The 144,179-nt window shown below is 41.9% G+C and overlaps 1 protein-coding gene across 1 annotated transcript; it reads left to right on the forward strand.

Annotated features, from left to right (window-relative positions):
* The first annotated feature begins 33,999 nt into the window (after positions 1-33,999).
* On the forward strand, positions 34,000-112,821 carry LOC133389060 (bifunctional protein GlmU-like). Its single transcript, XM_061636051.1, has 3 exons — positions 34,000-34,303; positions 111,220-111,402; positions 112,400-112,821. Exons 1-3 carry the CDS (start codon positions 34,301-34,303, stop codon positions 112,649-112,651), a joined length of 438 nt encoding a protein of 145 aa, XP_061492035.1. The 5' UTR covers positions 34,000-34,300; the 3' UTR covers positions 112,652-112,821.
* Positions 112,822-144,179: the final 31,358 nt, after the last annotated feature.

Here is a 144,179-nt window from a genome sequence, read left to right on the forward strand (position 1 = left end):
GAGGCCCAGGTTTGTCTTTTAAGGAGCAGGTTTGTCAGCAGGTATGAGCCCTCAGCGTTTTGGCCTTAAGTGGACAGGCCTGCCCCTCTTCTGCCTGACCTTCTGCTGTCTACGTTCTGCAGGTGAGGGGGGAGTATCCTGTTCACTGGCTGCATCTGGCTGAAGGGCTTCAGCTGTGTCTGGGGTGCTCTGCAGCTGAGGGGGAGAAGGAGCTGGGTTCTCAGAAGTTTCCTCTGTTTCTCCTTCTGGGTCTGCTGCTGTTACTCCTGAGTCCTCCTCGTCTGATGAGTCCTCCGATGGGGCCATGACAGTTTCCAGGTAACACAATGCGTCTGGTATTGCCTGATGTGACCTACACAAAGGTTTCTGCTAATTACATCATCTTCCCTTTTCTGGAAGCAGTAAATAAAATGGCTATACTAGAAAGATGGCTTTCTAACAAAGATACTGGAAGAAAGTAGCCTTTTGTAAAAAGTAGTGATATGCAAAGGCTGGCAGACAGTAAAATAACTGTGTTAGGGTTATGACCTTTTGCTTGTCAAAACAAACCAGGAAAGCTAAAATGAAGAAGTGTTACATGTCAGTCAGGAAATGGAGCTCTTCTCTTAACACGCAGTGTTTCTAGCAACACATAGATGCCCAATGACCTCTGGATTATTACATTGCTACTTTATACTTTCTCCATGATGGCCCATGTAATTTCAAATACACAGCTCCTGATATAATACTGTCCTCCCACCTGACTGATTCTACCTCAAATGTCATATTGGGGGTAAGAAAGGGTGCTGCTACTTGTTTGGTATTGCCCAGTTCAAAACAGGGGACACTTTTAAATCAGCAGCCCCCTCATATGAATTATGAGGTGATACAGTCACATGAGAGGAATATATCATGTCAGAAGCTTCTTGTCTGAAGTTACTTAAGCTGCAATTTAAACAAGTGATATATAGTATATTGCCAGGAACTGTTCAAAGTGAACCAGAGAGCTGACATGACAAATAAATGTATGTCCCATTTCTTGTGAAGCTCAGTGCAAATGTACTTTAACACTAGCTAAACCCTGAATCTTACCTTAGCATTAATGCAGCATCAGTAGTCTGGACTTTAATACCAATAAGTATTGCCATTGCAGAAAGACAATTTAGCATCCTTTGGAGGGTAAACTATTGGGTGATGAAAAGAATAAATGAGATACCTCAGTTGTACGTGGAATGTTTTATAAAGTACCTCAGTAGGTTGTGGCAGAGGACCATGCAGTGATAAAAGCTATTTTCTCATATACTAATTAATGTCCCACTGCTGCTTGGGATTATTGTTGCTTACTGCTTAGGGAGTGATATAATGCTGAAAAGCATAAAATAAAACTCAAAGTTGACTTTATATTGTAAAGGAATATGGGTAAGAACTGACAGCCTTAAGAGAGGGGTTGTTGGGACTTCTGTTGATTCTACAATTTGTCCTTCTAATTTATAAATCACTTAAAACTGCTAGGCACAGTACAATTTTTTTAAAAAATGAAACAGGCTCTGTCCAGATTCTTAATCCAAATGGTATTTTATGGGGGATACGTGGCTATTATAAACCCATTTCCCTCTTCCCAACACACTTCCCCTTATATTTTTGATAAAATAAATGTCATGTGATGTCATAATGCTATGCATCTCTCTGCCCCTTGCAATGGCAATCAATGTGTGTCTTTTATCAAACGTTATCAAAGAGATATGTAGGCAAGTGTTTCCCATAATATTTCATTTGGCCCTGGGGAAGGAGGACACAAAGAAACCCTGCCCATTGGCACAAGTGCCATTTGGTGGGATTTCTGTTCTTTTGAGTAGTGTACTAAATTGAAGCTGGGCTATATGCTCTCTTCAAACTGGTACTACATTCAACATATTAACATTGAAGCAACACAGGTTTCCCTGATGCCACCATTTTCGAGTGGGGTAGTTGTGTTAGTTTCTTGTAACAAAAAGAACAGTCTTTAACATGCCACAGACTCTTTGTTGTTTTTGCTAATGTCATCATGTTATTGATTATACATGTTACTACGTACTGTAATTACATGTGGTACTGTGTTGTGACCCAGGTTGGGAGGGGAGGCATCGATGTGGGTGATACTGACTTTGAGGACTGGGGCGATGAGCTGAGGGAGGGGTCAAGCAGCAAGGAGAGTTCACAGTGCGCCCAGTCCCCTGGCCCCCCTGCTGGAGCTCAACCTGAACTGTCACAGACTGCCCTGTCAGAGACTGCTCCATTAGACAAGCCCCCCTTGCCTGTGCCCGAGCCGCCGCCTTGTCAACATGACATTCTCCAGCCAAGTACCCCACAGTTTCCCATGCTTGAACAGGCAGTTAGCCCCCACCACTCAGAGGAGGAGGCTGAGATCCAGCCCCCATTGCCTCACATGCAGAGGATTTAGAGGCACAAAGTTCAACAGATGAAGTTAAGGAGGACCTGTCATTTACACGTAAAAGCCAAGCCTACTTAAGTGGACTCAGGGGAGGGGTTTGTGGCTGAGTCAATGTCTGAAAGCTGCGAAGATATGCTTAGTCAGAGTTAGCCAGGGCAAAAGTTCCTAGAAAGAGTAGTTAGGTTGATGAGTCGCAAAGCTTTTGATATATCTATTACTTTAATAAAAAGAGAAAAACTCACTGAACCACGTGAGACTGTGTTCCTCAGCTTCGGGCAGGACATACTGTTGTGGTTGGCATTACCAAACCAAACCAAATAATAGTAAATGAATGAAACAAAACCCTTTGCCATTATGCAAGTTATTCTATAATCATTCCCAGTACTTAAAAAATAAATGAGGTGCCAGTAATATCTTGATAAAAGTGCCATGGGTGCCAGCACAAAATGGTTTCCAAGGGCAGCAAAAAAGGAAATGACAATAATCCATACCTGTGAGTACTGTCACAAAAAAAGCACTGACCATTCCCTCATTCCCAGATGTCTTTACAAGCACACAGCTTAAATATGCATTTTTGTCTTGGTAGCCTTCGAAATAATTCTGCCAACTGTTGGACAGATACACAAATACCCCTTTCCATCTAAAGGAGGTATTATAAGCTTAATAAAGACAGAACCTAGTGGAAAGAAGGACTATGATCCAGTTATCTTGATCTGGAATATTTTTTAAAGACAAAATCTAATTCTTGGAAATTGAACAGGATCCTCCTATAGAATGTAAACTTTAAGCAACAAGCGAGTTGGAGGTTTCCATGTCCAGGAGATTGCCCAGTTGCCTGTTCTGGATGGGGTTGCACTCCCTCTTTGATCCATATTTGTTGCTGGAGGCACAGGTAGCCTCAGTGGCTAGGAGTGTCTAATAGCAACTATGGCAATTCATGCATTGGTAACCTCAAGCCTTGATTATTGCAATGCACTCTACATGTGAGTTAGAAGTCACCTTTGGGCCTCATCCAGAGGCTCCAGCTGGTGCAAAACCCTATAGCTAGATTGTTGATGGGGACAGACTATTACCAGCACATGATTCTGGGGCTCAAAAGCTTGCACTGGCTGCCCATGTGCTGCTGGGCCACGTTCATGGTTCTTGTATTAATTTACAAGGTCCTTATAAATGGTTAATTAATAAGGGCCTTGTAATACTGTACAATGCATACTATCTGATTTTAGGTAGTTACCTTAAGATATTATAATATTTTTTTTAAAAATTGGGCCGTGTGAAAGAAGGGATGATGTGATGATATGTTATTGTGTCTTTAAAAAGCTCATATGCTACCAGACCAGGTTCAAGATTCTTGTATTCATTTACAAGGCCCTTAATAACTTGGGTCCTGAATACTTCAGGGACAACCTGATTCCTTATATTTATTTATTTATTATTTGATTTATATCCCACCCTTCCTCTCAGTAGGAGCCCAGGGTGGCAAACAAAAGCCCTAAAAACATTCTAAAACATAAAACAGACTTTGAAATATATTGAAATATATTAAAAATGACTTTTTTTTAACAAAAAGCTTTAAAACCATCTTTTTTAAAAAAGCTTTAAAAACACATTAAAAAGCAATTCCAACACAGACACAGACTGGGATAAGGGCTCAATTTATAAGGCTTGTTGAAAGAGGAAGGACTTTGGTAGGTGCCAAAAAGATAACAGAGATGGTGCCTGTCTAATATTTAAGGGGAGGGAATTCCAAAGGGTAGGCGCCACTACACTAAAGGTCCATTTCCTGGGTTGTGTAGAACAAACCTCCTGATAAGATGGTATCTGCAGGAGACCCTCACCTGCAGAGGGCAGTGATCGACTGGGTAGATAAGAGATAAGACGGTCTTTCAGGTGTGCTGGTCCCAAGCTGTATAGGGCTTTGTAACAAAAACTAGAACCTTGAACTTAGCCCTGTAGCTAATAGGTAGCCAGTGCAATTCTTTCAACATCGGGGTGACATGTTGGCAATACCCTGCCCCAGTGGCCAGTCTCACCATCACATTTTGCACCAGCTGCAGCTTCGGGACTAACCTCAAGGGTAGCCCCACATACAGTGCATTACAATAATCCAGCATGGAGGTTACCAGTGCATGGACAACAGTGGTCAGGCTATCCCAGTCCAGAAACAGCTGCAGCTGTTTTACCAACCGAAGCTAGTAAAAGACACTCCTAGCCACTGAGGTCACCTGGGCCTCTAGCGACAAAGATGGATCCAGGAGCACCTCCAGACTATGAAACTGCTCTTTCAGAGGGAGTACGACCACATGTATCAAAAGCCCCTGAGAGATCAAGCAAGAATAACAGGGTCACACTCCCCCTGTCCTTCTCCTGATAAAGGTCATCCATCATGGTGACAAGTCCGATTCAGTCCCATAACCAGGCCTGAACCCAGACTGTAATGGGTCAAGATGATCTGTTTCATCCAAGAGTATTTGCAATTGCTGTGCCGCAACCCTCTCAATCACCTTCCCTAAGAAGGGGGTATTTACGACTGGGCGGTAGTTGTCGCAAACCAATGTGTCCAGGATGGGCTTTTTTGAGAGCAGTTGGATCACTGCCTCTTTCAGGGCAGCTGGGACCACTCCCTCCTGCAACAATGCATTGACCACACCCTGGATCCACGTGGTCATACCTCCTCGGCAAGCTTTAATAAGTCAAGAAGGGCAAAGGTCAAGAGGACACATTGCTGGCTGCATCGTCACAAGCACCTTGTCCACTTCATCAGGCCACATCAATTGAAACAGCTCCCAAGAAGTTGCAGTAGACATTGCACTGGACTACTTCACTGGGGGCTACAGTAGATGTGGATGGGGCATCAAGATTGCTATGGAGATGAGCAACTCTACCCTCAAAGTGCCTTGCAAACAATTCACAGTGGGCCTCCAAAGGGTCTAAAACTCCATTTCCTGGAACTGATGTCAACAGACCCCTGGCAATATGGAAATGCTCTGCTGGATGGCTACTTGAGGATGTGATGGTGGCAGAGAAGTGGGCTTTCTTCACCTCCCTCACCGCCGCACAGTAGGCACAGTTATGATGTTTCACTCATGTCCAATTAGCCTCACAGCACTTCTTTCACCACTTGCACTCATGCCGTTGTCCAGCCTGCTTCCTAGCCCTTAGCTCACTGGTGTACCAAGGTGCAAACCGGGCTCCACAATGCCAGAGACGGTGCTCAGGAACAACCGTTTCAAGAGCCCAATGTGCCTCACTGTTCCACATTGTGACAAGGGCTTCAACAGGGTCACCTGCTCTATCTACTGGGAACTTCCCCAAGGCATTCAGAAATCCAGTGGATTCCATTAGTCTCCAGGGGTGAACCATCTTAATCTTTCCACCATCCCTGCAGTGGAGGTTCGGTGCTGTAAGTCTAAACTTCACCAGGAAGTGATTTAACCATGACAATGGGGTGATATCCAACCTCTATCTCCAGACCACCCCTGCCTCCATCTGGAGCAAAAACCAAGTTGAGGGTGTGCATTGGGCCAGTGACAACTTGAGACAGCTCCATGGTCATGGAAGCCATGAAGTCCCAAGCTGGAACACTAGAGGCAGCCTCATCCTGGACATTGAAATCACCCAGGACTATTGTTCTGGGCTCCTCCAATACCATAGCCGAGACGGCCTCTACCAGCTCAACCTGGGCAGCAGGGTGGACGTATACCAGCAGCAACCCTAGTTTACTGTCTTCTTGGCCCGACACCAGATGCAGGCCCTCACAGCCAGCTCCAAGACAGAGTGGTTTCCTGGTAACAGAGATGGAATTTCTGCAGACCACTGCAACTCCTCCCCCCCCCATTCCTGCAGCTGGTGCTGGTGTTGCACTGAGTATCCAGGTGGGCAAAGCTGGGTCAGATCAACTCCTCCCAGCTCACCCACCCAGGACTCATTAATGCACACCAAATTGGCATCTTCATTGATGATCAAATCATGGATGAATGTGGTCTTATTGTGTACCAATCTGGTGTTAAACAACACACACAGGCCAGCGGGCACAGCAGATGAAAAACGAGGAGCCTGTCCATGAGAAGAGTAGAAGCGAGGCCAAAGCCTCATGGATGGAGGATACTAAAGAATGAAGTCCTGTCTCTAGCCTCAGGTAAGATATTGGGGTGCCTTGCGGAGTAGCCAAGATAGATCTGATGAAAAGGTTCTGTTCTTTCTCTAGTGGGGAGACATTAACGTGCCCCCAAATTTTGGCGCCATAAAGGAGTTGAGGAATTATTTTCCTACGGAACACTTCTACTGCGCGAGGAAGCAAACTCCCCCCTTTAAATTTAAGGAAACGAAGGAGCAATTGGATGGATCGGGCAGCCTTCAGTTTAGTTAAATCAAGATGTGACTTCCATGCAAGGTTGGCATTGAAGCAGAGTCCAAGGTATCTAAAACTGTGGAGCTGTTCGATGGGCTTATCATTAAGTTTCCATAGGTGGGTTTTTCTTTCTGAACACAACCACATTTGTTTTAGTGTGGTTGATTGATAAATGCTCCTTGTCACAAAACCTACCCAAACTTCTTAAAAGTTTCCTCATCCCTGTCTGGGTAATGGAAATCAGGGCCAGATCGTCGGCATATAATAATACCGAGAGCTTAACATCAAGAATTGGGGGGGGGGGGAGTCTGGACCAGACAATTCCTGGACAATATTGTTAATGTAAAAATTAAAAAGGAACGGAGCTAGCAGACAACCTTGATGGACCCCCCTATTTGTTGGAATGGTTTCAGAGAGAAGGCCATTGGCACCTAGCCTGACCCTCAGGGAGGTATTTGAATGGAGCATTTGTATTAAATACAGCAATCGTCTATCAATGTTCGTGGAAGATAACTTGTGCCATAAGCGATCTCTATCGATGAGGTCGAATGCAGATGTAAAATCAACGAAAGTAACAAATAATTCATGTCTGTTATGAAGCGAGTATTTCTGAATAAGGTGAAGCAGTATAAAACATTGGTCAATGGTGGACTTTCCCTTGACAAAACCCGCCTGTTCCTCTGCAATCACCGAATTCTCAACAGCCCACAATTCCAGTTTGCCTAGCAAGTATTTGGCATAGATTTTGGCAATCACGTCAAGTAGACTGAACAGCCTGAAGTTTTTAGGATCCATCTTTGAGCCTCTTTTGTGGAGAGGGACCACAATACTGACTTCCCAGCCCTGTGGGAATTTTCCATGATGGTTAATAAAAGTAAACATTTTGGCGAGCACTGGGGCCCACCAATCAAGGTTGGATTTAAACAATTCGGGCAGAAGCATGTCCTCACCCGGGGCTTTTTTTCCAGACATGGAGTTAACCAAAATAAAGATCTCTTGTACCGTAACTGGTTTCCATTCCGGGCAGGAATGGATTAAAGGAGCTACTGTGTCAAAATAAGTGTCTGTCAAAGGCGAGGGTTTAGAGTAGCAAAAAAGGTCAGAAAAGTGTGAACACCATTGGGCAGACGTTATTTGGTTGTCCAAAGAGGTGAATTTCCCATTTAAGCCTTTTAATACTAGCTCCCAAAATTTAACCGAATTATTTTCCAGCGAAGCTAGGCCAAGCTTCATCCAGAGATGGCGGATATAGTTTGCTTTTTTGGAACGAAGACGTTTTTTGTACAATCTACGGAGTTGTATAAAGATGTTAAAATTTTCTTGGGAATCTATCTTCCTTAAATTTCTAACAGCTCTTAATAGCTTACGTTTATATAGGACACATTGATTATCAAACCAACCATATGATGAGTGGGCAGAAGAACAGGAACGAGGTAGCAAGGGCCTAATAGCCATAATTATAGAATTATAAAATTCCATAGGGTCAGTTGCGGCTAGAAGATGGTCTCTAAGCATTAATAACCTGGGAGAGCTTAAACAAGAGTTTGTCATCTTGAGTCTTTCCATTCCAATGGATCCTTTTGCCTCCCTGGATAGTAAGGTTTTCGGGCGGCAAGAATACACTAGGGGAAAAATCCGTTGGGATAGAAAATAGGGAGCGGATGGGCATATGGTCACTCTCAGGTCTGTCCAAAACAGCAAAAGACTCAAAATAGGGTATAAGAAGAGAGGAAAGAATCATAAAGTCAATGACGCTCTTTCCTCTTGGGCCAATATACATGTAAAGGTCTGAAGACAGGCTACTGGGTAATCCATTGCATATGAATAACTGGAATTTAAAAATAACCGCAAAGAGAGAAAGGCCCGCTGAATTTAGGGTCGAGTCCCTGGAGTGTCTGATGGAAAAGGAAGATAGATCTTCCGGAGACAGCCCAATTTTTCCTCCCACTTCAAGATTGTTTAAACCCAGTCTGGCATTAAAATCCCCAGTTAGCAAAATTAAAGGATCTGAATTTGCCTGGTGTAAAGAGGTCAGCGCCTGGTCTAGGTCTGACCAAATTGTAGTACACACATGCTTTGAATTCAAAGGGGGGGGCATAAACATTAATCATTTTTTTTTAATTCAGGGGCCAGATAATTTGTGTAATTAGGATATTACTAGAAGAGACCTCATCCAGCAAAGTGATAGCAGGGTTGAGATCAACCGATATCAATGTTACGAGGCCACCACGCAGCCTGCCACTGTTATCCGATTTAGTTGCAGGCCGGGTATAGGCGGCGTAGCCAGGGAGCGAGGGGAAAGGGGACGAAGTCACCCACGTTTCCTGAATACAGAGGATTTGAAAATGTGTACAAAAATCCTTAAACGATCCATCCACCAGTTTAGAAGACCAACCTGTAACATTCCATGAGACAACATTAATAGGAATGTTGGCATTAGGAGGTTGGGGCGGGGCCAATCAGAGAGGGAGATACATTAGGGTCGTCCAAAGGGGCGGACGAGTTGACATCCTCCCTGAGATGGATTATTGCCTCACAAGTATGCGCCGGCCTGCTGACATTGGAGAAGGGTCGCTTCAGCGGAGGTGAGGACGTTACAGGAAGACATTTGGATGGGGACCCCTGTTCCACGCTCTCCAGACACCTTACATCGAGTAGGTGTCCAGGCGTACCCCCTGGCATGGAACGGGTAATGGAACAGGGGAGGGTCTGGTCGCCTCTGCGTCTAGTTGTTGAGGGAAGAAAATTGTAACTGCCGGGGGAATGACAGGCAGTGCGTCGTTGTCAGTTTGTGAAGGTCCCGGTTTATTCATAGAGTTTTGAGTTTTGAGGGTTGCAGATGAGGAAGGGTCAACTTTGTTCATCCTGGTCTGGAGAAGAGTAGGAAGTTTCTGAAGTCTGATTATGATGTCCTGTTGTGCAGGCTTAGGGAGAGCTATAAAATCTATAAAAAGGTTTTCCTCCTCTTCAATAAAGAAGCTATATAAGTCCTCTTTGTTGCCGGTGTAAGGACTGGCCGCTTGATTCCCAGAGGATAAGATATTGAGTGAGGAGATGTTAGAAGATGGAGGAGCTTCACCATTAACTGTAGGGTGCAAGATGGAAGACACTTCTCCAAGAGGACTTATCTTTGTTATTTGATGTAAAATAGAGGCGGTTGCACCCTTATCACAGGTTTTTGTCCCGAGACCGGCAGTGTCGACAACTTTAGTTGGGTATATCCAATTCAACAACGCGAGTAAAGGCATCGGGCAAGCAGTGTTTTGAAAATGTCTTTGAATGATTATACCATGCAAAAGCAGAGATTGCTTGTTTGAGTGTAAAAGGCTTACAACATCCAAATTGCTGCAAGTAAGCAAAACCTTTGCCTTTAAGGAATTACTATAAAGGTATTCCACTTTGGAGATGTCTGATACCTTTATCTGCTTCGAAACTCTTGACTGTAGGAATTTGGTGATGTGTAGCTTCCGGTTAGATTGGGAATCACAAAAATTAACTCTATTGAAATTGAGTAATACAATTTTGTATGGGCTATATTTTAAATTCCAGTGCTTTGCATTGTTTGCTGTGGGGGGATTTAAGTCTGACAGAATCCGGGCCGAAGAGTCCTGAATCGCTAAAGAATGAGAGGAGGCTAGGCTCAAGTGCAATGATACCGCAGGATGGGGGGATAAAGAAGATAAAAGAGTTGTCTTTGGCTGAAGATTAGATGATGGATACTGGTGGCGCTGTGCCGCTATATTCTTACTTTGAGTACTCATGGTTTTAGATAATGTTTCTAAAATTTTAAAAAGTTTGGAGTAATTCATTTTTCTGCCGCTTGGGGCCTTATGATTCTTAATATGTTTTGACTTTTTCACGTTTGCAGTCTTCTTAAGATTGTGAGGACATTTGCGTTCCGATAACTTCCTGGAATTAATTGTCCGAGGCAATAGGCGGTGTGACAAATCCAGAGAAGGGGTACCTGCGGAAATGCTGGACCAAATACGGGCAGCCAATTTTTTAAATTCCTCAGTAAGAGTTGTTAAAACTCTGTTGGCCTCCGTTATGAAGTTTTTGATACAAAGGATCTCTCTTGAAATTATAGCCAGTTGAGGTTCCAGGAATTGATAATTATCAGAAAGGGAGACATGATGTATGACTGTGTTTCCCATAATAGGCTCCGGTGCTTTGGGAGACAGGTAGGGGTTTATGGGGGGGGGAAATCAAATCCTCATGACTGTTACCCTCCTGCACAGAGATGTCTGGGAGTTTACAGTGATGTCGATTGAAAAGATTTTCCGCTAGTCCCAGTTCTGAAGCCAGGTTGTGTGCAGAGGGAGCCAGTTGGTCCAGAGAGAGAGTTCCCTTCATGTCGAGAGACCAGTCCAGAATCACATCATTAGGAGAAATGGAGTCAGCGCTAAGGAGGGGGGCTTCAAAGCTAACCGTGTCCATAGTCCTTGACCCAGCCCCCTGGGAGATTAATATGTCAGAGACCTTCTCCTTTGAATTACGGTAGAAAAAGTGAGTAATTTTAAGTTGCCTTGACCTGCTAGAAGATCCCCTTCTAATAAGATTCCTTGCTCTTTGTACATCCTTCTGGTGCAGACCATTTTGTGGAGGCTGTTACTTTAAGAACAGATTTTTTTGTGTGGAAGCTGTGTCTTTAAGGGAGAGAGATGGCCAACAAACACAGCAGGGGCTTCTTGCAGGTAAATAAAATTATAGTGAGTATATTTTACTAAAAAGACAACTGTGTCGAGATAGAAATGTCAAACTTCAGAACAAAACTCACTTAAAGTCGCTGTGTTGTTTTCATATAATCTTATCTTGGCGTTGATTTATAAGTGATTTATAGTGAGTTAATGTCCGGGTAGAATTTGTGGGAGATAGATGAAAATAGAGAGTATAAGCTCCTTACCTCTCTCCTCGGGGAAAATCAAAAACACAAGCAGTAAATCTAGGAGTTACTGAACAACAGCAAAGGCAGTGAAGATAAAAGCTCCCAGGAGTTTTTCAGCAGCGTAAATTGTTAAGAGACACAGAGAGGAGGAAGAGGCAAAGCATTCTCCCCCACGGCGGCCATCTTCGCATTCCCAACCAATGTAGAACTTATATAAGGAACTGTGGGTTCCCACCCCAAAACATGCTTTGGGCACTACAAGTCATACATCCATGCATGCAGGAGAGGGTTCCCACCCAGTTCAGAGCTTCTTTTGTATGTATGGTACAGACAAGGGCATATATGTATTACAAAAATAGTGAATATGTAGAGGAAAGAAAATAAGAAACGGGAGTGCCCATCCTAAAAGATGATTTGGGGCACCACATATCATACTTCCATGCATCTGGGAGAGTGTGTTCTATGCGATGCCATCCATGCATACTTTAGAGTTTCATCTATGAAATTACATCTTCTTCAAGAAATCATTGTTTGTTGACCCTGCCACAAGTCCTTCTGTCACCAGCATCAATGACTTTAAAAAATAATTGAGCTATAACAAAGTAACAGGGAAGACCAATACAAATTTTTAAAAAACCCACATAGTTCATAAGCACTGGCCGTAAGCACTGGCATAGCATAGAGGACACCCTATCATTTTCTGGGGTGTCTGATTTGTCTTGGCCCAGAGAAGATTTTGTGATGAACACCCATGGATATTGATTCTTTGCTTTGCTTTTTGTCTCTTTTGGTTGTGCATCGATGCCCTTATACATGCCCTGAATCCAACAGAAATTCTGGACCAGATGGGAAGCATTGGCATCTTGCAGAAGATATCCTCCCCTTTCCTTGGATGTATGATTTGTCCTGGCCCACAGCAGATTGTGGGGTGGGCACCCTCAGTTTCTTATTTTTTTCTGCATTTTTGTCCGTTTTGGTTGTGCATAAATGCCCTTATCCCTGCCCTGTGCCCAGCAAAAGTTGTGGGCCAGGCGGGAAGTACTGGCATCTTGTAGATGACACCCTTCCCTTTCCTGGGGTGTATGATTTGTCCCTGCCCAGAGCAGATTTTGGGGTGGGCACCCTCAGTTAATTATTTTTTATGATTTTATGACATCATTATGCATTTATGAGCATTTCAGAAGCCTGATAATTTCAATTGAATAAATTTGTTGCATACGTGATGGAGAGAGTCCCCAGATCACAGCAATATATGATATGGGGTCCCCTCGCTGGATCGTCACCTTGCAGTGGTGAGTGGGCTTGCATGTTCCAATGAACCCTGTGAATGATGCCGTCAGGAGTCATGTACTCCCAGCAGGGTCACCCATGGCGCTAAGGTCGAGGGAGAGGAACCAGACAAAGAATGATCCAAGAAAGTCCTCAATGGCAGAACAGGAGGAGGATAACAATGAGTATGTTACAACGGCTGTGAAGGCGGATGAAGACTGCAGCAGATAAAAGGCTTCCAATCGTCGTGGTATCCATGCCATTGGATCAAAGCCTTTCTCTGTCAAGATTGTGTGTTGATCGTGGTGCACCAATCTCCCCACATAAAACAAATTCACGCACAGGTGTCTTCCATAACAAAAGTCCCATGGTGATTGGCAAATGGTGACGGGGACAGGACTGTGAAATCCAGAAGCCCAAAGTCATGGCAGTGGTGTCACTAGCGAGAGTGCGGGGGGGTGCGGACCTCCGGTGCGCACCCCCCCAGGGGCATGGATGAGGTGGCTGGGCATGCGCGCGCGTGCACTTGAGGCCAGCCACCCCATCCATGCCCCTGGGAGGGCACACGCCGGAGGGCCACCCAGCCAGAGAAGGCCTGGGAATGCCGGTGCACCTCCCTCGCCCCACCGACACTGCGCTCGTCCGCCCGCCCACCCGCCCACCCACCTCCGAGGAGTTGGAGCAGCCTTGCCGGGCAACGGCGCGGGGCGGGGCGGCTCTGGGTGTCACCCCCCTCATGGTCTGGTACATCGGCAGTGGATACAGATTCAGATGAATCCATTGTTAAAGACTATATTTTGGAAGACAATCTTACTCGGTCACGAGTGATCACCAAGAAAGAAGAATTTGGAATGGGAAAAGAAACTGTAATTCATTAATGTAATACCTAATATGAGAGGAATTCATAAGAGGCCCAAGTGACAACAGACAAAGAGGGAAAAAATGGATCACAATACAAAACTCTGGAGTACGCCAACAGACTGAGGAAATGAAGCAGAAAAATATCAATTAACAGAAACCTGATGGGAATGGCTGGACTGATAAGAAGATGACTATGCCAGAACAAGATTCCAGAAACCAGGTTTATTCAGTCATGACAAAAAAATGGCCTGATTAAAAGCAGAAGAAAGATCTGACAAGAGAAATGACAGTAAGTTACATTGTTTAGATGGAAGAAGAAGAAATAGTAATAGAAGCTAAACCTGTTTTCAGTAGAATTACCAGGACAAAAACCAGATTCATCAGAAGAAAGAAATTGTAAAACTTGTACAAGCAGAACCCACTCCAGGATTTTATGAACAAAAAGCAGCAGGGACACTGGGCAATAGCTAGAAAGAGAAGGAGGATCAAGAGGGTTTTTTTCTTCTTCTTCAAAAGAAAAGTAGGCACAGCTTACTTGACTTGACCCTAGCTGCACGATTTGCTTGAAAACAGGGAGAAAGTAAAGTAAGAGGCCCTCAAAGAACAAAAAAAGTGGAAGCTATGTTTGCTGCATTAGCTTTTACCTCACTGCAAAGGCAGCACAGGTCATCTGACAAGGCAATTTCACAGAAGGCAAGTCTTCAGATTCTGCAAGAGGAAATAACACATGCAAAGATGCTCTTGGAAAGTGAACAGACAGGGCTATTCCTGTGGAAATGGTCTAAATAAGTCAGTCTTTAAAGAGTCAGTTTGTGTCCAAGCAATATCCCATGATGAAATATTTGAGGCAAGAAATGGACCAGTTGAACAAGAGGGATCCTGAAACATATGTTGCCACTAATGATGGGAGAGAAATTTGATGCAGTTCACAGTTGAAGCCAAATCTATCAAATCAGCACTTTCTGAAACAATATAGGAACCAAAACAGCCTTTCTTTGAAATTCAGTTTTCTTATTTTTGTGATGCAGTTCTCCAACCAAACAATGTTTACAAAAATGTATATATTAGGGGAAAGTGTGCATAAAAACAAAGATATGAAGTATATCATACACCTCTGAGCATATGGCGAGTGGTGGCAAAACCTGCCATCTCCAAAGATGGAGAATGTAGAGAATTACATTTTTGTATGTTTGTTGGTGTTCTTCTTACTTTACTTCTTTTCTGTGTTACTACTGTTTCTACAGAGAATCTAACCTAGAAAATTATATTTCTCTCATTATTCATCCTAGAAATCTGTGTCAAAATTCTTTTTATTAATTTCAAAGCATTTTTATTGGTCAATGTCATATGATGGTGAAGACAGCCTTTTGTGTTTCAAACTTTCAAACTGGAGGTTATGGTCTATTTCTACTTTGGGTGCATTCACAGTTAAATCTGGAACTGCAGTTTGATGTAAAATCAGACTGATTACAATATGTTGTTACTTAAGCAATGACTCTAGCTATTGGAAAAAATAAACTTGGCCTACCCAAGATGCATGTTTTCAGCCTGTTATGCTTAAATTTCTCCACTTAAGGAAAGGTGGGCATGGTCAATTAAAAACATAGAGCACACCTAGAATTTTGCTAGAATATATTTCACCTCCCATTGTTTTATCTTGTACAAACTGAGACATTTCTCATGTCCATTGGAAACTATTCAGCAGAACAGTCAGTGCCATTATTCCACAATTGTTTTTGGAGCATTTTTTTTAGTGTTGCAAAGTGTTGCTGTACTTCACATATTTACAGTAACAGACGCAAAAGAAAATGATTTACTATAGGAAACTTCACTAAACTTGCAAAGTAAATCAAACATATTTAAAGTGACTATCTGAACTATATTAACTATTTTAATACTGTTGCTTCCTCCCTGCTAAAACAAGATCAGCACAGCACATATCTTGTTTCTGTTATTTGGGCTGTTTGCAGGTGTTGCCACCACTCACCATATGCTCAGAGGCACATGTCACCAAATTCTTCCAAGCTACACAGAAAGTGGATTGGACTGTGAAAGACCAACCCAAATGATGTTTGTATTTTTACAAATTTATAAGGCAGTCCAATATCTCAGAGAGGAGGTCAGGTCTCCTGCTCCCCCGGTGCATTCACTATAGGTGCCCAATTTCCCTGCTTTTTAAAGTTTGATAAAAATATCTGTTGGCTATAGGTACGTTCTTAAACCACTTTTTTTTTTGCCTATTAGTGAATTTCTTTGCTTTTTAATCTGGGAGGTAAGAAATTGGATCCTGTGCAAGTTGGCTGAGAATAGATTGATCATTTCCATGCTTATTGAGTTCAGTGGGATTTACTCCCATGTACTCATGCTTAGGATAAGTAAAACTGACCATGGGGACGGAGGTCAGGAGTGGGCAAGGGAGGAGGAAAAAGGAAGAGGGGAGGGGAGGAGGGGAGAGGAGAGGGGAAGGAGGGGAAGGCAGGTCTGATCATTTGCATGCTTATTGAGTTCAGTGGGACTCCCACGCAATCATGACTGGGAAAGGTAAAACTGACTGGGGGGGAGAAGTGGGAGGGGAGAGTAGAGGGAAGGGGGAAGGAGGGGGAGGGGATTGGAAGGGGAGAGGGAAGGGGTGAAGGAAGGGGAAGGGAAGGGAAGGGGCAAAAGTGAGGTGATGGGAGGGAGCAGAGGGCAGGTTTGATCATTTGCATGCTTATTGAGTTCAGTGGGATGTACTCCCGTGCAATTATGCTTAGGATAGGTAAAACTGAAGATGTGGGAGGGGGACAGGGAGGGGAGAGGAAGGAGGAGCAGGGGGAAGGAGGGGATTGGAAGGGGAAGGGGGAGGGGAAGGGAGGGATGAAGGAAGGAGGAGGCAAGGGGCAAGAGGGAGGGGATAGGAAGGAGGAGGAGGGCAGGGCAGGTTTGATCATTTGTGTGCTTATTGAGTTCAGTGGGATTTACTCCTGTGCAATCATGCTTAGGATAGGTGCAACTGACCTGGGGGAGGGGCAGGAATGGGGGGGAGGGAAGGAGGGGAGGAGATTGGATGGGTGGGTGCTGGGCAGAGGGGAAACACCTTTCCTTTCCAAAAGGAAAACATTGTGAGAAGTATCATTTTTCAGCTTTCTCCCCACCTTTTTATTCTACAGCAGGCACATGTAGTCTCCCACCCAAATATAAACCAAAGCTGTCACTGTCCACATCCACACCAGACCTTTATTCCAATTTAGACAGTCATGGCTTCTCCCAAAAATTCTGGGAAACGTAGTTAGTGAAGGGTGTTGAGAATTGCTAGGAGAGGCCCATTTCCCCCCACAGAGCTTCAATCAGAGTGGCTGACTGTTAAACCACTCTGGCCACTACAGATCTGTCAGGGGAAGAGGAGTCTGTTGTCAGGACCCTTCACAAACTACATTCCCCAGGATTCTTTGGGGGAAGCCAGGACTGTGAAGTGAAATCACGTTCTGGCATGGGTGTGGCCCCCTGATTAGGCAAGCCAAGCAGCGATGAGTCTGGCTTTTAGAACACTGACAGTTGGTTCTTATTGAGCACGCCTAGGCTTATCATTGACTTCAATGCTAAATTTCTTAAATTAATTAAAAATCAGCTAAGCATTTTTTAATGTTTAAACTGCAGAAGATTGTCAGAGTATGGGGCAAGGTCAGTAATAGGATTTCATGTACTCTGTGAATATGGCTGGTTCTTAATTAATTTCAACAAATTATGAGAACTCTGACAGGAACAAGTCCAAAAGGAGTCTGGTGTTTTTCTCTCTCTTTTTACATTTTGAACTCTCGATTTTCTCTGTTTTGGGTATCGCCATGAAAATTTAGACAGTTGTAAGCAGGTGTTTCTGAGTTCAGGTCTATAAGTTTTGTAAGGTTTTGTTTTGAAATGAGCTTATGGGAAGGATCAGAATGGCATGGGGGTATTTTCAATTTAACATTATGGAATGCGAAAAACCCATGCTGACTCTTGTGGCTGTATAATTAGGGGAAATTGCTTGCAGAAATGTGTACATTAGTCAAATCTGCATACAAAAATGGGTTTATTAGGAAAAATTCACACAGTTTTCATGAGGATTTTTTTTAAAAATCACAAATTGCTACAGAAATGTGGTGAACTGAATATATGATTGGAAAAATGAGAAACTGAGAGAAGTGAAACTGACAGATCCTTCTACTCCACCTATTGATGATTTAAAGTTGCCGCCTATTGATGCCACCAATAGTTGCCACCTATTGATGATTTAAAGAGCATTGTCCATAAAAATTGGGAAGCTTACTGTGGGCACATATTGTCAGCTCCTGAGATGTGTGTTTTCAGAACCCACCCTATTCTTGTGATTGAAATGTGTTTTAGTTCTTTTAATATTGTATTTTAGATATTGTAACCCACTTTGGGACCTATTGGTGAAGGGTGGGCAATTTATCAATATCAATATCTGTGTGAAGGAAGAACTGCATGTATGAACAAACTTCTAACTGTTCTGCCTTCAGTTAGAAATATCCTCCTTTTTTCCCATCAAGGTAATAAAAACAGCTAATATACATACGACAAGATAATCCTCTGATTAAACGAAAATACAAATGTAATTAAAATAAGACATAGTAAAGCAGAATATAGCGCCACTTATATGCCACCTAAAGAACAAAGCACAAAACTAGTTCTCAATTCCCACAAAATGAATTTCTTAAAAGCTGATTAGATGAGAGTGGGGTTTCCCAGAAGCCAATGATATGTGGATGTATGAAAATGGTTCAATAGTTCACTGCTTATATGTTTACTATTCAGAGGGAGGTAAGATATACTTCAGTTTTTCCAGAAGAGGGAGCTGCTACCATGCAAATGGTTTGTTGGTTTTCATTTCTCAGTATGTAATGTAATGTAATGTTTTATTTCTAGGCCATTGTATGCCATCACACTGAGAACTATCCAAAATGTGAGAAATGTTATCATATTTCATTTGTTTTTATTTAAAATCTGTTGCAGGGGGACATCAAATGTGATCTGAGTAGCGGTGCTGGTGGAATTTGTTTTTGTTAAAAAACCCTCTTTTTCCTGTGCCATTTTCCTGATTGAAATCACCTTCTGAAGAAATATAGGTACATCACCTGGATAAAGGGTTATATCCCCTTCCCCAGAACCACTGATTGCTCCAATAAAATTTAGAGTCTTCCATCACAGTTGTTTTTGAGTTAAAGTTAAAACATTAAGGGATCTTATCACAGATCTCCTGAATAATGTGTCATTTAAACCATAGAGACAACTCTGTCTTTAATAAAGAGCAGGTATTAGTGAAAAAAGACCATTCTCTATTATGCGAGACCATTGAGCAAACAAGCTTAGCATCCTGATTTAGCATCCTGGTGAGTGGCTTGGAAGCTAAGTTCCTTGTTTAGAGCACTAAGCTCAAGTATTTCCCAGCCTAACCAAAAAGGTATGGAAAAATCCAGCAGCACCTTTCAGTGCTTCTGTCTTCTTCTTGGCGATCATTCATGACCGAGTAAGATTGTCTTCCAAAATATAGTCTTTAACAATGTATCCGTCTGAATCTGTATCCACTGCCGATGTACCAGACCATGACTAGGGGCTTCTGGATTTCACAGTCCTGCCCCCATCGCCATTTGCCAATCGCCATGGGACTTTTGTTATGGAAGACACCTGTGCGTGAATTTGTTTTATGTGGGGAGATCGGTGCACCACGATCAACGCACAATCTTGACAGAAAAAGGCTTTGATCCAATGGCATGGGCACAATGACGATTGGAAGTCCTCTATCTGCTGCAGCCTTCATCCGCCTTCACAGCCGTTGTAACATACACATTGTTATCCTCCTCCTGTTCTGCCATTGAGGACTTTCTTGGATCATTCTTTGTCTGGTTCCTCTCCCTTGACCTTACCGCCATGGGTGACCCTTCTGGGAGTACATGACTCCCGATGGCATCGCTCACAAGGTTCATTGGAACACGCAAGCCCACTCACCACTACAAAGTGATGATCCAGTGAGGGGAGTGCTTCTGTAAGGTCTCTTAATAGCTTATTTTATCTACATAGATTTTAATTTTTTTGAAATGCCAGCTTAAAGCATAAGTAACTTCTATGGCAACAGAGACAGGGAAAATTCTCATCAAGCATCTCCTATGTAGTGGTTAAGGTGTTGGACTACCTGGGAGACCAGGCTTCAAATCTCCACACAGCCATGATGCTCACTGGGTGACCTTGGGCCAGTCGCTGCCTCTCAGCCTTAGAGGAAGGCAATGGTAAATCCCTCTGAATACTACTTACCATGAAAACCCTATTCATAGGGTCGCCATAAGTCAGAAGCGACTTGAAGGCAGTCCATTTCCATAAGAATATGCAGCAGCTGTTTAATCAGGACCTTGAAATGGAGATGAATTAAGTGAACAGGAGTACTGCAGAAACCTGAAAGTGCAAAAAGGGATTTGTGCTGTATCAGAATTGCAATCCTAAAAGAGGTGGGGTGCATGTAAGGGGAAGATAGTTGGGGCCAGCCTCTGCAAACAGAAAGGAGCAAAGAGTACTCTGTTCAGCATTCATTTTGGCTTAGTTTCTCTCAGTTCAGGAACAATCTGCCCTGTAGTGCATGCTGATTAAGACCTAGCTCTTCCATTGTTCAAATCCAACTTGGGTCCAATTCTATGATAATACAGGAGACAGTCAGAAGATAGAGTGGATGTAAACAAACAAACCCTTTTAGTTCATTCTTGGTCCTTGCCATAATCACTTGTAAAGAAAAGGAAAGGAAAGAAAAGGACAAAACTGACTAATGTAACCACCAGTACTTAAAGAGTGCACATGAAAGGCATTCAGTGTAGAGAACATGGAAGGGTATCATATCTGAACATTGCAACCATTGCCCATTAGTAGGGATGGAATGATCTGTCAATTTAGGTTCTTCCGCTTCCTCATTTTTCTAATCTTACATTTGGTTCTCCACATTTCTGCAGCAATTTGCCATTTTTAAAAAAATCCATGCAAAAACTCTTCAACACTTTAGTGCAAAGTTCTCCTAATAAATTCATTTTTGTATGCAATGTTGACTAAAGTACACATTTTTGCAAGCAGTTCATTCTAATACACTGCATTTTTGTATGTTACTTTCACCAATATATGTATTTTGTGCACATTTTCCCTAATATGTTTTTTTGTAAACATTGCTTGCTTGCTCAGAAAATCCAGGTAAGTGAGAATTTGAAAAGATGGCTGTGTTTTTGGTTCTCATCTTGTTCAGAAATGTGAACTTGATAAAAGTGGGTTTAAATGTGAACTGAATCTAATTTCTCCCCCATCCATCCCCATTAGGGACTGGTACTCCTTTTTAATTATGGTATAAAAGGGACCTCAGTATCTAACATTTTCTAAGTTGAACAATCCAATAGAGATATTTCCCATATTGTTGTGACAAAGGAAAGAAGGTTCCCATGCACCTCCCTCTCTCTCTATTTTTTAAATGGTATTGTTAAACTTGTCCCATTTCCTCATGTGGTGAGAAGGCTAGCAGCATAGCACTTACCTGGGTTTAGTTTCCATTAGAAAGGGATCACTGGTGGAGACTTAGGATCAGTAGTGTAGTGGCAAATTCAGAAGTGTAGGGTCCCTTCATGATAGTCACACAGCCACACTCTTTCCTCTTTTTTTGCTGCTGGGTTGTTAATGCCTTCTTCCACCACAACAGATGTCCCTAGGAGCCAATAAGCATGTAAGAGGAGAGTGTTAACTACTGAAAAGTCTTCTCAGTGGCTGACTCACCTCCTTTCACTCTTAGCTCCAATTAGCAGGAAAGGACAATGCAGCATGTTAGAAGGCTCTTCTCAGTGGCTAACACACTCCCTCTTCATGCTGATTGGCTCATGGGATGCTGGAGACATAGGGACCCTCTTGGTGTCACAGAGTGGTGAAATTGGGAATGGAGAGACTGAGTGAGCCTGTATGTGTGTTTGAATCTTTGCTAAAGATTACACCTTCCCTGCAAATTAGTCAGACAGAGACTTTAAGCTTTAAAATAAGAAATAACTACTTTATTCTGGAAGTACATACTTGATAGGAAAGAGTTCTACATCTAGCTAACTAGCTAAGTTGGAGATGCAAACACTAAGCCTAGTGTTTGCCCTCATGCTTGGAGGAGAAGGAGAGACAAAGAGAATATGTCTGCTCTCCCTCTCAAGAGAAAAGAAGGAAGGAGGAAGGAGATCGGAAGATGTGGTCAACATCCTATGCATATCAGTCTAGCAGGAAGGGAGAGACAGCAGGAGATCAAAGGATAGGTATTAGCCTAGCAATCAGCAGGTCTCCTCTCTAGCTACCCTTTTTAACCCCATGCAGCCTCAACCCACAAGTTAGAGTTGAACCACATTTTCCAATACTTGGGACCCTCCTCCCAAAAAAGTAAGACCCCCTGAGACCCTGGATAACTACACCACTGCTTAGGATGTTTGGGAATATCTGAGTTTCTTTACAAATATAGAGGTTTTTTATAGGTGAAGGCAGGCTACTTAAACTCTACAACAAAGCTCCAGTATCACTGTGCTCCACATCAGGTCCCCTTTAGAGGCAAAGGTCCTTTCCAAAGCCCAACACTAGCTGCTGCTGCTGCCTTCCTCTCTCATTGAGTCTAACTGTATTACACATAGACATAGATGTTGTCATCCTTAACTGGAAGGGGGAAGGCATTCTCTCTCGCTTCCCCAGCTCAGACCTGTTTCACATCCCTAGGGAGTTGTCGTGATTTCCCAGCTTGGGATATTGAGGAGATGCATGGTATTGGGAGCCAATGGCCATCAACATACCTTTGTAAAATACAAAACTCTGACTAGGCAATTCCTTAAAGTATACAAACAGTGATGTTTGTTCTCAGGGGTCAGATGGCAAACTCATGTAATACCATATACTGTATTGCCTTAACAACAACAAAACGTTTTTTTCCATGTGATTCCTATTACTGGTACCAAGTTTCTGTTGAAGAAGTACAGTAGCTTTTCAGTGCCCCACTTTTGGCATTCCACTAATACGGTGGCGCCAGCGGGGTGATCAGCTGTAGTGCAGGGAGCTCCAGCCGCCACGCTCCAGCTGACAGCGATCAGCTGTAGCGTGTGAGCTTCCCGTGCTACAACTGATCACACACTCCAGCTGATCAGTTGTAGCGTGTGATCAGCTGTAGAGCGGGAAGCTTGCGCGCTACAGCTGATCGCTGTCAGCTGGAGCATGGCGGCTGAAGCTCCCCGTGCTACAGCTGATTGCTGTGAGCTAGAGCGCTGTGTCTGGAGCTCCCCACGCTACAGCTGATCGCTGTCAGCTCTAGAGTGGTGGCGGAATACACTTTCCTGCGGTTTTTGCTCTTCGGTGGGGCCCTGGAACGTAACCTGCTGTATGAGTGGGGCCCTACTGTAATGTCCAGTAATGCCTCTACTTTGTGAACTGAGGAATTACTGTAACTGTTTTTACTTCTATTTTACAGATTGAAGTCTGGCTGACATATAGTAAGACCATGGCAGAACATATTCTGCTATACTCCAGTCATACTGCATCCCTTTCCTTAGACTGGGGATAAGGAATCTGTGGCCCTCCAGGTGTTGCTGGACTACAGCTTTCATCATCCGTGGCCATTCTGGCTGGGGTTGATGGGACATGGAGTCCAACAACATCTGGAGGGCCACAGGTTCCCCACCTCTGCCCAAGACCATTCTTTGGTATGCCTCCATCCTTGACAGCATGTGACAAAGGCTCCATCTTGGTCTGCTCATACTGCTTGCTGTTGGTTATGCTTCTGTTATTTTGTTGAGATATCTTCTGTCACATCTATTTGCTCACTGTCCATCTGCTTTTTATATAATCATTTGTGTTTTTTTTAAAAAAATACAGTTGCCTTGTGCTAGACTCTGCCCTGTTTTGTTAATAATTCAGTCTTAGTAACATCATCTAGATAGGAACATGCTTAGTACTCTAATGGAGGGAGGGGGACAGTGAAAGTGAAACCTGCCCAACTCCTGATGAAAGTAATAAGAGCATAAGAAGACCCCTGTTGGATCAGACCAAAGGCCCATCTAGTCCAACACTCTATTTTCATAGTGGCCAACCAGGTGCCTATGGGAAGCCTGCAAGCAGACCCTGAAAACAGGAGCACTCTCTCCTCCTGCTGATTTCAGTTCAGAGTAAATTAATTGCTTTCCATGGGACTTAAGCATGTCTACCTTTTGCTGGAGTGGACCCAATAACTTTAGGTAGCTTTACATGTTATATGAATTGCTGGAAGACAGATGAATTGGTTCTAGGTTTACCTGAAAGAGCAGAAAATGGATGTGCCTGTCACTGAACATCCACTTTTGGGCATATCCTATACTGGAAGATAGAAACTTTCTTAGTTCAAAGAATCTGCACAGCACGTATCTTCAAGAAATCAATATTTCAAGATGCACAGTCCAAGCTTGCTTTAATGTATAAGGTCTTGTTTAACATTAAAACATTCTGAGTTTAAAACAAAAAAGAACATGTCCTGCTTTTATATCAAAGAGTTCCTAATTAAAGAGAACGCTTGCACATCATAGCATCTTCCAGTAGGGGTACAACAGATGACATCGAGATCTAACTTACATTGTCTTAAATCAAAATTGATTTTAGTGAGTTGCTAGCGTGGTCTTATCAGTCAGTAAGGTATGGATATCCAAATATTAAACACATGCACAGATTGTGTGTATCTGGGCTGTATTACCTAGTGGAAAGCTGTCAGGGGCTGCATTTCAGTAGTGGATGGGACAATACCCACACACAATCACATGTACTTCTGAAGAGGGGAGTCTCCTGTGCTCTCAGAGGCTCCCTGTGGAATTTAGAACCTAGATCTTCTAGAATTCTAAATCATGCGGGGAGTCTCTAGAGCAGCCTTTCCCAACCAGTGTGCCTCCAGATGTTGTTGGACCACAATTCTCATCTTTCCTGACCATTGGCAATGCTGGGTGAGGCTGATGGGAGTTGTGGTCCAACAACATCTGGAGGCACACTGGTTGGGAAAGGCTGCTCTAGAGTATGCAGGAGGCTTCTCACCCCACAAGTTCCTCCTCCAACTTGTGGAGGTGGCGGAGATGGGAGTGGGGCAGTGCTTAGCCCCATTCTCATGTTGGCTTTACACAGGAGGAGAATGTCTGACGGGGTAGGAATGTCAAGTCCTATGACAGAAAGGTTGAAGAAGTTGACTATGTTTAGCCTAGAGAGGAGATGATTAAGAGGGGATTTGATAGCCATCTTAAAACATTTATAGGGCTGCCACATAGGTAATGGAGCAAATTTCTTTTCTCTTGCTCCAGAACATAAGGCCTAAGCCAATGAGTTCAAATTACAAGAAAGGGAATTTTGACTAAAGATCAGGGAGAACTTTCTTACAGTATGCCACTTTGACAGCGGAACAGATAGCCTCGTCAGGTTATGGGCGCTCTTTCATTAGAGTTTTTAATAGGTGGCCATCTAATCTTTGCTTCCTGGGGATGATATTCCCAGTGGGTTTCCTGCATTGGCATGGGTTGGACAAGGTGGCATTTGAGGTCCCTTCTACCTCTATGATTCTGTGTACCAAATTTTAGCTTTCTGGGTGGCATGGCCATACTCTGATCATTTGGTGATGCATTTTGAGTCCCCTGTTTTGAGGGAGCAGTGTTAAAAATTGCTCATATTTAATTTATCTAGCAATTGGGGTATTTTCGGATATTGTGTATTCCAAATTTCAGGATTCTTGCTGAAATTTGGGGATTGCTCTAGCAATTCTAATACAATTCAGTCAGTAAGGCCCATCATATACTTGTACAATGTGTATGCAATATAACTGTCATATTTGCTTCCAGACAGTGGAACTCTCCCCCACCCCCAAATATTTTTATTATGGTTTGAAAATTTCAAGGAGCATAAAAAGGGAAATATACATACATACTGAAAAAATAAGGTAAAGGAGTAATTCATATAACAAGGTAGTTGAGGAGCAGGTATACATTGAACCAAGTTGGTAAAAGCAGTTATTATACAGCCACTCTTGTGGCTGTATACTATAGCCAGCGTGGATCTTTCACATTTCGCAATGTTAAATTGAAAATACCCCCCAAGCCATTCTGATGCTTCCCACAAGCTCATTTCAAAATAAAACTTTACAAATCTTATAGTCCTGAACTCAGAAACGCTTGCTTAACAACAGTCTCAATTTTCATGGCGATACATAAAACAGTCAGAGAGAGAAAAAAGAGGGAAAAAAGCCCCAGAGCCCTTTTAGACTTTTTTCTCTCACAGTTCTCATAATCTGTTGAAATCCATTAAAAATCAGCCATGTTCACAGAATACCTGTAATCCTAATACTGACCTTGCTCCATACTCTGACCTTCATCTTCTGCAGTTTAAAATGCCTGGCTGATTTTTAATTAATTTAAGAAATTTTGGTTGGAACCCTATGATAATGTCAGGCATGCACAGTAAGAACCAACTGTCAGTGTTCTAAAAGCCTCACAGCTGCTTGGCTTGCCTAATCAGGGGGCTCCACCCACACCAGACTTTGATTTCACTTGAGACAGTCTTGGCTTCCCTCAGAGAATCCTGGGAAGTGTAGTTTGTGAAGGGTGTTGAGAGGAGACTCCTGTTCCACTGAGAGTGCTTCAGTGGCCAGAGTGGTTTAACAGTCAGCCACTCTGATTGAAGCTCTGTGAGGGGAACAAGGGCGTCTCCTAGCAACTCTCAGCACCCTTCACTAACTACACTTCCCAGGATTCTTTGACAGAAGCCATGACTGTCCAAAGTGAAATAAAGGCCTGGTGTGGATGTGGCAAGGGAAAGCTTTGGTTTAAATTTGGGTGAGAGGCTACATGTGCCTGCTGTAGAATAAAAGGGTGGGCGAAACGCGGAAAAACAATTATACTGTTCACAATGTTTTCCTTTTGGAAAGGGGCTTCCTTTCTGCCCAGTGCTCACCCGTCCAATCTCCTCCCACTCCCCTCCCTGCCCCTCCCCCAGGTCAGTGTTGGACTACGAGCTGGGAGACCAGGGTTAAAATCCCCACACAGCCATGAAGCTCCCTGGGTGACCTTGGGCCAGTCACTGCCTCTCAGCCTCAGAGGAAGGCAATGGTAAAACCACCTCTGAATACTGTTTACCATAAAAACTCTATTCATGGGGTCAACATAAGTTGGGATCGACTTGAAGGCAGTCCATTTCAATTTTCAAACAAGATTGCACAGAAATAAATCCCATCGAACTCAAAAAGTATGCAAACGAACAAACCCATCCTCCCTTCTCCTCCCTCCTATCCCCTCCCTCTTCCCCCTTCCCCCTTCCTTTGCCCCTCCCTCCCCATCCCCATCCCCTTCCAATACCCTTCTTCCCCTTCCCCCTCCTCCCCCCCTCTTCCTCCCCCCCCATGGTCAGTTTTACCTACCAATCTTAAGCATGATTGCATGCAAGTAAATACCACTGAACTCTATAAGCATGCAAATGATCAAACCTGCCCTCTCCTCCCCCTTCCTTTGCCCCCCTCCAATACACTCCTTCCCCTTCCCCCTCCCCTTCCTCCTCCCCCATGGTCAGTTTTTCCTATCCTAAGGATGATTGCATAGGAGTAAATCCCATTGAGCTCAATAAACATGCAAATGATCAGACCTACTTTCCCCCTCCTTCCCCTCTCCTCTCCCTTCCCCTCTCCACCCCTTTTCCTTCTTTCTCCTCCCTTGCCCACTCCAGCCCTTCCCCCTCCCCACGGTCAGTTTTACCTATCCTAAGCATGATTGTACAGGAGTAAATCGCACTGAATTCGATAAACATGCAAATGATCAAACCTGTCCTTTTCCTCCACTCCCCATCAAGCCTGCTCCCATCTCAGTCCTCCCCTCTGCATTTCCTCCCATCCCCCTCCTCCCCATCCCCTGTGGTCAGTTTCCCCTATCCTAAGCATGATTGCAGGGGAGTAAATCCCACTGAACTCAATAAGCATGCAAATGATAAATCCATTCTCAGCAAACTTGGACAGGATCCCATTTCTTACCTCCCGGATTAAAAAGCAGGGAAATTCACTAATAGGCAAAAAACCTTGCGGTTTAAGAACATAGCTATAGCCCACAGATATTTCTATTAAACTTTAAAAAGCAGGGAAATTGGGCAGCTATAGTGAATGCACCAGGGGAGCAGGAGACCTGACCTCCTCTATGAGATATTGTAAAAAAGGTAATGGTGTCCCCGCACTTATAGTGCGAGTCATTTCCGACTCTTAGGGTGACGTCTTGTGACATTTACTAGGCAGACCGTTTATATGGGGTGGGATTGCCAGTTCCATCACCGACCTTTCTTTACCCCCCAGCATATGCCGGGTACTCATTTTACCGACCACGGATGGATGGAAGGCTGAGTGGACCTCGACCCCTTTTACCGGAGATTCGACTTCCTCCTTCTGTTGGAATTGAACTCCGGCCATGAGCAGAGCTTTGGCTGCATTATCGCCGCTTACCACTCTGCACCATGGAGGATCTGGAAAAAAAAGTACTGCCTTACAAATTGGTCAAAATGCAAACACAATTTGGGTTGGTCTTTCACAGTCCAATCCACTTCATGTGTAACTTGCAAGAATTTGGTAACATGTGCCTCTGAGCATATGGTGAGTGATGGCAACACCTGCAATCAGCCCAAAGAATAGAAAGAAGACATGTGCTGTGCTGATCTTATTTTAGCAGGGAGGAAGCAACATTATTAAGACAGTTGATATAGTTCAGATGGTCACTTTAAATATGTCTGATTTACTTCGCAATTTTAGTGATGTTTCCTATAGGAAATCATTTTCTTTTGCTTTTATTTCTATAAATATGTGAAGTACAGCAACACTTTGCAAAATTTACACTAAAAAAACTCCAAACGTAATTGTGGAATAATGGCACTGACTTCTGCAGAATAGTCTCCAGTGGACCTCAGGAGTGTCTCAATTTGCACAAGATAAAACAGTGGGAGGTGAAATATATTCTAGCAAAATTCTAGGTGTGCTCTGTGTTTTTAATTGACCATGTCCACCTTGCCTTAAATGAAGTGTTTTAAACAAAGCAGGCTGAAAACATGCATCCTCTTTTTTCCAACAGCTAGAGTCATTGTTGAAGTAGCAACATATTGGAATCAGTCTGATTTTACATCAAACTGCAGTTTCAGATTCAACTGTTAATGCACCCAAAATAGAAATAGAACATAACCTCCAATTTGAATCACAAAAAGCTGTCTTCACCATCATATGACATTGACCAATAAAAAGGCTTTGAAATTAATAAAAATAAATTTGACACAGATTTGTAGGATGAATAATGAGGGAAATAAAATTTTCTAGGTTAGATTCTCTGTAGAAACATTAGTAACACAGGAAAGAAGCAAAGTAAGAACACCACCAACAAACATACAAAAATATAATTCTCTATCTTTGGAGATGGCAGGTGTTGCCACCACTCACCATATGCTCAGAGGCACATGTTACCAAATTCTTGCAAGCTACACAGCAAGTGGATTGGACCAACCCAAATTGTGTTTGCATTTTGACCAATTTGTAGGGCAGTCCAATATCTCAGATAGGAGGTCAGGTCTCCTGCTCCCCTGGTGCATTCACTATAGCTGCCCAATTTCCCTGCTTTTTAAAGTTTGCTAGAAATATCTGTGGGCTATAGCTACATTCTTAAACCGCAAGTTTTTTTGCCTATTAGTGAATAGGACATACAATTATAGTAATTAAGAAATCATCTTATTGTGGTACATCACATAATAGGGTCCAGCATTTATTTCCCATGTATTTATTATACAGTGCTTCACAGAATGAAAGGGGTAGGAGCAGGGGTATAATTGTCCAGGGTCTCAGGGGGTCTTAGACCCCTTATTTTGGGGGGAGCAGGGTCCCAGCTGAATCCCTGTGTCTCCAAACATCCTAGGGGCCAATGAGCATGAAAGGGGAGTGTATTAATTACTGCGAAGAATCTTCTAACATGCTTCCTTATCCTTACCTGCAGATTGGAGCCAATCAGAGTGAGTTGGCCACTGAGAAGACTCTCCTCAGTAGCTAATTTCATGCTCATTGGCACTTAGGAATGTCTGTTGTGGGAGAACACACGTGTGGGAAGGACTGAGGAGTGTGGAGATAATGAGGGATAGCAAGTGAGTGAAGGGCATGGCTGCGAGGGGGCATGGCTATGAGGGGGTGTGGCATAGCTATCATGAAGGAACCATGTACTTCTGAATTGGTCACTACACTACTGGGTAGGAGATAAGATGAGGGGGTCAGGGTATCAGAGGTGTTTTGTAAGTAGGATATGAGAGGAAAATAGTCTGACTGAGGAAAGAGGTATGGAGTTATCTAAGAGTATCTGCCCACAGAGGCATGTGGGGAAGGGGCAACTCCAATCATGTTCCTTGGTTGCCACATATCTTATGAACAGGAACCATTTGTCAAGAAATGTATCCCTTTTTTGATTGGTTGTGCTATTTCCATAGTTGGTAAGTTCCTCCATGAGTGTTATCATCTGTATTTGGGAGTACCGCTCCTCAATCAGGCTGCAATCTATTTTTTTCCCCCAGTGGCATACAATAACTAAGCAGGCTGCCATGAAGAATAATACAAGCAAGTCTTTAAAATGCAGGTGTTGTTTTCATGTTGGAAGATTGACAGTACGGTCATTAAAGGATCAGGGGTTAGCTTCCATCTCATTATAACACCTATTTCATTAATAAAACCCCTCGCCAAAATGTTTGGGTTACGGGGCATGTTCACCACATGTGGAAGAATGTACTTGTCTCTCTGCACCCCTTCCAACACATGGAGGCTGTGTTCTGAGTTACCTTGTTGAGGGGAGTGAGGTACTACCTATTGATTAATTTTAGGAAATTTTCCTTCAGTTTGGCCAAGTAGAAATGTTTTTCCGTCCAACATAATTGAATGGGAATAATTAGGGACAGCGTTGGGATAAAGATCCCTTAGGGAGTAAACCCCCTTGGATTCCCATCCGTTGAACTATCTGAACTTATCAATATGGTAAAAGAGAAGGTGGTTCAGGATGGAAGTTGAGAGAAAGAGTTGAGGTGGCAGTTGTTTCTTCCAGTTTTTCTGGGATTATCTAGGAGGTCCAGGTCTTTTTTTATTCTGAAGTGTAAAGGGTAGGGCCTAAATTTTGGGATCCCAACATTTAGGGTATTCCATTACCAACCAAGAGTGATTCATACCATTTTGTGTGAATGGTATTATGTTTCTGAGATGTGCTGCATCATTATATAATTTCAGATTAGGGATTCCAACCAGATGGTGGAATTCTGATTGTCAATAACACACACACTCCAGTCGACTGGGTTGTAACTATATCCCTATAACTTTATTTATTTATTTATTATTAGATTTATATCCCATCCTTCCTCCCAGTAGGAGCCCAGGGCGGCAAACAAAAGAACTTAAAACACTAAAACATCCTAAAAACAGACTTTAAAATATATTAAAACAAAACATCTTTAAAAACATTTTTTAAAAAGCTTTAAAACCATCTTTAAACAAAGTTTAAAAACATATTAAAAAGCAATTCCATCACAGATGCAGACTGGGATAAGATCTCTACTTAAAAGGCTTGTTGAAAGAGAAAGGTCTTCAGTAGGCGCTGAAAAAGTAACAGAGATGGCTGGTTAGATGAAACAAACTTTACTGAACAGTCTGTTGCAGCACCTGTCTAATATTTAAGGGGAGGGAATTCCAAAGGGTAGGTGCCACTACACTAAAGGTCCATTTCCTGTGTTGTGCAGAATGGATCTCCTGATAAGATGGTACAGTAGGGCCCCGCTTCTCAGCGCCCTGCTTTTCGGCATTCTGCTAATACTGTGCCAGCGGGGCGATCAGCGGGAGGGGGGCTGGAGCTCCCCGCACTCCAGCTCCTCTTCTAGCGCGATCAGACTCCCCCGCTGGAGCTAATTGCACAGGAGGAGGGGAAGATCAGCTGTAGCTGATCTTCTCCTCGGGGGCTGTCAGACTCCCGCACTCCAGCTGATTGCGCCGGAGAAGGGGAACATCTGATCTCCTCTTCTGGTGTGATCAGACTCCCCCACTGGAGCTGATCACACCCAAGGAGGGGAAGATCTGATCTTCTCCTCTGGTGTAATCAGCGGGTTAGGTTCCAGACCCCCACGCTACAGCTGATCCGCTTTTTGGCAGTTTTTGCTTTTTGGTGGGGGTCTGGAACCTAACCTGCCGTATGAGTGGGGCCCTACTGTATCTGCAGGACGCCCTCACCTGCAGAGTGTAGGTGCTTTGTTTCTTCCAAGTATTTTAAGAGCAGCTTTCACCTCACATTCTAAAATGTCTGGTTCTTCATCATACGGTTCCTCCATGAATGTATCTGTCATCCTGGCTTCTCTTTTATAGAGTTCTTCAGTGTATTGCTTCCATCTTCCTTTTATTTCATCTTGGTCAGTCAGTGTGTTCCCCTGTTGATTATTCAACATCCCTACTCTTGGTTTAAATTTCCCTTTAATTTCTCTAACCTTTTGGAATAGGGCTGTTCTGCCTTTTTTGTTGTCCTCTTCTATTTCTATACAATAACCATTGTAATACCTCTCTTTGTCCCTACGTACTAGTTGCTGTATTATTGCATTTAGGGTTCTAACTTTGATTTTGCTTCTTTCTTTAACTATTTTAAGAGTTTTTTCAGTCATCCATTGAGGTCTTTCTCTCTTTTTAACTAGAGGTATTGTCTTTTTTTTTTCATGGAACGACAGATATTAACACCACTGCTCTGTCATGCCACTGTACAACCACAAGGTGGCACTCAATAAAAGGAAATAAATATTCTATTGGCAATAATATCCTTAATAGAAGAAATCACAACAAATCAGAGAAGCAAGGCACAGTGACTGGACCATGACAAATAGTACTCGGATCAAACATTACACTTGACTATGGAGAAGTTTGCCAGCACCATGAAATCTTGTTGCAACCCCACATTTCTAAGTGGATTATGAGCACCATGATTTGAAATTGAAACACTTAGGTATAAAAGCTTGTACCGATTGGCCTTCACCTGTTTCAGCCTGCTCAAGAGCTCCAGCTATTTGAAAGGAACTCTGTAAATATAGGATGTATGTGCTTGGGAGTTAAGTTACCAAGCTGAACAGAAGAACTGCAGTTCATGATTTAAGTAGTGCAAAATTATATTAAATTCACCTGCATTGTATATAGGGTTGTGAAGTCAGGAGCATACTGCACAGCACCTCAGTTTCCTTACAATAGTACCTTACCTTCCAGGTACCATAAAGATGATACCTGGTGTGGCATCATAATTATACTATTTAGTACATCAACCAAACTTTTTCTAGGAGCTATGAAAACCTTGGTTATCTGAGGGTAAAGGACACACCTTTCTTCTCCCTGTGTGTCAAGTTTGCTATTAATTATTTACCATGGATGAGTAAATAATTATTTACCACATGATATCATATCAACAATGAAGAGAACAATCACCATAGGGTGATTTTTCCAGCTTAACGATAATCAAATGAGCTGTTGCTAACTCCCTAATTTCCTGGATTCACCATGCATAAACCTCACCAGCATTATAACCTCTGCATATATGGACAATGCAAATAATGTTATTCTCTTATCTAACCAAATACCAGGTTATGATGTGTGTGTGTTTAAAAAAAGTTCATACAAACATTTCCAGGGTTTTTCCATGTCTCAGTCTCCAACATGTTACAGGGAACCATGTCCCACTGATTTCAATGGAATTTACATCTACCCATAAGCTGTAACTCATTGAAGAGATAAATGCCTAATTTTATAGAACAGTTAATGCTTCTGGCTCCCTCCTCAATCCTTTCCTTTCTGAAGAGTTTTTTGTTTCAAGCTGAAATTGCATGTTTTGATTTACATACTTAATGCTATATACACGCACAGTATAGGGTTGCCAGGTTCATGGCCTGAGACTGATCCTGTATCTTTAGGAGAAGAGAAAGTCAGCCAAGTGCAGGTGTTCTTGCAACTCTGTAATGAGAAAAACCACAAGGTGGAATTCTCCCTCCCCCCTGCACAACTTTTAAAGATACAGAAGACCTCTTGGTTGCCAGGCCCAGCCTCCAAGAGGTCTTCTGTATCTTTAAATGTTGTGGAGGGGGGAGGGAGAATTCCACCTTGTGGTTTTTCTCATTACAGAGTTGCAAGAACGCCTGCACTTGGCTGACTTTCTCTTCTCCTAAAGATACAGGATCAGTCTCAGGCCAAGAACCTGGCAACCCTAGCACAGTATGATAGCTTCACTTGTTTGATATTTATAGTTTCCTTTGGAAAGGTTGGAGCTGACTGAGCTTCTATCCTTTGGCAGCTGGTACTTTACTGCTCTTTCACTATGTTGCCTTACATGAGCCTCTTACTTAACAGGGTAAAGTCCAGCACGCTGTTTACTATGTTTGGCTATAAATAAATGAAGTTCTTAAACCGTCTGCGAGCTTCAGGATGAAGTGTTGGTAACCGGACAACAGCAAAGAGAACTACAGTATGGTGAGTAATAATGCCACCATTTCATTATTCTAAGGTTGCCAATAATCCTGTTTTCAACAGTTACTTGCCAGACCATGGTTTTAATGGCTGTAACAAGTACAGGGTGATAAAACACCCGTAATATTCAAAGCCAACTCATGAATGGTATTTTTCTCTTGAGCAAACCCTGCCTGGGCCGCACCAGGCTTTTGCCCATAACTCTCAGATTCTCATTCCTAATCTAACACTTGCTGCTCTGATGCCATCCCAACCCATCATATTCCAATTTGGCTCTCTGTATAACCAACCAGATTTTACCATGCTCTACCCATTCCATCAGTGTCCACCCAAACCTAACAATACATGTATTTTCTCCCTAACTCGGGGGTGGGGGGTGGAGATGAGGATGGAACAGGGCTGCATTTTAAATCATAAATTGGCTAGCCTAACTATATAGTGCTCCAACACTGGATCATGTGGTTTACTTATTGTATTCAATTTCAAAGCTGCATCTCTCTCTGGCTCTGCTGTTATGTTTCATTTACTGAAACCTCTGAAACTTGTAGAACATCTCTCCAAATGTTTATTTGTTCCCTCTTTCCTTTTCCACAAAGTTGTGTCTGTTACAGCCTTCAAAATAAGCAGGGGCTTGAGCAAGGTTTACAATTAAGAGGATGGAAATCTGCACCCTACACAGCCCACTGCCCTATCCTAGGGCAAGCACTTTCCTTCTTCCTTCTTGGAATCTGACTTCTTGAAAATCTGCAGCACTTGAAAACATGAGCCTTGCAAGATGAATAAATTACACAAATTAAAGATGTGCAGTTAAAGAGGCTTACTCTCTGCTAAGTGAGGTATCGGGTTGCAAGCAAGGTACCATAGGTATCTTAAATGTTAAACTTTGTTTCAGTATGACAAAAAATCAAATATATTAGGATTATGAATGTTAAGCCCCCAACAATATTACAATATTTAGTTTTGTCATTTAATTATATCCTTTTCTAGATATAGTTTCAGAGCCCCTCAGTCATATCTTAAAATGTGATATAAAGTCAAAGACCAGGGTCACACATGAATTTACAGAAATATCTAGTTGCTCCCAGCTGATACTTGAATATAAAAGAAAAAAATAGTAAGATACTTCTCTGAACAGGGAATAGTTCCTGGATGCTAATTCAAATACTTTGAAACCAGTTATATTGTAATGGTTTTATCATACTGCCAAAGTTGATGTTTCCTACTTATGACTTTGTCATGTTTCTTTTCCTCTCAGTATATGTTTTGTTACATTCTCTGAGTCTCTTTAGGTTGTGCTAAAACACTTAACCGCTAGGTGTCATCATTGGCCTAGGAGGGGCTTCATCCCTGCTATGCTTTTTAACATCTACATAAAACTAGATGAAGTCATCTGGAGATCTGGGCTGAGATGTCGTAAATATGCTACCACTCAGCAGTATCTCTTGTTTTCATCAGATCCTAAAGAGGCAGTGGAAACCTTGAAATGATGTTTGGTCTGGTGATGGTGATAGAAACTGAATGTGAGAACAATGAAACTTGGTTTAGATAGGATGGAAGTACTGCTGGTCGAGGGATCAGTTGATCTGGGGTTAAATGTACAGCCCACACTGAATGGGGTTGAGATGCAGGTTCAAGGTTTGATGGGTCCTCCTTGGCCCCTTCATTCAATTACTTTTGGGAGCTATACCTGAGCCATCTGTAAACTCAACTGGTCCAAAATGCAGCTGCCAAACTTTTGTCTGGGATTGGTTGGAGCAGCATATTACTTCAGACCTTTATCATCTTAACCTCCTTCCTGTTCACTTCTGGGTTGAATTCAAGGTTCTAGTTCTTATATTTAAAGCACTGCATGTCTGTGGCCTGAATGCCTTGGGTCTTCTTCATGTTCCCTTCCCTTCTGCACATTCCATTTAATATCTGTGGCTTTGCACCTCATTTGCCCACTGACTGTTAAGAGAATGGTCAGTGGATGAGTATAAGGGACAAGGCTTTTTTTCTGTTGTGGTGCAAACAGTGTGGAATGCTCTTCCTAAACAAGCCTCCCTGGCTCCATTATTTATTTATTGTCACCTTGCCAAAAAATGGCTCTTTGTGGGGATGCTGATTACTGATGGGCTTTCTTTTTTCTGCTATGAGTGGAGATGAACCTCTTTTATTTTGCTGACTATTTTAATATTCTGCCATTTTTTATTAACATTTGGTTTATTGATTGCATTATGTTGTTTGTATTCTGGATTTTATTGTTAGCTGCTCTGAGTTCTTGTAAGAAAGCTGGATAAAACTTTGTAAAATAAAGAAATAACAATAAAATAAATCATCTCAGTAAAACACTATACCACTTCACCTCCAGGTGTATCTCAGTAAGATACAGTTTTGGCCTTTGCACTGTCCTTGATGTTGACTGCATACGTTATTTTCAGTTCTGATTTTCTGGTACCTGACCAGTCTGGTGAATGGCTGGAGATTTGGTGGATTCCTTCCTAGAATGTTCTTAGTGCGAGTGGCAGGCATCAGCTCATTTCCTTAACTCTTTGTTGTTGAGGAAGTCCATTACCTGGGCACCTTGTTTCACTTGCACATATATGCAAATGTACATGCATGAACACCAAAGGACCATGTAACCTGTGATTTCATTTGCTGTGACTTGCAAGGTCCATTTTGAACAATCACATGAGAGAATACCATTTTTTAAAGTATGTTATCAAAAAGAAAAAAAAGTTCTCTTGATTTTAAATTGGTGCAGAATAGGCTTTTGCCAAGTATTGTAGAACACAGCATAATTCAGCCAGCCCTTGGCAAATGCATGGCAGTGCAGGGAAATGGAGGTGTGGTGTATAATTATACACACACACGCACACACACATACACAAGTGATGCTGTGTCCATCTAGGAATGTTGGAGCACAGAAACAGCATTTCATCCAGTAGGGGGAGAAGGAGTTACATCACTGGGTTCAAGATGTTTGCTGTGTAGTAATCCAGGCAGTGGTTTCTTCTTTGGCTGTGGTCCCCTGCAAGTAGCCTCACAGAAGGAGCAAGTCAGTGGTGGAGTTAAGTGCCAGGCTCAAGCCGGACATATTCTGTGATTGTTTCTTGGTGCTTTGCCTTGGTAGTTCCCCTTAGCCCCTTTGCTTCATCTTAAATTGATAAGATGATATATTAGTGGTGTGTGTTCAGCCTAAGGAAGGACTCAAATCTCTAAAAATTGTCATTGAGTAGGCTTTGGGCTTCTCTGTGTTACTAACAAGTCACTAATTAATTCTGCTTATATGTATACACACCACTTGTGAAACTTGTTAATGTGGTCTTTCATTCATAGCACTCTGTAAGCTTGAACAAGCTCATGCTAACCACTGCCCATGACCCAGTATTATAAATGGGAGCTGACGGAAAGGCATGTACAAGGAGTAAGCAAAGGGGTTGTACTTAGCTACTAAGAGGAGTGAGGTCATATTAAGGGGGTGGGGTTCGGTGACATACATGCAGTATTTGCATAGCCTGCCCACGAATCCCCTGCCTTTTGCCAGTGGAAATGATGAACCTACAAGGCCTGGTTTGAAAAGTACAAGATTGCTGACAGAGTCCTGTGCTATGCCAAAGAAATTAAACTATTCTACATTTATGATATTGTACCTGCTTCAGGAAAAAAAGTAGGTGTCAATCCTTAAAAGGGATTGCTGTGACTACGCTAAAAGAGATCTTGTGGCTTCCATAGCTTACAGAGCTTTTGTCTTGTCTTGTCCTCTCTTCCACTTACCCCTGTACCTAACATACATCAGTTTTTTTCTGTGTGGGCAGAAGTGAACATTACCTCAGCAAATGTGTGTTTCCAAAACTCAGGTTTGCAGAACTGATGCAAATTAAGGGGTGAGGCATTTGAGTGGGAAAATTAGAAAGGATTCATGCACCAGTTCACCCTTGCAAAGGTCCCCACTTACAGTTGAAGGCTTGTGTTTGCCTTGTAATGTGTAGTTATGTTTATTCATAGGAAGCTAGGCTGTTCTCACACTTGGATTTCAGGTGAGGGAGAAAAGCCAGGTCCCTTTGGAGAGACAGTGAAGAGAAGCAAAGTATTTTCATTCTTCATGGCATTAGCTTTGCTGAAGATAATATGTTTGCCTAATTATTGCTGAATTATTTTAAAGATGCATGCTATTGCCAAGACACAACTTGACAAAGTCCATGTGTTTCACTTTTATTAAATATTTTTGTTGACCGTGACTCTTGCAAACACAAATGGTGGAAAGAAGCAGAGTTCTTTCTGTTCATATATATTTCAAACTGTCTATTAATCAGGCAAGGGAACACCCGTCATGAGTGGGAAGTGAGTATTTGGTTTGGGTGTGGAAGTTGGTGGAGCTTATCTAAAGAAAAAAAGCTTTACTACTTGGGATGCTGCACTATCCTTCCTTTGCTTTCCTTCTTAGCCTCACTCTTCCGTTGGCATCTATAATCTTAGTAAACCTCATAAGGGAGAATGTATGTTCTATTTCCACAATAGAAACAAAAATAAACATAGGCCATGATAACATCAGTAAATTGCTTCATTTATGTGTTGTCAAAAAGAAGGTACTTACTGGTTTAGAACTTTGAACCCAACCACTCACTCACCAGAGCAGGAAGAAGCTAAATCTTTGATTTAAATAGAAGTATGGCACTACAACTAGTATTTCTGAAAAAGGGAGTCAAGCATCAATTATCTTTCCAGCACTGATCTGACTGTTAGAATTCGGGTCTTTCCAGAAAGTGGTCTTTTTCACTTGATAAGTTGCATAGTTCTAATCACTCATTGGTTGACTAAGATCCAGACCTCTGCCCAGCAGGTAACATTTTTGTTGTAGGAATACAACAGTCAAGCTGCAATATTTTTGCTGCTATTATAAAAGATTGTGTGTTCTTTGGCAGATGACAATAGCCCATGCACTTAATGAAAGTTAATTAGAAAGAAAGTAAAGTTAATTATAAAACATGACTGGAAAAACAGTACTAGTCCATAAACTATTAATGTTCAAGTTTGTTGATAAGAAAGTCAGTTCTAAACTGGTCAGTGTTCTCATATTCTTTTTAAAATGGTGACATGTTGGCTGTGATTGATAATTATATTGAGATCCTGGTTGACCTTTGAGAAAATGGCTTGGCTATTGATGCAATCGCACCTAAGCACCCTCTCTTGCTTGTAAGAGTCAAACTAGGAATCTGATGATGATACAGAGGCAAGGATGATGGCTAGTGTGATAGTGGAGAAAAAAATTGAGAGACCCTTCTGTGTGTGGGCACTCTATGTGGTGTCATATGTGCAATCTGACCTGACAATAGTTTACAGTTAATAATGATAGCAATCCTGATTCCAGTTATGAGGGTGCTTTAAATAGTGGAAGGGCAGAATATGAATCTTCTGAAGTAAATACTTAAAATGTGGCTATGGTTAATATGAATGAGAATGTGCCCAGATAAATAGCCCTGGTAGGAGATTCTGCATAATGCCCTGTCAATGTGCATAAAAAGGTAAAGGTGTCTCCACACTTATAGTGCTAGTCGTTTCCGACTCTTAGGGTGACGTCTTGCGACGTTTACTAGGCAGACCGTATATATGGGGTGGGATTGCCAGTGTAGTGCGAGTCGTTTCCGACTCTTAGGGTGACATCTTGCGACGTTTACTAGGCAGGCCGTATATATGGGGTAGGATTGCCAGTTCCTTCCCCGGCCTTTCTTTACCCCCCAGCATATGCTGGGTACTCATTTTACCGACCACAGATGGATGGAAGGCTGAGTGGACCTCGACCCCTTTTACCGGAGATTCAACTTCCTCCTTCCGTTGGAATCGAACTCTGGCTGTGAGCAGAGCTTCGGCTGCGTTACCCCGCTTACCACTCTGTGCCACAGAGGTGCCCTGTCAATGTGCATAGTCTCTGAATAATGTCAGGGGATATGTAGAATCTCGGACTTTCAGCAGGATATTCCACACATTGATCAGTCAGTAGGCCTATTTAAAATGATGTTTGTGAGTCCTTTAAAATGTTTTTAAAATAGAAATCATGTATGTTCCCTACTTGGAGACTATGCATAGTTTGCATGTGTAGTATTTTCCTCATCTAACAGGAGTTTGAGGTTGTGCATGCTAACCTGACAACATATTGACCAATTAACTGATTAAAAGTCACAGACCTCCTTGAAAGAAGTCATAGCATATTGTAAATCATATGTCCTGGATAGATTGCGCATACATCTCCAGCGCACTTCTGTGTATGTCTTTACCACCCTCTACAATGTCATTCAAGAGTTAACCTCAGGTGCTTATGTTACAGGTGGCTGAACTTCTGGGTACAATTCAAGATGTTGTTTATTCCCTGTAAAGTGCTGAATGACCTGAGCTCAAGGTACTTTAGGAACTGCCTTCTTCCATATGAGCTGTTGTTGTATTTTAAGACATAGTGGTGGCTGACTTTTCTGGAGGGGTAACATACATAAAGGCTTAAGGCAGGGCATTCTTGGATGTGAATGGAGCAAAGGGGAGGTAGGAGAGAGCAGACTGTGGAAGTGAGAAACTACCGTCTCTGAGGCAACAAGTGCAGCATCTCCTCCTGGCCCTCTCAAGTTGAGGAAGATGTCTCCATGTGTACATTCTCGTTCTTAGTAAGGGATCAGGTCATGTCTTGGGTTGGATTTTTAATGGAGGCAGGCAACATATTTCCCATGTTCCACAAGCAAGCGCCTGGGATTCTACACTCTTCTTACATGTTGCTTTGTTTTGAGGTCTTAGTGAATGGTTTAATGTATTAATTGTTAAATGCCATGTATTTTTTGGAGAAGCAGTTTATAAATAAATTAATGGTGAAGCTCAAATGCATTTGTTCTTCCTAGAGGCAGAGGAAGTGGACAATGGGAGTATGATAGGGGGCACTGTTGTTCACTGACTTCAGTCATTCCTGCAAACCTGGCCGTTTCAAATGAATTAACAAAAATAACATTTAAATTAAATTAAACAACATTTTGCCAGCCAGTGCAGCATCTTAACCCAACAATGCTAGGTTGGTTTTAATTAACATAAACAGTATTCTCTGCAGATTGATGCTTCTGATGGGAGCATGGGACTGGGCTAACTATAATTCCTCCTATGCAAAATATGCATTTATACTGTATTGTAGGTGGGAGGGTAAGACAAATGCTTCAGACAAGCAGTCACACCAGCCCTGCTGCTCTTCTTCAAGAGAACAGGAATGCATGCTGGGAATGCAATAGGACACTCCCCCTTCTCCATCTGTTATAACAGTGAAAGCCTCCAAATCTGCCCCTTGAATTGATATAAAAGATGGAGCTTCTATTTGTTTCTGATCCATTTAAAGACTGTCATTCAGGAAGCAAGTCTCCCTGTCTTAATTTATGGAGCACAATCTTGCAACATTTAGGTGGCATTGTTCGATTTCCCTGTGTCTTCAGCTATCTGAAAAGGTAAGGCAGAATTCGACCCTGCTTGTCTGAATGCTCTCAGCTCCCCAGTGGCTCACTGTCCTTACACAAATATTCTGACCTCTGCTGTGACCTTCCTCGGTTAGGATGCACACCTTAACATGGTGAGGGGGGTTGAGAGTGTTGAAGAAGCTAAGAGCAATGCTGTCAGGAGTCTAGACCAAGAGGCTAGACTCCTAGCAGGGGAATGCAAGGCAGAATGGTCAAAGCTGAGACACCAGACTAAGATGCATCCAAACTCAGAGGAAGGCAGTGGTAAATCACCGCTGAATATCTCTTCCCATGAAAACTCTTTGAACAGAGTGTCCAAAGTGCAACACAAGATACTGCTGGAAAATGAGACCCCCAGGTCAGAATGCGCTCACTGAGTAACTGGGGAAGAACAAAGGACAAGTACAAGTAGTGCTGTGACTAATGATGCAGCTGGGTCAGAGCAGAAAGGAAGCCCAGAGGCTGATGCACACAGATGTGGAAGGAGAGTCTGGAGTTGTACGACTTACACAATAGGAACATGGAATGTGAGAAGCATGAACCAGGGAAAGTTAGAAATTGTCAAGCAAGAAATGGAATGTATCAACATTACAATACTTGGTGTGAGTGAATTAAAATGGATGGGAATGGGACATTTTCAATCAGACTACAAAATATTTTATGCAGGAAATGAGAAATTAAGAAGAAATGGGGTTGCTTTAATAGTGAGAAATGATGTAGCAAAAGCAATTAGGAGCTACAACGCAAGGTCTGAGCGAGTTACAGTAGGGCCGTGCTTTTCAGCATTCCACCAATATGGCGGCTTTCAATTAGAGTAAGGCCCCACTCATATGGCACTTGTTCCGCTTTTACGGCATTTTTCAGGCATTGGGTGCCATTTTATTGACAGAATTCCACTTTTCGGCATGTTCCACTTTTAGGCGGTCTGGAACGTAACCCGCTGTATGAGTGGGGCCCTACTGTATATCAATTAGATTAAACGGGAAACCTATTAACATAACCATCATCCAAGTCTATGCTCCAATGGCAAATACAGAAGAAGAGGAATTGGAGAGATTTTACACAGAAGTACAGGAGGAAATTGATTACACACCAAAACAAGATGTGCTGATAATCATGGGGGACTGGAATGCAAAAGTAGGGAACAGAGAAGAATTAGGAATTGTGGGGAAATGGGGCTTAGGAGACAGAAATGAAGCAGGAGAAAGACTTATTGAATTCTGTGAAGCCAATAATTTGTTTCTTGCGAACACATTTTTTGAACAACTGAAAAGAAGACTGTACACATGGACATCACCAGATGGTCTATATAGGAATCAAATTGATTATATAATTGGTAGCAGAAGATGGAGAAGTTCCATACTTTCTGTGAAAACAAGACCAGGAGCAGACTGCGGTACGGATCATGAACTGGTCATATCGAAAATCAGAGTAAAGCTAAAGAACAACAAAGCAATCATAATGCCAAAATACTATTTAGATAACATCCCAGAAGAATATAAAGATCAAATAAGGAACAGATTTGAGGCTTTAAACTATGGAGTGAACTATGGAGTGAAGTCAGAGACATTATCAGGGAAGAATGTAAAAAGACAATACTTCTAGTTAAAAAGAAAGACCTCAATGAATGACTGAAGAAACTCTTACAGTGGTTAAACAGAGAAGGGAAGCAAAAGCAAGAGGAGATAGAAACAGGGTCAGAACCTTAAATGCAACAATACAGTGACTAGTATGTAGGGAAAAAGAGAACTATTACAATAGTTATTGTATAGAAATAGAACAGGACAACAAAAAGGTAGAACAAGAGCCCTATTCCAGAAGATTAGAGAAATTAAAGGGAAATTTAAACTAAGAGTAGGGATGTTGAACAGGGGGACAAACTGACTGATCAAGATAAAATAAAAGGAAGATGGAAGCAACACACTGAAGAACTCTATAAAAGAGATGCCAGGATGACAGATTCATTCATGGAGGAACCATATGATGAAGAACCAGAAATTTTAGAATGTGAGGTGAAAGCTGCTCTTAAAATACTTGGAAGAAACAAATCACCAGGAATAGATGGCATACCAATAGAGTTGCTACCAGCTACCGAGACTGAATCTGTTTTGACAAAGATTTGTCAAGAAATATGGAAAACTAAACAATGGCCCACAGACTGGAAGCGTTCAATATATATCCCAGTTCCAAAGGAAGGGGATCCCAGGGAATGCAGTCATTATTGAACTATTGCCTTAATATCCCATGCAAATAAAGTAATGCTCAATATTGTACAACAAAGGTTGTTACCATATATGGAGCGGGAAAGGCCAGACATCAAAGCTGGATTTAGAAAGGGAAGAGGCACCAGAGATCGTATTGCAAACATACATTGGATAATGGAACTGACCAAGGAATTTCAGAAGAAAATCACCCTCTGCTTTATAGATTACAGGAAAGCCTTTGACTGTGTAGATCATGAAAAACTATGGAATGCTTTAAAAGAAATGGGGGTGCCGCAGCATCTGATTCTCCTGATGCACAACCTATATTCTGGGCAAGAGGCTACTGTAAGGACAGAATATGGAGAAACCGATTGGTTCCCAATCAGAAAGGGTGTGAGACAGGGGTGTATTTTATCACCCTATTTGTTTAACCTATATGCAGAACATATACAAAAAGCAGGATTGGACCAAGATGAAGGAGGTGTGAAAATTGGAGGGAGAAATATCAATAATTTAAGATATGCAAATGATACCATACTACTAGCAGAAACCAGTAATGATCTGAAACGAATGCTGATGAAAGTTAAAGAGGAAATCACAAAAGCAGGACTACAGCTGAATGTCAAAATGACTAAAGTAATGACAACAGAAGATTTATGGAACTTTAAAGTTGACAATGAGGACATTGAACTTGTCAAGGATTATCAATATCTTGGCACAGTCATTAACCAAAAGGAAGACAATAGTCAAGAAATCAGAAGAAGGCTAGGACTGGGGAGGGCAGCTAGAAAAGGTCCTCAAATGCAAAGATCTATCACTGAATACTAAAGTCAGGATCATTCAGACCATGGTATTCCCGATCTCTATGTATGGATGTGAAAGTTGGACAGTGAAAAAAGTGGATAACAGAAAAACCAACTCATTTGAAATGTGGTGTTGGAGGAGAGCTTTGCGGATACCATGGACTGCGAAAAAGACAAATAATTGGGTGTTAAAACAAATTAAACCAGAACTGTCACTAGAAGCTAAATTATGAAACTGAGGTTATCATATTTTGGATACATAATGAGAAGACATGATTCACTAGAAAAGACAATAATGCCGGGAAAGACAGAAGGGAGTAGAAAAAGAGGATGGCCAAACTAGAGATGGATTGATTCCATAAAGGGAGCCACAGACCTGAACTTACAAGATCTGCACAGGGTGGTTCATGACAGATGCTCTTGGAGGTCGCTGATTCATAGGGTCACCATAAGTTGTAATCAACTTGAAGGCACATAACAACAACAACATCATTTACTGATTATACAGCCATGAGAGCGGCTGTATACTATAGTCAGTGTGAATTTTTCACATTCCGCAATGTTAAATTGAAAATACCCCCCATGCCATTCTGATGCTTCCCATAAGCTCATTAAAAAAAATCCTTACAAAACTTATAGACCTGAACTCAGAAACGCTTGCTTAACAACTCTCTAAATTTTCATGGCAATACACAAAAGTGTAGCTTGTGAACTACACACACGCATCCCTGCCATAAGCCAAGATGGCGGCAGAGGCTTCAGCCCCTTAGGAAAACCTCGGCCACCATCTTGGTTAAGGGCAGTGCTGCGCGTGCAACCGCAGAACAACTGAGAAAGGTATGTTAAGCAAAGGAATGGCGGGGGCTTCGAAGTGAATTCGGAAGGGGGGCGCCAGGGCCTGGGGCAGGCTTGTGCCCAAGGGCCCCAGCATGTCTGGTGCCGGCCCTGGTCTTAATGGCGAACTGCTGCCACTCCATAGATGAGGTCTCAAAGTAGATTTGCTAACTTCTGATTACAAAAAATATTTATCCTCTAGGAAGTAACTTTGTGCAGAGCTCCACTAGGTTGAAATGTGATATGTGAGGGTAGTGCCTGGTGAAAATAAGTGAGCCATAGATGAGAACAGGTAGAAAGTGATAAATCATGAGAAGAGCCAGGCTGGGAAATGGGAGGGAGCCTGACACAGTGTGGCAGGATATGGCAGTCCTTGAGTGGAACCAGAGATCCCCAAAGGTTCATAGGCAGACCCTGGCTGGTTTGTGGCAGGGGTGGGGAACCTAGTTGGTTTGTGGCAGAGGTGGCCCTCCAGATGCTGTTGGATTTCAACTCCCATCAGCCCCAGCCAACATAGTTTAGGGTCAGAATGATGGGACTTGTAGTTCAGCAATATCTGGAAGGCCACAGGTTCCGCATATCTGGTTTATGGGAATGGGGTCAACTGCCAAAAAAAAAGTCTCATGTTGTCTCTGAAATCTACTGGGTTTTAAGATGCCAGTACCGCTTACCTATTAGACAGTTGGACCATTAAAATAATGGCTATTTGGCATCTCTGCTTTTGCACAGCTAATGGAATAATGGTGGTGGATGTGCACTGCCTACATTTTCCAATCTCTTTCTCTAAAAGTATAACATTCCAGAAAAGCCTTCACTCTCAAAGCAACTTAAACAAAGCCAATTTGCTTTCTTGTGTTTTTGCTTCACAGCCTTGATCTTGGATTTGCACCTTATATGGTGTGACAGAGGGCTCATCAAATCGATGGTTAACTGTGTGTTTGGTGCTACTCACATCTCCTTTAAATTTCTATGGTTCACATGACATTACTGGCAAACAGAAGCTATCACACAGTTTTCTCCCTGTATATCCATCCTAACCCAATCCACTGATAATATGAAAAGGGGAGAAAAAAAGTCTCCACTCCATTTCTCTAGTGCTTGCAGACACTTTGTTCCGATGCTTTTAGGTAGGTGTGTTAATCATTCCCCTTTCCACACCCACTGACTCCTCCTCCCTTCTTTCATTTTGCTTCCTGTGGGCTGACAAGCAACTTCCAGTTACTCTTCCTTTCTGTTGGCCTTTTTTACGTTGCTGAAAATGGTGCCTTTATTTTCTTTCCCCCTAACTTGTGCACAAAAGCATAACACTGCTCAAACAAAGAGTTGTATTTCAGCTGTGTTCTACCAACCATAGGCACGGTAAACACAGATATTCACACTTCTGGGTTTTTTTTTAAAGGAACCTACAGCAACTGGTAGAACAGAGTGCATATGCTCGTTCACCTAGCAACCAGAGGGAATGGAAATATATAATTAGAGGGCAGGGCTACAAGGAAACCGTGAGACTAATCCTTCCCAGACGAATGCTTGCTTGTGTGATTGGGAAAAAGTGATTGGCAACTAACATTGAACAGGAACTGTGGACAATGCAAATCTATTACGAAGGTAAAAGAAATGAATTTCCTATGAAAAAATGCTCCCATGTAGATGAGCCCAGAGTGAAAAGGTTTTCTCCCAGTCTGCGTCAAGTTGTTATATGGGCAGCTGTTTAGGAAGAGTTTCTTCAATTCCAGAACTACATGAAAATAAAATAATGATGTCTGTCCTCAGGAACTGTCTGCATGTGCTTAACACACTTTCACATAATCTGCCTTCAGTGAAACAGACTGGCCTGATTCAGATGTAATGATAAATGTGGTCCCTCCTCCCCTTTCTCTCACCTTTGCATGTGAGGTGAGGAGGGACTTCTGGTTGTGATTTGCAGCAAACCACAACTTCCTGTTTCATTGGAATATGGCAAACAGTCATTTGTGCAAGCCATAATTTGTCCAGACAAGCAGGGTCAGTTCTAAAGGGCGGCCAGGTGGGGCACTGGCCCAACGGCCCCTTGGAGCTATAGGGCCCCCCTCAGCCGTCCCTATGCTCCCCTTCTGTGATCCATGGCCCCCATGCCCCCCTACCTGTCTGCTGTCTTTTACCATTAACCTTAATGAAGATGGCGGCCGCAGTTTCCCTAAGGTACTGAAGCCCCTGCCGCCATCTTAGTTGATGGCAGAGATGCGTGCGTGGCACGCATGCGTGCCATCAACAAATATGGTGGCAGAGGCGTCATCCCCTTAGGGAAACCGCGGCCACCATCTTCGTTAAGGGCAATGGTAAAAGACAGTAGACAGGTAGGTGGGGGGCCACGTGTGTGCGCATACACACACACACACACACACACACACACTGGGGGCCAGGGCAAGCTGATGCCCAAGGGCCCCAGCATTCCTGGAGCCGGCCCAGCAGACAAGGATATCCACTGAGGATCTGATGATTTTAAACCATGGTTTATCAACATGTCTAAACTGAGCTGAAGAATCAGCAACCATGATCTAAATCAGGGGTGGGGATCCTGAGTAGCAGGACCAACTACAATCATCCTTGACCATTTGCCATTCTGACTATGGCTGATGGGAGCTATAGTCCAACATCTGGAGCTTCCTCATCTCTGATTTTAACAGTCACGTCTTTTCCCCAAAGAATCCTGGGGAGATGCTGAGAATTATGTTAGAAAACTCTAGGTCGCCACACAGAATGACACTTCCTAGAGTTTTCTGGGAAGAAGCAATGACTATTAAATCTTGTATATAACTATAGTATTGTGAATATTTCAACAGGACTGTTCCAGTGAGGGGAAAAATACATATATTTGTTTCTAGACTAGATCTAAAGGTTATCAGACACTATGTATTAGCCCTGGTTACATAAGTTCATTGCATTCTCCCTGCCCCCCCAAACCAGTCCTTGGTGGATTATGCACACAGTGCTTGTTCTCCTGATCACAGCATTATTTATCAGATAAAATGCTGGAGATAGTATTTGGCACAATTTCAAGTTGGCAGCCGCCCAGTTTTTCTCATTCAAAATTTTGCTTGCTATTTCCAGATCTGGAACAGTGTTATCTAGTGCTGAGCTGGCATATGTTCCAATGAAATGAGTTTGGGGTGTAGCTTGCAAACTCCTACGTCGACCAGTGGTTGGTCGTTTTGCTAAAAATGTAGCATCTTTCCTCTAGTTAATTTTGGGGGCAGAGAAGAGAACTACTGTCTACAGTGAAAATCAGCTCTGACTTAAAAAAAAGTGCTTTGGCATCATAAAACAATTTTTATATCTCAGAAGTGCTCCCCCACTGCATACGGGGTCCTATTTAATTGATTAATTTCTTCTAAGATGTTAGAGCTGCTAACAAGCCTACCTGATTCGTGCATCTGTCACATTGATAACAAGACAACTGTGTTCCCAAAGGGAGGTGACATCTGCTGTTGTAAAGTCAGCTGGCAGATCACAGTACTGTAACATGTTGATTTTTCTCTTTCTATAATGTACAAGTATAGGTATCGCTTAACATTCCTTGCCTGTTCTTTTTGGAAAAAAAACACCTCTTGGTGATAATTATTTTAGGAAATCATGGAAATCTAACCTACTGCTTAACACAGAGCACAGAATTTGGAGTGTGTGGGCATTTATTGCTCTGCTGACGAGCAAAAAGAAAAAAAATCTGCCGGGGGGGAGAGATTCTGACTCTGGTACTCCATACCTAAGAAACTCCATACCTAAGCATACTTGGATGACCCCATGCCTTCTGGAGAGCCACTCTATTCTGCAAACAGAACTGTGGTGGTCAGAAATTCATTTTGTTTATATACACACACATATTTTTATAGGAATGGGGGGTCGAGATGGATGGTGTCTTTGGGTCCCCTTTCCAGCCTCTAATTTGGAATTCTGTATCTGGAGGTTGGGATCTGCAGTGGAAGAAACCTGTTCTATTGGTCAGTCTAGCTTCCTTGAAGTGGGCTGTGTACTTAGAGTGAGTCTAGGCGAAGCTGGGGAAATGGAAAGAGACAGAGAAGCTTGTTCTGCTGTCTGTGTTGCACTCAAGCTATGGCTCCCCTGGAAGCCTGATGGCGAAGCAAGATCTGTTGGACTGTTAATGCTGTGAATGCATCCATCTTACACTCAGGTTGTATATATGTGTAAATAAACCATATATCATTAAAACACCACAGTCTCTGCTGACCTTCATTCCAAAGAAACCAAACCGTAGGTAAGTGCTGGGACCACTGGAAGTCTTACACTGCTCAAAGATTGGGGGGTGCGCAACAATATATTGTCATATCTTGCAGCCTTTTCTTGGGTGGCAGGGCTCTATAATAAGGCCAGCAAAGGCTGCACAATTGGAGGCCACACTAAAAGAGAGATATAGCATTTCAGTGTGGAATATTTCTGTGTCTTTCATGTTTTCAAAACATCTGGACGAAATAAGTCGACAGCACATTGATCAAAATTTTATAAGATTGCCAGGGGGCAGGTAGAGTTGCTTTGAGTCTGGAACTGGTCTACACGGTAGTTGTCTCTGTTCTTAACTGATTGCAAAAATATTGTGCTCTTTTGCAGCTCCCATGTATTGCAATGGAGCAGGTGAAGGAGAACTTTGTTCCTGGCTGTTGGAGTGGTCATTAGAATGGTGGTAGGAAATTAATAGATGGAGGAAGTCTTGATAATGGACAGAACAGCAATGATTAAGATGATAACCCTCCCAAAATTGACATTTTTATTTAAGGTTCTGCCAATAGAGGTTCCCATGATACAATTAAGACAGTGGTAATGATAATTACATCAGTTTATTTTTGCGCAGCACAGAACAGAATCAGAATCAGTAAAGAAGGGTTATATAAGATGAGCAGGAAGGGGTGGTGGGAAATCCTCAATTTAACCAAGTTCAACATATGTAATGGGAGATACAAATAAGCAATGGGTAAGTTAAGAAGGAATTAAAATAGAAGGGATTCCCCAAAAGTTTTTTACATATCTAAAAAATAAGTTTTGTGGGCTGAAAGTACAGAATAGGTTTACGCAATTGATGTTCAAAGCATGAATAAAGAAGCTTCTAGATTTGGTTCCTGGCTTATCTCCTCTAATTCCTTTGGCATTCCATTCCATTGTTTTATAACAAGTGTCGAGCCTTTGACATCTCTGGATGGTGTGCCAAAAGATTTTATCATCTTCATGATTATTATATAAATGGACAACCTATTTCTATGGAAAGGCTGAAAATCGGCCTACAGGAAATCCCCCTCCTATGCTATTGGAGAGACAGCTCTTGGCCTTCTTGAATAATGCAGCTATAAAGGAGAAACATCAAGGGTCAAGATATGGTGGGAAAGCAAATTAAGACTAAATATAGAAAGTGAGGACTGGGTGACTCAGTGGAATAAATTCCTGTATAGGTCAATTTTACAGGGAAATATTTCCCAAAATACTTTATTGATGGTGTTTGACTCCCAGAACATAAGCCCAGGCTCAACCCCGTATTGCTTGTGAGGCTGTCAGGAGATAGGCATGTTTACACCAATGTGGTGCTGTTGCAGAAAAATTCAAAAGTTTTGGAATGCAACATTTGAGGAGATAGGACTAATAATGGACGAGCGATTGGATCCATCACCTCAATTGGCAATGCTGAACTTGCTTTTGAATGAAGATATGAACTTGCCCAATAAACCTCTGATCAGTCTCCTGTTACTGGCAGCACACCTGTCTGTTGCAAGGTTTTGAAAAGAGTTGGAAGGGACAACTAAGGAATATTGATACCGGGTGGTATGGGAGATAGCACTCCTGGAAAAATTGACTGGTAGTATAAATATAGCACACAGAATTGAGACAGGAGGGACATTTTGGGGGGTTTGTGGGATTTTATTTGTTGTGTAAGTATACGAGAAAATGACATCATCCCCCTAGCAGCATATGAGAGAATTTGGAACCTGTAAAGAATGATTCCACCATATAAAATTTTGGCAGTCAGAGCTATTTCCAAGAATAACCTGCAGAAAAGAGGTGGGGAAAGGAAGAGAATTAACTATAAGTTCACTGTAAAGAAGTGATTTAGTATGTGTGAAAATATTATACCTTACTTGGAAAATGTGTAAGGATAAGTGAAGAAAGTTTCTGTTTTTATATAGTTATGAAACTTGAATCTTAATTTTGTGATTTATTCTATTGTATGGAAGCATGAATTAATTAATTTAATAAAGTTTTTTGAACTTACAAGATCTGAACAGGGTGGTTCATGACAGATGCTGTTGGAGGTCACTGATTCATAGGGTCGCCATAAGTCGTAAGCGACTTGAAGGCACATAACAACAACAAAAGCTTTTTTTTAAAAAAAAATGGTGATAGATGCGGCATTCTTGGTGGTGGCACCCCACATATGGAACTCCTTCCAAGGTGACATCTGGTTAGCCCCCATACCAGAAAAAATTGAGCACAGGCTAAATACATTTTTATTCAATAGATCCAATACTAGGGATTATCATGCACTTTTCTCCTTGCTTTCCAGTGCTTGAGGTGAGTGTACAAGAGGGCAAAGCAAAACTTAATGTTCCTTAGCAGTCAAAATACCTACTTCACTCTAATGTATCATTTGCTCACACATTATTTGCAACCTTCACTTACCTTAACTTTGCATCAGGACTTGGGATGAATTCTGTTCAGTTACTAGCAATTGCTTCCATTGTGGCTATAAAATACAGGTATTAGTTGAAGTAAAATGAGCCCTTTGTTAGAGGACTGTTTTGAAGATCAGGAGTCATTATCTAATGGCCACAGTAGATGTGACAGCAACAGGAGTTCCATGTATTTAAAGACACACAGTTGCACAGAGAGCTTGAAGGCAGTGCTTGGCTTTTACAGCAAAAGGGGTGAATAGCTGAATCCTCCCCATGTCTCCTATTTACCTTCCTGTAGTTCTTCTCCCCAAGCTCTTTTCCACCCAATTGAGGTGACTTCCTAGATTGGAGCTTGGATGATGAGACAAATGCTGGAGGAGAGAAGCTGCAGGGAGGAAGGATTCTGCACCTGACACCCAGCATGATCATGTTGCTGTTAAAACTAGACCCCTCCATCTGTCTTTCTGTTGGATAGGAGGCCGTTCCATGTTTAAGCATATGGCACTACCCTTGTCACATCTAGCTTGGTATTCTTTGTCTGTAGAGCACACAGTAAAAGATGGTGGTAGACCACTGATAGCATTTCACTCTAGCCTGCAGAATACCATTATGTAAATTGCAGGCTTCCTACTACATATGTTGGTCCTGAACATTTTTGTCCATGTATCTTCCTTTTTTCTTTTCTTTTTTTTGAGCTCCAAGCAGTGGGAAATTCCAAACAGCACTACCTCATCAGCTGCCCCTGTTGCTTTGAGGGCATTTTGATAGAACAGTCTAACTCATGGGGAGGCATTATGGGGTAGCAACCAAGACTTTTCTTCAATGCGCTGGCATTGAGATAGCAGGTGTGCAAACACAGCTGTAGCAGCTGCTCTGTACAACCAACATGAACGGTCGCTTGCAAATGGCTATGATGACCCTGTCTATAATACAGATACAAAAATCCAAGATAAAAGCAGTGTGGATGAAAACAAGCCTGATCTTAATTATACTATGTGGTTGATGCCAGAAATAAAAGTGACCTGTAACTATAAACAGAACATTATCAAAGGCCAAAGGATAAGAGAAGCAAATGAAACATTCTAAGGCAGAGCAATAAACCAATTCCTAGCTTTTAGCCGTTTGAACACAATTATACAAATCATGGATGGTTACAGGGATTTTAAAATTGTTTGGGGTTTTCTAAATTGTAACTTACAATGAATTTATAAATGTTGTTTTTACTTATAAGATCTTCTGTTTATTAATCAGCTGTCATATAATAAGACATTGAGTGGGCATAGGTGTAATGTTATCACATTCAGGCAGTGTTAGGAAACGGTGAAGATCAGTGGGTTAACTATATATTTAATATTATTTATTTGGATAGAAATGGTTTAAGAACATTAAATGTAAATGCTTATTAGAGGCTGGTCTGTATTTTTCTGGCTTGTTGGGGGACCTTTTGTGTGTTTACCATTTAAGTCAATGCCTTTGGAGTCCATTTTATTAGAAAGGGGACCTCACAGTCTTCTACTTTTTCAAGGCAGGTGTTAAGTCCACAAAGATAAACATGTAAAGTGTGTACTTAAGTTTAAAGATGCACAGCTGTACTGATAGGCTATTTTTCTGTTCCAAGTGCCTGACATTTTAGTCTAGTAATCCCTTAAGGTTTATGAGGGCTTTTGTGTATGTGTGTGATTATAATTTAATGTAATGTGTAGTAACAACAATACTTAACATTTATATGGTGATTTTGAGTGTTCATAGTGCTTCACATACATCAAGTGGTATTTAACTAAGGCTGCAATCCTCTTATGTATGTGTGTGGGGGGAGGTAGAGATGGGATGACCGGTCAATTTCACTTCGCTGTTTCTCATTTTTCGAGTCTTAAATTTGGTTCTCCGCATTTCTGCAGGAATTTGTGATTTTAAAAAAAAATCCTCATGAAAATCGTTCAGCATTTTACTGTGAATTTCTCCTACTAAATCCATTTGTATATACAGTTATGACTAACGAAAATGTATTTTGCAACCAATTTATCCTGATAGAATGCTTTTGTATGTTATTTTCACCAATTCATTCATTTTGTGCACACTTCCCCTATGCTTTTTTGCAAACATTGGCTAGTTGGAGAACTGCATTGCAAAATTTGGATAAATGTGAATTTTGAAGGATGGCTGAATTCCGGTTCTCATATTGTTTTGGAAAGTATGAATTTGATACATTCAGCTTTAAATGAGAACCAAATCGAATTCCTTCTCCATCCCTAGTGAGGCGTGTGTGGATTGAATGGAGGCATACCTCCACTCAATTCTGCTGACTCAGCTAATGCCTGTCGCCAGCCTCCCCCTTCCACCCACAAAAAGGGCCCACCTGAAACAGAGTGTTCTGCTGACGGAATGGGGCTGAGCTGGCCCAGGTTCCACTGGATCCTGAGCCTTTCTCACAGTTGGCACCGGCAGATATTGGGCCCAATCCAGGCCATGGAGCTGGCCGCCTACCTGTTAGTCACCTGACATCACAAGATCAAAGTGCTGTCATTGAGTCTTCCTTTCTTTGCTTCTTCAAGCTGTGCCTGCAAAGGACCATTTTTCCTTTGCAGACATGGCTTGAATTCAAGCTGTGGCTGCACACTCTCCATATGAACTTCCAATTTTTTTCTTTCCAGGTGTAATTCGGCACTTTTTAAAGGTGCCAGACTCAAAAAGCATTGAATTACACCAGTGACTAGAAAGGAAGAATCAGGAGTGCATTCTCTTTTAGTTTGGCCCTGCAGGTTTACTTCACCTGCACTTGGCGGCATATGATGACTGATAATGGGCAGATGGCCATAGTTTGGGACAAACCATGATACAGGCCAAATGGGGAGGTCTGCTGGGGCTAATTAGACCAGTAGGCCATAGGTTCCCCACTGCTGTGCTAGAGGTTGCAGTAGCAGTTGCATCTTTCTGCTGGCCCAAGCTGCCCATTGGATCCAGCTGCTGTACCACATTAAAACTGGGACTCCCACTAGTGGAATAGCTGTTGCACTTGTGGGTTGCCACAGCTGACTCTCACCCAGTGTTTTTTTCCTTTCATCATACAACTTATTTCACTTGCACTAACCTAAACCATGCATGCAATATGAATCTTTTCCTTGCATTTATTTTTGTAATGTTGTACTTGCTAATATTTATTTATTTATTTATTATTTGATTTATATCCCGCCCTTCTTCCCAGCCCAGGAGCAAATTATATGAGAAAAGGGCCCAAATGACAATAATGTGACACTATATTTTCAATCTTTTATTTTCAACTGGTATTTTTCACATTAAAACCTTCTTACTAAAGACTTCTGCTAAATAATGAGCAATCTTATCTTATCTTATCTTATCTTGATTAAAGAGCATATCATTTCCTGCACAATTCATGGCAATGCATCTATCTATCTGTCTGTCTGTCTGTCTACAATAATTAAAATACAGATTAGTACAGGAAATTCAGTTGTTGCCAATCCATATTCTTTTAAATTCCATTATTTTATTTAACATCTGAAGGGAGCAGTGTGCAAGATAAGTTATTTTGAGTTTATGAAATATTTTTTGCATTCAGTTCCCTTCACAAAAGCATAAGGGAAAATTTAAGAAAGTGTATTTCCAAAGTCTGGAAAATATGCAAGTTTTATTATTTGAATCAATAGCTTTGTTTCCATGAATAGCTTGAATAATGTTTTGTATAGTGGCCTACCTATAGACCTATCTCCTTCAGACTTTGTTGTTGAACCTAGAGTAGCTGATTTTTGATCATCAATAAAGATATTTATAATATATATAAATTGCTTTTACCTTTAATTTTTCCACATCTATGAGTCTTTGCTGAGTCTGGAACCTTGTGATTATTCCCTGATGTGGAACAGGCATTCACACTATCAAAATACGTTTTTGAAATGAAGTAGTAATCTCAGAAGGAATGTCGTGCAGAACAGCAACTAAATTTAGTATTGGTTTAGTTGAAGCATTTGCAGATGTGCTGCTTTGTGTAGAATCCAAATAATGTGGACAGAAAATACACATGGATTATAACAAATAGATCAACTTCAAAAGAAAAACCATTTGTGAGCGTGAAATGCTGACAAGTTTGTTTTCCAATTGACAATGAGAAATAATAAAAATGAATTTGTTTACATAATGTGAATGTAATGTAGATATAATATAAAGATGTTGGTATCTGTAACTCCAAACCTAATGGTCAGGAACTGCATGTTGAAAGCAGCAGTATGGGTCATTGCCAATTTTCTATATACAAAGCCCTATACTGTTTGTGTATTACTCCTATGACTGTCAGCCAATTAAAGCAGATGGTGGTGGATTCCATCTCCCATCAGTCAACATATCCAATGGTCAGGGATAATGGAAGTTGTATTCCAGCAATATCTGGGGGGGCCACGGGCTAGCCATCTTAAATAATGTTTAAGTTGCAGTCTAATACACACTTACAGATAACAAATAACCAGCAGATAAACAGATGAAACTATCAAAAAGGGAGAAGGAATCAAATACTCAAACTAGAAAATACTAAAAATAACGATAAAACAGTACAATCCAGTGATCAACTGTCAAGAAATGGCCAGACAAAAAAGTGAGTTTTTTTATTAAGCATCCGAAACATGCTACAAATGGAGTCCTCCAGATGGAAGAGGGGAAAGCATTCCAGAGAACAGGCACTGCTATGGAGAAGGCCTGCTTCCCTATTGCTGTTAAGTGGAAGTCTGCAGGTTGTGTCACAGTCAGCAGAGTCTCCTCCGATGATCTTGGTGATCACTTGGGTAAATATTAGGGAAAGGTAATCTGCTAGATAACCTGGTCTCAAGTTGTGCAAGGCTTTATGTGTTAATAATCAGACCTTGAACATGGCCCAGTAGCTAACAGGTAGTTAGTGCAATTCCCTTAGTTTTGGTGTGGCTGGGTACCCAAGTCAGCACCTTAGCTGCACTAAGCGGCAGCTTCTGAACCATGCTCAAGGGTAGCCCCACAGAGAGCATGTTGCAGTATTCCAGTTATGAGGTTGCCAATGTGTGGACCACAATGGTCAGGCTATCCCTGTTCAAGAAAGGGTGAAGTTGATGCACCAACTGAAGCTGGCTGTTGGTACTCCTTGCCAGTGCTGCAACTGAGTTCACCTGGGTCTCAAATGGCAGGGATGAAGGATCCCCAAATGACATACTGTAAGGATGTTAAGAATATTTTAAAAAAAAATTTAGGCCTGCTAATAAAATTGGAGTTAGCTTTGTACGAGTTAGTATGAGTTTTCTTGACCACTAACATGAGTGGTTTTCAGCTAGCATAAAATGAACCAAAGGTCATGGGGTGCAGCAGCAATAAGATCGAAGCAATAGCCACAGGCAGTTCTGGTTAGATGACAATGGAAGAGAACCAAGGTGTTTCAGATGAAGCCACAACTGTTTTCTAACTAGCACAGGGAGCTAGAGACTTTGATAGCTTATAAGGGTGTGATATTTTATTCAATAGGTAGGAGTTAAAAGCATAGGCTTTTTAACATAAGTATTGATCAAGGAATCATTATAGATAGCATTTATATAGATAATTCAATAACGGGCAAAAACCCTTATGGTTTAAGAACATACCTATAGCCCACAGATATTTCTATCAAACTTTAAAAAGCAGAGAAATTGGGCAGCTATAGTGAATGCACCAGGGGAGCAGGAGACCTGACCTCTTCTCTGAGATACTGGACTGCCCTACAAATTGGTCAAAATGCAAACACCATTTGGGTTGGTCTTTCAAAGTCCAATCCACTTCCTGTGTAGCTTGGAAGAATTTGGTAACATGTGCCTTTGAGCTTATGGGGAGTGGTGGCAACACCTGCCATCTCCAAAGATGGAAAATTACATTTTTTATGTTAGTTGGTGTTCTTCTTACTTTGCTTCTTTTCTGTGTTACTACTGTTTCTACAGAGAATCTAACCTAGAAAATTATATTTCTCTCATTATTCATCCTAGAAATCTGTGTCAAAATTCTTTTTATTAATTTCAAAGCATTTTTATTGGTCAATGTCATATGATGGTGAAGACAGCCTTTTGTTTTTCAAACTTTCAAACTGGAGGCTATGCTCTGTTTCTATTTTGAGCGCATTAACAGTTGAATATGAAACTGCACTGTGATGTAAAATCAGACTGATTACAATATGTTGCTACTTAAGTAATGACTCTAGCTGTTGGAAAAAACAAACTTGCCCTACCCAAGATGCATGTTTTCAGCCTGCTATGCTTAGACTATTCCACTTAAGGAAAGGTGGGCATGATCAATTAAAAACATAGAGCACACCTAGAATTTTGCTAGAATATATTTCACCTCCCACTGTTTTATCTTGTGCAAACTGAGACACTCCTCATGTCCATTGGAAACTAGGTTTGATCATTTGCATGTTTATTGAGTTCAGTGCGATTTACTCCCATGCAATCATGCTTAGGATATGTAAAACTGACCATTGGGAGGGAGGCAAGAGAGGAGGAAGAAGGAAGAGAGGAGAGGAAGAAGGGAGGAGGAAGGGAGAGGAGAGGGGAAAGGCAGGTCTGATCATTTGCATGCTTGTTGAGTTCAGTGGGATTCACTCCCATGCAATAATGGCTAGGTAAAACTGACTATGGGGGAGGAGAAGGGGGAGGGGAGAGGAAGGGGGGAGAAGGGAGCAGGAGGAGGGAGAGGGGGAAGGAGGGGATTGGAGGGGATGGGGAGGGGTGAAGGAAGGAGGAGGGGAGGGGCAAAAGGGAGGTGATGGGAGGGAGGAGGAGGTGAGGACAGGTTTGATCATTTGCATGCTTACTGAGTTCAATGGGATTTACTCCCATGCAATCATGCTTGAAAATGAAATGGACTCCCTTCAAGTCGATTCTGACTTATGGCAACCATATGAATAGGGTTTTTATGGTAAGCAGTATTCAGAGGTGGTTTACCATTGTCTTTCTCTGAGGCTTAGAGGCAGTGACTGACCCAAGGTCACCCAGTGAGCTTCATGGCTGTGTGGGGATTTGAACCCTGGTCTCCCAGGTCATAGTCCTAGGATAGGTAAAACTGACCATGGGGGAGGAGGAGGGGGAGTGAGGAAGGAGGGGATTGGAAGCAGATGGAGGAGGGGAAAGGAGGGGTGAAAGAAGGGGGAGGGAAGGGGCAAGAGGGAGGGGATAGGAGGGATGAGGGAGGGAGGGCAGGTTTGCATGTTTTTTAGTTCAGTGGGATTTACTCCTGTGCAATCATACTGTCCTGCCCAGAGTGTGAGGCACGAGACAGAGACGAGGGTGAAAGAAATTCTTGTTTTATTAGGGTAATTGAAACATCAAAGGCAGCACGCTTCATTAACTCAACTAACTCACTCACTGCAAGCCCTATCTAAGCTACTAAGCATACTCTGCAGCATATGAAGGAAGTTGACTCAGCACCCCAGTCGGGGGGGCGCAAGCTTAAATAGGAAAGGTCTTCACTCGTAATCTCTCACTCCTTCGAAGAATCTCCCTCTGACTGGCATGCTTCTCGCGATGTCTGGCACGGGGTGAGAGAGGGTGTGCCTCCGACTGCTCATCTGACAATACCGACTGGATAGGTGCAGGCTGGAGGTCAGGAGGCGGGGAAGCGTTTGAAGTGTCAAGAGGGGGATCCAGGGGGGTTGGAATTGGTGCACGAGCCAGAGATTCCCCCAACGGTTCTGTTGGTGCGTCTTCTTCAGCAGGAGGACTGTCTGTGGGAACTGGCACAGTGTCAAGTACACTCCCTCCCCCAGTGTCCTCGAAAGTCTCAGGCTCTGCCCCTTGCTGTTCTAGCTGAGGGGGCTGAAGCTCCTCCAGCCCGTTCCTTGATTCTGAGGGGGCTGAAGCTCCTCCACCCCTTTCCTTGATTCCCTTGAAAAACCTGAGGCTCCATACTTAGGATAGGTGAAACTGACCTGGGGGAGGGGCAGAGAACATAAGAACATAAGAAGTGCCTGCTGGATCAGGCCAGTGGCCCATCTAGTCCAGCATCCTGTTCTCACAGTGGCCAGCCAGGTGCCTGGGGGAAGCCCACAAGCAGGACCCGAGTGCAAGAATACTCTCCCCTCCTGAGGCTTCCGGCAACTGGTTTTCAGAGCATGCTGCCTCTGACTAGGGTGGCAGAGCACAGCCATCACGGCTAGTAGCCATTGATAGCCCTGTCCTCCATGAATTTGTCTAATCTTCTTTTAAAGCCATCTAAGCTGGTGGCCATTATTGCATCTTGTGGGAGCAAATTCCATAGTTTAACTATGCGCTGAGTAAAGAAGTACTTCCTTTTGTCTGTCCTGAATCTTCCAACATTCAGCTTCTTTGAATGTCCACGAGTTCTAGTATTATGAGAGAGGGAGAAGAACTTTTCTCTATTCACTTTCTCAATGCCATGCATAATTTTATACACTTCTATCGTGTCTCCTCTGACCCGTCTTTTCTCTAAACTAAAAAGCCCCAAATGCTGCAACCTTTCCTCATAAGGGAGTCGCTCCATCCCCTTGATCACTCTAGTTGCCCTCTTCTGAACCTTTTCCAACTCTATAATATCCTTTTTGAGATGAGGCGACCAGAACTGTACACAGTATTCCAAATGCGGCCGCACCATAGATTTATACAACGGCATTATGATATCGGCTGTTTTATTTTCAATACCTTTCCTAATTATTGCTAGCATGGAATTTGCCTTTTTCACAGCTGCCGCACACTGGGTCGACATTTTCATTGTGCTGTCCACTACAACCCTGAGGTCTCTCTCCTGGTCGGTCACCGCCAGATCAGACCCCATGAGCATATATGTGAAATGAAGATTTTTTGCTCCAATATGCATAATTTTACACTTGTTTATATTGAATTGCATTTGCCATTTTTCCGCCCATTCACTCAGTTTGGAGAGGTCTTTTTGGAGCTCTTCGCAATCCCTTTTTGTTTTAACAACCCTGAACAATTTAGTGTCGTCAGCAAACTTGGCCACTTCACTGCTCACTCCCAATTCTAGGTCATTAATGAACAAGTTGAAAAGTACAGGTCCCAATACCGATCCTTGAGAGACTCCACTTTCTACAGCCCTCCATTTGGAGAACTGTCAGTTTATTCCTACTCTCTGCTTTCTGCTTCTTAACCAATTCCTTATCCACAAGAGGACCTCTCCTCTTATTCCATGACTCCTAAGCTTCCTCAGAAGTCTTTGGTGAGGTACCTTGTCAAACGCTTTTTGAAAGTCTAAGTACACTATGTCCACTGGATCACCTCTATCTATATGCTTGTTGACACTCTCAAAGAATTCTAATAGGTTACTGAGACAGGACTTCCCCTTGCAGAAGCCATGCTGGCTCTGCTTCAGCAAGGCTTGTTCTTCTATGTGCTTAGTTAATCTAGCTTTAATCATACTTTCTACCAGTTTTCCAGGGACAGAAGTTAAGCTAACTGGCCTGTAATTTCCGGGATTCCCTCTGGATCCCTTTTTGAATATTGGCGTTACATTTGCCAGTTTCCAGTCCTCAGGCACGGAGGAGGACCCGAGGGACAAGTTACATATTTTAGTTAGCACATCAGCAATTTCACCTTTGAGTTCTTTGAGAACTCTCGGGTGGATGCCATCTGGGCCCGGTGATTTATCAGTTTTTATATTGTCCATTAAGCCTAGAACTTCCTCTCTCGTTACCACTATTTGTCTCAGTTCCTCAGAATCCCTTCCTGCCAATGTTAGTTCAGGTTCAGGGATCTGCCCTATATCTTCCACTGTGAAGACAGATGCAAAGAATTCATTTAGCTTCTCTGCAATCTCCTTATTGTTCTTTAGTACACCTTTGACTCCCTTATCATTCAGGGGTCCAATCGCCTCCCTAGATGGTCTCCTGCTTTGAATGTATTTATAGAACTTTTTGTTGTTGGTTTTTATGTTCTTAGCAATGTGCTCCTCAAATTCTTTTTTAGCATCCCTTATTGTCTTCTTGCATTTCTTTTGCCAGAGTTTGTCTTCTTTTTTATTTTCTTCATTCGGACAAGACTTCCATTTTCTGAAGGAAGACTTTTTGCCTCTAAGAGCTTCCTTGACTTTGCTCGTTAACCATGCTGGCATCTTCTTGGCCCTGGCGGTACCTTTTCTGATCTGCGGTATGCACTGCAGTTGAGCTTATAATATAGTGTTTTTAAACAACTTCCAAGCAATTTCGAGTGATGTGACCCTCTGGACTTTGTTTTTCAGCTTTCTTTTTACCAATCCCCTCATTTTTGTGAAGTTTCCACTTTTGAAGTCAAATGTGACCGTGTTGGATTTTCTTGGCAATTGGCCATTTACATGTATGTTTAATTTAATAGCACTGTGGTCACTGCTCCCAATTGGTTCAACAACACTTACATCTCGCACCAGGTCCCGATCCCCACTGAGGATTAAGTCCAGGGTTGCCGTCCCTCTGGTCGGTTCCATGACCAACTGGTCTAGGGAATAGTCATTTAGAATATCTAGAAACTTTGCTTCTTTGTCATGACTGGAACACATATGCGGCCAGTCTATGTCCGGGTAGTTGAAGTCACCCATTACTACCACATTTCCTAGTTTGGATGCTTCCTCAATTTCATATCTCATCTCAAGGTCTCCCTGAGCATTTTGATCAGGGGGACGATAGATCATTCCCAGTATTAAGTCCCTCCTGGGGCATGGTATCACCACCCACAACGATTCTGTGGAGGAGTCCACCTCTTTTGGGGTTTCGAGCTTGCTGGATTCAATGCCTTCTTTCACGTATAGAGCGACTCCGCCACCAATATGTCCTTCCCTGTCCTTCCGATATAGTTTGTATCCAGGGATAACCGTATCCCACTGGTTTTCTCCATTCCACCAGGTCTGCGTTATGCTCACTATATCAATGCTCTCCTCTAAGACCAAGCACCATGTCTCACTCACCAAGCACCATGTCCATGCAGTTACTGGTCTGGAGTGTTTGCACCTTGTGCTAGGCCAGAGGGACAGGCTGGGAATCCTTTTGGTGTACCACCCACCTTGCTGCCCAACGGCTTCCCTAACTGAGCTGACGGAAGTGGTCTCGGAGGTATTGCTGAGATCCCCCAGACTATTAGTACTGGGGGATGTCAACATCCATGCCGAGGCCACTTTGTCCGGGGCAGCTCAGGACTTCATGGCCGCCATGACAACCATGGGGCTGTCTCAATATGTTAGTGGCCCAACACATATGTCGGGGCATACTCTAGACCTTATCTTTGCTACTGGGCATGGGGATAGTGATCTGAATGTGGGGAGTCTTATATCTCTCCCTTTGTCATGGACAGATCACTGCTTGTTGAAGTTTAGACTCTCAGTGGCCTTTCCCCTCTGCAAGGGTGGGGGACCTATTAAATTGGTCCGCCCTCGGAGACTAATGAATCCTGAAGGTTTTCAAAGGGCTCTGGGGGATTTTCCGGCTGATAGGGCTGGCGCTCCTGTTGAAGCCCTGGCTGATCTGTGGAATGCGGAGATGACCCGGACTGTTGACACGATCGCTCCTGCGCGCCCTCTCCTGTGTAGAGCTCACACAGCTCCTTGGTATACTCCAGAGCTGAGAGCGATGAAACAAGATAGGAGGCGGCTTGAGCGGAGATGGAGGCGAACTCCCGATGGATGCAAGTATGCGCTGGTTTGTGCTTCTACCAAGCTGTATGTAGGAGCGGTGAGGGCGGCGAAAAAACAATATTTTGCCGCCACTATTAAGTCATCTCTTTGCCGCCCAGCGGAGCTTTTTAGAGTTGTCCGTGGGCTACTCTATCCAGGCCCACAGGACACGGTAGAATCATCGGTGGCCCGCTGTAATGAGTTTGCTGAACACTTCCAGCATAAGATCTCATGCATCCGCCGGGACTTAGACTCCCATTTTATAGCAGTTGATCCTAACGAGGTGTCCGGAGCACAGTCTTGTCATGTTTTATGGGATGAGTTTCAGTTGGTTCAGCTCGAGGACGTGGACAAGGTGCTTGGACAGGTATGTGCAACCACTTCGGTACTGGATCCTTGCCCCTCCTGGCTAATAAAAACTAGCAGGGATGGAACAGTTGGCTGGGCCAAGGAAGTGATAAATGCCTCTTTACGAGAGGGAGTGGTCCCTGGCTGTCTGAAAGAGGCGGTGGTGAGACCACTTCTGAAAAAACCTTCCTTGGACCCAGAAAATTTCAGCAGCTACAGACCAGTAGCAAACGTTCCATTCCTGGGCAAGATCTTGGAACGAGTGGTTGCTGGCCAGCTGCAGGCGCTATTGGATGAAACCGATTATCTAGATCCATTTCAGTCGGGTTTTAGGCCTGGTTTTGGCACTGAGACGGCCTTGGTCGCCCTGTTTGATGACCTATGTCGGGAGAGAGACAGAGGGAATGTAACTCTGTTGATTCTCCTTGATCTCGCAGCGGCTTTTGATGCCATCGACCATGGTATCCTTCTGGAGAGGCTCGCCGAGTTGGGAGTTGGAGGTACTGCTTGGCAGTGGTTCCGCTCCTACTTGGTGGGTCATCTCCAGAAGGTAGTGCTGGGGGAACATTGCTCGACACCGTGGGCTCTCCAATGTGGGGTCCCGCAGGGGTCGGTCTTGTCTCCCATGCTTTTTAACATCTACATGAAGCCGTTAGGTGCGGTCATCAGGAGTTTTGGAGTGCGTTGTCATCAGTATGCTGATGACACGCAGCTCTACTTCTCCTTTTCATCCTCTTCAGGTGAGGCTGTCGATGTGCTGAACCGTTGCCTAGCCGCAACAATGGACTGGATGAGAGCTAACGAACTGAGGCTCAATCCCGACAAGACTGAGATGCTGTTGGTGGATGGTTTCTCTGATCGGATGGTGGATATATACCCTGTCCTGGATGGGGTTACACTCCCCCTAAAGGAGCAGGTTCGTAGTCTGGGAGTCTTCTTAGACTCTTCCCTTTCACTTGAGGCTCAAGTAGCCTCGGTGGCGCGGAATGCGTTCTACCAACTTCGATTGGTAGCCCAGCTACGTCCCTATCTGAGTAAGGAGGACCTTACATCAGTTGTACATGCTCTGGTAACCTCGCGTTTGGACTACTGCAATGCGCTCTACGTAGGGCTACCTTTGAAGACAGTTCGGAAGCTACAGCTAGTGCAAAATGCGGCGGCCAGATTGTTAACAAGGACCAAGCAGTCCGAGCACATAACACCTGTTCTGGCTCGCCTGCACTGGCTGCCAATGTGCTTCCGGGCCAGATTCAAAGTGTTGGTATTAACCTATAAAGCCTTATACGGCGCGGGACCACGATACCTGTTGGAACACCTCTCCCGATACGAACCGGCCCGTACACTACGGTCTACTACGAAGGCCCTCCTCCGGGTTCCGACTCATAGGGAGGCACGGAGGGTGGTGATAAGATCTAGGGCCTTCTCAGTGGTGGCCCCCGAATTGTGGAACAGTCTCCCCGAGGAGGTGTGCTTGGCGCCGACATTGTTATCCTTTCGGCGCCAAGTTAAAACCTTCCTCTTCTCTGAGGTATTTTAATTTAAGTTCATTTAATTTTAAATTCGCTGTAATTGTTTTAGATTGTTTTATTTTTATATGTTTTGCTGTATTATACTGTGTGATTTTATTGTATTTCTGTTGTTCACTGCCCAGAGAGCTGTTGCTAGTCGGGTGGTATAAAAATCTAATAAATAATAAAATAATAAATAAGCACTCCAGTTCTCCCATCTTGGTTCGGAGGCTCCTAGCATTAGCGTACAGGCACTTGTAAGCAGTGTCTCTCTTCAAGTGTCTTTGGCACTTGTGGTTTGGCCTGTGGTAATTTTGCTCTTCTGAATTTATATCCTGTGCCCCTGCTCTCACAATGCCTACTTCTAGGCCTACCCCTTTTAAAATTTCATCATTTCTTTGGTTTTTATCCCAGCGGGGAGGTTTATTCCGAACCGGACCTTCCTCAGCTCCTGTCGGGTTTCCCCCCTCAGTCAGTTTAAAAGCTGCTCTGCTACCTTTTTAATTTTAAGTTCCAGCAGTCTGGTTCCATTCTGGTTCAAGTGGAGCCCGTCCCTTTTGTACAGGCCCAGCTTGTCCCAAAATGTTCCTCAGTGCCTAACAAATCCAAACCCTTCCACCCAACATCATCGTCTCATCCACGCATTGAGACTGCAAAGCTGGGCCTGTCTGGCTGGTCCTGCGCGTGGAACCAGTGGCATTTCAGAGAAAGCCACCTTGGAGGTCCTGGCTTTCAGCATCCTACCTAGCAACCTAAATTTTGCTTCCAGGACCTCACGGCTGCATTTCCCCATGTCGTTGCTGCCAACGTGCACCACGACCACTGACTCCTCCCCAGCACTGTCTACCAAACTATCTAAACGACAGGTGATATCCGCAACCTTCGCACCAGGCAGGCAAAACACCTTGCGGTCTACACGCCCATCACACACCCCACTGTCTATGTTCCTAATGATCGAATCACCCACTACAATTATCCCTCCACCCCCTGGAGATATATCCTCGGCACAAGAGGATAGCTGCTCATCCCCCAAGGAATGGGTCCCTTCTAAGGGATCGTTTCCCTCTTCCTCAGCTGGATGCTCTCCTTCCCCAAGACCATTGTTCTCCATGATAGCAGGAGAGCTATCATTGTTGGAGTGGGACACAGCTATAACGTCCCTGAAGGCCTCCTCCACACACCTCTCTGCCTCTCTCCGCTTTTCCAGGTCTGCCACCTTGGCCTCAAGGAAATGAAGTCGTTCCCAGAGAGCCAGGAGCTCATTGTACCGAGAGCACACCCACGACTTCTGTCCAACAGGCAGATAGTCTTACATGCTGCAGGTGGTGCAAAACACTGGAAAGCCCCCACACCCCTGCTGGCTTCTTACCTGCATAGTTTTGTTTAAGGTTTATTACATCAATGGGTTGGAGACTGCGGTTTAGTTGAGGTTAGGGAACAGATGGGCAGAGTGGGGGGCCCTGGCCTCCTTGCTCTGCTGCTTAACTTGCCTTGACGCTTTGTCAGCTGGGGCCTTGACGCTTTGTCAGCTGGGGCTCCCTCTAGCTCGTGGAGCAGGCTCCCTCGCTAGGGTGCTCTGACTTTATATGTGTGGCTGGTTCCTCCCAGCTACTGCTGCCAGCCAGTGATGTGTTACTTGAGGCTGATGGCTCAACTATCAGCTGGGGCTTAACTCTTTAGGATTATCTCAGGCTTCCTTCCTTGGAAGGCAGGAAGGCAGGCTTCCTTCCTGAGCGAGGGGCGGGGCTGTTTAAGCTTTTGGCTGCTTTTAATCTCAGCAAGGGGCTGCGCCTTCCAGGCAAGTCTTTTGTGTTTGTTGTTTTCCCACCTAGAACAGCCTGACCTTTCTTTAACCTAGGGAAACAGAGCTTGTGGTTGTGTTTCAGGAAGGCTGCAGCTGCCCTTTTTAGCAAGGACTGAGCTGACTCTCTCCCTGTATGTATCGGTGGAGTTTCCTTTTTCCCCTTCTCTCCGACTGGAATTTAGCCTTGTTTACAGTGTCCCCTGAAGCTTTCCTGCTAGGGTGGTGTTGAAAACTAGCTTTCTATAGGCTTCCTTCTCCTAGGATCTGTCTGCTAAGACAGAGGTTCTTTCAGGATTTGGTTCCTAGCTCAGGGTGACCTTAGGCTGCCCTTATTACTTACAGCTGTGAGTCTGGCTTTTAGAACATGACAGTTGGTTCTCACCGAGCCTTATCATTGAGTTCAATGCAAAATTTCTTAAATTAATTAAAAATCAGCCAGGCATTTTTTAAACTTTTAAACTGCAGAAGATGAAGGTCAGAGTATCAGAAAAGGTCAGTAATAGGATTTCAGGTACTCTGTGAATATGGCTGATTTTTAATGAATTTCAACAAAGTATGAGAACTCTGACAGAAAAAAGTCCATAAGGGGTCTGGTTTCTCTCTCTTTTTTTACACTTTGAACTCTCGATTCTCTCTGACTGTTTTGTGTATCACCATGAAAATTTAGAGAGTTGTTAAGCAAGCGTTTCTGAGTTCAGGTCTGTAAGTTTTGTACAGTTTTATTTTGAAATGAGCTTATGGGAAGCATCAGAATGGCATGGGGGCTATTTTCAATTTAACTTTGCAGAATGCAAAAAATCCATGCTGTCTATAGTATTATGCACAGCCACTCAAAGATGGCAGGTCCTTGTGAGAGTAAGCATATAATGGGGAATTAAGGGAAATATAAGCGACCTTGGACATTGGCCCAGTGTTGTCTCACAATTTTGTGATCACAAGGGAAAAAGGAACAAGCTTGTGGTTAAGATGGACTGAAGATCAATGGTTCTAGGAAGGAGAAGTCCAAACCGGAAGTAAGACTAAGGCATTTAGGTACTGTTGAGTATTCTTTGTAAGTAAAGACAGTTTGTGACCACAAATAGTGAATAGGAAATGGGGGTTATGGACACAGAATCATTGTGGTTTAGCTTTAGGGAACTAGGAGGTCGTAAACAACCTAGGTCATGAAGAACTTTCTGGAAAACTCCATCCTTTTATTAAACACATGGACCAATCAATCTGGCAGGTTTAACATGAAATTAATATACAATGAGATGGGTGTGTATTTACAGCTATAGGAGGAAATGAAGGTATATAAGCTTGAGTTTAAGGGAGATCTGGGTTGCCATGCCTTGGATCTTCAAGACTGGCTGTGTGCTGTCTTGAGAGCTGAAGCGGAGTGACCCAAGGATCCTTGTTCTTCTATTGCTGTTGTCTGTAAGTATAGTTTTATTTTGCTTGCTGCAAGAGTGGGTTCTTGTATCTGCATCCATTTTCCTTTTATTAATAAAAAACATACTTTTGAACTATCAGTCTTGTGTTGGGTTTCCACTCTCGCTCATAGGGCATCAAAGAGGGAGGGTACCTGTGCACTGGATAATTGAGAGGGAGGTAGATAGGAAGGGACCCTGACAAATTGCAATCCATACACCTACCATCATTAGGTTTGAGGTATCATGGGTTTGGGGTGCACCAGGTGAGTTTATATCTGGTGTCTCTGAATTTGGGATCCCCCTTAAATCCCTACCAGTACCCATTCTTTCAGAGGGAGAAACCCCATCCAAGCAGGCAAATTTCCCAGTTCTTGGACCCAGGAACTGCTCATCCACAGAATTTCTATGAGTTTGTTTGCCCTTATCCAACCCATTCAGGACTTTGTTCAGGTCATTCATGGCCTCTCCAGATTCAGATTACAGAGAAATAATGCTGGGTATCATCAGCCCACCAAATATTCTAACTACCACTCTCAGCATCTTTTTGTATATGTTAAATAGCACCACGTTCACTACTCCTTGAACCCACCCAGTCTTTAACAAGTTGGATATGTTATAGTTTATTTTGTCAAGCTGCTTAATTGTTAACATAGTCCTTGCACAGCTGAGTGAAGAGCTCCAGAATGCTTTAGCTTCGTATGGCAAGATGTACTACGTCTCTTAGCATGCCTGTGTGATCACACCAAAAATTTCATAGAGCAGCACTCCATGAAATTATAGACTGATCACAACGAGTCTTAGCCTTTAGATGAGGGAGAAATAAGTGCCAAGGAATGGAGGCTGGGCAAGGATCACTTGAGGAAGTGGGCTAGGAAGTCTTGTTTTATTGCATCCTTTAAAATGGTTTGTAAGATGCTCTATGGATGGAAGATGCAGGGTAGAAATTGTTTTATAAATAATGACAAGAGAAGCAGGCAGGGGCAGAAAACACCTGGAGAAAGAGGGTTTGTTTATGCAAAGGACAGAGGCAAAAGAGGGGGAAGTTTGTGTGGGACCTATGGAGTTCAAAGGCAGGAAGCAGAAGCCAAGGGAAAGAAAGGTGAGGGAGAGATGCCTGGGAACAGGCAAGTGAAGTTGTGGATGACATTTGCCCAATCAGGTATATAGATAAGCATAGCTGTGTGTCCTATTTTACAGCCCTCTTTTTGAAGGGCTGTTATCTTTTTGTTCATGTTTGGTTCAAAGATAAAGAACCACAAGAAGAGAGAGCAGGACTCTTGAAGTTGTCCATCATCAACAGTTATCAAATGGATAGCAGATTAAGCAGGCACACAGGTCACATGATCACAGTCTCCCCCACTATGGTGAGATGTATTTATATTTAAATTATTTCTATCTCTGTATCATGCATATAAAATAATTAATGCAAATTTTATGCAAACTTGACCCAACTTACCCTCTCCTTTTTGGGGGGGTGATATATAGGACACACTGGCCACCTTAATACACGTGCATTTCCACACATTCAAGTTAAAGCAGGGGTCCCCACACTTTGGGGCCTTTGGGCACATGTGGGATTCTGAGGAAATGTTGTGGGCACTAGTCACATAGGTTGTAGCAATTCACAAATTGACTTATAAAAGAGTACAAAAAAGACAGGGCCACAAAATGGTGCAAAAGTGTTTGCTGCTTCTTGAGAAGAGAAATTGTACACAAAGTGCATGCTAAAATTGTATGTCCAACATGGAGCAAACATGGAATGTTTTTATTTTAATTTTTTCTTGATAATGAATGGGTTTCCCATCTTCTCCTTGCATGGGAAATGAATGAAAGCAGTCTTGCTAACAGAACTTCCAAGAAACTATTCTTTTCTGGACTCTGCCTTAGTAGAAATTTGTCCAATAGAATTGCAGGGAATGTCTCTTTCTTTCCCTTTTTTTATGGGAGTATCATTGTACATTTCAAAGTGTTCAGCACTGGTCTTCAAGATCTAACTACAGATGCTCTCTATCAAATAGCCATATGTTTTGCCCTCAGCATTTAATTTTGTGCACAAGAGCTATTTTGTGATTATTTAGACCATGCAAAGGACTAAGAGTTATGTCAGCTGCTGTCTCTTATTTTTCAAGAGTTCTTGTCAGGGCTCTTTTTATTTGTTTTCCTCATGGTGCCATCATGGTTGGCAAGAGCCCAAAGCAGAAGTTATGTAACTGATTCAGAAAAAGGCTATGGTATTTGCTTTTTACAAAGGGATTGCCCATGCCTTATCAGCAGTGACTGATTTTTATTATTTCTGTGGTAGATCATTCAACAGTACTTGATGATCCTTCAAAGCTGTCCCTTCTTGAAGTTAATAATAACAATAATCACATTAAATTGGATAACTTATGATCACTGAAGAAAATGATGCATTTTTAACACATAGCTTATAGCTATATGGCTTCTATGAAAAAGCATAACTTAGCATTTCATCTGCCAAGTAAAAAGTTTCACCTCGTATCTTTTGTAAACTAAGGGTCTGCTCCTAGTCCCTTTCTTTTCAGATCAGATTTATAAAAGGATCATTATCATTATCATTATCATTATTCTTATTCTTATTCTTATTAATGTAGTTGATAGAAAATTCAGAAAATGGAGATAGGAATTGACCCATTATATGGTATAACATGTTGGATTTCAAGACTGAAGCCAGCACAGCTCTGAGACCCTCAGATAGGAACCAGCCTTATGACAGGACAGATTCTAGCAGTGTGGCAACATCACTAACCGACATTTTCACTAACCATTAGAGTCACCGGGCTGTGTTAGAAACAGTTGTTAAAGATAGTAGGAGCTCAGTCTCATTAGCAATCTTCTCCCAACAGCCTCTCTGCTTTCACAAAGTTTTGGTCATCATTCACAGGGTTCTGAAAAACATTTTGATACACTGTTTTCCAAATTAAGAAACATACAGTATCTGACTAAATAGTTTTGCCAGTGCAACAACATTTAGCTGTGCAATGGAACTTCTTCCTCTCCCTCTGCCCTCAAAGTCTTCTCCAGAGGGTTGGTGGAAAGCCCAGAGCAGATTTAGGAGATGCACAGAGAGAGAAGAGGGTAGGGAAGTTCCATTGTGCAGCAAAAAGTCTTTGTGCTAGCAGAACTACTTAGCTGGATATCACCCTATGTCAATATTGCTATCCCATGTTCTGGATCTCTCTTGTTCAGTTTACATATCATGTGGGTTTTGTCATGTTGCAACAACTTTACAGCTTTTACAAAAGCATTTGCGTGTGTAGCTGGGTGACCATGTATGCCACCCTGAGATCTTTAGAGGAAGAGCAGGGTAGTAATAATCATAATCACACTACTATGGTCCTTTGGCAAAGCCATAAAACAATATATATAGTTCAGTTATCCTGTTTTGTATTATCTGTGCTCAAGTGGATTTCTGGACAAGGGCCTAGACTGATAGCATAGAAATTCAAGTTCTAGTCTGTGGGCTGTGTATTCATCTAAACTGTCCTGCTCATGCAAGCATTTTTGACTGTGCTGCAGAACTTCCCCTCCTTCCCCTGTTCCTATGTGCACCCCATGTGTCCCCTAAACATGTTCTGGGTTTCTCCCCAACCCTTCAGTGCAGATTTAGGGGAGGTATGGGGGCACACAGGGAGAGGGAGGCAAAGTTCTGTTGCACAGTCAAAAGTGTATGTATTAGTGGAACTGTTAAGTTGGATGGCACCCTCTTAATCCATCTGATTATTTTTTCCAATAATTGAAAAGCACATTTTCTTCCTGTAAGTAATTTGATAGTCAATAACATTGCTTTTTGTTTTTGTTATGCATTGTCAACTTAGTTCCATGAAAGTTGCCAGCTCAAAAAAGCTCCAGGCCATCTTATCTTGCCCTCTCTGGTTGATGGGCTAGGACAGCCTTTCCCAACCAGTGTGCCTCCAGATGTTGTTGGACCACAACTCCCATCAGCCTCAGCCAGCATTGCCAATGGTCAGGAAAGTTGGGAATTGTGGTCCAACAACATCTGGAGGCACACTGGTTGGGAAAGGCGGGGCTAGGAGATAAGAAGTTTGCTCCAAGTGGCCAATAATTTTCCATAGGAAGTAATCAGATCTGGTGTAGATGTTCAAAACATTGCTACAGCAAAAATACAAGGCATTGCATGATAGGCCTGTATAGAAATTCAAGAATCATCATGGAGATGGAGATATGAAGAAATTGTGATGAAAAGACATCTTACAAGTACTAAACATGAGACTGAGGAGGCACAGTGGACTCTTGTCTTTGGCTTCCAAATCCTCCCAACACTAAGTACAAGGGTCCTATGTGACTACAGTCAAAAGGGTATGACTGTGGTCTAAGAGAATTTGAGAATGGTGTGATTCAAAGTCCATGTGGAGCAAGGGTGGGCAACCTCAGACCTGGAGACCATATGAGGCCTCCTTCCCAGGCTATACCTTTACTAGCCCTACTCAGAGCCCTCCGCCTGAAGTAATGCTGCCTGGCTATAATGTGTCCTTGACCTGTGACAATGCCTCCTGCTTGTCAAGAGGAAGAAATGTGTGTGGTGTAGAAACACCTGGATTTTGCATGGCTGGAATGTGACCTCCGATAGAAAGATAAGAGTCACATCTGTTGCTCCACCCACTTTTATTTCTTCTCTGTCCCCTTTTACATTTGCCTCTGGCCATAGATACCTCTGGCATAAGGTCCCTGAAAGGTTTCCTGTGAGGAGATGTGGCCCTTGGGCTGGAGAACTTTCCCTATCCCCAATGTGGAGGGATAAAACGTACTTCAAAGCCCTGAGGAAGATACGATGACACGAACAAGCAGCTCCTCCTGCTTCAAGATGAAAAATGAACGATAAACTATTTTGGAATGTTATGGGATCTGGAAAGAAGCATGCTTTTTCCTTTGGCCAGATCCTAGAATATAAAGATGTTTAACTTTATCTGAATGTAAAATGTCACACAACCTTCCGTCTGATCTAATAATTCCTGTTGTTCCTGACCATAAATTAGCATGAACATAGCATGGCATAGAATTAGAGTTTATGGTGGCAATACAGAAAAAAAAATCTTTAGCAAAAGACTTGAACAAAGAATGAACGAATGTGCAGTACAATGAGATTTTGAACATGTTCCATATGAAGGGTTGTCACAGATATAAACAGGAAGGCAAATAGAGTTAATAGGTGAACCAAACTAAACTGGAAGTGAGGATATTAAGAGCTGTATCAAGCAAGGGAAGTGTTTTTTTTTTAATTAACTGCTAGGATTCCTTACTCTCTGCAGACTTTCAAGTAATATTTTAAAATTCTGATAATGTCTTGTCCTCATTCATGCATATCTCAAGAAAATTGTGTGTTTGCTTTTGTTCTAAAATTCCCAAATCACCAGCCTGACAAATGTTTTTTATTATTATTATTTCTTGTTATTTACAAGCATACTCTGCTAATGTAAATTAGTTTGCCACTTTTTCTACCCATTATGTCCCAGTGAATTTTAGGGAAATTATTGGGGGGGGGAGTGTGGTGGTTTGTGAGGACTTTCTCATTGGCTTGTAATAACATTTATATTGCAAAATATAGCTCACAAAGGTTGTAATTTTCCTATCATCTAAATTGCAGGCTGAAATTGTGTTAAAGAAAAGATTGTCAAGAATGAATCACTGCTTTCAAAATGAGACCTGTTCAGTGATAATGCAACTGGTAAATGATTACCCAAAACAGGATGGTGTTTTGTGTGTAACATTTGTCAATTGCAGCATGGCTTTCTAAATGCAACCCAGTTTATAATGTCTACGTAATAATTTTGGAGTGCAAATGACAACAATCCATCAAAAAAAGAAATGATGGTATGGTGATGCTTAAGTACAGGATCTAATTTGTTCTGCCAGGGAACGTTAAAGAGTAAGATAACAATGAAGCAGAGAGCTGGGTTTCCTTAAGACCATATATTTCAATGAACTCAGGTCTAACTCTATGCTAGATTGTGGCTTAGGGTTACTGTGTCTCAGGTATGACTTGACATTTCAGGGTTACAACTGTCTTCTTATCAGGATCTTCTTATCAGGATTAGGGAAGTTATACAAAAAAGGCTAGAATTAATGGGGTAGATTATTTTGTGCTTGGCTTGAGAATTCCTTACCCCACTTCCCATGTCCATCAGGCTCCATTCCTGAGATACCAGGCACATCCACATTCTGATCCACCATCCATACTATCTTTTAGTCTCTGGGCACTATACTCTCTTGGGCTTTCTGTTTCAGGACATGTGGCAACTCTCCTGTGACCTAAAATGGCATCTTAAAGTGGCAAACATGGAAATGGGGTGTGTGTGTGTGTGTCTGTGTGTGTGTGTCTGTGTGTGTGTGTGTGTCCTCTTTTAGATATTGAGCATTTCTTTAACCATGGACACTAAACATTAGGGCCTTTTCAAGGTAAAATGATAGAATGTTGCAGCCTTGTACACCCAACCATTCCACTATTGTCTCTCATTAAACGGATTATGCAAGAAAATTTTTATGTGTGTAGTGATTCAAAACTCTAAAAAACTTGTATGATGAGACACTATATCACAAAAAGAAAAGAAATGGAGTCTTTTGGGCCATGAGGGTGGTGGCACTATCCTGACAGTTTCAACTCTCGGCGGCGGGGGGAGGGGGATGTTTCTCCTCTAGCATTAAAATGAACAGTTTAGTTTCTTCTATTGCAGGGATAGTCCCATTTCAGACCCATCTTTAATTCCAAATGACAACACAGGAACCATTTTAAAGAATTTTCCACATATATGCCCACATTTCTCCATCTTTTTTTCCTTCCTCCTCCCCTTGCATCCTCTTTCTGTCTCTTCTCCAGCATTTTCCTTCCTTTTAAAAATTGACCCTGAACAGATAAAAGAAAAAGGTGACAGTGGCACTTCATCTTAGGTGCCAGGGAACAACTCATTACTTCATCCCAAATCATTAGTGGAAGACCAATGTATGGTGTGGGGGATACAGAAAGCATATCATTATCATTGCGATAGAAGAAGGCCTGATAATGGGCTCAGTTCTCTAGCTGGAATACAGCATTTCTCTTGCCCCTCCCCTCTTCACACATTCACCCCCCACATATGGAATTTGAATTATACATCCATGAGAGTGGCTGTATACTATAGCCAGCGTGGATTTTTCACATTCCACAATATTAACTTGAAAATAGCCCCCATGCCATTCTGATGCTTCCCATAAGCTCATTTCAAAATAAAACCTTACCAAACTTACAGTCCTGAACTCAGAAATGCTTGCTTAACAACCCTCTAAATTTTCATGGCGATACATAAAACAGTCAGAGAGAATAGAGAATTCAAAGTCTAAAAAGAGAGAAAAAAACTCCAGAGCCCTTTTGGACTTTTTTCTCTGAGTTCTCAGAATCTGTTGAAATTCATTAAAAATCACCCATGTTCACAGAGTACCTGTAATCCTAATACTGACCTTCCCCCATACTCTGACCTTCATCTCCTGCGGTTTAAAAGTTAAAAAAATGCCTGTCTGATTTTTAATTAATTTAAAAAATTTTGCATTGAACTGAATGATAAGGGCGGGCATGCTCAGTAAGAACCAACTGTCAGTGTTGTAAAAGCCAGACTCACAGCTGCTTGGCTTGCCTAAGCAGGGCGCCATACCCACACCAGACTTTGATTTCACTTGAGACAGTCACGGCTTCCCTCAAAGAATCCTGGGAAGTGTAGTTTGTGAAGGGTGCTGAGAGGAGACTCCTGTTCCACTTCAGAGCTCCAGCGGCCAGACTGCTTTAACAGTCAGCCACTCTGGTTGAAGGTCTGTGAGGGGAACAGGGCGTCTCCTAGCAACTCTCAGCACCCTTCACTAACTACACTTCCCAGGATTCTTTGAGAGAAGCCATGATTGTCCAAAGTGTTATAGAGGCCTGGAGTGGATGTGGCAAGGGACAGCTTTGTCTTAAATTTGAGTGGGAGGCTACATGTGCCTACTGTAGAATAAAAAGGTGGGGGAAACCCTGAAAAGCAATAATACTGTTCACAATGTTTTCCTTTTGGAAAGGAAAGGGGCTTCCCTTCTGCCCAGTGCCCACCCACATAATCTCTTCCCCTCCCCTTCCCCGCCAATTTGAAACACAAAAGGCTGTCTTCACCATCATATGACACTGACCAATAAAAAGGCTTTGAAATTAATGAAAATAAATTTGACACAGATTTCTGGGATGAATAATGAGGGAAATAAAATTTTCTAGTTTAGATTCTTTGTAGAAACATTAGTAACACAGGAAAGAAGCAAAGTAAGAAGAACACCAACTAACATACAAAAATATAATTCTCCAACTTTGGAGATGGCAGGTGTTGCCACCACTCACCATATGCTCAGAGGCATGTTACCAAATTCTTCCAAGCTACACATGAAGTGGATTGGACTGTGAAAGACCAGCCCAAATGGTGTTTGCATTTTGACCAATTTGTAGGGCAGTCCAGTATCTCAGAGAGGAGGTCAGGTCTCCTGCTCCCCTGGTGCATTCACTATAGCTGCCCAATTTCCCTGCTTTTTAAAGTTTGATAGAAATATCTGTGGGCTATAGGTACGTTCTTAAACCGCACAGTTTTTTGCCTATTAGTGAATAGAGGAGCAGAGTCATATGCATGCATGCCAAAACTGTGAATTAATTATTTGCCTTCTGAAGTTGGGGATGATTCTTCTTTGGCTTTTCATATTTACAAAAATCTTAATGTCACAAAAATCTCTGCTTTCATTCCGAAGAGAAGACATATGTAGCCTAAAGTCTGAAGAGAAAATACTGAAAGCCCAGTTCTTTGAAATGTTGTTAAAAAGTTTATGTTTTGAGTCCCAAATGATTTTGTTTAAAGTGTGGATAATGAAGGGTTTAAGTTTTTGGTTAAGTTAAATTAGTAATCACTGTGTAAAGACAGTCCCATTTTCCTTTTCAGTTTGTATAGATTACCTGCAAAGATAATAAATGAGCATTACAGATGCCTCTTTATTTGAGTTGAGAAAGAGAGCTTTCATTTATTGCCATCAAATGCATGACGCTGGAAGTCAAAGCCCTCTGTTTTTTGCTTGCTGTTAGTCTGGACCACGAGGCAATCAAGCCATAAGGGTCATTTTCTGCATGAGGTAACCTTTTCCTCCGCTATGGTTTGAAGCCTTTGTTGACAATGAGATGCTCAGTGGGAACATTAAATTAACACTCCATATTCGTGCCTGTAAATTTACTGACAGGCTGAGGAAAAGTCAGGGAAAACAAACACTTCATCGTTTCTGCTTCATTTATCTTGTGAAGGGGGACACTCTCACCTGCAGAGAAAAGAGGTCAGGGCAGATGGGGATAATTTTAATCTGACTCTCAGCTGAGTCTTTAGTTGTAGAGGATTGTGTTACACTCTGTGCTTAAAGTATAGGTGAGAGAGAGGTGAACACAAGGAACCCCCCCCCCAACCACTAGAAAACTTGTTGCAGGCAGTAACTTGGAAACAAAAGAATGGTTGTATTCAGCTGTTAAAGAAGTGTACAGGTTAAATACCCTTTGCTTACTAATGTCAGTAGAGTTTTGGCATGTATTCTACACTGGCACTGGTATAATTCTCAATATAGCAGCAAAAGGCTTTTAAATACAATGCACAGTTTCTGTCAAAGAAATTGATGCATGGTTGTTTATTTCTACTCTGCTATATAAAATGTGAACCCTAAGCTCTTTAGAATGGGATGAAGATGTTTCCTATAAAAGCTGGCTCTTAAAAGTAACAGATGCTTTTAAATGAATAAGGTTTTTTGTTGTTGTTATGTGCCTTCAAGTTGATTACAACTTATGGCCACCCTATGAATCAGTGACCTCCAATAGCATGTGTCATGAACCACCCTGTGCAGATCTTGTAAGTTCAGGTCTGTGGCTTCCTTTATGGAATCAATCCATCTCTTGTTCGGTCTTCCTCTTTTTCTACTCCCTTCTGTCTTTCCCTGCATTATTGTCTTTTCTAGTGAATCATGTCTTCTCATTATGTGTCCATAGTATGATAACCTCAGTTTCATCATTTTAGCTTCTAGTGACAGTTCTGGTTTAATTTGTCCTAACACCCAATCATTTGTCTTTTTCACAGTCCATGGTATGTGCAAATCTCTCCTCCAACACCACATTTCAAATGAGTTGATCTTTCTCTTATCGACTTTTTTCACTGTCCAACTTTCACATCCGTACATAGAGATCGGGAATACCATGGTCTGAATGATCCTGACTTTAGTGTTCAGTGATACATCTTTGCATTTGAGGACCTTTTCTAGTTCTCTCACAGCTGCCCTCCCCAGTCCTAGTCTTCTTCTGATTTCTTGACTATTGTCTCCATTTGGTTAATGACTGTACTGAGATATTGATAATCCTTGACAAGTTCAATGCCCTCATTGTCAACTGTAAAGTTACATAAATCTTCTGTTGTCATTATTTTAGTTTCCTTGAAGTTCAGCTGTAGTCCTGCTTTTGTGCTTTTCTCTTTAACTTTCATCAGCATTCATTTCAAATCATTGCTGGTTTCTGCTAGCAGTATGGATTCGTCTGCATATCTTAAATTATTGGTATTTCTCCCTCCAATTTTCACACCTCCATCTTGGTCCAAACCTGCTTTTCGTATATGTTCTGCGTATAGATTAAACAAACAGGGTGATAAAATGCACCCCTGTCTGACACCCTTTTCAACTGGGAACCAATCAGTTTTTCCATATTCTGTCCTTACAGTAGCCTCTTATGCACAGTATAGGTTGCGCATCAGGACAATCAGATGCTGTGGTACCCCCATTACTTGTAAAGCATTCCATAGTTTTTCATGATCTACACAGTCAAAGGCTTTACTGTAATCTATAAAGCACAGGGTGATTTTCTTCTGAAATTCCTTGGTCCATTTGATTATCCAATGTATGTTTGCGATATGATCTCTGGTGCCTCTTCCCTTTCTAAATCTAGCTTGGACGTCTGGCATTTCTCGCTACATATATGGTAAAAGCCTTCATTGTAGAATCTTGAGCATTACTTTACTTGCATGGGATATGATTGATTATTCAACATACCTACTCCTGGTTTAAATTTCCCTTTCATTTCTCTAATCTTTTGGAATAGGGCTCTTGTTCTTCCCTTTTGTTGTCCTCTTCTATTTCTATACAATAACTATTATAATAGTTCTCTTTGTCCCTATGTATTAGTCGCTGTATTGTTGCATTTAGGGACCTTTTGCTTTTGCTTTCCTTCTCTCTTTAACCATTTTAAGAGTTTCTTCATTCATCCATTCAGATTTTTCTCTTTTTAACTAGAGGTATTGTCTTTTTGCATTCTTCCCTGATAAATGTCTCTGACTTCAGTCCTTAGTTCTTCTGGTTCTCCGTCAACTAAGTTTAAAGTGTCTTCAGACATCCACTGAGGTCTTTCTCTCTTTTTAACTAGAGGTATTTTTTTTTGCATTCTTCCCTGACAATATCTCTTGCTTCACTCCATAGTTTTTCTGCTTCTCTCAACTAAGTTTAAAGCCTCAAATCTGTTCCTTATTTGATCTTTATATTCTTCTGGGATGTTATTTAAATTGTATTTTGGCATTATGATTGCTTTGTTCTTCTTCTTTAGCTTTACTCTGATTTTCGATACGACCAGTTTGTGATCTGTACCTCAATCTGCTCCTGGTCTTGTTTTCACAGAAAGTATGGAACGTCTCCATCTTCTGCTACCAATTTTATAATCAATTTGATTCCTATATTGACCATATGGTGATGTCCATGTGTACAGTTGTCTTTTCGGTTGCTCAAAATATGTGTTCACAAGAAACAGATTATTGGCTTCACAGAATTCAATAAGTCTTTCTCCTGCTTCATTTCTGTCTCCTAAGCCCCATTTCCCCACAATTCCTAGTTCTTCTCTGTTCCCTACTTTTGCATTCCAGTCCCCCATGATTATCAGCACATCTTGTTTTGGTGTGTGATCAATTTCTTCCTGTATTTCTACATACAATTCCTCTTCTGCATTTGCCGTTGGAGCATACACTTGGATAATGGTTATGTTAATAGGTTTCCCATGAAATCTCATTGATATCACTCACTCAGACCTTGAGCTGTAGCTCCTAATTGCTTTTGCTACATCACTTCTCACTATTAAAGCAACCCCATTTCTTCTTAATTTCTCATTTCCTGCATAAAATATTTTGTAGTTGCCTGATTGAAAATGTCCCATTCCCATCCATTTTAATTCACTCACGCCAAGTATTGTAATGTTGATACATTCCATTTCTTGCTTGACAATTTCAAACTTTCCCTGCTTCATGCTTCTCACATTCCATGTTCCTTTTATGTGCACTGTACAACTCTGGACTCTTCTTTCGCATCTGTGCACATAGCCTCTGGGCTTCCTTTCGGCTTTGACCCAGCTGGGTCATTAGTCACAGCCCTACTTGTACTTGTCCTTTGTTCTTCCCCAGTAGCTTAGTGAGTGGCTTCTGACCTGGGGGTCTCATCTTCCAGCACTATCTCATGTTGCATTTTGGATACTCTGTTCATAGGGTTTTCATGGTAAGAGATATTCAGAGGTGGTTTACCATTGCCTTCCTCTGAGTTTGGATGCATCTTAGTCTGGTGTCTCAGCTTTGACCATTCTGCCTTGGGTGGCCCTGCTAGGAGTCTAGCCTCTTGGTCTAGACTCCTGACAGCATTGCTCTCAGCTTCTTCAGCACTCTCAAACCCCCTCACCATGTTAAGGTGTGCATCTTAAAGGGGTGCAAACATGTACATAGTTATAAAAGCCTTGTTCACATGACTATACTGGGAATCCTGAATGCATGCCATTTGTATGTGCCTAGAACACATGGATTTTGGGAGAATACATGGATGTTGAACACATGGATGTTTGAGGAATAATGCGATGATGATGATAATGATGATGAATTGCTTACTGTGAAGTATCCCAAAGTGATCTAAAATATAACATATATGAAACAGTTACAAAGACAGTGAAACAATTTAAAAAAGCAATTATAAATATTAAAACATTGAGTATGTTTGGTCACATGAACAGGGCTAAAGAGAAGGGAGTTCAGACACACATATGAGACTATTTTATGAATGGGGGAAGCTCCCTGTGCACACAGAAGCTCCTGTATCCAGAAGCAATTGGTGGAGTAAGAATGTATCTTTACCCAAAGACTGTATATGTGATGAATTCCTACAGACAGGGTGATTGAGCGTACCCTAGTCATGCTTGATGTCTGCAACACGTTTACACGTGTGAAACAGTCATAACAGATCAATAATCATAGAGAGAACTTTTGTAACACACCAAACATAGTATTTTTGCAGTAGATTCAGCTAAGTATCATGTCACCAAATTATAAGCCATAAAACAATGAGTTATTAAGTGAGGAAACTGCATGTGTGAATTAGTCTTCTTTAGCCATGTTCCGTGCTATGGTGCAGTTGCATTGACTTACATATATACTGTAATTCCCAGACATCAAAATGAATGGGAAAGCTCATTTGCACATGGAGTTTGTGTGTAGATGAGATCCCTTTGGGACTTTGGGTGTTTGTTTTGTTGATGTAAAAATGCACTGAGCCTGCAATTCTATGACCCCGTTACCTGGGAGTAATCCCATTGAACCTAATGTGATTTAATTCTGAGTAGACATGTGCTGTGGGATGGAATCTTATACAAGCTCACCTGAGCATAGGGATGGGGGAGAAATTTGATTCAGTTTGCACATAAAGCAAATTGAACAAATTCGCACTTTCCAAAACAACATGAGAACTGAAACACAACCATCCTTCAGAATATGCACTTATCCAAATTCTGCGATCTAGTTCTCTAACCCAAAAATGTTGACAAAAATGCATATATTAGCAGGAAATGTGTGTAAACATGAATACATTAGTGAAAATAACATACAAAAATACATTATATTAGGAGAAATTGCTTGCAAAAAGGTGTTCATTAGTCAAAACTGCAGACACCAATGTGTTTATTTAGAGAAATTTGCGTTAAAACGCTGAAGAATTTTCATGAGGGTTAAAACAAACCGCAAGTTGCTGCAGAAACCTGGAGAAATGAATTTAAGACTGGAAAAATGACAAATGGAGAGAACCAAAATTGACAGATCCTTCCCCCTACCTGAGAGTAAACTCCATTAAACACAAAGAGATTTACTTCTGAGTAGACATGTTACAGAATTGTAGTTAGCCTACAGATGTTTATTTTTAGCTGACCTCTACTAACTAAAGGTAAAGGTGTCCCCGCACTTGTAGTGCGAGTCGTTTCCGACTCTTAGGGTGACATCTTGCGACGTTTACTAGGCAGCCGTATATATGGGGTGGGATTGCCAGTTCCTTCCCCAGCCTTTCTTTACCCCCCAGCATATGCCGGGTACTCATTTTACCGACCACGGATGGATGGAAGGCTGAGTGGACCTCGGCCCCTTTTATTTATTTATTTTATTTATTTCATTAAACTTATAGACCGCCCCATAGCCGAAGCTCTCTGGGCGGTTCACAAGACAAGAAACATCAAAAATACAATAAACGTGTAGCAATATAAACACATTAAAAATTTAAAATGTTAAAAAATTAAAAACTTTTACCGGAGATTCGACTTCCTCCTTCCATTGGAATCGAACTCTGGCCATGAGCAGAGCTTCGGCTGTGTTACCGCTGCTTACCTCTGTGTGCCACGGAGGATCTTCGCCTCTGCTAACTACCTGGTTCAAAATCTTTTATATTCTCCCAAGAATATCAGCTATGGAATCCTGGCTTACTGAAGTACTTGAAATGCTGGGGGGGGGGAGTTAAATCACAGCTTTCATTAACTTAATATTAATCATTAACCAAAAAACCTTTCTTCTAAGTAAAAAGTCTTGCAAACTATGACAGTTTTTAATCTATAAAAGCAGAAATACACTATTGTTCATGGAAAACATTGTATTGTACAAGTTAGAGTCATAGTGAGGTTATGTTATTGGGTTTTTTTTTAAAAAAGATTGAAATTGATATTGGATTTAATTGGGTCCATGTGCATGCATAATTATTGCTATACTACCATGTTTGAATAATTTTAAAGTTCTCCAGGAACAACGAAAGAGCTACTTATGCTGGATCTGCCCCAGAAGGACCCATCTAATCCAGCATTCTGTGTCCAACAGTGGCTAATTAGTTGCCCCTGGGAAGCGCTCGAGCAAAACAAAATGGAAATAGCCATTCCTGTTGCAGTTGCTCACCTCAGGCAATGTTAAGAATAAAGCTAGCTATCTTAAGCGACAACAAAGCTCAGAAATTAGTTGGCACTGTCAGCTTTAGCAGTACTTTAGCAGTTTGGTAGGGAAAGTGGGCAACTGGAATCCATCCTTCCTTGCTCCTCTAAAGGTGGTCAGACCTGATCTTTTGAACATGGCAAATGTGTGCCCAACTCCAATTCAGTAAGGGTATACAGATGCACAGTTCCAGTGTCTGTATGCAGAGGTCCATTTCTACATTGGGTGAAAAAAACCTTCCTTTTGGTAAAGGGCATTGTTTTGTTTCTTCGGAACAGGAACATTCCCACCCTTTTATTTAGAATGGTGAAGTGCTCAAAATAGGGAAGGGCCCGATGCTGAGTGGTAGAACACGTGTTTTGAATATGTAAGTTCTAGATCTAGTCCCTGAAGTCTCCAGGTGAGAGATTCTTAAGATAGCAAAAGGGGAAAGACCTTTGCCCAAGGCGTTGAACAGCTGCTGTGAATCAGAGCAGACAATATTGGTATAAGGCCTCAGTATAAGGCAGCTTTATATGTTCAGAATGCCTTAGCAATGTGAGAAATAATAGTATCTATTTTCAAGTCTTTTTCATTTCATTCTCCCCAATCCACTTTCCTATTTATTAAATTTATAGTGAGAAAAGCATGAATGGTAGTGCTTCAAAATTACCCTTGTCTTCTGCAACGAAAACATCTTGTTGGATACTGATAGTGAAAAGTAGCAGAGCCTATTTGTATTCCCAAGGTTGTTTATCCTTCTTTAAGTGAGCAAGAAAAGTCCAATCTGTCATGCTGCTTCAAGTAAATTTGTGATGGTTAGTCTTTATGGATGGGTTAGCAGACTGCTGTGACTGAACAAGCAAACATGAAAAGGTGTACATTTTATGCAGCAAAAGGCTGGGGCTTAATTATTGTACGCCCTATTTCCCCCCCTCCCATTTTTTATCCAGGTGTCACCACAAAGGAGGAAAAATCTTGTAATCCATTATTGCATAGTTGTGTTATGTTGCTTTTTGTCTAATTTGAACTGTTCTTGCAGGCTAGCGAATAGAGGAATTCCTCTGCTTTTCGGCTGTGTGGGAGAGCAGAGCACTAAGTGGGAGTGCTGAACTGGTGTCATGTTAAAATTAGCCTACCAGGTGGTCCCAGAAAGGAGACACAGTGTGTCAAATAAACTGAAAAGCCGGGGCTCTTTGCAATTCGCTGGCTGATGTACAAGCCTGGAAGAGGGGGCAAGGCCGTGGGGGTGGCATGGCAATAGCTATTGAGGATTCAGACAACTCTGTGTCCGGCTTGGTTTACTACAATCAGAGCAGTGATTAGGCCTCTTTTGATCACAGGTTTAGCTTTCAGCCTATCAAGGGATTCAGGGGCTAGGGGGCTGGGATACATATTAATGTCTTGCACTAGGCCCACATAATTTCCCAGGGGGTCGTGGGGTCAGGTTTGTATTTAGTTAGCATTAATGATCTCGTTAGGGATCTGAATGGACCACCGTCCAAGCTCTTTCAGGGATCTGAGCATATACTGCCTTCGCTGTCCTCTCCCTTCGTTGTGTGGGCTTGCACAGGGCATGAACTGTGATTAATAGACTTCCAGTGCTCAATAATTTGCAAAACAGTATTAAACAAGGAACGTTGGGGACAATTGAGATTGGACACAGCAGGGACAAGAGGTTGTTGTAAACAGAACCAGTGCAATCCAAGTGTATGGAATTAAGTAAGATGCTTGCATACAATGTCACAGCTGGCAACTGGCTGGGAGCCAGACCTGAGTGTAAGCTCCCTTACTATGCCCAGGTGGTCAGGTTGAGTCTAGTCCTTTTAACTTTGGAAGCATGAAAAGAGAGGGAGGGAGAGGGACACACACACAGAGAGAGAGAGACAGAAGTGAGAGAAAGAGAACTACTTCTGCAGTGGGAAAGCAAGCAAGAGGCAACCATTGAATAAGAGAAAGAAAGAGATTAAGAAGCTCAGAAAGTGACAAGCAGATAATGGAAACCACTTTCAATAGTAGTAATCCTTGACATACAAGGACAAATATGAATACTTTTGTTCTTGAATTTAGATTAACTTTCAGCTCAGGGGTAAAACTTGAAGTTACTTCATGTGTTTGTATCTTTTGGTCTACTGTGCAAAATGAGAGTCTCGTAGTTCATTACGAGTGACCTTGCAGAAGTGGTACTTCAAAGATAATTTAAGGGAGACAATATGGGTTTGGTGGCAAATAAGATTCAAATATAGGGAACGATCACTTTAAAAGGGATCTGTGCTGGTTTTCACTGAATTATGCTGGCATGAGTGCCCTACAGTGTTCTGATATACGCATATCATCCCTGATTAAGCAGTGCAGAACTATACTGTAATATATTTCTAGAACAAATGTGATTAGGAGAAATATATTTAATAAAATATATTCATTCACTTTTCATTTGCATTTCATTCAGAACCAGGTCTTAAACACACTCACGTTCACTCTCAGGAAGATAAAGAGTGAAAATGAAAAGGCCAATTGGCTCAGTCTCTCAAGAATTTCTCTGGCACATCCCATCAAAATGAATGGCAGCTGCACAAGAGCCCAACTGTGTAAATCAAGAATGGGTGACCTGTGGCTCTCCACATGTATTTGGACTCTAACCCCTGTCAGCAACAGCTAGTATGGCCAATGGCTAGGGATTATGGGAGATGTAGTCTAGCAACATCTGAAGGGCCAGAGGTTCTCCACCCCCGTTCTAAATGAATGGGAGCTGCAAATGGGCACTGTTCTACAGCTGCTTTTCATTTTGCACAGAACTTTCTGATGGATTATGTCCTTTTCAAATAATGCATGTACATCTGCAGGTCCTGAACCCAGTTGTGCTTATGTTTAGCTTAATATTTTAACTGCCTGAATGTGTCTGTGTTATTAGACTGTTTTTCTGTTACTGTAAAAATCTGTGGGATTATTTTAATTTACTGCTGCTTTAAGACTGAATATGATTTTATTTTGTCATGTTATATATTTTTACAGTTTGATTTCTGAACCATTTGGGATTTGTTAAATTAAGAAATATAAATAAATAAATAAATAAATAAAATTTTGATCATTTTTGAAATTAACAGGACACGTGTATAATCAAATACAGAATTGCATACTGAATGAATGAATTAAAGCATATTATGTCACGAAGGCATGATAGTGATTTCAAATGAAAGTATGATTTTTTGTTCCTTCATTAAGACAAAGTTTCTGAATCAAATGCAATATAGTGCTATAGCAAGATATTATAAGTTTAATTTTCCCCCTTATATAGAGTTATTAGAAGACCCCAGAGCTTGGAAAAATTACCTTTTTGAACTACAACTCCCATCAGCCCAATCCAGTGGCCATGCTGGCTGGGTCTGATGTGAGTTGTAGTTTAAAAAAGTAACTTTTCCAAGCTCTGGAAGACCCCTTTCTCCAAGAGAGAGACACTTTTCAGAGTGGTTTAACAGCCAGTCCTTCTTCTTAAAGAACTCTGGGAATTGTAGCTCTGTGAGGGGAATACAGGTCTCCTGACAACTCTCAGCACCCTTTACAAACTACACTTCCCAGGATTCTTTGTGGGAAACCATGAGTGTTTAAAGTGGAATACTAGTGGAATAAATGTCTGGTGTAAATGTGTCCAAAGTCTGTCATGTTTTTACAACAGTGCAAAACCAGCCAAATACCATGTATTTCTACCTTGGAATCCTAAACAAGAAGATGAGGGAAAATTCCCTTAAAAAGGCTGACAAGAAATAGAAAAATGAGTGAGGGTGGGTCTAGCATGTAGCCTATAGCATTTACTGATGGTGAGAGCACCAGTTGTATTATCCTAGTCATTTATTAGAGTTTCACTGATGTAATCCTTTATGTCCTATGTTTTGTCCAACAAGAATGACTGACAGCGTTATTTAGTGGGGATTTTTCTTTGACAGATATCCATACAAGGTTTGTGTGTTTCTTTTCAGGGAATGTCAGGCTGTGTGGGGAAAAGGCTTCAGTGATTTCCTTCACTCCCATAAACCACCTTGGATTTGAGTGAGGGTGCATGTGAGATAACAGGCATATGTTTTTGGCAGGTATACCTTAGCTGGCTTGTCTGTTTATCCCCCAGCTGGTCGCTACCCTTGTCCCTATTTCCTCCCAGCAGAAACATGATGGCAAGGCTGGTGGGATGTCTTTTCCACAGGCCAACTTTATCTTAACTCCCATTTTTTCAGGGCCAACACCTTTAAACATTTTTGCATGGGCAAAGTTTATTTTGGACAGTACCAATGGGCATGTGATTTGTATATGTTTTTACAATGGCCGCATACCTGAATACTGAAATCTTTTATGTTTATTTTAGTCTCAGATATCTTTTCCACAAATATGGCTATTCACAATGTTTGTTGTTATATATATTAGGCATTTGAAAGTTAGCACACTGAGTCACATTTGAGAGAAAATGTAATTTTCTATGTCATCAAAGAAAAAATATATAGTCCCACAATCTGGGGCTGAAGGGAGTCTAAAACATCTGAAGGCACCAGGTTAGGGAAGGCTGATCTAAATAACAAATGTTACCTGAATTGCCAATGCCTTATAATGCCAATGCCTTATTTCACTGTCATTCATTTTAAAGCTCAAACAAATATTCATAAACATTTCAAATTCAGCAGAATTTCCAATCTCATAATTAAAATACATTTTGAATGCAATTTTTACCCTCAAAATTCAAACAATGAGGGCTTTAGACTCACTGGTATATCTAAACAATATTGGATTCTAGCCATCAAATATAGTAGCATTAAATAATGTTGTAGATAAACAATCGCATTCAACGAAATATTCAATATTCTTATTGGCAAGGTTGAAAATATTGTTGTTATTACTGCAAAGTACTGTTCAAAGTACTCCATATACATTGACTCAGGTCAGACATGATGCCAACCCAGAGTTAGTGACACATTCATTGGCAAGCCTGAGTTTTCTGGTGTGTAATGTTAGAACCTGATCAGATAAGGAAAAAGAAAACAAATATTTCCAAGGAAGGGGAAAGAGCAGTTGCTCCTTCTATACAGCTCCCTAAAAGGAAAGGTTGCCACATTCGGGGTTCTTTAGTTTAGAGAAAAGGTGAGGAAATGGTGACATGATATAAGTGTATAAAATTATGCATGGCATGGAGAATATGGATAGAGGAAAGTTTCTCTGTCTCCCTGTCTCTTTGATAACACCAGCATTGACGAGGATTAGACAAATACATGGAGGATAAGGCGATCAGTGGCTACTAGCAATGCTTTCCCTCCATAACTGGAGGCAGTATGTTTCTGACTACCAGTTGCTGGAAACCACAAGAGGACAGAGTGCTCTTATGCTCAGGTCCTGCTTGTGGCCTTCCTATATGCATCTGGTTGGTCACTATGAGAACAGGATACTGGACTGGATGGGCCATTGGCCTAATCTAGCAGGCTGTTTTTATGTTCATGTTCTTCTCCCTCAACTTCTTCCAATGAGTTTCTTGTTCACAGGAACATGGCCAAATCCTTTGTGTGTTTAACAGTGTCACAGTGCTTCACTGAAGTACTTCAGCAGCCACACAGTATTTTTGCTTTATGAAACTCAGCAATGTCATTGTACACCAGCTGAGGGTCTTGGGCTGTCAGTTACTCTGCATTTCTGCAAATGAATTTATTTTACAAAATGGGTAAATGACAACACTATAGCTCATGGGCCAGGTGATAAATAGAGCAACTAATAGGCATACAAGCTTATTTATATGTGATAATTTTGTATAGCCATGTCTTATCATTTTGTGAGAATTAGAAGATACTGTACAAGACATAAATCATACTGTCAAGACTCACCAGCATTGTCAGTTAGTACTAGTTGCAGAGTCTAAAACCAAGCAGATATATCTATTTTCTTCGTGGGTATTCTCTTTGATTTAAACCATGTCTTTCACATACAAATAATTCTGCTTTTGTTCAGATGCAGGAGAATTACTTCTTCCTACACTTATATAACAAGACCCTCCATGGGGCAGAGTGGTAAGCGGCGGTAACGCAGCCGAAAGCTCTGCTCACGGCCGGAGTAAGATTCCAACGGCAGGAGGAAGTCGAATCTCCAGTAAAAGGGTTCGAGGTCCACTCAGCCTTCCATCCATCCTTGGTCGGTAAAATGAGTACCCGGCATATGCTGAGGGGTAAATAATAATATAATAATAAACTTTATTTCTACCCCACCCTCTTTCCAATAGGACTCAGAGTGGCTTACAACTAAAAACAACACCATTAAACATACAGAAATATACAATTAAAATAGAATTAAACTATAAGAAAAATTAAAAACCATAAAACATACGTTAAAAACAGCGGACAATTTAAAATAATAAAATCATATACTGTAGACACCAATCCTATGACATTTAATCTTGGTCATTCTCTATCCCAAATGCCCGTTGAAATAAAACAGTCTTTACTTGTCGCCGGAAAGACGGCAAGGAGGGAGCTAATCGCACCCCACTCGGAAGGGAGTTCCATAGCCTAGGGGCGGCCACCGAAAAAGCCCTATCTCGTGTCCACGTCATATGTACTTGCGAAGGTGTGGGGACCACAAGAAGGGCCTCACCTGAAGATCTCAAATCCCGGACAGGTTCATGAAGGGAGATACGATCTGTCAAATAGCCTGGACCTGAGCTGTATAGGGCTTTGTAGGTCAAAACCAGCACTTTGAATTGTGACCGGAAACAAATTGGCAGCCAGTGGAGCTGTTGTAACAGGGGAGTTGTATGGTCCCTGTAACCAGCCCCGGTTAGCACTCTGGCTGCAGCTCTTTGTACCAATTTAAGTTTCCAAACAGTTTTCAAAGGCAGCCCCACGTAGAGTGTGTTACAGTAGTCTAAGCGGGATGTAACCAAGCCATGCATCACCCTAGTCAGATCAGGCAGGTCCAGGAACGGGTGCAGTTGGCGCAACAGTTTTAATTGGGCAAAGGCGCTCCTGGATACAGCAGTAATCTGGGCCTCCAAATTCAAAGCTGAGTCCAAGAGTACACCCAAACTGCGAACCTGAGACTTCAGGGGGAGCGTGACCCCATCCAGCACCGGTTGAATCCCTATTCCCTGATCTGCCCTCCAACTGACCAGGAGTACCTCTGTTTTATCAGGATTTAATCTCAACTTGTTTGCCCTCATCCAGTCCATCACTGATGCCAGACACTGATTTAGGACCTGTACGGCTTCCTTGGCTTCAGGTGGAAAAGAGAAATAGAGTTGAGTGTCGTCAGCATACTGGTAGCACTGAACCCCAAAACCCTGGACAACCTCTCCCAGCAGTTTCATGTAGATGTTAAATAACATGGGGGACAAAACTGAACCCTGAGGGACCCCATAGGTCAATGGCCAAGGGGTCGAGCAGGAGTCCCCCAGTACCACCTTCTGGGTTCGGTCCTCCAGGAAGGACTGGAGCCACTGTAACACAGTGCCCCCAAGTCCCATCTCAGCAAGGCGGCCCAGAAGGATACCATGATCGATGCTATCGAAAGCCGCTGAGAGGTCCAGTAGAACCAACAGAGAGACACTCCCCCTGTCCAGTTCTCTGTGTAGGTCATCCACCAAGGTGACCAAAGCCGTCTCTGTCCCATAGCCAGGCCTGAAACCAGATTGAAATGGATCCAGATAATCCGTATCATCCAGGAATCTCTGGAGTTGGGCAACCACCACATGCTCTATTATCTTGCTTAAAAATTGAATATTGGAGACTGGCCAGTAGTTGCCTAGTAAAGAGGGATCCAGGGAGGGCTTTTTCAGCAGTGGTCTTATAACTGCCTCCTTTAAGCACGATGGAATTCTGCCTCGTTGTAGAGAGGCATTAACTACTCCCCTGACCCAATCGACCAGTCCCCCTCTGGTACTTCTAATGAGCCAGGAAGGGCAAGGGTCCAGTACAAAAGTGGTGGCACGCGCCGCTCCAAGGATCTTGTCCACATCGTCGGGCAGGACAAGTTGAAAAGAATCCATTTTAATTGGACAAACAGGCACCAAAGTTACATCCTCAGAGACTGTATCAATTTTAGCATCCAAGTCAGAGCGAATCTGAGCGACTTTGTCTGCAGAGTGCTGTGCAAATTCTTGACAGCGGTCTGCTGAGTGGTCAGAATTACCCTCATGGGGGCTGGAACTTAAAAGCCTATTAAAAAGAATGGGCTGTTCCCATATATTGACTGCTGGTACAATTTGGAATAACAAAGGTGGATGAAGAATGCCAGATAGCAGGGGACCATCAACTCTGTTGTTAAAGTGTTGAGTAAAAAAATGGGTAGGCTCTGTTTTATACATTTTTGTAATGAATGTTTTGGCGTTTGTTTATTATTGTAAGTAATAAAATAATAATAATTAGTAATTCTAAATATTGCAATATATTGGATACTGCAGTGGATTATGCTATTGGTGTATGTTAATAATATTTTGAGTAGTGTCCCACTTTTTATTACATTACCAACTAAGCAATAAAGAGTTGGTTTTAGTTATTGCTTATGAAATTCAAGACATCTACTTGAGAAAATAAAATTACAACATTTATATTGCTTGAAAATAATTTGCTATTTAAGAAAAGCCTCTTTTAGAATCTCTGGATAGCTGTGTCCAGTTCCATTTCTTAGCTTTGTGAAAATAGAGTTCCAAACAATTTATGACTAATTAAAATTAATGATCTGCTGCTGCATCTGGCCTTCAAAGAGAAAACCATCTTTGAACTTATAATTACATTTTAAAATGTTATGCACAGATCTTGTAAGAAAAATCCAGTTTTCTTCATCACCATTACCATACATGTCAGATCTGGCTGAAAAGTACTTGTTGATGCTGAAGGATCTGGATCTGAAGCTATGTGTTGCCTTGTGTTTTTTGTAGGCATTCATGTTAATCTGCACTGCAAATATTGTTGTAAAACATGCTCTTTGATAATGAAAAATGATATTTTTAGGTGTTGCTATAGCCTTGGTCTGTGGTGGGTCATCAAGCTACCACTTGTGTAAAAAGGCAGTTAGTAATGTCAAATCCACCTGCCTGGGTGGGAGATGAGCAATGTTTGAGGCTGGGGGTGGGGTGGGGGAGAAACAGGTTTTAATTGGGCCAGAAAGAAAAGAAAGCAACTGCCAGCCTCTGGGTGTTTCCTAGGTAATGCAGTTGATCCTTAGGAGGAAGGACAATGCTGCTTTTGTACTGCCTGCCTGTTGGTCTACTTCATTGGTGGGGAACCTACAGCCTATGGCCCTAATTAGGTCCTCTAGGCCTTCCCATTTGGTCCATGAGGTGTTACCAGGTGTGAGGCAAGTAAAGTTACAGCTGAGCTAAAAAGGGGGTTGCAGGCACCGCTAGTGCTGTGTGTGTCAGCTGATTGTTGGGGCTCCTAAGCACTGTGCAGGGCACCTGATGTCATTGTGATGTAATTGACAGGTGAGCAGCCCCACCCAATACCACACCTGGCCCGCAGCCAGATCCATCTCCCCACCCCTGGCCTACTTGCTTCCCATCTACCCACCTGTAAAGCATACACACTAAACAATAAGCTATTACAAAGGCACCATATGTCTCCAGTAAACTGAACTTGCATCAGGCAGCTCTTCAAATGGATCCTTTCCGTGCCAAAGCTCTGACAGGAGAAGCATATGTAGAAGGACTTCCAAAGATGCCACCCCGAGCTCCTTCAGGGGTAAAAGTGGGATATAAATTTAATAATAAATAATATAAATAAATAATAATAGACGGGTAGATTAATGGGAGAACAGTGGTGCTTTGATACTTGTGGCGGAGCCATTATAGGCCCTCTCAGCTGATAGGTGATGACTTCAAGTCCCACGCTGAGCAGAGGTCTGTAGCGTGGACAATCCCAGCAGGCTTGCTTTCACTGTCAGTCACTTGATCCATGGTGACAGCAACCCTTTCTCTATCTGCCTCACATTTGGCATCACATATGTTGCCCTGGGCTCCTACTGGGAGGAAGTATGTTGTACACCGCCCAGGGAGCCATTGGCTATGGGCGGTTTATAAATGAAATTAAATAAATAAATAAATAAATAAGGGCGGGATATAAATCTAATAAATAAATAAGACATCAGGTGTGAGGTGTGATTTGGGGGGAATGGGCTTGTGGGTCAAACTGAGAGCCTTGCCAGGGCTAACTAGGCCTGTGGGCCAGACATTCCACACCATGCGTTAAAGGGACCAATAGCTAAACACAAATGAGGGAATGAACTGCACCTATTGGAATGCAACAGCAGTCTAATAACACATGGGAATTCTCATTACTCTCATGAATATTTTGAAATTTTTATTTTCTGCATTTTTAATGTATGGGTTTGGTAATTTGTCCAGATTGTTGCAAACCTGGTTCATAAACAGTAAACATCTTCTGGATCACCAAAACTTTTCAACAAAAGCTCGGGGAAGCCCTCCCAGAGTGGATGAGCAGGGCCACTGACGTTTTGAACATACTTGTACCCTTCTTTTTGCAAGTGAGATGGAACTGGAAAGTCATTAAATATAATCTCTAATGCACAGCAGGTTTTGCTTTGGAACCCTGTGTTGGTTAGCTGGACTATCTGAGCGTGTTTGATTCAAGGAAATTTTATAGCAGTGTCCTTAAAGGCAAGTTATGGCCTCTGTGAGATATCACAAAGCCACAGGAGAGCTTTGATTACAACATCCTTTAGCACGCTCTTATGATTTGATTTTATTTGTTACTAGGATGATAATGTTTTTGATTGACAGTCAAAAAAGTGCTTTAAAAACCCAGATTAGACTGACGCAATGCAAGCTGGATAGCAACTCTAGCCCACCTCCCAAACTGGAGAATTACATTCTGTCTGGATTGAAGAACAAGCTGTTTTGGGTGGCAGAACAGTAAGATGCCTACAGTATTTTTGGTGGCTGAAATACACAGCTCTGCATTTCTTCTCCTCTTTCCCATAATGTCTAGTAAACATGTGTGTGTGTGTGTATTAGAGACAGAGAAGAAATTCAGTTTGCATTTAATGCTGGATCTATTAAATCCACACTTTCTGAAACTATAAGAGAACCAAAATACAGCCATCCTTTGAAATTTGCACTTATCCACATTTTGCAATGCAGTTCTCCAACCAAACAATGTTTACAAAAATGCATTTATATTAGGGGAAAGTGTGCCTAAAAATGAATATATCAGTGGAAATAACATACAAAAATGTGTTATATTAGGATAAATTGCTTGCAAAAATGTGTTAGTCAAAACTACATACAAAAATGTGTTTATCTAAAAAAAAATAATACTACAAAGCTGAAGAATTTTCATGAGGATTTTAAAAGAAATTGCTACAGAAATGTGGAGAACTGAATTTGAGATTGGAAAAATGAGAGAACCACAACTGACAGATCCTTCCATCTCTAGAGTGTGTGTGCATGCATGCATGTGATACTTGTATACTATGTTTGTATATCCCTACTCTTGCGGCACTTTGGATGACATTTGCAGTGGTGGAGAAAATTACAACACACTTCATGTCACATCATGTGTTTTGCACACATTATGGAGGAGGGGCAGATGTGGGCCCACCACTTTCAGCAAAAGCCATGAGATATAGATCTGATTGTACAGCCTGTGTATGTTTACGTGGAAGTAAGCCCTGCTGAGTCCAAATATGTTTATTCCCAAGTAAGGGTGCATAGGATTTGCAGCCCAGGGCATCCTTCTATGCATTCAAAGCCTGTTCATGCATCAATAGAAGATGAGTTGGGAGAATTGTTGTGCCCTTTATTTGGGCAGAAAGACTCCACTAGAATTTGACATGTCCAGCAGCACACCCAGCACACTCAGACATTGCTGTTGTGGTTTATTATAATGTTCACAAACTCATTTGTTGTATTTAATTCACAGTTAACCATTATTTATTCTCTCCATATGTACTGCGTGTTTATGTTCTACATGTATATTTATATAAATGGCTGTTCTTCAGGTTCATAAAATATCTTGTAAGTGAGGAGATGTGAGTCTGGTCCAGATGTAGAAGAGAGGAAATGTTTCATATCTCAAGGAGTGCCTTATGTGCACCCTAGACAGCTCCTCCCTCTTGTGTATCAGATGTACAACTTAATGGTTTTAAAAATTAGAACATCTGCTTTGCTTAGAATTTATTACCTGCAGTGTGTAATGAGTGGAATTTTAACACACAATTAATGAGGATGCTTCTGGCAGTTTCGGGAAGTTTGCCTTTGTTTTAGTACCACATTCAAGGTACAGGAACAATAATTTTTATGAGACGTCAAGTTTCTGATGTGTTATCCATTGCCTGTTGCAGTTGCCTGGACCAGAGGTAGGTAGATGGCAGAACTATACCTATTAGTAGATTTGCATTAGATTGGCAAGGATTTTTGACTCCCAGTGTTTAATACTGGAAGCCAGCCCTATCATTAGGCAAAAAGAGGTGATTGCCTCAGGCAGCAGATGGAGGGGTGGGGAGCAGTGGTGAGTTGCTAACAGGCAGGGCTGGGTATACCTCATGTGACTTGCCCTGCACCTCCTAAACTAGCCTGCTGTCCTCAGGTACAGTGGGAGGATGCTATCCTGTCACCAGTGTTAAAGTAAGATTCAGCTACCCGTCCAGTCAACTTTTGTATGTGGCACAGGAGGTGGTGCCATTTTGTCCTTTGCAACAAAATGTCTTCCCTTCCCTAAATTATATAGCTGAAATGAAGAAAGCTGGGGTTAATATGAAGCAGACTTTTGTGTGAAAGTAGTGTGAGCTTTGTTCATTTCTGGTAATCAGAACAAATTCCTGACCTCAAAAGTGTAAGTATGTGTCTTTCGCACCAGGGTCCAGTTGGTTGGTGGATCTTGGTTAATGGTTCCAGTTAAAGAAAAGGAAAGAAGGAAAGAAGGAAAGAAGGAAAGAAGGAAAGAAAGAAAGAAAGAAAGAAAGAAAGAAAGAAAGAAAGAAAGAAAGAAAGAAAGAAAGAAAGAAAGAAAGAAAGAAAGAAAGAAAGAAAGAAAGAAAGAAAGAAAGAAAGAGATCCTGCCTGGCTGAAGTCTGTCCACCCTGACCTAGAAGAAGCAGTTATAAAGGATGCATTGGGTGCTATTCAATGCTAGTCCTACTCATAAGAACATAAGAACATAAGAAGAGCCTGCTGGATCAGGCCAGTGGCCCATCTAGTCCAGCATCCTGTTCTCACAGTGGCCAACCAGGTGCCTGGGGGAAGCCCGCAAGCAGGACCCGAGTGCAAGAACACTCTCCCCTCCTGAGGCTTCCGGCAACTGGTTTTCAGAAGCATGCTGCCTCTGACTAGGGTGGCACAGCACAGCCATCACGGCTAGTAGCCATTGATAGCCCTGTCCTCCATGAATTTGTTTAATCTTCTTTTAAAGCTGTCAAGCTGGTGGCCATTACTGCATCTTGTGGGAGCAAATTCCATAGTTTAACTATGCGCTGAGTAAAGAAGTACTTCCTTTTGTCTGTCTTGAATCTTCCAACATTCAGCTTCTTTGAATGTCCACGAGTTCTAGTATTATGAGAGAGGGAGAAGAACTTTTCTCTATCCACTTTCTCAATGCCATGCATAATTTTATACGCTTCTATCATGTCTCCTCTGACCCGCCTTTTCTCTAAACTAAAAAGCCCCAAATGCCTTTCCTCGTAAGGGAGTCGCTCCATCCCCTTGATCATTCTGGTTGCCCTCTTCTGAACCTTTTCCAACTCTATAATATCCTTTTTGAGATGAGGCGACCAGAACTGTACACAGTATTCCAAATGCGGCCGCACCATAGATTTATACAACGGCATTATGATATCGCCTGTTTTATTTTCAATACCTTTCCTAATTATCGCTAGCATGGAATTTGCCTTTTTCACAGCTGCCGCACACTGGGTCGACATTTTCATCGTGCTGTCCACTACAACCCCAAGGTCTCTCTCCTGGTCGGTCACCGCCAGATCAGACCCCATGAGCGTATATGTGAAATGAAGATTTTTTGCTCCAATATGCATAATTTTACACTTGTTTATATTGAATTGCATTTGCCATTTTTCCGCCCATTCACTCAGTTTGGAGAGATCTTTTTGGAGCTCTTCGCAATCCCTTTTTGTTTTAACATCCCTGAACAATTTAGTGTCGTCAGCAAACTTGGCCACTTCACTGCTCACTCCTAATTCTAGGTCATTAATGAACAAGTTGAAAAGTACAGGTCCCAATACCGATCCTTGAGGGACTCCACTTTCTACAGCCCTCCATTGGGAGAACTGTCCGTTTATTCCTACTCTCTGCTTTCTGCTTCTTAACCAATTCCTTATCCACAAGAGGACCTCTCCTCTTATTCCATGACTGCTAAGCTTCCTCAGAAGTCTTTGGTGAGGTACCTTGTCAAACGCTTTTTGAAAGTCTAAGTACACTATGTCCACTGGATCACCTCTATCTATATGCTTGTTGACACTCTCAAAGAATTCTAATAGGATACTGAGACAGGACTTTCCCTTGCAGAAGCCATGCTGGCTCTGCTTCAGCAAGGCTTGTTCTTCTATGTGCTTAGTTAATCTAGCTTTAATCATACTTTCTACCAGTTTTCCAGGGACAGAAGTTATGCTAACTGGCCTGTAATTTCCGGGATCCCCTCTGGATCCCTTTTTGAAGATTGGCGTTACATTTGCCACTTTCCAGTCCTCAGGCACGGAGGAGGACCCGAGGGACAAGTTACATATTTTAGTTAGCAGATCAGCAATTTCACCTTTGAGTTCTTTGAGAACTCTCGGGTGGATGCCATCCGGGCCCGGTGATTTGTCAGTTTTTATATTGTCCATTAAGCCTAGAACTTCCTCTCTCGTTACCACTATTTGTTTCAGTTCCTCAGAATCCCTTCCTGCAAATGTTAGTTCAGGTTCAAGGATCTGCCCTATATCTTCCACTGTGAAGACAGATGCAAAGAATTCATTTAGCTTCTCTGCAATCTCCTTATCGTTCTTTAGTACACCTTTGACTCCCTTATCATCCAAGGGTCCAATCATCTCCCTAGATGGTCTCCTGCTTTGAATGTATTTATACACAAAGTTGACCCATTGAAGTTAAATGACATGATTAACTTAGGTTTAATTATTTCAGTGGTTTTACTTTGAGCAGGACTTAGTTGACTACAACCTAGTCATTATAGTTCTGCAGTGATTGTGAAACTGAGGTTGCAGTTCTGATTCATTGAAAACCTAGATCAGAATTAGGATACAAAAATATGATACAGATACCATATTATGGGTTATAATGTAAAAAGAATGGGGTTTTTTTAGTCCTGAGAATAGAATGGAGAGAAAAACACCATGGCTATCTTTGATATCCTCATCAGTTACAGATTTAACAACCTCCTTCATTGTTCCTCAGGTGCATCTGGGATGATGGTGGTGGGTGGCAGTTGATTCCTTTCTCAGCCCTGATTTCTCCATTGTTTCAGAGGATAGTCTGATATTTCTTCTACAAAGCACCCAGGAATACATGGAAATCTATGGTATTTGATTGGTGCTGGTGCCAACCTGCCCAAGCACTGGTGGAGCAGTACCTATGTCTCTGGCATGTCCTACTCTCTGTGTGATCTCACTGTCTTGCAATGGGGGCAAGCATGGTATAGGATGAAAGCATGTCTCTAACTGGCTTTCAGCCATTCATGAATTACTATTTTTTTCCTCATTTGGAGTTGCAATGGATTCCCCTGAAATATAACTATAATGCACCTTGTTCGTTGTTCCACTATCTCTTAAGCTGTTCATTAAAACAAGTACTATAAACTATGGTTGTTGCTTTTTGTTTGTTTGTTTTAATAAACAAACCCGAACAACCCCCCAAACTCGAAATGTGTATATAATCTATCATTTACTCTGTTTTCCAGGCACTCAACAGAAACTATTATAGCAAAGGTTCTTTAGTGTGTAGCACATTAACATGCTTGTAATAAGAAAGGAAATGAAGTAAAATCCAATGAGCCACTTCCTTATTTTAAACAAGAACATTCGACTACTTTTAGCTACAGTTGTTTATTTAATGTCAAGCAATACGCCTTCAAACATACCATAAAATAGATGGGGAACCTTTTCAGTCTACCCAGCCAGATCTTTCGCTCCCCTAGGGGGCCTATTTGGCAGCCTGGCAGGGCCACCTACCTGTCAATCATCTGACATCACCATGACATCAGGTGACCCATTCATGCCATGCAGCAAAGGAAGATCTCAGCTTATCCAAGTAAGACTTGAAAGAAGATCCCAGCTGATCCAGGTGAGGCTTGAAGGCTTGTTTAGAAACCCTGGAGTGTTTTCAAGCCCAGCTTTGGGCAGGGATTGGTTGCAATCCAGAGTTCCCAGTCAGAAACTCTCGATTGTAGCTGATCCCAGTGAGGCTTAAAGTTGCCACCAATCTGCTCATTAGTGCAAGCCCTGCTTTCGGCGGGGATCAGCTTCATTCAGGCACTCCAACTGAGAGCTTAAGGATCAAACCAATCCCAGCAGGGCTTGCATATGATGCCACATTTAAAAGGATCTGTGTCTTCCTCCACAGAGCACTCAGCCCAAGGCCCTGTGTCAACCCGATAGCTGCACCTGGCACCACTGCCGTGCCTGCCTCACCAGTACGAGCTGTACATCCCCATGCTCCTGGCATATGTGCTGCAGCACAGTTGTACCACCAGGAGGTGAGGAGGAAACATAACATGTTCCAAAGCCTGTGTACCCCCACCTTGTCTAGCATGGAGTGTATCTAGGCCTTCTGTATGGGCAGGGAGCTGATCCAGGAGTTGCACCTGCTACTGGCAATCGATATACAAGGCTCCTTTCATGCAAAGGCACTCTGGGGACAAAATTGCTTAGATTTGGACAGCATTGGATGCCACAGTTAGAGCAAGTCCAGTGGAGGCACCCAGAGCACTGTCTCTTCCATCTGTACTGGATCAGTTTCAAACATTGCAGCCTGAGAATGTGGACAAGATGCTTGAAGAAATGTGGCCAACCACCTGACCTTTGTCCATTTGGCTTCTTTGAGCTAGTCATAGGGGTTTGACTGGATGGGTCCAGGGAGTGATTAATGCTTCACTGAAGGAGGGGGAGGTGCCATCTGCCTTGAAGGAGGTGGTGGTATGTCCCCTCCTTTAGAAGGCCTCCCTGGACCCAGAAGTGTTAAATAACTATGGGCCAGTGGCAAATATCTCCTTTTGGGGCAAGGTGCTCAAGAAGGTGTGATGGTCCAGCTTCAAGCATGCTTGGAGGAAAATGGATTACTTGGATCCATTCCAGTCTAGCCTGGCCATGGCATTGAAATTGTCTTCGTTGCCCTGGTTGATGACATTTGTTGGGAGAGAGATGGGGAGTGCGACTCTGCTCATTGTTCTTGATCTGTTGGCAGCTTTTGATACAGTTGACTACAGTATCCCTCTGGATCGTCTCAAGGAGGTGGGGATTGAGGCCACTATGCTTTAGTAGTTCTGCTCATTCTTTCAGGGCCATTTCCAAAAAGCAGTTATGAGAGGTTACTGTTCAACAACATGCGAGCTATTCTGTGGTGTTCCGCAGGGTTCCATCTTGTCCCCCAAGCTGTTTAACATCTATATGAAGCCGCTGGGAGCTGCCATCAGGAGATTTGGAGTGAGGTGTCATCAATATGCAGGTGACATGCAACTCTATCTCTCTGTTCCATCTGAACTGGAAGAGACAGAGGTGCTGGACCAGTGCTTGGAGCTGGTGATGGGCTAGATGTTGGTCAATAAATTGAAGTTGAATCCTGAAAAGATAGGGATGCTATGTGTCCAGAGTTCTTATGTCTAGAATATCTAGAATATCTAGAATGTCTAGAACAGGGAGATAGCCGGTTCTAGACAGGGTTGCATTCCCGTGGAAGGAGCAGTTTTGCAGCTTGGGGGTACTCCTGGATCCAAAATTGTCATTGGAGCTTTGGCCTCTTTTGGATAGAGCTGACTTGGCTACAGTACTCCATGCTCTGGTAACTTCTAGATTGGATTATTGCAATGCGCTGTATGTGGGGCTACCCTTGAAGACAACTTGGAAACTTCAACTGGTATAAAATGCAGCAGCCAGATTACTGGCTGGGGTTCCCTTTACATGTCATATAACCCCTGTTTTTTTGAAACAGCTGCATTGGTTGCCACTGTTTCTGGGCTCAATTCAAGGTGTTCACATTAGTGCATAAAACCCTAAATGACTTAGGTTCCAAATATCTGAAAGACTGTCTCCGTACTTACAGACCCTCTTTGGTGTTGAGATCACCAGAGGGGGCCCTTTTGGTAGTTTCACCACCCTCAGAAGTTTGGGAGTGGTGGCTTGGGAGAGGGCATTCTCTGTGGTGGCCCCTAAGTTGTGGAACTCACTCTGCACCGAGGTGCATCTGGCAGCTTCGCTGTACAGTTTAAGGTGAATGCTGAAGATGCAGTTCTTTATCCCTGACTTTTGACGCCTGAGACGTGTACTTTGAGGACCCCCCCCATTGGGAGATTTTAGGTTGTCTTTAGTTTTTTATGTTGTATTTGAAAATTGTTATCCTGCCCTGCCCTGGGACCTTTGGATGACAGGTGGGTAATTAACAACAACAATAACATCCCCATGTTCCAGCAGGTGCTTCAGTGCTTGGGCTAACTGGCCAAGGGATGGGGGATTTTCAGTAGAATATGGCATGGAGAGCCCACACTGTCTCCCACTCCTCTGCAAACAGGTGGTTCAATGCTTTCCTGGATGGCATGGTGGCACACTACCAGGAGTTCATCCACTGTGTCATAGGATGGCTTTGTGAAGACAAGGGATATCCTCCATGTGACAGATGAATTCTTGTCCCTTCTGGGGCCCTAAATGGAGCTTTCCTGCTCATCGTGGAGCTCAGCTGTGTTATGTAAATTTGTATAGATATTAGCAGAGATTGTCAACAGTCTGAGATGCGTGTGTGCCAGTGTGTGTGTTTACCTAAGTGGCAGGCTTTTACCCTGCATTGAGATCACTGAGACTTAAGATTTAGTAAAATAAGAAAAGCTATTTTATTTATAGAAATACATAGTAGATAGGAAAGGCATACCTCATTCTAACTAAGTTGGAGGTGCAAAGCCCATACGTGGGCATTGCACTCATGACTCAGGAGAGAGAGCAAAGACGAAGATGTCTTTGGATACTGCGTAGTATGATCCGGAATGGCAGATTGGAGAATGTTAGTTTGTTACAGTTGCAGCACATTTGCACGTGCACTGTGAGCAAAGTGTTAGAAGTGGAGCCTGGTCCTGGTCCTGGGGGGCAGGGCTGTGTGGAGGGCCAGGATGGCAGCAGTTTCTTGAGGAGTGCTTGCCACAGGCCACAGCCATCAGTGCAAGGAGTGTGGGGTGGCCCTGTGCTGCCCCAGGACTGGTCCTTTCCAGGACTGACTTCATGTGAGAACCATTCACAGCCCATAGGTGTTGCGTGGGAGTCTTAGGAAGTGATCCTTGTTATCTGGAGAACTGCTTCTGGGTGCCTGTCTGGAAATGAGCTTGAGAGATAGGTCATAGTGATAGCTGTTGCCCAGTGCTCCTGAGAGTGCAAAGTGTCCTTCCGCCATGGTGCTTGTGCCCCAGAGCCTTCTCTCACAATCAAAGGCTAGGATTTTCTGGCGGAGAGAACTGGTGATTCTGCTGAGGCCCTTGTCTCTCTCTGGAATGGTGAGAAGTAGGGGGGCATTGATATGATTACTCCCAAGTGCTGTCTCTGATGCAGTAGAGCACATTCGCCCCCTGAGCCAAAACAGAAAACAGGCCAGATGACAGCTAGAGCACAAGTGGCAAAAGTCTTACTGCAACCAGTGAATATGTAGTCTTCATCCTTTTCAGACCTAGGACCTGCCTTTAACCAAAATATTCATTTGAGGATCCATTCCTTCATTTTCTGCTATCTATTTGTATGTTCATAGGGCTGATTCACATGGCAGCTATACTTTGGATTAAAGATGCAGCTTCTGCCATTGCAATCGGTTTGAAAAGTTCACATTCCTACTTTCCAATCTGCTGATTTCCATTCATATAGTTGCCGTTCCTCTGGAAAGGTTTAGTATCGCTGTTCCCTTTGTTGGAATATGTGGTTCAACTCCAACTTGTGGGTTGAGGCTGCGTGGGTAGCTAGAGAGGAGATTCAAACACATAAAGGCTCACTCAATCTCTCCATTCCCAATTTTGCCACTCTGCGACACCCTTGTGGCCCCGCCCCCAAATTTACATGTTTACTCCCTCGGGAGTATTGCTAATAGAGAAGGGGAGGGGTTTTTGTTTCATTGTTTCTTGTCAATTGCAGGCTGAAGCTGGGAGAGGTGGGAGGTGCAATTGACATGAAAAACTTTTTTTCTGTTAGTTTCATTTCTTCCTGACATATTTATAGTAAAAAACCCTTTTTTTATTAAGTATGTATGAAATGCAATTTTTAGTGGGAGTGTGTGTGTGTGCGAGCCTTCTGTCATATCGGCAGTAATTTCCTCATAAGACAAGATGTGTGACCCCTTGTCCTCCTTCCCTCAATGTATGTGAGGGAAAGCGGGTATTCCTCTTTCAACAAACCTTTTAAGTTGAGACCTATCCCAGTCTGGGTCTATGTTAGAATTGCTTGTTAAAATGTAGTAAGGTGGCTGCTTTCTTCATCTAATAAGATTTGCCAATACCCATCTTTTGCATCGAAGACAGAGAATATTTTTGCCTTGGCAGGGTCTGGTAAGATTTCTTCTATGGTGGGCATCTGGTAGTGAGCTTGTAATAATGCTTGTTTAAATTACTTGGATCTATATAAATGCAAAGTTTACCAGGTTTCTCTGTGGCTACCATGCTGCTTATCCACTTGGTAGGTTCTGTCACTTTGGCAATTATTCCATCTTTTTCCATTTGTCTTACTGCAGTTATGATTTTTTTGTGTTAGTATGCATCCTTGATGAGGTCCAAGATTGATTTCTTTTACTGTTGGAATTAGGATAGCAACAGCCAACCTTAGACTGAGACCTGTATAGGAACAGCAGTTCAGTCCCAGTTGCAAGCTCTGCCTCTACTGAAAGGCACCTCTTCAGTTATAAAGGGGCCCAGCCTGCTCCAGAAGTCTTTTATTCCAATGGCGTGCAGAGGACTCTGGTTGTGCTGGGGTTTCTCCAGTGGAGTCCCCTGAATCAGAGATGCCAATGCAACATCCTCAGGCTGGAGGGGCACTGGCACCACGGGCTCGTCTTGTGGAAGTGCTTCTAGGTCCAACCCTATATGCAGTTCCCCTTTTGACTCTGAGTCCTTACCCTCATCTCCTGAAGAAGGGGGATCTAACTCCAGGGTCATGACAACAGGGGGCTTACGGTTACATCACAATCCTATGGCTGTCCCAATGGGTTGAACAGATTGCAGCCTTACTGTGGTCCCCCAGCTGACATAAATAGACCACAGGATTGCACTGTATTGTTGCATCCCAAATGGTACGAAGTGAATTAATAGCACTGTACCTGTTAATTATATTGGGGAGAGGCAGACCTGGCAGTGTCCCAACGGGACCAAAGTCATGAAGCAATCCAGCTAATACATTTTGTCTGGGGCAATCCCCCCCCCACAGCTGCCTCCCAGGTGATCCGCACCTCCCCCTCAGCCAACTCCTGCAGGATTTCCTTAGTCCCCTGTGAGCTTATCAGGTGATGGGGCAGGGAGTCATTAGCAGGAACAAGCAGCAGGGCAGCCATACCTACCTGGTGTGACTCCCTTCAATGCCACTGAAGGGAGAAAAGGAGGAGAGGGAAAGATAAGTGCTGAAGGAAGCATGCCACACTGAGCAGCTCTTTCCTCCAAACGCCTCTGAACCCCAGAGTCCACATTAGGATTAGGGTTGCTAGGTCTCTGGTTTTCTCCAGGAGATTCTGTTTTTGGGGGGTCCTCTCCAGGTGAGTCACCTTAATATCCAGACACTTAGCTTTCAGTTAAAAAAAAATTAAGTTTCTAGGTGGACTGGTTCAAGAGATATACACCACCGCCCCCTCACAACTTCTGTTAGAAGCTGGCTGCTCTAATCCCCGCCCTTTCAGGATTTTAGCCAATAAATGAAGTCAGGGTTGTGATTGACAAGGGATTTGCAAGAGCTAGAACCCACTGCAAATCTTGAAAATAGTTTCCTTTTCCTGTTTATCTGCACATCAGAAGTTGAGTGAGTGTATAATATGTTATACTTTTCTAATTATAAGGAGTCAAACAAGTTTAAATTTTACTGGACTGTTGAAGAGGGCAGTTTATTTGTCTAATTCATAGCCTGTTTTGAAAACCTTCCCAATATGAAATTTTATTCCATTACCCACTTTTCTGGGAGTAAAGCTGCAATGCTAATTCCACATACCTGGGAGTAAACCCCATTGAATTCAGTAGGGCTTACTTTTGAGTAGGCCTCTTTGCACCCTCCCAGCCCTCTCTAATCTGCCTCCCAAACTAAAGTGAAGCATTCCAGTAACCAAGTATCTGATGGAAAGAATGACGATTATAAAACCAGATTTTTAATTGACACTGGAGCTAGTGCCCATTTAATAAATGATAAAAATTTGGTTAAGAACCTTAGCCTCATATGTAACTACAGCATCAGGAGATGTGTTCTGCTCTCAAGGGATAGGGACAGTGGAGATACTTTGCAAAACACCAGAGGGCACCAGAGAGCTTGAACTGAAAATTGCCTATTTGTTCCAGCATTTAAAGATAATTTAATAAGTGCCACTAAAATAATCAAGCTTGGAGGTCAGCTTTTTTTAAGTGACAAAATTTGCCAAGTTTTAGACCAAGGAGAAGTGTGTTGTATAGCAGAATTGAAAAATGGACTTTTGCATTTGGAATATTTTGAAAATATTCATGCAAATACAACCAGAGAAACCTGTGATTCTTGATGTTTACATGTTTGGCATAGAAGAATGGACGTGCCAGCTTAGCCAGAGTCAGTGCTCTAGAGAAAGAGAATTTGGCAACAGGCATTAAAATGGGACAATGCAAATGCACAGAAAGATGTGAGTGCTGTATAAATACAAAGAGTGTGAAACCAAAATTTCCTAAGAAAAGTGAGAAGAAAACGAAAAAGCCTGTAGAATTAATTCACACTGATCCTTGTGGGTCAATGGAAGTGCCATCCCAGGGTGGAAATTTATACATGCTGACTTTTATAGATGACTACTCAAGGTATACTACAATGTACCTGCTAAAAGAGAAAAGTCAAGTACTTCAAAAATTGAAGGACTGTGTCAGAATTGTGTCCAATAAATTTGGCAGAAAGTCACAGATTATAAGATCTGACAATGGAGGAGAATATGTGTCCAGGGCTATGCAAGACTTTCTCTGTGAGGAAGACATAGAACACCAGACTACAGATGTTTACAGTCTGGAACAGAACGGGGTCGCGGAACGAATGAGCAGGACCCTTGGACACATGATTCGTTCCTTGTTGGAAGATGCACAGTTACCACAAAAATACTGCGGTTACTGCCACCTACCTGCAGAACCAACTTCCTGCATCTGCAATCAACAAAACGCCATTTGAACTATGGCATGATAGGACACCAAGCGTGTCTCACCTTTGTGTATTCGGGCGCAAGGCCTTTGTGCACATCCCGAAACAAAAGAGATCAAAACTTGACAACACTGCCAGGGAAGTAATATTAATTGGATATTCTTCAACGCAGAAGGGATATTGAGTCATTGATCCCAAAACTGGCGAAGCTGGAGTGTACAGAGCTGTCCAGTTTGATGAAGGAAAGTGCACACACCGACCAGAAGGGGCGCCACACCAAATAGATGACAGCAAAATGGAAGAAGTAGCTAAGTTATTCTTCCACCACAGAAGGTATAACAATAATATACCTGTAGAGGAAGGCGAGGAATCTGAGCCAGAAGAGGCAACAGAGCCAGAAGGGGCAGCCAAAGCACCAGCACCCAGATGCTCTGAACACACCAACAGAGGTGTACCACCAGAAAGACTTGCTTATCTCATGAAAGATGAACTTCCAGAGCCAGAGACCTGGGAAGAGATTGAAGCTCTACACAAAAGTAAAACTTGGACACTGACCAAGCTTCCTCAAGAAAGGAAAACTGTAGGCTACAAGAGGAAATTCAAGAATAAGCCAGATGCTAAAGGAAATGCTGAGAGATACAAGACAAGCCATCACAAAATGTCTGTATATCAGTACTGTTACCAGGCCAGATGTGGTGGCAGGAGTCAGATACTTGTGCCAAAAAACCAGCTCGCCAACCGAGAAGGACTGGGAAGCAATAAAGAGAGTGTCGAGATATCTAAAGGGCATGACAACCATGAAACTGAAGCTAGCAGCTACCCAAGATCCCAAACTAGTGGGATATGCAAAGGCTACCTGAACTGTTTAAAGACTTAGGCATCTCTGTACCTGGGCCTTTCATGATACATGAGGACAACCAAGGATGCATCATACTCATGGAGTCAAAAGCGGTGAGTTTACGGACCAAACACACAGACATGAAGCACCATTTCATTACAGATACCTACCGCAGAGGACTACTCAAGATGGAGTATTGTCCAAAAGAAGAAATGACTGCAGATGCTCTCATGAAGGCATTGGGCAAAGTCAGACATTGCAAGATGCGAGACAAGATGAACCTCATGGGGTGAACCAAACAGTCATTGAGAAGGGGTGTTGGAAGTGGGGCAAGAGCAACTCCTGTTTTGTTCTTTTGTTTATGTTCCAGAAGGGAGATAGAGTTAGGGTCCTCCAGGTGGCTAGGCTTGACTACCTTTACATGTGATGCTCTGACTGACTTCTTTCCGTCACAAACTGAAGCTTATCTGCCCCTCCTCCTTCCGCCCTTTCCCTTCTCTTCTTTGACTGTCCAAGAGAGACACCTTTGTCTCTGCTCTCTCTCTCCTGAACCATGAGGGCAACTCCCAAACCTGGGCATTGCGCCTCCAACTTAGTTAGTTAGTTAGAACTAGGTATGCCTTTCTATCTACTATGTATTTCTATAAATAAAGTAGCTTTTCTTATTTTACTAAGTCTCAAATCTCAGTGATTCTGATGCAGGGTAAAAGCCTGCTTTCTTAGGTAAATGCACACACTGGCACTCTCACATTTCAGACCGTTGACAATCTCTGCTAACATTTATACAAATTTACACAACAGGGCCCACCCCTGAAATCTCAGGGTTTGAGATGCTTCTGACTTGGCAACCCTAAATGGGATCACATTGGGGTTGAAGCCCACTGCCATCTGGGGAGGGGAAATATGGTAGCCACTGCAGCTACTTTGACCAGTGTTTCTCTTTACAGCATGAGCTGTAAAAAAATAAAATTAAAACATTTTTAAACAATAAACAAAATCCTGCCATGAACCCTGTTAGGCTTTCTGGGTCCTGTGAGCCCTGACATTTGCCAATCCAGTGAAAATTCCAAACATGCAGTTAAACTGTAGACAGATATTTACAAGTTAATTCATGTTCACTATTTTAAAATAGCTCTCTATAGATTGCTGGTTAATGTTCCATATTAAAGCAAATTGTATACACACTGAAAATTTTAAATAACTAGATTGTTACTTTTCCCAGTATGGTGTTATTTAGTACTGAGAAACTGTTTACATATTCTGAAAACAGAATGAGGGATCTTTGGGGGCTGTAAATCACCTAGTATTGAAAGGAATTCCCAGCTGGCCTTATCAGCCTCTGTGTAAAATTGTTAGAGGTCTCCACCAGGTAATAAATTTGATCCAGGGCTGCTTCTGTTGACATTTGCACAAACCCTTTGAGAATGATTGTTACTGCAGTGTATCTTCACAAAGTGTATTCAGAGTTGAAATGTTAGTTCCTGCATTTACAGGGACTGAAGAATGAAACTCGATAGAGGCATTTTATGTCTGTTGGTCAGTATATTTCCAGAAAGTGTCAGAGTATTATCAACAATTTTTAAATGGGCATCTTTTGTAACCACCTGTGCAGAGTTGTTTTAATACAAAAGAAAGCAAGAATAGAATTAAGAGCCCTCCCCACGTTCCACCCTGTTACCATGGCTGCTTAGTCCTTTGTCCTTAGCACTGTCAAAATGGTCATAAATTGAATGGGTAAACACTATGTCTAAGACACTCTTGAGGAACTGTGGGGTTTGAGTGCAAGACGAGCTGGAAAGTCCCTGGTTCAATTCTCACAACAGTCACAAACTCAGAAAAGCCACTGTCCATCACCCTGAACCGTCTTCCCTTGTGCAATAATGAGGTAATAATGTTGGCCTCCCATTCAGGGCTATTGTGTGTATAATGTATGTGAAATATTTTATACTTTAGAAATGTGCTACATACATTGCTGTTGTTGCTCCATTCTAATCAGCCTGTAGCTTCTATTGTGCCTCTCTTTTTTACCACTTAGGTTTCACGTTTCGTCTCTGCTTATTCCGTATTTAGCCTAGTAAGGCTAGTATCAGCAGTTATTCATAAATGCCCTCAGTGACGGTAATATAAAATCAGAGATATGGAGTAGGCTGTTCTGTGGCATATCTACCCTATTAGCTTAAACTGGTTCAATAATCACTCTCCCCAGGAACCCTGCGACCTGCAAGAAAGAAGACTTAGCACCCCCACCAAAAACAGTTCCAAGGATTATTTGGGGGAAAGCCAGGATGGGTAACTTGGTATGAAACCAATTTACGATTGTCGTAGTGTAGATATGTCTTTGGAGTAGGAAGCAATAATTCTCACAAAACAACCACTGCTGCAAAACTATGCAACTCAAATGGATTAACAAACATATTCTCAAACAGACCAAGCAATGGAAATAAGACACTGACTGATACAGATGTGAAGGCCTGGAAAAAGCCAGAAAAATAGTGATTGTGGGGGGGAAACGTTTTTTCCTGTTTTCTAAAGTATTATTATTTCCCAGGTTTTTTTGGGAGAACCCACAAAAAGGCTTCAGATGAACACAAGAAAAAGAGAAAAATTTTCCGCCCCTCTCCCCCAGCTTTCACATCTCTACTGACTGAATGGTAGAATGATGAGCATGCACTAATGCCTTCCCCCCCCCAATTTATTTTAAACACAGGCTGGACCTGGGTTGCTGTCTGTTTATGCTTTGCGCTTGGGACCAGGAGAAGAAATCCTTACGTCCTTGGTAAAATTTGTGGGAGAGAAAAAGTTAAAATCTCCCTTTGTCATGACTTGTGTGGGGAGCATCACCAAAGCAACACTGAGACTGGCAAATGCCACAGCGTCCAATACTAATAAGGTATCAGTATAGATTGAGATTCCCAGAAAGATTCTCAAATTATCTCTGTGTCCTAACAACTAAGATTCCTAAAGTTTAAATGTAAATGTACTGCCTTCAAGTCGATTCCGACTTATGGCGACCCTATGAATAGGGTTTTCATGGCTGAGAGGCAGTGACTGGCCCAAGGTCATCCAGTGAGCTTCATGGCTATGTGGGGATTTGAACCCTGTTGTAGTCCAACACCTTAACCACTACACCACACTGGCTCTCTAAAGTTTAGATTGTGTTTCCTGGTAGGAAGCCTTGTTAAATGGTGAAATTCACCTTCTGGCCATTAACAAGAGTGTGAGATTAAGACATACAATAAACCTAGTTCAGTATTTATGCTACAGAAGCTCTGCTCAGGGCAAGACAGGCAGAGCTGGCCCAAGACACTTGGCTGCTGGAGGTGGAGCAGCAAACGGGACCTCCCTGCCAAGGTGCATGGTACCTAAGGCTGGTCAAGTTATTTTAGTACCGAAGCAGAATATCTCACAAGGGCATCTTCCCCTTGTTGACAGTAAAAATACAATGATAAATTAACTAACAATTTGCTGCCTTTTCATGACACCCTAAGTCAGTTGCCTGAGGTGGCTGTCTCCCTCTTCCTAATTGCCTCTGTATACAGGACGCCAGGTTCAGACTCTGAGCTACCAGTTACCTATCCCTAGCATAAATCCATTTGCTGTTTCTTCCTAACAGCACCAGCACCTCTGTCAGCTTCTGGGCCAGCACAAACAGATAATTGGATGACACTCCTAATCACCGGACATTGCAGGAACTTCATTTCTTCAAAGAATGTTCAGAGCCCTCAAACCCACTCTGGACATCAGCATAACGGCATTTGCTAATGCCAGAATGGGCTAGTTCTGGACCTGAGTAAAATGGCATGTGTACACATTTGTACCAATGTTCAACTTTGCCTTTTCTCCTTGTATTAATTGTGTGTGTGTGTGTTTCTGTGTTTGCTTTCTAGATTATTCACCTAAATGAGAGGTTTGAAATTGTCTCCTTGGTTGGGACTCTGAATGAAGCTCCTCACCTACACATCTGCTTGTCTGACAAAGATGGGAAGACTATTGGGGGACATGTTGTAAGTGACCTGGAGGTTTTCACCACAGCTGAGATAGTGGTTGGAGAATGTGATGGCCTGCAGTTCACTCGGGAGATGGATGGCAGTACAGGCTTCCCAGAACTTGTTATTAGCTCCTGCTCTGAAACAGCGTAGCAGTCCCTGTGCTGTAAATTATGTCCCCCCTTTGCACCAAAAAGTGGATTAAATAAATGGGGCTGGACCATGCATTTTTTGCTCTTAAACTGGAGCTTATTGATCCGGGCATATTTTCACTTGGAGAATAAGGCAATCCTTCAATGGAAGGACAAAATAAAATAATTTCAAGCCAACTCTTGTCATTAATTTGCCTTTTGCCAGCACTTGTTCACGCCAAACGAGCTGTGCTTAGTTTTCTCCAAGTATGAGCTGAGCATAGCTCCTGGGGGATTTGTGGCACTGATTGGCCACGAAGAAGGGAATGGGGGAGGGAGGGAGGTTTGAGGTTGGCAGGGAGCTAATGAATGCACTATGTTTGCTCATCTTTACAGAGTTACTTATTACCACTAATTGGGAGGGACAGTTCAAACAAGCACAGAGGAGCAGTTGTCACACGAGCGTGACATGGTTTTAAAAAGGCAGTTACGGAGGATTGCACTGCCTGGTCCTGGCCCCTGATCTCCTCCTGCATCCTGGCTTGGAGCCTAGCACACATCCGACTCAAAGTGGAGCCTTTGTCAGGAAGCCCCATTACAAGTCAGCAGTCTTTTATAAAAATCAGGGCAAGACAAGTCATTTGAGGGAGCTATAGACAGACGCACAGCTGTCTCAGACACTCAGAAAGTCAACAGCTGACGGAAGGGGCGGACTCTGGCTCTGGCTCCAAGAGGATATAAAGATGTGATCGGAATTAATTTGTTGTGCATAGTTTGGAGTTGTTCTTTATTAAAAGCCCTTTCCTTGAAGAGTACCTTGTGGCATTAGAAGCTAGTATTCATATTAGAACAGGGATTGCTCATTCTTTCTCAACTGCATGATGACTTCTGTTGATTTCAGAAAATCCAGATATATTTCTGTCTAGTTTGATGTTCTCCTCCCTAATGATATAAACAAAGGTTTCTAGGATATTTACAATTAAATGTGCAATTACACTCAAAAGCAGTATCTCCTTAAAAACACAAAACCCCACCAAAAATTCATATCACTTTATTTTACACAATTACATTTCCTTATTGCTTTCCTTAATTAGCATGGTTGTTGGTTCCTTTGGCACTGTAGACGCTTATGTTTTGTTTTGGTGTGAATCTGTTGTGTTGTCACAAAGATGGGATGGCATTTACCAGCCTAGTGGCCCTACTCTGGCTCACTATGTCTGCCTGGACAACCTAGCTGTCATGAGGATTACTGTGCAGTGGCTCACAGAGTTAGGCTTTTAGATCAACATTAAAATTCTGCAAATATTATAACTCAAAGCATTTCACAAAAATAAACACATATCATGCATTAGATAAACAATATATGACAAACTGGTCATTCAACTACGGTTTTTCTGTGTGTGTATTTGGCACAATGGCTTCTGCATATTCCCCAGTTTTTTTGGTCAGTCATGGATATTCATTGCTATTCCACGGCTTGCCATCCAAACCAGTGGGTAGAGTTTGATGAAATGTATCTGGAGGTTTTTGTTTCTCCCTTCCTTCCAGGAGTGTAGTAGCAAATTGAGAAGTGCAGGGGCCCTTCATGATAATCACAGTCAGGGCCGGCACCAAAGGGCAGCCAGGTCAGGCCCTGGCCGAGGGCCCCTGCGGCCCAGAGGGGCCCCTGAAGGGGCCCTCCTTAGGATGTTGGGGTAGCACTCCCCTTCTGTGATCCTCTGCAGGGTTGACTCCCGACCCTGCAGCAGATAACAGAGACAGAGCTCCCAGCCCCTTCCCCAGACTGTGCAGGCCCGTGGCGCTCACCTGCTCCACCTATCTCTCCTCCCTTTCTGTGAATGCCCTGTGCACTGTGTGCACAGCTGCCATCAGCCAAGATCGCAGTAGAGCCTTCTCTAAGGGGCTGATGCCCCTACCACCATCTTGACTGATGGCAGGCATGTGCATGCACGCAGCGTAGTGCACATTCATGCCATTAACAAAGGTGGTGGCAGGGGTATCACCCCCTTAGGAAAGTCTCCGCTGCCATCTTGGTTGATGGCAGTGACCTGTGTGCCCAGTGCACAGGTCATTCACAGAAAGAGAGAAGAGGTAGGTGGAGAGGTTCCACGTGGTCTATGGGGGGGCTGGGAGCAGGGGGCCTGGGGCAGGCTGCTGCCCAAGGGTCCACTCATGCCTGGTGCCAGCCCTGATCACAGTGACATCCCCTCACATCCAGGCCCCCTTCTAAGATATTACAACCTTCTAAGATTATAAAAAAATCTGGCCAGGCTTGAACACTGCTTTCTGCTTCTCTATAGCAGTCACCATTTGACTGTCAGAGACATTACTTGAGTTACTGGATTTCAGTGACTATGCATTTATCTTCTGCTGCTACTAAACTGCTTGATGATGATGATAACTGCATTTGGGCACAGCTTATGAGTTTTAGGAGGAAACGTAAGCATGGAAATTCCTGATCCTAACTTCTGGTGTTGGCTGCACCCCACAGACATTCTTAGGCATATTCATTTGTATTTCACTTTACCATGCACTACACACACATACAATATATAATATCATTAAAACCTAAAATACCATTACGCATGCACGTGCACACAAATCCCCCCCATTTTTCTCTCTTCCTCCTCCTCCTGGCTTTGGGCTGGAATAAAACTACAAATCTCCCCCCCCCTTTTTTTTTGCTCCTGAATTGAGATTGAGATCCTTGTTAATGCCTTGTCCCCCAACAACAGACATCCCTAGGAGCCAGTCAGCATGAAAAGGGAGTGTGCTCATTACTGAGAAGAGTCTTCTCAGTGGCTGACTCACCTACTTTCACTCTGATTGGCTCCATTCAGCAGAAAAGGACAAGGAAGCAAGTTTCATGCTGATTGGCTTGTAGGCTGCTGAAGACATTGAGACCCCACTGAGACCTGGCTCCCAAAAAAAGTAAGGGTTCTTAGACACCTCCAGAACCTGCATGACTATACTCCTGCTCCCCTCAATTACTTCTCTCCAGAGCTTGGAAAAGTTACTTTTTTGAACTACAACTCCCATCAGCCCCAGCCAGCTTGGCCACTGGATTGGGCTGATGGGAGTTGTAGTTCAAAAAAGTAACTTTTCCAAGCTCTGCTTCTCTCCCCCACCGCCCACCTCAACTCCGCTTTTCTTTTCTGGATATAAACACAGGTAACTGGACACACATACCTCAAAAAAAATCCCAGGAAGTGCACAAGAGCAAATGTTAACAGCCTTAGGGATCATGTTTCACAATTGTCAAAATGGAGGCTTGTGCTTTTTGGGGTGAATGGGGGAGCGAAAGTATTTCCATCTGGTTTTTTAAAAAATTAGCACTGAAGTCTTGTGCTGAAGTGATAGAAGTCTTGCACAGCTCCCTCAAAGGTTGTTGAAATATGAACGTGTTTTCAGCATGTGGCAAGTGGTGGAAACAGCCATGCTCATATAGTTTGGGCCACCAGAAACAGAATGGCTATGTCGTGCTCAGGAGCAAATGGAAGTAAGGGGTATGTGGTGGTAGAGGCTTCCCACTGAAATGTCATCACACATAGGACAGGCCACCCAGCAAAAAAATAAAAGCCAAACTCTTAATGAGCTTCCATACCAGCAGTGACTGCAGATGTATAATGGGTTGTTTTTATTTATTGGATTTTCTCCTATAAGGGGAAATTCAGATTAAATGTAAAAAAAAGTACGCACAGGCATTTTGATGACAACGACATGGTGTGGATATGGAAAAAAACTTGCCTGCGTGGGCAGCACTGATTCTAAAATAAACTCCCATCTGGAAGCATCCAAAGTGGGTGCCTGATGGGCCTCCCTAAGAAGAGTATTCCACAACCAAGGAGGGACTGTGAAAAAGCTCTTTCTCTTAGAACCTCCCATCATACCTCATTTAGCAGTGGCATTTGCAACAAGGCTTGCAAAAAGCTCAGACGATGAGCTCAAGTCACAGTTTGATACATGTGAGAAGAGTCAGTGCCTTCAGATGCCAACGTCAATTATTGTCACCCTGCATGTCTACCTTAGGGCGAAGCCATACCCAGTTCTTTGTGTGTGTGTGTGAAAAATGAGGTGTCTGTACTCACAACTTGATAAAAGTGTTATGGGTGCCAGCACAAAATGGCTGCCATGGGCAGCCAAAACAAATATGACTCTGTACTGGTGAGTAATGTCACCAAAAATGCACTTGCCAAACTGAGTTGTTTTTGTTTTCTTTTTTCATCAGGTGCTTGTTTTGTTTTGGGCTGGGATGGCAATAAGTCTTACTTTACAGAGAATAGTCCTCTATTTAAGGGACTGTCCAGCTCAAGTCTGGTTTAAAGGTAAAGAACCAAAAAATGGGAGAGCAGGGGCCTTGAAGTTGCCCATCAACAGTTAGCATCTGGACAGCAGACTGAGTAGGCACAGTGGCTGCCTGATCACAGTCTTCCCCACTATGGTGAAATGTATTTTATTTCTATTTACATTACAGAAATGATTTCTAAATTTACATCTATACATATAAATGATCATGTGCAAAATATATGCAAATCTTTGCCCTCTTTCATTTCCTCTTTTTTGGTGATGCATAAGTGGCCGCCATATTTTCAGCCCTCGTCTCAAAATGTTTGCCTGTATTCATTTGGATTTTAATGGCATGAACCGTTGCAGTGACAATCCTGTGATGTCATCACGTAATTACATGCTCCTGCAATACCTCATTGATGTCAACATCATATTGTCCCACATAACTTTATATAGCAGTTTTTTGTGACCTAACACAGTCGTCATGTGTCATCCATCACACAATGTCACTCTTGTTTCTTTTATGCTTGTCTATTGGTTGTCATGAAGAGTTGTTATTTCAACTGAAAATGGAGCAGCAGCAAGCTCTTCTTCAACAGCTGTTTCAGTGGTGCTGATGATTCTGGTTCATGAGCAGGGTCTTCCACATATGCCTGCTTGAAGCATTATAGGAAACAATGAGGCAAATGAGGCACAGAAATATTTTCAAACATATATTGATTTTTGTCAAGGGGGTCAGTATGTTGAGCAAACAATGGTACCACTTAGGAAATATTTGAGGTGAGAATTGAACACTGCAAACATTCAGTTTAGCCCTAGGGCTTATCCACATGGGAGCATCACTTTGTGCTAAAGACGCTATTTTTACCTCTATTTTCTGTTTGCATTGTCTACAGTAAGGGATCAACGCCAGGGGCAAACATGATGTTTTCTAGTCACACTTGAGGAGAAGCATCAATCAACAGTTTCCAAAAGAGCACACCCTCTAATTTAACATTTCCACTCCCTCTGTTACCTGGCAACCGAGCATGTTCAGTTTGTGCTACCAGTAAGTTTCATTAAAAAAAAAACAGCAACCTGGAAGAGCAATTATTTGTATTTTTATTTATTTATTTATTATTTGATTTATATCCCGCCCGTCATCCCAGCAGGAGCCCAGGGTGGCACTGGTACAATACAGATGGAATACAAGTCTTTGTTTGAGCAGTGTTATGCTTTTGTGCCCAAGTTGCGGGGGGAGAGAGAAAATAAAGGCACTGTTTGCAGCAACATAAAAGAAGCTTACAGAATGGGAGAGAGAAGCACAAGTTTCTGTTCATCCCACAGGAAATGAAATGAAAGAAGGGAGGAGGAGGGAGTGGGCCTGCAGAGGGGAATGATTGACACACCCACCTAAAAGCATCGGAACAAAGTATCTGCAAGCCCTAGAGATATGGGGTGAAGACATTTTTTTCTTCCCTTTTTGGATTATCAGAGGATTGGGTTAGTATGGATTTACAGGGGGGAAACTGTGATAGCTTCTGTTTGTCAGTAACTAGGGTTGCCAGGCTCAGGGCCTGAGACTGATCCTGTATCTTTAGGAGAAGAGAAAGTCAGCCAAGTGCAGGTGTTCTTGAAACATTGTAATGGGAAAAACCACAACGTGGAATTCTCCCTTCGTCCTGCACAACTTTTAAAGATACAGGAGATCTCTGGGAGGCCGGGCTCAGGGGACCTGGGTCTTCTGTATCTTTAAAAGTTGTGCAAGGGGAAAGGAGAATTTCACCTTGTGTTTTTTCCTATTACAATGTTTCAAGAAAACCTGCACTTGGCTGAATTTTCTCTTCTCTTAAAGATACAGAATCATTCTCAGGCCCTGAGCCTGGCAACCCTAGACCTGCTATATCTGCTTCAGAGGCTGAAGACATGGAAGATGTTAAAGAGCAGAACTTTCAGTTGAAAAGGGCAACATTTCTTTGGGACATTAGGGCCAGTATACCCAGAACATGACACTTCAGCACTATCTGTACACCTGGCGCTAATATATCCAATTGAGAGGGCAACTGAATCCCTAAACCATTTCAGACTCCAGACACTAGTCACATATGTCCTGTCTCACATGAATTAGGTGTTGGCTAATTTCAGAAGGTCAACGTTTTATAAAATTACGAATGGTGCAGGTAACGAGACATTCATTCTCGTTCTCTCATAATATTGGTACCTGGATTCATCCAATGAAATTGATTGATGGTAACGGATGGAAGGAATTACTTTTTCACACAATGCATAATTCCTTCTAGAATTCACTACCATAAATTGTTGTCATGGCCACTGGCTTAGATGGCTTTAAAAATGGATTTATTTATTGCATTTGTATACTGCCCCATAGCCGAAGCTCTCTGGGTGTTTTACAACAATTAAAAACATTAAAAACAAATATACAAATTTAAAAACACATTTTTAAAAAGCAATTTAAAAACAAGATTTGACAAATACATGGAAGAAAGGCCTATTAACAGCTATTTCTCCATGATAGGTAAATGGACCCTCCATGTTGAGAGGCAACATGCCCCTCCATGCCAGATGCTGAGAATAAACAACAGTACAGAACAGTTGTCTTCATGCTCAGCTTCTCTGCTTCCTGGAGGCATTTGGCTGGCTACTGTTGGAAACAGAATACTGGGACTAAATGAACTTTGATTTGTTCTAGCTAAGCACAACAATGACTAACACCAGCTGACTTACCCTCCACAACATGTTATTTGAGCGTTATTTGGGATCCATCTAGAGCAGCCTTTCCCAACCAGTGTGCCTCCAGATGTTGTTGTACCACAACTCCCATCAGCCTGAGCTAGCATTGCCAACGGTCAGGAAAGATGGGAAATGTGGTCCAACAACATCTGGAGGCACACTGGTTGGGAAAGGCTGATCTAGAGTGACCAATATCATATCACCAAATTCCTGATCCCTCTACCTCTCTGTGCTGCACATGTTCATAGTTAGTGGGAATTAAATCATACATTGCTGATCTATTATTCAATTACCACTAGCATAGGACGATACAGAACAAGCATTACATGCACCCCAAAGCATCACAAGGCAGGGTAAGTGTAAGGGAAAAGATATTAGTAGCATATGTCTTCCATTGAGTTCCTACAGATTCGTCCCATCAATACATTATTGCCAGTTAATTCCGGACAATTTTTTTGGCAACTCTAGGAATTATAATACTAAGGGGTAAACTAGGATATACATTCTGATATACACTTTAACATGTTAAGGGGTTTTGTGATAGCAATTCCTGTTTGGCAGTGACTGGCTGGTAGGGTTGCCATATTGCCTGGTTAGCCGGGTTTTTCCTGGATTCTTTCCATGCCACCTGGTGCCTGCTTAGCCCATTAGGTGGCCTGGATTCTCAGCTTTAATTTAAAAAAACAAAAAGTTTCTAGGTGGTCCGGTTCTCGAGATATACATCAAAACGTCAGCCGTCCCTCCCCCGACTGTTAATTTTTTTAAAAACAAATTTAACAAATCTGTACTGTATAGCACTTCTTAGCTCTAACCCTGCCTGTTCAGGATTGCAGCCAATAAGTGAAGCCAGGGTTGTGTTTGGTTGACCTGAGGCAGTGTCTAGACAACCTCACTGCAATTCCCCTGTTTATCTGAAAATCTCATAAATTGGGTAAGTATATACATTTCAGGTTTTTTTCCTCTTGTGTGCAGGAGTCAGATCCTGGGCAGTGTTTGAAAACCTTCCCAATACTTGCTTTTGTGGGGGTAAAAGCAATGCTAATCCCATATGCCCAGAGTAAATCCCATTGAATTCAATAGGACTTACTATTGAGTAGACTTGGTTATGAATGTGCTGTAAATTAATGGGACTTTGGAGTGAATGTAAAAAAGAATTGTGTTTGTGTTCTAAATCTTTCTGTTACTCTCCAGTCCTATTTTTAAAGCAAATAAGCAGGGCTTACATAAGTATTACAGTTTTTATTATGTAGGAAACTAATACTGTTTTTTAAAAAAAAACTAATACTGATTTTTCTGCAATGACCAACTGGTTTGACAATAAACTATTATATGGGCTGTATGTATTTATACATCTGCAGTGTGTGTGTGTGTGTGTGTGTGTGTGTGTGTGTGTGTGTGTGTGTGTGTGTGTGTGTGTGTGTGTGTGTGTGAAGTCTTTCCAACCAAGGCAACTCACAATAGAAATAAATCCCTTTAAAATCCAATAACCATAAAGCAAGAATAAACAGTTGGAAAACAGCCTAAAGGGGCATGATTCTGAATTTTGGGTTGGGTGAATGAAGTTTATTTATTTATTATTTGATTTATATTCCACCCTTCCTCCCAGTAGGAGCCCAGGGCGGCAAACAAAAGCACTAAAAGCACTTTAAAACATCATAAAAAACAGACTTTAAAATCTATTAAAACATCTTTGAAAGCATTTTTAAAAAGCTTTTAAAAAAATCTTTTTTAAAAAAAGAAAAGCCTTAAAAACATATTAAAAAGCAATTCCAACACAGACTCAGACTGGGATAAGGTCTCAGCTTAAAAGGCTTGTTGAAAGAACAAATTCCTTATCACTTGAGGCTGTAGTTCTCTGCACACTTCCCAGTTTGAGTAAGCCCCATTGAATACATTGGGACTTGCTTCTGAGTAAACAAACATCGGACTGCACTATAAATATCTTTACAGATTATGTAATTAATAAACATATTTGATAGTCATGTTTATATAAATATTTCTTCATACTGTGTCCCAATAAGTATTTGATTTCACACTATGGTTGTAGATGATTTTTTCCTCTACATTTTAAGTGTGCCCTTCTTCCTTGGGGTGGTCATGGTTCTCCATTGTTTTCATCCTGAGGGGACGATAGGCTGAGAGATGGTGAGTAGCACATGGTCACCCAGCACACTTTATAGCTCATTTCCATTTTGAAAAATTAATTAAAATGATTTACATGCAGGCAAAGTTGATTAAGTAGATCAACACATTTAAAGCACATCCAACTCACATTTAAAGTGCATGACTTCCCCTAAAGAATCCTGGGAAGTGTAGTTTCACCCTCACAGTTATAGTTCTCACCACCCTTAACAAACTAAAATTCCCATGATTCTGTGGTGGGATTCATGTGCTTCAAATGTGTGTTGAATGTGCTATAAATAAATGGTGTGGATCTGCCCTAGGTATGATGTGCATTCAAGAGTGAATTGCAAAGAACAATTTTAAAAGATACTTTTTTAAACAGGGGGAGGGTTGTAGCTCATCGGTAGGGCATATGCTTTGCATTCAATTCCTGGAAAAGACTATTGCCTGGAATCCTGGAGAGCCAATGCTAGTCCATGTCATGAGTACTGAGTTATATGGTACGAAATGGCCTGAGTCAGTATAAGGAAGATTCCTTGGTTCCTAAAAGTGGGAAGAGACTCAAGGGCCACAGTGACTCCAACATTTATTTATGTATTTTTATTTACAACATTTATATACCGCTTTATTGTAAAAAATCTCAAAGCGGTTTACAGAAAGAATTAAAACAATAAAATTATTGGCAAAAGCATTAAGGACAGATATTTAAAAACCTTCAAAATAATAAAACCACCAATGAGTTAAAAACAGATTTAAAAACACAGTAGCTTCTACATGCCTGGAGAGGCTTGCCTCAAGAAAACTGATTTTAGCATGTGCCTAATGTCAATAGGCAAGGAGTTCCAAAGTATAGATGCTGCCATACAAAAGGACTGATTTCTTACAAGAACAGAACAAGTGCTATGTGGCACCCGTAACATGGAAAGCACAGCTTGAACTTGGCCTGGTAGCAAATCAGCAACCAATGCAGATTTCAGAGCCGAGGTGTAATGTGCTGATAGGATCTCACTCATGTCAGCAATCACGCTGCAGCATTCTGCATTAACTGCAGTCCCCAGGTCAGGTTGTGCTGCATGGAGATTTCTGTGACCTTGGCTGACTGTCTGCTAGGATTTTTTTAGTTTGGGTTTTTGGTTATGAATCCTGACTGGTTGTGGGATGCTGCGTTTTCTGCCTTACTTATAAGAATCTTGTTGTGGTTGGTATGGTATTGCATTTAGGAAAGTGTTACTGCCTTTTGTGTTGTTGTTGTTTCTATTTGAATTTCACTTATCTTTAACATCACTCCGTTACAGCCATAGAAGAAACAGCAGTGGTTCCATGTGCTCAGGTCAACCCCCTTAAACTCATTGATGATGCACCTTGTCAGTTGCATGACAGTTTGTTTCTTGCCCAATAGTGGTAAAAGAGAATTCACATATTTGGAAGTGTGGCTACAGCTGTTGTTCCCAAGCTGCTGCCTATGAAAGTATACCAAACCATGTGTGTTTTCTCTCTGTCCACTATTGCTCACTGGAATTGGGTTGGCTGTCAAAGTGAGTACATAGCAGCCCACAGGGTAGACAGAAAGGGTAGAGAATCTTCTTACTCTTACTCATTTCTCAGACCTCTTTCTGAAGGGTCAAATCCGTTAAGAATTTTGGAGCAGCCATGTTAAGATAGGGGCAGGGCACTGCAGGCAGGGGGTTGCCAACCCTGTTTGGATATGGATGTCTTTGCAGAGGATCCATAGTCAAGGTTTACCAACAGCACAATCCATACTATATCTACTCAGAAGTAAGTCTTGTTGAGTTCTATGGTGCTTAGTCCCTTAGTAAGTGTGTTTAGAATTGCTGCCTTCGGGGACATCCATCTTTACTCCTGAGTGTTTCCATCTAACATCTCCACAACACTAGGCTCCTTTCTCCCTACAATGGCCTTCTGGTGACTGGCCTGGCTTGGGGGCACTTAAACCCTTCTTGCTGAAAGCAAATGGGCTAGATTAAATTTTCCCTACCCTTCATATTATAGCTAAGATTTCTATCTTAATTTCCAATCAGAGAAATGGTTTTTTTTTCATTGTATACTCTAAACAACTGTGATTGATGCTTAATGTATCATGCTTAATGACAGCACTAAGGCCCATCCCTGTGACATCACTCAGGCACACCCCCTGACATCACTCAGGAGTACCCCCTCCGGCCCGGCCCTGAAATTTCAGGCTTTGGGATGCTTCTGACCTGGCAACCCTAATTCCCGCCTTCCATTGTTCTTAGCCAATGAGGGACACCACAGTTGTCCTGGAAAAATGAAGAATTTTAGTCTGCTTGCCTGCTGCATCTGCAGAATCTAGCAGGTTAGAAAACTGCACATGCCCACTTGATGAACACATGCTGCTCCACCCCTTAGCCATACACTTTCTGGTTGCGTCAGCAAGGAGAAGCAGCTTTCATCTCAGTTGCCTGTTTCTCAGGATATGTGTCTTAGCTAGCATGGCCACTGGATTGGGCTGATGGGAGTTGTAGTTCAAAAAAGTAACTTTTCCAAGCTCTGTGGTAAATGCAATGGGAGGGTCTGCCTGTCATCATGGAGGATGGAATAAAAGGGTTTGATTCTACCAAACACTCCCTCTCCTGAACAGATACAAGATATAAAAGCAAACCTCTCTGTAGAAAAGGCAGTGATACTAGCATTTGCATTTTTCAGCCCTGTACCCACCTTGTTAAATGGTGCTTACTCCAAAGTAAAATTGCATTGGAATGCAGCCTCACTCATCCTGTTGCCTGACAGAGCCTCTGTTCAGTAATTCAGAAAAGGCTAGAAAGTATTTTTTGATACATACCTTTTTTCAAAATGACTGGCAGGCATCTCTCCACCAAAGATCACCCTACTTCCATCTCCCCAGGGATGGATATGTGTTTGTGTGCACGTATACCTACACACATGTATATATATATACATACACACAGAGGCGCTCCCTCTCTCTATGCATATATTCAATGCAGTGGGGGATATAACCTCCCCCCCCTTAAGACTAATAGGAATGGAACAGCTACCCTGTCTAATGCTACCACAGCTTGCCAGGTCTCTAGAATTCACTGCATTTTTATTTTCTTTTTTTAAAAAGGTGCCATCACCCAGGTCTCCATCATGTTCTAGCCTTTATCATAGAAGGCTCCATTTCCCCTCTCTCTGATCGGATATGTGAGAATCGGTGTACTAAAGACACTTCTTACATGCTCAGACATGCTCCCTTTAGATAAGATGATTGACAGAACTGATAATATTGAAATCTTGATTTCTATCTGCATTAAAAGTTGTATGATTTTTATAATGCTGCATTGACTTGTTTTATGTTTGTTGTGTTTTTATTGTTTTTACATTGATTGTGCATTTTTATTGTTTTTATTATGTTTGTAAGCTGCCCTGAACTCCGTTTTTAACAGTGGAAAGGCAGGATATAAATCCTCTTAATAAATAAATATTCCATAATAGGCATTTAAGGTTGAAAATGAAGAATTTTTTAAAATCTTCAAATCCTCCCCCAGTTTTTGGTGGTAATTGCTAGGCACAAAACAAAACTGGACAATGCAACTTTTAATATGATTAATTTGCCTAATCAGGACATGATTTGCATAATATGCAAATCAGCCTGCCTGGATTTGTGGAATTGGAATATGGCAACCCTACTGCCTGGCCTACTGTGATCTCCAGGTGTTTTTTGTTTTGCTGTCTTTTATTATTTGTTATTGCTTTAAAATACTGTCTATGAAAGACATATTTTTAATATTTTCTTGTGGTAAGCCACCAAGGGAATGTTTATCAATGTGCGGCTATTTGTGGTGAGACCTTGGTCCAGGTCAAGGGAATAGTTTCAGACCACCTTAGCATGATGCCTTCCGTCCTTGGCTGGTGGATGGCGGGGGGAACCAGCTGCCCACCACCATCACCATGTCAGGGTTGCTACTTCCACCATGACTCCCCTCTCTGTTGAGTGTTCTGTCTTCTTTTTCCTTCCCCTTGTCATGGACCCCATCCTGTGCCTAGAGGACCTTGACAAGGGGTAGTTGCTTCTTGAACCCCCACAAATAGAAATTCCAAATATGAATGGAAGCTCCATGGTTTTTTAAAATCCAGCCTTGAACCTTTGGCAGCTGTGTACTAAAAATATAGCACCTTCATTTTTACTTGCAAAGCTTCAGATTGGTTAACTGGAAATGGTATGGCCTCATTATTCAGTAGATTAATATTTAGACTGTAATGCTTTGCACACCCACATGAGAATGAATTGCACTGATTTCAGTGGGGTTTCAAAATGATCACAAAATTAGGCATCTTGATGTGCATTCACCCCTTATAACAGTGTAGCTCCATACTGACATTGGTGCAGCTACAAAGAAGAGATTGGAAGATTTTTCCTTCCATTTCCACGGTTTAGCATTATGTCTAAACTCTAAAATGCGGTTAATCTCAAACATAGTTTATCAAAACAAGCCAAGGTTTGAAGTTGGCTTGTTTCATTAAACCATGGCTAGGTTTGCACATAACACTAAACTATGGTTAGTGTTGATCTCATGGCTGCACCAGAGGACGAGAGCATAGGAATAGCGTGTGAGTCCAAGGTTGAGCTAGCCTCATTCCCATATCAATAAGCAATAGTTTATCCTTATGTCTGAACCCACCCAGTGAGATCCTAAGCAGGTTTATTTAGGATTATAGTCTTCTGTGTTCAATGACTTTTACTCTCAAACTGTGCATAATTGCAGCCTGGGTTGAAAATAAATCCCTTTTGCCTTAATTACCCACATCCCTGCTGTGTATCCCAAATATGGCATTACCACAGTACAACACAAACTCTGTTGAGCAGTTCCCATTGACCATCCATATGCCAATAATTCCACATTCCACACATAACATATCTTACAAACAGTGCTCTACCAGCAATTATGAGAAAAACACTGTACAGTACATAGAAGAAAATGGTGAACCTTAATACCATTGCAAGGATTTTGAAGCCCCTGTGCCAAATTCTTATGGGCCACATTTTTAAAAAATCTGCCATGGCAATGAAGACCAGAATACACAACAGCTGACATGCTGGCTTGGGTGGATGGGAGTTGAAGTCCAAAATATTTAGAGGGCACCAGGTTCAGGAAGCCTGTTCTTTAGGCATTGGGCAGATATATCTAGTAGGGTCATGAAGAAACCTCATTGATTCCCTTCAAGTAATAATGGCATATAGCAAACTGAGCATGTTAATCAAGTCTCTTAGATTGTCTCACCTCATTAAGAACCTGAGCCACCACATGCCCTTAATGGGCACCAGGTGGAATGCCTAGAATCCAGGTAATACCAGGATATGTGGGCAGTATGGTAAACCTAATCAAACCCTTGGTGTGCTGCTGCTGTGCATGATTTTGGGGCTGTGTTCCCTTGGTACGTCAGACCAGACGTACATCTACTGTGAAAGAAGTAAAGGCAAGCACTAGGCAAGAAAACAACAACAACAATTAGGTGGGAATGCAGTGATGGCATCCTTTATTTCCAATGTGTTTCGAGACAGACTCTTTCCTAATGGCAGTTCTCCATACAATTTAGTAAGGTATTTGCATCTGCTTAGTCTTAACAGCGCTGATCTTAAAAAGCAAGCAAACAAACTTCATCTATATTGATATATCCCTAAGGGATAAACTACACATTACACACACATGAAGCTGTCACTTAAAAAAAAGCCCTTTGGGTGCAGTTTTCAATAGAAGGAGGAAAGGGTACTCAAACCTCTTCCTGCAGACAATTTTTCTACTCATCCTCCCACAGCTGCTTTCCCCAAGGGGATTTTCAGATACATATTTACAATATTATTTTTTTCCATGCAATATTCCCAATTGGTACCAGTGAATCCAAAACTTCCCATGTTTGCAAAGACAAAAAGAAAAAATGAATGCAGGTAGCTTTCAAGAACAATAGTGCACTTTTACAAAGGTTTAGACAAAGCTATAAAGATAAGCCAGAAGAAACCTCTATGTACAAAGGCACTTTACTTTTCAATGGGACAATCAAGAGAGGAAGGCCATAACCTTCAATAAACGGCTTGTGGTCTTCCCAGAAACATCTGGCTGCTCTTTGAAACAAAATGTTTGACTAGAGATGGACCTCTGTTCTGATGCAGCAGGGATCTTATGGCCTTTTACAACAAGCCAATCCCAATTGTCACTCCTTACCGATTAATTTCCTTCCCAGATTCCTTCCAAAACCATTTTCCTCCAAATATTTATTGCCCCTATCTCCACAAATTAATTTTTCTTACTGCTTCCCGGCCCTATCAAATAATTTGTTCCCAAAGTTAATCTCCGCATCCAAATGTATGCATGTTTTACTCAGAATGCCTCTCTTCTGCTGCCTCCATTTTTTCTCTTACAGTTCAATGAAATTAACATTCAAAATTTGAGTTAATTTATGCCAGGGCTCACTAGCTCAGGAACATGTTTTCAAAACTAGAGCAGAGTTCTAAAGTATGTAAATAATTATTACCTGCCCTTAAGAATGTCAAAAGTGTTTTTCCTTCATTGTTGATCTTCCTCTGTACTGAAAACCCATGGAAGAGAGTTGGGTGTGTACCAGGATGCACTCTTAATTAATGAACAGCAACAATAAGGACAAATGTGCATCTGAGAATATGCTTCAGAATCTTCTACACTGTACAGAGTTCTGCAGCAGATAAAACAATGTGGAAATGCAATGTCTGAGACTCACTGTTCTAATAAACATGTGATACCTGCACTTGTTTGGTTTTCTGTCCACTTCATACATGACGTTTTTCCTACAGAGATTATCTCGGTATACCGAGATGTACTCTGGCATGTACATTCTCCCTTGTGAAGTGTAATGCCAGTGTTACAAGTATGGGAGGGAGGGAATGTTTAAGTGTAGGCAGGTCACGTGTGAAACTGGCCCTTAGACAGTGTAAATTACATAACTAAATCAGGAGTGTCTAGCAAAGCATAGCTAAATATGTGAATGGGATGTCCCTGGGTTCTATAGCGGCTTCCTCCTACCCCACCCCCAACACACACACACACACCGAAACTCTGAACATAGAGTGGCCATCGGCCAGATAGGCGACAAAGAAATTAAATTTATTATTATTATTATTATTATTGGCACTTGGTGTGGTAATGTGAAAAAATGCATTTCCTGATAGAACTTATCCATTCAAAGGTTTTAGAAATAATGTAAGAAATTAATTGTTTACAGTAATAATTTTCAACACTTGAAAGGAAAAAAGCTAACCTGGAGCCCTTTCCTGCTCCATGAATAACTTTTGCCTATGCTTCAAATTGGTTTTTTATTTTTATTTAAAATTCAACTGTCTGATGTTCTTAAATTAAACAAATGATATTTGAAGGGGTGAATCAGCCCCCAACATCTGCAGATTATGATTAGCATTTTGAAATAGACTGCTTGAATTGAACAAGGATGAATGCTGGCAGTCTCCTTTTATTCACTCAGTTTATTTAATGAAATGCTAGAGGTCAACCCTTTGTCCTTAAATTAGTTACTATAAAAATCTTTTTGTACTTTCCTACTTGTTATGATGTCTTATAAGCGGAAGAAAATGTTGCCATTAATTATGCCTTTGTTGAATATGGATAGCTATTCAGAGTTAGTTAGACAGTTTCAAACGAAATTAGCATTGAACAACTCTTAGGCCAGCGTTAGGTTGGTTATCAAGAATTTTTTTCCTAAGAGAATGCTCTTCTGCAAGTGTGCATTATCTAATATATTCAGCTTTCAGTTGTTAATTTTTTTTTTCAGATGAAGATGGGCTTAATTGAGGTTGTGCTTTTAAGTTTGTAGAGCTCTTCAACGTCTCATACAAAAGCATCTAGAGGCTTTTCATTTGTCTTGAGTATGTTTCAGATGTATAAATATTATTTACTTTAAACTCTAAATCAAAAGGCATACTGTAACTATTTTAAATAAAACATTACTCTTGCCTGAACACACACACACACACACACACACACACACACACAAGACACAAGTGCATGAGCACAAACAAAATTGTCTCTCAATTTGTTTGGAAGGACATCTTAGAAATTATAGTGAGTAATAGTTTTGAGGCTATTAATTTTTGAATACTGTAAAGCTGCAGGTTAGTCCTTCTGTTGTCATTTACAATATGGATTTAAAGATCTGTTTCTGGACCTTTCCAAAAGGTCCATAAATAAGTACAGTGAAATAACAATGAACACTTGCTCATTGTGTTAAATTGCAGTGATTTTAAAAATCTGGACCCCAGCCAATATTTCAGATCATTTTATTTTTCATCATTCAGTCTGAGTTCAGTATCAAACTGGAAGCTACCAGCTAGTTGGACTGTTACCCTGTGCCGAAGGAGTGAAGTATCAAGACATAATCCTTTCAGCATATTTCTGAGGAACAAAATTGCATGGTTAGTAATGACTTGTGTAGTGTTAAAGTCAGATGATAAAGGACTTGATACTTTGAAAAAAAGCAGTAGAGAAGAGAAAAAAGCAAAAGCTACTAGGCAGGCAACTTAGAAGATAATTAGGAAAAATAATATGAAAGCACTGTGCTAGCAGAGGATTAATCCTGGCCATTGTGTATGTAAATGAGCTTTTTAAAATATAAAGTGTATATCTAATTCCCCCCCCCCTTCAGTCTCCTTCCAAAGCTTCTCTTGGATTAGGTGCTTTCCTCAATCAACATTCCCCATTCTTGGAGATGAGACTGTAACCTTGTAGTGCTTTTCAATATAATGTACACCCCCCCCCCAAACAAACACGTTTTTAAAGGCTAGGTTCTAATGACCTTGTGGAGAAGCGATCCCAAGTCAGTCTTATTACAGTGGTGTCTCCTTGAGCAGAACTCTGAAATATGAGAGAATGAGACCTTTCAGTATGCACAAATTCTTTAGTTGTCTGTAATTGTTGTATTAACACTGAAGGGGATGGAAAGAAGGGAGGAGAAACAGCACTTAATGAAGCTAGCATCAATAACTATTAAAACTTCATAAAGACATATTTTATTAAATCAGCTATATCAAATTCTGTAGTTAGATATGCAGCTAAAAATGTAACATTCCAGTCAGCAGTGAGATGGGTATAATGAAAAGGTGTCCTTCCAAAACTGGACAAAGAGATTTGGGCATGTGTTTATATAAAAAAGCAAATCTTTACACCACTACCACCCCGCCCCCCTTCTATTATGCTTTCCAACCAACATATTAAAATTAAGTTAGAACATAGATCTCATAAAAAGCAAAGGATCCTAGGAGTGGGTCTGAATTTGATGAAGAAAATATTGTAATTATTTTCTTTAGTGTTGGGCATGCATTGTTGCAAAGTGATTTCATTCTGTTACTTAAAAAGCCCTCTCTCACATCCATATAATGGTGGGGGATGGTAACATGGGGACACAGCATTCACCCTACATTCTGGAACAAATTATAAATTTAGACCATTAAAAAAAAATCTTCAGGGGTCACTTCTCAACTTGTGCCTTGTCTCTTCAGCAAGTGCTTTTATGGTTTCCTCTAATATATAGGATTTATCTTCAGCCATGTGAAGAGCTTTTAAATTTAATCCAGCACTGGAGTAGCAATTTGTTGCCACAGCTTTAAAATAAGATTTTCTTTTAACTTTCTCAAGATGCAGACACTTTTGTCTAGGCAGTCTGAAAATGAAATGTTAGTTTGGGTGTGTGTGTGTGTGTGTTGTGTCTCATATGTAACTCAGACACACTTAAAATATGGGTTTACATTGTTACAAGGATGATAGGTAATTGTTTAAAATGTGATACTCTAAACTCAAGAGGAATTCTTCTGATTGGTTTACACACAGAGACAGAGTTTTCCTAACACCATTATATACTAAAAATTAGAAGTCTAAAGATATTAAAATCATCATCACAATTTTACCCTCATATTTTTGGACAGATTTTTTTTTAAAATTGTAAAGATTGATATCTACCTTTAAAAACAACCCAAGCTTTTCTGTCTTCTGGAATTGTGGCTAGAACTCTAAGCGCAGTTACTAACAACTAATCTCCACTGAAATCTATTTCCCATAAATGTGTAGTGTTTTTGGCTAGCATTAAAAAAATTGCAACACTGCCTTATTTGAACAAATATTTATTTCATGCACACAGAAAATGTACATTTTGCTTAAGGCAGCACAGAAGGTCAAAATGATTAATATGAAAGAGGAAAATTGTAACAATGGGAAAAGACCTCTTAAAAACTTAAAACCCGCATCATAAATTATTTATAAAAATTATCATCAATGAAAAACTTTGGTAAAAGGCTAGTTAAAAAAACTATTATCAAACTTAAGGCAGAATATAAATAGCATTTTGTTGCCAATACAACATCATAGCTGGAATTTTCTTTATAGACACAGGGGATTTGTGTGCCAGCTATATAAAATAGCTTCTCATAAAGATGCCAAAGCCCAAATATTAAAAGGAATAACTGAGGCAGCTTGTAGGTTTTATTGAGACTTTTTTTTTACACTAGGCTGTATTATTGCAGTGAACTTTTCTGATGCAGGATGTTGGTTTGAGGATCTTATATCATTTACTTACTGAGTAGTGGTGTAGAATGTCCAATTGCTTTGCCTATATTCAAATATATGGTCACACTCACATCTACAGTGTGTTCTCACATGATAATCTACAGTTACATTTTATACATTATTATTTATTTTATTTTTTTTCATAAACTGAAAAATGCACTATAGGGGTAAAATAACAATCTGGGAAATAATACTGTTGCAAGATTTCCCCACATTTTTCACTGTTCTCAGACATGTCCGTTTTTCTGCTTATCATTCTTTGTTGGGAAAATCATTAAAGTATCACTGGTACAACTGTAGGGGAAAATATAGGTCCAATGTGTGATATAACTAAAGGAACCCTAGCAGGTATAAATTGTAATTGAACGGTATGGGGGAAGGAACCCTCACCGAACCTCAACAGTCAAAGGAATGCTAAGCGAACATTTAAACTCTATTGTTTAAACTCAGGAATGCACGAAAATCTTTCACATCTATTTATCATGTGCTTATTTTAATGTAAACATTTGCCCATTTAGATGAAGTGTTTTCATTATTAAGCTAATTTCAACATGTTTCAGATAGACCGATGAGTAAGAAGCAAAGCACTTGCTGATGAGAAATGAAATCCTGTCTTGGCTCAGGCCTGCTGTCAGATACATCTTCATTAGTTTTTGTCATTCACCGATGGCAAATGCTGTATAAATGAGATGACGATCAGGTCCGCCTTGATAACTTGCCTTATCTCATTAGTTTTCACATCAAAGTTAATCAGCAATGTGAATTGTAATTGCTGGAAGAGACAATGCAATAGATCACTGGGCCCTTCTCTTTCCCCCTAACCACCCCCACCCCCGGTATGGCATCTTGAAACATCAGCAGGCTGGTGAGCGGAGATAGGCTCAGAAAGAAAATGATGTGGAAAGCATAATAAGCAAGCTGCTCAGAATTAATGAGCTTACCCAATAAGAAAAGAATAACCAATCAATGTGAGCTGGGCAAATATAATTTAGGAATAATAGCTTGATTGGTTGTCTATAGTAGACTGATTTGACCACACACAAGGATTAAGAATTAAGATGTCATGGCAAAAAAAAAAATTGGCAACAGAGGCCTTGTAATTTTTGTTTCGTTTTCCTTTGCAGCTGAAGACGGGCATTTGATATGTTATTCCTCAAGAATGAAAACATTAGCTACATACATGCTGCCCCTCTCCTTTATGATTCCCATATAATTAAGGTGGGATGGGTGCGTTTTCAAACCCCACTGGTGATATTTCTCTATCGGACACTACAAATAAATAGATTATGTTTCAAGCGGGGGAGGAAATAGTTCTAAATCTGTTAATGTAGAAGCACTGATTTAAATATCTATGGCTGTGTCAGACAGAAAACATTTTATTTTCTTTACAAAATACAGCAATTGTACTGTGAAACCAGAAAGCAATTCTTGCTGTACCTGTCCTTTTAGTACAATTTTCCCTGCAGCCTTCTCCAATTACTATTAAATACAACCCTTATATGCTACTGTCTAAACTATTGGGAAGGTTCTGCCAGAAGGTAAATTTGCTTTGATCTACATTACACCTAATTGAGTCACCACCAATGTCTCTATCCTAACATCAAGAAATGTGAAAATGTTAGATTATTTCACTGGGGATTAAACCTAATTTTCGCGTGTTCTGCATTAACCTATTAGGCTGACTCATCTGCATTGCTAATGTAGCTCAGGCAGCTGTCACTGCTAAAGAAAAACATGATCATGCAATCCTTGAATGAATGATTCCAGCTCTGATTAGTGTTAGTGAAGTTAGCTGAGCCCTAGTGATAAGGAAAGAAAATTCCCAGGTTGCCAATAGCTTTGAAAATTATCAGACTGTAGGAAAATAAAATAAAAAAATGCACCTCCTGAGTCACAGGCTCAAGTCCAAATGGAGAGATGAGTGACATTATTTAAGGCTGCTGCCTATTAAGGCTAACAAAAAATTATCCCCTGCATAAATGTGTTTGTTTCCTTTAAGGAGAACTAATGCAACAGATACATATTAAAATGCTAATAGAAAACAGCTCAAAACAGAAAATGGAACAGTTTACCTTTACTCTATTAGCATTTTTAAATGATATTTTAACAAAATGACACAAAACAAGTCTGTTAGAAAGCATCACATTGCTTGTATATAATATGTTGCCATATAATTTACATATTCGCTGTTACTTGAAGTCCCCTGCTCCTTTGTGGTCTATTATCGATGAAGAAAACAAGACAGAGAAATAGTATTCACATGGCTTGTATTATCTTCCATCGATGAGTTTAATTGCAATGTGTATATTGCAATATTTTACTATGTTGCAAGCACTGGTGTAATCTTGAACCTTCCCATTATCCTTTCTATCAGATTTAAATAGTAAGGAAACAATGACACATCTCCTTGAGATGTGAACATTTTTTGGAATGAGTTTGCCTCCTAGCAATGGAACCAGGAGCCAATTTAATCCGATTAGTACCTCCCGACAATAGATGCGCCTAACCCATTGTGGACAAAGGCTTTTACTTTATTTGTTTCTATTAGCCAAGCAATCTCCACAATCAGAAAAGTGCAATTTCACCCACATCAGATTGCTCAGGCAATCAACAAAAAACAAATTTGAAAAAATAGTCTAATGTGTCAACATTTACCTTTTGGTCCTAATTGTCTGTAAAGAGGACTTGTTGAGTGTGCCAAGTTTACTGCACTGCTTTATCTGTGTGCTATTGATTCTTCCTATTGTTTGGGTTTAGTGGTAGCTGCTTGCAGTGTAACATGAAGGCACAATAGACACATTTTAAAGGGAAAGCACTTGGACTTGTAGACCAAACTATAAGCTGAGGCAGAAAAATATATATATTAAGATGTTTAAATGGAAACCTCCATCTCATTCAGAATGAATCTCTGAAGCTGTATTTGTTCGTAAGTTTTAAAACTTGTATTCTTGCAGTAGCTTTCATGTCAACCATTTAACTTCTGCAGGGTCCTTGTCTAGTACCTATGAGTCCTTCCTCCTCTTATTCTCTGGCTTGTTGAGATTCCTGGGAAAATAAAATGTCATTGTCATCCCATGCTTCCTTGTGATCAGTAAGGGGTATGAGGCTAGCTGCCAGGCAAAAGCACATTTTTATCAAGCTATTCCTACCATAGAGGAAGCTGTTACTGTGAATCTCAGAACCACCTTTATTTTCCCTACATCGAGGAAGGACTCTGTGGCTGCAATCTGGTTCTCTTTGCATACAGGTAAAGAAGGACTAGCTCTGGAATCTGAATCTGGGTGCCTACTCTGAGGGAGGCTCAGAGGCTGGCAACAAGGGAGAGGGCCTTCTCAGTGGTGGCCCTGAAATTATGGAATGATCTTCGTGACGAGGTGCACCTGGCTCCAACACGGGTATCTTTTTGGCACCAGGTCAAGACTTTCCTCTTCTCCCAGGCATTTTAGCATGTGTTTCAAAATTGCTTTTTAAAAATGTGTTTTTAAATTTGTATATTTGTTTTTAATGTTTTTAACTGTTGTAAACTGCCCAGAGAGCTTTGACTATGGGGCACTATACAAATGCAATAAATAAATAAATAAATTGGAGCTGTACATCCTCATCTGCACCAAAAAGCAAGTTGAATGAAGCCCAGATAAACTTTGCACTGTAGATCTGAATGCCCATCTAGAGGTAAATCTGCATCAGCACTAAATGTTCATACAGAAGTCTGCTTCTGCCTGTGGATCTCTCTTCCTGAACTGGAGCAACTATTTTCCATGAAATGTACTTGCAAGCCCATGTATCACCAAACTTTTTGTCATGGACCACTTGAAAATTGCTGAGGGTCTTGGTGGATCTTACTCATTCTTCTGCCTGTTGTTGCAATTGTAATGCACTGTGCTAGGTCCTGTATGATTTTTAATTGTATTTTAATTGCTTCTTTTATTTCTTATATTGTATGTTATTGTATTACTATTTGAATTGCAGAGAACTCAGATTGTAATGTAACAAAATACAGTGTAAGACATAAAGGAAGCAGTAAAAATACAATTAAAAATCAATATGAATAATTAATGTGAACATGCCATGGACCACCTGAATGAAGCTTGCAGGCCACTGGTGGTCCATGGACCACAGTTTGGGAATCCCTGTTGTATATGATTAGAGAACCAAACTAGTTTAACATTTAGCCACTAGTGAGGAGGTTCCCTGTCCTTCCTTTCTGTTTCTGTTCCCAAATGTCATGCTCAAAATGCATCCAGCTCATTTCTCCCCCACAGGTGAAGTACAAGACACCTGTACACCAGAAGAATGCTCACCCCATTTGGGAAAATGCAAGCACTGCATTTGTGACATTGTTGCACAAGGCAAAAAGCATGGCAAGTGGGCATATAAGAGCCAAAGCTACTCTTAGAATGACATTTCTTTCAGGGTAAGTTCCAGCAGGAAATCAGCAGTGAACGCAAAGATCAAAAATTGCCTTAATATCCTTGCAGGGTATTTGAAAAAATTTCACAACAGTTTAGGTCACAGTATTTTTTGCTTGCTTGCCATAGTGCAAAGCTTGGTTCTCTTGCTTGAAACACCTGTGGTTATCTGATATGCAGGCAATTTGGGTGCAGTGCATCTTGTTCATTCCTTTGTGTTTATGGCATCCTGAAAACTGGATTGTGTGGGTTAATCTGAAGGGCACAGAAATGCTCAAGTTAGATTGGGTCAAGGGAGTGGTTGCAAGGACAACTAAGATAAGAGATGTAAAAGACATTCTACATTGGGAAAATGCTACAGAAATGCTAATGGGTAAGAAAGGAAAAAGGCCACAAAAGAATATCTTAAAAATGGAGAGGCATAAAGAATTCTATAGTACTGTCAAATTTAAGGTTGATTGAAAATATACTTTAGTTTTGGGGTGCATTAAGGTTTGATGACCTCCCTCTTTTACCACAGAGCAAGAACAGGGAAACTGTGGCCCTCCAGATGTTGTTGGACTCCTTCCCATAAGCCAGCATAGCCAATGGTCAGAGTCAGGGATGATGGGAGATGTAGTACAATAACATCTAGAGGGCCACCTGTTCCTCATTCATGCGGCACATGGTTTGCACATGCATGATCATTCATTCATTCATTTAATTATTTAGTTATTTATTATTTGATTTATATCCAACCCTTCCTTCCAACAGGAGCCCAGGGTGGCATGATCATCATTTGACAGCTGCAACACCAGATGTGTAAATTGACCTTCACAAATATTAAAGCCTCCAATACAACTTTCATATCAACTCACATTACTTCATTTCAAACCCAATTCAGTTCAACGCAGAGTCCACATTTCCAGATGGCAGAATTAAAAAAAAATCAAGTTGTGCACATCAGAGTTTTTCTTTTCTTCAGTAGTCATACGATATGCTTCCAAAAGCCTGACTCAACAAGAGTTCTTTTGTTTCTGATGCACAAGTCATTTTATTGGATCCTGCGATTGTATGAACTGTCCCCACTAAAAATCATTGCTTCAGGTCATGAGTTGATTGGAAAGTTCTGTCTGTAGGTGTTAGAACTGTTGTGGCTCTTTCACAAGCATTTGATTTTCAGACATCAAGGAATGAAAAAGTATATGTAAACTGAGTCTTAATCTGTGGTATCTTCATATAGCATTTTACCAGTCATTAAGGCTTGTCTTAGGTTCCAATTTTGTGCCCATTATAGAAGTGTTCTCTCTTTGTCCTGATTCTTAAACTCAGTACTGCTTTTTACTCTCCCCACATGGATGCTACTTCTTGCCTGGGTGATGTCCCCTCCTACAGAAAATCTCCAAACTGATAATATTGCCTGCCTCAATTTGAGACCTGCAGGTTGGGACCATTGCGCTTGATGAGACATTGGCTAGGAATAGCACACCTTACTTATATCTCATTTTCACCTTGGTGGATATCTTGTCCCAGTTTGCAATCTGCATCCTTCTCAGGAAAGACCAGGGTAGACAATCACTCACAACCTGATCTTATGAACTCTCTTGTTTTGCACTGACACAAACAATGGTTTGTGCTACAGCAACTTAAGCAACACCCTCCACTCTGGCTAAAGGCCTTGTGTAAAAGGAAGTGAGTATAAATGTTGGGGGGAGGAGATGGAAGATCAAGGTATAGGAAAGTGAAGGTCATACTGCAATGCATATAAAGCACCCCCTTAGAAATGAATAGCACTGCTTATTCTCACCTGACCTGAAAGGTGATGCTTACTTTTGGTCATGGTGCTTCAGGCTTAGACATTTCTAATTAGGCATCAAAAGATTTTGTATGCCCAGCAAAAATGTCTCTATGAAAGGCAATGTCATCAGTGACTGTTCATTCTGCAACATAAATAGAAATGTGGGATCAAAAAAAACTGGACATTCACACAAAATGGTAACTTGAGGTGCCTCCCTGTTCCTCACCATAAATCGCATCATTCTGCGGCTGGGAGCCTTTCTAAACAAACAGCTCCTCGTGTGTTCTTTTACGATACCACTTCAGACTGCAGGTGGAGTATTGCACGACTGAATGCTCCCTCACAAAAAAAAGAAAACGTATAAAACTGAAATGGGAGAAGGCTGAAATCCTTTTCTTTGACATTTATATATGCAGGGTATTTTTTAATATGGGACTGCTTATTTAGTCATGTGATCCCTCTCATCTGCAGTCTGTACTGCCTAGGAATAGTTTTACCATGTGGTCCGCTGTGTGATTAGAGAGCCTCTGAGGACTGCTTGCCTCCAGGAAAGCTGGAACTAGTGAGAATTTCCACTGCTGGTGCCATATTTGTGTGTGTGTTTCACATAATAGGTGCGTTGGGGCTTTTGCATTCATTTCTCAGCACTACGTTTTCCAAAAGCTGCAATCAGAAGGAGTTAAGGGGAGAAAGCAAACAGAAATTGGGGATATGGTCATTTTGCTTTGGATAATGAATAGGAGGTTATCTAAGAAAACAACCACCATCCATCCACAAATCTGCTATAAAAATGTGAAGAACATTAGTTTATGAAGTGAAAAAATGCATGCAATGTCAGTGCAATTAAGAGGTGGAATTAAGAAAAATCTGATTGTTGAGTCATTTTGCTTCTTTATGGCTGTTTGAAGAAAGCTGACAGAGCCCCTGATTATTTAGGGGTGTGAAATCTCAATAGGACAAAACATCACAAAGTATTCTGTGTGGGTCAATCATGTACAGATAGAAAAGTAAGACAATGGAATAGTGAGCTTTTTTTGCTACAGATTTTCTTAGTTTTTGTCTGAAAGTAACAAGTGACAGGAAATAGTCAATGTGATCTTCAAGCTTCTGTTTTCTCCAGTGCTTATATTGTTTCCTAGAGCAGGTCATTAATTTTGTTCTAAAATTGCAGTAATCCTGTGCTTAAGACACTTGGATGATCTGGATTCAAATCCAATACAGTCCACAGAATCTTTGTACAACCTTGACCAAGTTCCTGCATTGCTCTGTGACCTCTTTACCTTGTCTCTACAATGAGGGCAATAACCTCTGCCTTCATGCTCTCAAACTCTGAGTTTTCCAAGTAGAAGAAACCCTTTACAGTTTGATGCTGATGCTGATTAGATTTATTAGTCACTTGATACCCAAAGGTCCCCAAGTGACTACACAATGTTAAAACAAAAACAAAAAACCTATAAAAACATAACAGTAAACAACAAAGCAATAGCAATAGCAACCCCACGCAGCCACAGAAAGGTTTGGCAGCATATTAAAACAAATATGCCTGGGAGAAAAGGCACCACAAAGATGACAATGAAGGCGCCAGGCAGACCTCACTGGGGAGCATATTCCACAGATGGGAAGCCACAACTGGCTTCCCTTGTCACCAGCCTCCAAGCCTCCCTCAGAGGGGGGACCTGGAAAAAGGCCTAATACTTCATATGGCACATAATGCAATAGGTTTCAAATCTTGGTAAGATTTTACTGTTATTACAGGGAACCCAAAATGGACCTAAAATCTACTTTGATATTTCTAACCTTATTTTTAAAGATGATCATGTAAAACTGAGAATTAACATTTTAGAATAATTGAAAGATGGGAAGAGAAGCAATCATTAAAAGTGAAGTATGCAGAAAAGGCAAGATGTTCAGCGTAGCTGTAATAGTTACAAATATAACTATAAAAGAGATGCAACAAAAATATTGAGCTACTAACCCAACCTCAGAAGCACAGAGGAAAACCATGAAAGAGAATAACAGACATAACAGAGAGGAAGAAAACAATGCTATCAAACTTCTGGATTTTTCTACCTAACGTCCTAACCTAACCTTGTATTCAAACTACTATTATTGGCTGCTATGCTGTTGTCTATGCAGCCATGGGTGTGTAACAAGTGAGCCCATTCCCTCTTCGGCACCTGGGAATGTGGCCCTCAGGCAGAAAAAGGTTCTCCACCACTGCCATATAGGATTTTTGCCTGACAGACTATTTTTGTTCATGGCTTCATAGAATTATGGATTATTAAGATGTGGATGAGTCCTGAGGTGGCACGCTGATTACATCCTGGCTTATTTTCCTGGTTCGGACAGAGCGGGAAGCCCTGCGTGATGCGAATCAGATTTCCATGTCAAAGCCAGCACATGAGCAGAGAAGGGGTGACAAAAGAGCATGGAGGTGTCCTGGTTTTATGAAGCCATAGAGGAACATACAAACGTGACCTGAATCTCTAGTAATGTGTAGTGTAACCTAAAAACAAACAAAACACTGGTCTACATCATGTCACTGGTGACAATGGGGATGCCTGCACTTGAGGAAGGTATAGGTGCCTGCATAAAAATATAAGCAGAGCTGTTGATCAGACTATCAGAGGTCCATCTTGCCCAGTATCCTATTTCCAACAGTGGTGAGTGGCTTGTAAGCTTCTCAGAAGCCACCAAACAGGGCATAAAGGCAACAGCCTTCCACAATTGTCAGCCCCCCTCCCCAGACTCTGGTACTCAGGGACATTTTTATGTATGAATATGTGTATGTATGAGAGCCAGTGTGGTGCAGTGGTTAAGGTGTTGGACTATGACCTGGGAGACCAGGGTCTGAATCCCCACATAGCCATGAAGCTCACTGGGTGACCTTGGGCCAGTCACTGCCTCTCAGCCTCATGAAAACCCTATTCATAGGGTCACCATAAATCTGAATCGACTTGAAGGCAGTATGTTTACATTATGTGTATGTATAATCTGCACTTTCATAAAAATGTATCAAGGCAGAATGCAACATATAGAAATAAAATCAGTAAAAAGACAGACTGCCTCTGAACATGGAGGCTTCATTTAGTGATCAAGACTGTCTGATAGTTGTTAAATAGACCTGTCCTCCATGAATTTTCATTGTAGCACCAGCAGAGCTTTGATGGTTCTGCCCAAGTGACCTGGATTGCAGTACCAAGTCTAAGATTGAGAGCCACTTTCCTGCTTTTATGAAATGTGTTAATATTTGTTATAGGAAAATGAAGCTCATTAATTCTCTCCCACAGCATGCCCATTTGGATTATTTACTTGTTTGAGGAACAACTACTTATATTTATAGTCAATCACTTTGGATTTGACTATAATATTAAACAATTATATCCTACTTTAGTGTTTAAAGTGTTTCACCTTATCTCAGTAAACCTCACAACAACCCTGTGAAGTAGGTCATTATTATCACCCTCCCTCTGCAGACTGAAAGACTGAAAAAATCATGATTTGCCTCAGTAAGTAAGTTAATGGCACAATCAAGATTTGAACCAGGGGATTCCTGGTTCACAGCACTTCTTGTAGCCCACGGTGCATATATGAAGGAGATGAAAAGTTGTATCTTCAAAAAAGATTGAATGGCTTCAAAAATGCCATTCCATTATTCTATCAAAAAGAATTTGCCCGCAGCTTTGCTGAAGCACACACCAGCCAAGTCATCTGGTACTGAAGAGAGTGATGGATGAGCAGTGTTGCCAAACAGATGGTAATTTATTGTCCTAGCCATTGCTTTGATTTACTGGCATGCTGACAGCACTGTATTTTCTTGAATGGATGTCTCAGCCTTTATTTCTTTGTTTTCAGCTATGCATTGTGGGTGGTGCTAATTTGCAATGGGGCAGCAACTTGTAAGAGGCAATAGCTGCATTCCACTACTTTCTCTGTGCTGTTGTCCAAAGCAGATTTCCCTGAGATTTGAAATTTAACAATATTCCTAAATCCAAAATGTCTGAACTCTCCCTTTGGCTTTCGTAAAAGCCTCTAAACTTTGCAATGCACACAGCTAAGCACTGAACCTTAAATTTAATGTTGATGTCACTCAAGTTTCCTCAGTCACAATTTGTTACTGGTTTGTGGCCCATCTTATGTTCTGAAATTTTGATTCTCTGCTTCAAGGGCAACAAGCCTGTGGCCCTCCAGCTGTTGTTGGACTACAACTCCCATCAGTCCTAGCCAGCACAGCCAAAGATGCAGAATGATGGAAGTTTTAATCTGGAAGGCCACAGGTTCTCCAGCCCTGCTCGACTTCATTTTCTCTTACTTCGAGGAACCCTTGATGGTATCATTTAAAGCTGTGACCAATATGCTTTAAAATATGGCCATGGTCCAGCCAAAGCTTAACATTTTTATCAGCAGTGGATGGTGTGGGGCAGGGTGTGACTGCTCACCTGATCTCTGGTCTCATTGCTCACTGCTGAGGTAAAGTGTGGAGAGGCAAGGTGGCTGTGGGGTCAGCATGGTACAAATGCCCCTGCAAGGCTGATCTGGCACAACTGCCAGTGTGTTTGAATCACACCAACCTCTCCTTTGCCTCCCCCTCCCCCTCTACCTCCCAGGAAGCAACAGCAATACAACCAGCTGGAAATCAGAGGAGGTCTGGTTTTTATATTTCACTGATTTCAACTGAATAATAAAATATGCACTTACATTTCTACCCATTGACATTTCTTTTCTTAACTTTGGCTGACTTAAAAAGGTAAAGGTGTCCCCGCACTTATAGTGCGAGTCGTTTCCGACTCTTAGGGTGATGTCTTGCGACGTTTACTAGGCAGACCGTTTTGTATGGGGTGGGATTGCCAGTTCCTTCCCTGGCCTTTCTTTACCCCCCAGCATATGCTGGGTACTCATTTTACTAACCACGGGTGGATGGAAGGCTGAGTGGACCTTGACCCCTTTTACCAGAGATTCGATTTCCTCCTTCCATTGGAATCGAACTCCGGCCGTGAGCAGAGCTTCAGCTGCGTTACTGCCACTTATCACTCTGTGCCATGGAGGATCTGACTTAGGCCATATGAATTTTTCCTTGTTGGGTTGCTCATACTGTGTCTGTTACAAATTACTTGCACCTTGATACACTAATGTCTTACAATACATTTGCATCTCTTTACGTTTGTATCTGCATCTCTTTGCAGCCCCAGCTAGCATGGCCAATGGCCAGGGATGATGGCAGTTGTAGCTGAAGGGCCAAAAGCTCCCCACACCAGCTTTAATGTAACATATACTCATCACATTAGGAACTGCACAACACAATGGGAAATCACTGTAGTAACTTAGGGCTCATCCACACAACAATTTAGTGTGTCTGGTGCTATTTGCATTCCCTTGTAATTCACATGGTTCACATGACATTTCAGGCAAGCAGAAGCTATCACACAGTTTTCCCCTTTAAATCTGTAGTAACCCAATCTGCTGATAATGCGGAAAGGAAAGGAAAAACCATCTCAGCTGCACTGGGCTCCTCCTTGTAGGTGCTTTGCTTTGCTTTTTTTTTTAGTGGGTGGGCTCTCTTATGCCCCATTGCCTGCTCCCTCTCTCTCTGCTGCCCACAATAGCTGTCGCAGCCACTGCCTACTTTGCCTTTCACTTACTTCCCAT

The sequence above is a fragment of the Rhineura floridana genome, chromosome 1 (genome assembly GCF_030035675.1).
Source record: "Rhineura floridana isolate rRhiFlo1 chromosome 1, rRhiFlo1.hap2, whole genome shotgun sequence".
NCBI classification, from domain to species: domain Eukaryota; kingdom Metazoa; phylum Chordata; class Lepidosauria; order Squamata; family Rhineuridae; genus Rhineura; species Rhineura floridana.

Bases quoted from the DNA above. Each gene is read 5' to 3' on its own strand.
- LOC133389060 (XM_061636051.1), top strand. The intron at 111,403-112,399 runs GTATCAGTATAG...TTTGCTTTCTAG, and splicing joins CAGCGTCCAATACTAATAAG to ATTATTCACCTAAATGAGAG.